The 144,179-nt window shown below is 37.3% G+C and overlaps 1 long non-coding RNA gene across 1 annotated transcript; it reads right to left on the reverse strand.

The window, feature by feature from the left end:
- Positions 1 to 21,125: 21,125 nt before the first annotated feature.
- LOC147578658 (uncharacterized) lies at positions 21,126 to 76,103 on the reverse strand. The gene is made up of 3 exons (XR_015254326.1): positions 75,861 to 76,103; positions 55,857 to 55,971; positions 21,126 to 21,170 (listed from the first exon to the last, which is right to left on the reverse strand). It is a non-coding gene; the product is annotated as an uncharacterized LOC147578658 (long non-coding RNA).
- Between the last annotated feature and the right edge of the window lie 68,076 nt (positions 76,104 to 144,179).

Here is a 144,179-nt window from a genome sequence, read left to right on the forward strand (position 1 = left end):
TATGTTGGTTTCCCCAAAGAGATCATGTTTAAGCTGATACCTGAAAGTGAATAAGACTGCAGCAGATAAAGAGACAAGTGGTAAAACAAGTAGAATTACAGCCTATATAAAAGCTCAGAGGAGAAGAAATGTATGGTATTTGGAGGAAATTCAAGTTATTTGGTTTGTCTGGATCTTAGACTATTAGGAGGGGAGTGGAAGCACTGGAGACTGAAATAGGGAAGCAGGGCTGGGACATGATGTGACCATCATATAATTCTGTATTTAGGTTTTATGCTTTGACCATGAAGTGTTTTAGCTAAGAAAGTGACATGGTCAAACTGATTTCTATCAAGATCTCTCAGGATAGAAGCAGAAAGATCAAATAGATAGTAGTTTGTATTGATCTAGGAAAAGGACATTAGTAGCCTCAAATAAAATACAGACAAAGAAAATGCAGAGAAGTGTATTAAAAGAAGTGATGTTAAGGTAGAAACATCAATAATATTTGTTGATTTATTGATTGTAAGGCTGAAGAAGAGATTTGGAATTGAGAAAGTACCAGAGTATCTGGCTTGAACAACTGATAATATGGTAGTCAGAATCTCTGAAACAAAATTTTGATTTGGGTGGGGTTAAATAAATGCATAAATTTTTAGAGATGATGACTTTGAGACATCTATGGAACATCCAGGTAGAGATATTAAGGATATTCTTGGATCTGGAGCTCAGGGAGGCAATTCATTCTAGTGCTAGTGAGCTGGAGACCAGTGGTTTGTAGATGGTACTTGAAACATCATGAGCAAGTGAGATCATCTTGGGAGAGTATGTGACATGAGTGGTGTTACAGGATTAAGTATGTGAACACCAATGTTATTTATGGGTAAGGTAGAAAAAGGACAACATTCAGCAGGTAGATAAAAGGAACAATCATGAAGACGGGAGGATGTCCAACAGGGAGTGGAGTCACAGAAGTAAAGAAAATAGAACTGTTTACTAAAGAAGGATTTGTCAATAGTTCAAATGCTACAGACAAGCAAAAGGAACACTGGAAAAGTTCCAGTGAATTTCACCTATCTTTTTGCTAGTCCCAAACTTTCAATTTGGTTGCTTCCTCAATATCTTTAGGTTTCTACTAACTTCAGAAGGAGAACCTGTTTATTTACAGCAATCATACATGCAGGGACATTTAGGATAATTTGGTGATGATGATGATGACAATGACAATGATGATGATGATGATGCCATTCAAAATATATTGGATAGAAAAAAATATGGTAGAAATTTTTTTCTCTAAAATTGCCTTTGTAAGTTATCATCATAATAAATTTAATCTAATAGTTATGAATTTGCTACAAGTTTCTAATTTGAAAACAGGTAAACTAAGACAGGATCATTTAGGTATCACCTAAGGCTTATTAAAGTATATGAAATGGTCTTTAAACAGGGACTCATATATTCTGATGCAGACCCTTATGAACCGGGCTCTAAAAAGCACATGCAAACAAATATCTTGTTAATTTCTGGTAGAACATTTTTATAATATCACATTATTCAGCCTTTATCATTCTTAAATAGACATAAACAACTTTAGAGTTTCATATAATTAAAAGTTTTACACGTTGTGTGTGATTCTTTAAAGCCCTCATCAGTTTGTCAATTAACAAACAAACTAAAAAACTCATTTATCCTAGTTATGCCTGGAAGCTGATGTTCCTAATAAAAAGGCTTCTTACATAAATAAAAGTAAGTGCCTTAAAGAATTGACTTTCCCCAACTTCCAGAATTATAAACCAGTTATTGCTCTTCCTGAGTACATTCAATACTTTCTAAGTGCAAAACAGAGAGAGAATGTGTTAATCCCTTCTGCACTATAATATTTCTGTGTTTAACCACAGTGATCTATGTACTATTTCAGCAGGTGGACAGCAATGGTAGATGTGCAAACCAAACTGACTCACAACTGCTGTGGTACTTGCTATATATTTGTCAAGACTCATTCACCACATCCTGCGGAAGATAAATCCAGGGTATGGTCAACAAAATGCACTCATAGGCCACATTTAGGCCTGAGCAACTAGAAGAGATAGGTAAAAGAGGGAAGGCAGTTTTCACTGCTTTAAAGTCCAACACGTTTTATTCAAATAAAACACAGAAATGAAATACATTCAACATTCTAACATTAGTATAAGAGATGAAGAGCTGGTGGCACCAGATAAGGCCACACCTTAGGATAACCCTTAAAAATCAACAGCCACCAGCACAACAGAAACAATAAGATGTAATGATTAAAGAAATCTTTAATTGTTCATTATTTCAATGGATATTTGCTGAGCTTCTATCCTTAGTGCTAAGCACTAAGGATGCATATGTGAAAAAGTCATGATCTCACCCTTGAGGATTTACTAGAATGCAAAGTGGGAAACTGAATCACAAAGGAGAGCACTGGGAAGTACTTTAGCATAATACAGCATGTCAGGAGACACTCTTGGCTGCCCACCCAACAATCATCATCTTTCAACCCTTTCTCCCTTTTTTCCCCAGACATTTGCCCTCCTATCTCTAGCCAAGACTTCAAGAGAGGGTAGCCTCAGACCCAGTTCCAAAGAGTGAATCTTAATTGGTAGAAGGCATTCATTCTCTACTGATTCCTCTGGCCATGATTGGTATCAATATGGGTACATGATACAAGTTTATCCAATGAGATCAAGGAATTCTGCCAGCATCTGCTGGAAAATGCTTCCTCAATAATAATGAGAATTATAAAGGAAGAGAAAGTCCCTCATTCCACTGGATGTTGTTGCATCGTGACAGGTATCTCATTCTTTTTTTTTTTCCATTTTATGGCCATGAAGGCTTCCAGCCTACGTACTAGTAAACCTACTGAGAACTGTAGGGAAAGGAAAAGATACACACACATACACATCAGCTCCCAGTGATGTCTTCTAGCCACTAACTTTTTCTTATGGTAGATGATAAATTGTCTATGTTGTTTAAATTGTATGGATCAGTTTTCTGACTATTGCTATCAAATGCATCCTAACCAATACACATACTCTCAATGCACAGTAGAGATAATAGAGACCCTGTAATTAAAGGGATCAGCCAGATGTCAGACATCTAGCTATATCTAATATTTTTATCTCCTCTTAAATCAATGACCATCACATTTGAGATGGTTACTCTCCACCTATGCTAACCTGACCATGCCAAGTTAAGGAAATGCCCTTCTGTTCCTGATCCATTGTCTTGATTTTGAAACATCATTCCCATTAATAAACAAAGAAGAAATTGAAAACTTGATGAGGAACAGAATATTACACAGTTACAAAGTACCATATCAAAAAACACTTAACAATTACAAAAAGAATAAAAAGTAACTTTATAATGGAGAAGACTGGTAGGTACCACCTTAATCAAGAAACCAAAGTGGGGCGCCTGGGTGGCGCAGTCGGTTAAGCGTCCGACTTCAGCCAGGTCACCATCTCGCGGTCCGTGAGTTCGAGCCCCGCGTCAGACTCTGGGCTGATGGCTCAGAGCCTGGAGCCTGTTTCCGATTCTGTGTCTCCCTCTCTCTCTGCCCCTCCCCCGTTCATGCTCTGTCTCTCTCTGTCCCAAAAATAAATAAACGTTGAAAAAAAATTTTTTTTAAATAAATAAAAAAAAAAAAGAAATCAAAGTAAATATCATCAGTAATGGGACAAATCAAACTTGTGCACTGACTGATAGAATGCAGTGAGAAGAACACATTATTACTCCTGTGACATTTCTATGAAAAATGCATAATCAGAATCTAATATCATGAGGAGATTGTTTTAAATATAGGTTTATTATTAGTATTCAGGGATAGTGAGGTCAACATAGCAAAAGATGATTGCCATCAAAAGACAGTTTGTTATTCACAGTTTCTAAGATGGGGGGGGGGGGGACATGCCATATCATGCAAGGCTACACAAGGAAGCACCCGGGTTGGAGAGGAGATTGAAAGAGCAAGAAGACAGCATGGGCAGGTGCCTTTACTGTAGTCTTTTCTAGGAAGGTAAGGCAAGGCAAAATAAGCAGACTTAGGATTGGCCAGTTTGAATGATTTGCATAATACAGCATGTCAGGAGACACTCTTGGCTGCCCACCCAACAATCATCACCTTTCAACCCTCTCTCTCTCTTTTCCCCAGACATCTGCCCTCCTATCTCCAACCAAGACTTCAAGAGAGGGGAGCCTCAGATCCAGTTCTGAGGGTATAGGGGCTATCTCTAGTTGTCTTGTACCATGGCTCTGGGATGATTAGAGAAGGGGAATATTGCTTTCTTAAGTGTGAGAACCAGATAGAAGAGGTGGTTCTCCATACTAGGTGGACCCTAGCAGTGTGAGGTCTAAATAGGTTGGTTTGCATATGAAAGACAGGTTCTCATGGAGAGTTGCTTCCCATCTCTAAGAACTAGCCTTCCCCAGGAGGGGCAGTCTCTCTCTCTAGTCAATAAGACCCCAAATACCAAGTATCAAAAATATACTAACAAAGCAAGATAGTTAATATAGAGATTTCGGACAAACTCATATTGAGGGCACTCAAAAAAAACTTGCAATATTCAAAAGTGTCAAAATCATGAAAGTCAAAGGAAGACTTAGAAACTGCTCCAGATTGAAGACTAGAGATGTGACAACAATTCTTGAAGTGAATCCTTTTTCTATAAAGAACACTACTGGGACAACTGGTACATCTGAATGGGGTGTGAGTATTACATGGCAGCAGTGGATCAGTATCTGATTTTGAAGGTTTATTGTGGTTATGTAGGAGAATGCCCTTGTTTCTAGGAGATCAAATTGTTCGGGGGGGGGGGGTTGTTTTATACTTGCAACTTTTCTGCAAATATAACTTCTGCAATATAATTTTAACTATATTTTAAAAGGTAATACAAAATAGTAAAGACATTAAATTGGTGTGTTTTAAATTCAGAAAATATTCTTAGAACTCTTAATCTTGAATCTTGAATTTTTTCTTACAAACTACAATTGTTTCAGACACATTTATCTATAACATTTGATTCACAGCATGACTGTAGTTACTTCAATTGCCAGTGTGGGATGACAAAAAAAACAAAAACAAAAACAAAAAACCCAACAAGTTAAGGGGGTGTGGATGGGATAAATCTCAGTCAGGCAAAAATGCTAACCGAGATTCAGGCTTCTCTGGTAAATACCTCAGAAATTCACAGGCTGGGCTAGGACAAACCATTACAATGCCACCCCAAAGCAGGCACAAAATAAGGGACAAAGAATAAGCAGCAGCTGTAGACTTCAAGGAGGTACAGGAATACAGGTAAGACTGCATCACTTCCCTGTCTCCATGAGATTACTCCCTTTTTATGTGGACAGAGCCAAGCTCTCTTTGACAATCCCAACCCCATATTTTCAGAGTTGTTGACTGCATGTGACTATATTCTGACTATTCCTTTCCCACTATTTCTCCTCAGTTGGAACATAAAAAAAATACTGGAAAAAAGATTTTCCAGCAGGCTGATTTTTGCTGATTCCTAGGCATAACTGAAGAAGACCTGATTTCTCCCTAGGCGTTGGCCTTTAATACAAACCTATCTTTGGCTTGTTTTATTCTTGGTCTTTTTTATGTATATAAACATGGAATTAATCAGGGAAAAATAAGTTTCTGTGCATTAACAAATACCACATATTAATTGTGGCAGGATAGTACCTCCTCCCTTATACACATCTAACATTGCACAACCCTGTAACAGAGCACAATCCACATCCAGTCTTGGAGACCACTACATTCATTGATTCAGCAATAATTTCCTGAGCATCTAATATAATCCAGGTACTGTACTAAGCATTTAGGATATATCAGTGAGTGAAACAAAAAATTCACAGAAACAATTTGGGTTTTATATTTAGCAGAAAAGAAAATAAATAAGCAAAAAAACACAATTAATAAGTAAATTATGGTATATGCTAAGGTAATAAATGTTATGGGAAAAAATGTAGATCAGGATAAGGGAGATTAGAATGACAGGGCTTGGAATATGCAAACAGCAATTTTAAAAACCAAACTAATAACAGAAGGGAGTTTTACTTTGTCAGGAAAAAAAAATTATAGTAATACATAAGATGGTGATAAGAAGTGGTCAATTTTAATAATACAAAGGTTTGTTTTGTCCTCAAGTCTTTATCCCCAGGTCCATGGAGGGGAAAATGGAACTGAGGCAGGGGAAGAGCAGAAGAATCAGCAGAACTTTGCAAAGATAACAGAGGGATAAGGAGGCTGAGGGGACTATAAAGGAGGAAAAGATATGGGAGGAAGGCCCTGGAGGAAGAATTCTTCTGTGTCATCCAAGATGAAGTCAGAATCATCTGATGGGTAGTAGCACAGACATCTTTTGCACCATTCCCTAGGCTCCACCAGTCTTCTTGATTACATATTAACAAGGTTTCTCTGGAAAAGAACCATGTCTTCTTTTCCTGTATTTACTTATCAAGGCCACTAATGACCTCCAGGTTACCACATCTAATGGTCAATTCTGTCTTCACCTTATTTGAATTCTCAGTAACATCGGTGTGAACATTCATTCCCATTCAATACTCTACTCACTTGGCTTCTGAGTCTCCACATATTCTCTGCTGCCCTCCAGACAGACTCTCTAGCCCCATTTCTTAGTCTTCTTTGTTGGTTCTTCTGTATCTTCTCAAATTTGAAGTATTATAGTAACCCAGTCCTCTGTATCTATAGTCACGCCTGAAGAAACTTGTATCCAGACTCATTTTTTTAAGTTTATTTATTTTAAGAGAGGCAGACACAGCACAAATGGGGGAGGGGCAGACAGAGAAGGAGAGAGAAAAAATCCCAAGCAGGCTCCACACTGTCAGCACGGAGCCCGATGTGGGGCTCAAACTCACGAAACCAAAAGATCATGACCAGAACAGAAACCAAGAGATGGATGTTTAACTGACTGAGCCACCCAGGCACCCCTAGACTCACGATGTTAACTATCATCTCTGGGGCACCTGGGTGGCTCATTTGGTTGAGCATCTGACTCTTGATTTCAGTTCAGGTCATGATCACAGGGTTGTGGAATTGAGCCCCATGTTGGGTTCCATGCTGAGCAAGGATCCTACTTAAGATTCTCTTTCTCTTTCTCTCTCTCTCTCTCTCTCTCTCTCTCTCTCTCTCTCCCCCTCCTCCCTCTCTCTCCCTCTCTCCCTTTCCACCATTTACATGCACACTCTCTTAAATATATATTATATAATATATATATGATCTGAAATATATATAATATATATAATATATATATAATATATACTATATATATAATATATATATAATCTGAATGATGATTGAACTTGGCCTACTCTCAACATTTCCACTTGGAATTCTAATGGCCATCTCAAATTTAACATGTCCAAAACCAGACTCTTGATTTTTCCCATACACACCTTTAGACTTTTCCATCATAGTAAGTTACAATTTCATTCACCTAATTGCCAAGTCTAAAAACCTTAGCATCATCCCTGATACTCTTCAAGCATATTAAGAATACCCCTTTCTCAGGGACTTGGCATGTACTGACCCCTCTGCTTAGAACTTCTTTCTCTCTCCATCTACATAGCTTACTCCTTTCCCTTCCATCTCTGCTCAAATGTTGCCTTCTCAAAGAGCTCTTTTCTAATGACCCTCCTACAAGTAAGATCCTCTGTCATTATGTAGACCCTTGCTTTATTTTTCTTCATAAAACTTCATTAATTGATATATCATATTTTTGTTTAATTATTTATTTAGCACCTGTATCTCTTATTAGCAAAGAATCTCCATGAAAGCCAGAATTTTAAGTTTGTGTACCCTTATGGCCAAAATTAGTGCCTACTATATAGACATCCAGTGCAAATTTTTAGAATGAATGAACAAGAGAAATGATGTCATATAATACAGATGTAGAATGTGTACCAAGCTACACTATGCTTTTTTTATTGAGATCAAGATGGTTCCTGTGCTATCTGAAAGCAAAACCACACGGAATTTGTGGATGATTGCAACAAAAACTATAAGTAAATCTTGATGAATGCCTATAATCTTTAGGAACACTTCTGACTATAGATCTTTGCTTACAAGATGATAGCATTTAGCCATGTGTGGCTATTTAAATTTAAATTAATTAAAATTAAATAAAATTAAAAATTCAGGTTGTTAGCTACACTCACAACGTTTCAAGTGCTCAATAACCCCAGGAAACTAGTGCTTACAGTATGGACATTTTCATCATGGCAGAAAGTTCTATTGAATAGCACCGCTGTAAATTAACACTTGCTTTCATCACATTTCAAGATTATAGTTACTTAGATCTTTTCCTCACTCACAATTTGCAAAATGTCAAAAAGTCTCTGATTTAGGTATTTCAGTGTTTATTTCTGGAGCTATCATAACCTTTCAAGGGATCCACTTCCATACACACAGAAACACACACACATACGATTTTTTCCGAAGAGGAAAAAAAATGCTCACTTCAGTGTTTTGCTGCTATAAATTCTATACAATTTTAATTCACTGAACATACATGTATTATAGAATGCCTCCTATGTTAAGAATCCCAAGTTTGCCCCTCAAGAGATAGTAAGTGCACAAGTAACAATTAAAGGTGCTAGATGACTTAAGGAAGGGAACACGTGGAGATGTTGAAGCCTGTCATACTATATCCAGTGACCTAAACTAAAATGGTGGATTAATGGGGCGCCTGGGTGGCGCAGTCGGTTAAGCGCCCGACTTCAGCCAGGTCACGATCTCGCGGTCCGTGAGTTCGAGCCCCACGTCAGGCTCTGGGCTGATGGCTCGGAGCCTGGAGCCTGTTTCCGATTCTGTGTCTCCCTCTCTCTCTGCCCCTCCCCCGTTCATGCTCTGTCTCTCTCTGTCCCAAAAATAAATAAACGTTGAAAAAAAAATTTTTTTTAAATGGTGGATTAGTAAATGCATTGAAGAACCTTCACAGATACTAAAGAAAAATAAAGGAAAGTCAACAAGACATAAGGACTGAATGGACATGGATAACATAGAGGAATAAAAGTCAGCTGCAACTCTTGAGTTGTGTGGGTTCCTACTATATGCACTGTGCTGACGTCAGAAGCAGCCAAACTTAGGGCATTAAAGTATTACTGATGCAAACAGACAAATCATGTGTGAAAGGAAATTTTTTAGGGGATTTAATAACGTTGTTTTTGAAACAATAATAGTAAGATACTCAAACAAAAATATCCAGCCAGCAGCTGGAATGGAGAGCAAAAGGTTTGGAAATTATCTCTAAAAATCTGTAAGAATGAATGAAAATGCCAAAGACAAAAAGGGAAAAATAAACAGCATTTATCCTCTTCATGGGTACCAGCACCTTCAGATATTTTCAGCCTATAATTATGTCCTTCTCACCATCCCCTAGTCAATGTTTTGCCAATTTTCATTAGACCTCTACTCCAAGCTTTCACTGTATATCAAACATTCTATTCATAGCATTATGGTATTGTATACTCCAGTGAATTCTCATAATTTGTCTACTTCTTTGTACAATCTCCTAATTACCATTATGAACAAAAAAGTACTTTTATACTGTAGAAATGTACATGCAAAGTTTGTATATTTTGGAACATAGCCCAGTTAAACTGTAATAACATAACACATTAATGTACAGTTGTTTACATGCATCTCAGGCAGTTAAGAGTGTCTTTCAGGTTTAACAAGTACTACAAAAGCAACTGAGAGTTTGTAGTATAAACTCTGTCAATTGTTGGTTGCTTTTGATGTTGAACCTGAGAAACAGCATTTTAAAACAGAAATGAGAAGGGTAAAGTGCTTTTTTTTTTTTTTTTTTTTTTTTTGCTAAAGACAAGTGATGTCTACATATTTCTCTGAGGTTGTCATAGGGAAAGTAAAATTAAATTTCTATGTTTAACGAATATTTATAAGCACATTTTTACATTTAATACAACTTCCTTTTAAGAACCTGATTCAACAGGACCATCAGTAAACCAGAATTCAATTAGCCATGGTCTAATTCAAAAGAAGCAAAACCAAAACAATATAAATATAAACAAAAATAAACAGAACTTCAGATCATTTCTATGCTATTTAGGAACACTGCAAAATTAAGGTCATTCATTCATTGATGAATGAGTTATTTTTATAACCAAAGTACAGAGTGCCAAGGAACTACAGAAAAGGTAAGCTTAGCCTTGTTTAGGGCATCAGGGAAGCTCCCCAGAAAGTAATTTTTTGACTCAGTCCTGAAGGATGAGTAGGAGCAATCCAAAAGAAGAGGAAAAAGGAAAAGCATCCAGGAACAGGCAACAGATCCTATTACCACAACTTCCCAGCCTTAAAAAAAAATAATGTAGGGGCGCCTGGGTGGCGCAGTCGGTTAAGCGCCGGACTTCAGCCAGGTCACGATCTCGTGGTCCGTGAGTTCGAGCCCCGCGTCGGGCTCTGGGCTGATGGCTCAGAGCCTGGAGCCTGTTTCCGATTCTGTGTCTCCCTCTCTCTCTGCCCCTCCCCCGTTCATGCTCTGTCTCTCTCTGTCCCAAAAAAATAAATAAACGTTAAAAAAAAAAAATTTAAAAAAAAAATAATGTAATAAAGCCATAACTGTAGCCTTTCCGAACTTCTGTGAGCCACTTGAAAAGTAAAATCACAATTATGAAAATGCATGGTACTATTACATAAAATTATATAAAATTTAAAATGTTGACATGATCTTAATGTGTGAGATGTACAAGGGTAAAATAACTACTCCAAATATTGGAAAGAATCATAAACTACAACAAACAGACAAAAACACCTTTCTTGGGCCTTTTGAAATGGCAGCAGTCAACTGGAGAACTTTATTTTCTATACTTGCTCATATTTCTCAAAGACTAAAACCATCTCTAAGGGACAAGAAGAAAGTATCATAAAACTACCATCTTCTCCTGAATAAAATGTTATCAGCAACTCCTAAGATTACAAACCCCAGCTTGAAAAATATTATTCTAAAACTCTGGAAAAAATTGATAGATATATCCAAATACTAACAAAAGTAAACTGCAACTTTTGGTATGATTTCAGTTGCTTTTACATGAATCAGATTACTATACTATTGTAATCTTCCTTCTAATTCTAGACCATCAAAACAATTAAAAGAATTTTTAAATGCACCTTACACTAGCAAATGTGATTCTGATCTTTTTGTTCAAGGAAAAAGACTATCATTATTAGAAACAAAAAAAAAATATTTAAAGTTTTGCCATATTATTGTAACACTTAAAATCATAACTATAAAAACAGAAAAAAACATAAAATTAAGTGAAACACAATATTTTAACATTAACAAGCTTACAATTTAATTAGAAAAAATAAACACAACCAATCTTATATAAGCAAATCATTTAAATAAAACACTGGCTATGGCTTTGAATCCCTGTCCCACCTAGCTACATGACTTTGTGAGAGTTGCCTCATCTTGAACTTTAGTTTCTTAATCTGTAACACAAAGGAAATAATCTCTAATCTGAAGATTTTCTTTGAGAATAGACAATAAATTATATAAAGTACCTATACAATTTGGGGCAATAAACACTAATGCCTTTTCCTCTCCTTTTCCCTGAACTGTTATGTTAAATTCCATTAGTGACAAAAAAAATCCACTACTAAAATGGGGAGATCAATACATTAGTAAGGAACACATTATAAACATACTTGATCCCCTCCATTATTGAATTAATCTTGATTCTTGATTTGAAAAATCCTATTGTTTTATAAAATATTATCTTTTAGTACTGATGTCCAAATTAACATCTACCTATTAAGACACAGCTGATAAATTGAAAGAACACTTACAACATTTGTGAATACGCGAACATTGTTTTTCTTTCTTGAGTCAGCATGTGAGGCATGGTAAATTTTCTAAGGCCAAATTTCAGGATGAAAGCAACATAGTCATTACATTTTCCTCAAATATTTTCACAGTTATAATCATATAAAATATACTTCCATTTACTTATACAGAAACTCCTTTATATATACAATAGGTTTTACTGGGTTCTGAAACTGCAAAATGACACTTTACAAGTAATTGCTACTGCTTCTGTTGGTCTTAGAGTTGTTTGTGGCTACAGCTTCATTGATATCCACCAAAAGTGTATTAGTTAAAAGTCTATACAGGATGTATTATGCATACTACCAAAGGATACCAATGTAGTCCACTCAAAAAGATGTGGTAAAGATTTGTGACTGTGTTAGAGATCATAAATTTCTGATTTGTTTTTTACAGTAATTTATATGTTCATTTAGATCCAACTCTGATCTCTCATATCTATAGGGTGATTTTAGTAAAAACAATGAGCTCCCAAAATTACTGAAGTCTACAAACTTTATGATAATTTTATAGAGGATAATAAACTAGAGTTTAAAAGGACATGAGGAGCATAATAATTTTTTTTACAAAAGTGCTCCTTTTTATCACAAATTTAAAATAAAAATAAATATTTGGATAAAAATTAGAGATCATGAAAAATTAGCTATAGTCTGTCTATAAGATCTATTGACTCTATTGTCTCCAAATGATATCCATTTATTATAACCGTTCTATGACTTTATAGAAGGTGTTCAGAATATATTTTATCATTTACTTGGCACAATACAGCTACAAGATGGGAATGATAATCCTTATTTTACAGATCAACTGAAGCTCAAGGATTAAGAAATTTTTTTCAAGATCTCACAGCTAGGAACTGAAGAAATCAGACCTGAATTCAGGTTTTCTAATTCTCCAAGATCTTCCTATCTCCAAGACTAAGAGCAGGCATAATTTTTCAGTGTTTTTGGTAAATGGGTCTTATATTATGCCACAAAATCAAAACCACTAAATAATTAAGTATATTTATTGTATATTAAAAAGATTCTATGTTGTAGAGAAATTATAAATAGGGTCTGAGTCCAGGAACTCGTTCTAATCTAAATATTTTTAAGTAATATAATTCTTATACTTATTACTAATTATGTGAATTTCAACCAGGCAATTAACTTGAGAAGAAATTAACAATCTAGTTCAGTCTATCCAAGTGCTAAAATTATATTACAGACATGTGATATCCTAGATATTTTCCCCATATTTTAACTTTTGTAATGTTTAAAAATTATACGAACAATATATGCCACTGGTAAATATAAATAATAAAGGTCTAAAATTAAAATTAAAATTTCTTCTCTCCAAATCTCTAGTCCCAGTCATTAGGCAAACAGTAAAGTTTCCTTTGTATGTATCCAGAAAATTGATTTTCTATGATACATTCTCAAAGTTTTTATTAAATTATACCATATATAGAGAACAGTGCACAATTAGTAAATAGAGAGCTGATGAAGTATGATATAGTTAACACACCCAGGTAATTATCCCTTAGATTCAGAAATATAATATTACAGGTATCCCAGAATCCCCCTTGACACCATCTCCCGAACACAACTCTCTCCTTCCTCCACAGAGATAACACTTATCCTGAATCCCAGCCCCACAAATCACTTTGCCTGGGTAAACAAGACCATACAAAGTGTGTTCTCCATCAGGCCATTTACTCTCAACATTATGCTTGTAAAATTTATCCAAGATATTGCTTGTAGCAGTAGTTTATTTACTTATTGTATTACAATGAAACTTCTAATACATAGAAATATAGAAGATGTATATAGAATATACTACATTTAATATATAAACATCACAATTTATGCATCCATCCTACTGTTGATTGACACTTGGAATGCTTCCAGGTTTGGGTTATTATGTATAATGCTGCTATAAACAGTTTTGCTCAAGTCTCTTGATGTACATACGTTTGAATTACTGATAGGTATTTACATAGAGGTGTAACTGCTGTGTCATACCATTTTTTATGCTGCTAACTTTAGGAGACAGTACCAATTTTTCAAAGTTTTATAATGTAGTCTCCCACCAGCTACGAATGTGAGAGTTGTCTCCAACTGTATTAATCTAATTTTTTTAATTAGCCCATTTTGGTGGCTGCATAGAAGTATCTTATGTGATTTTAATGTTTCTTTTCCTAATGATTAATTTTGTACATGTTTATTGGCACTTTGGATATTCACACACTTTGCCCATTTTTTTTTTAAATTTTTTTTTCAACGTTTATTTATTTTTTGGGGGACAGAGAGAGACAGAGCATGAACGGAGGAGGGGCAGAGAGAGAGAGAGACACAGAATCGGAAATAGGCTCCAGGCTCTGAGCCATCAGCCCAGAGCCTGACGCGGGGCTCGAACTCACGGACCGCGAGATCGTGACCTGGCTGAAGTCGGACGCTTAACCGACTGCGCCACCCAGGCGCCCCCCACTTTGCCCATTTAAAAAAAAATGTGTCTATTGTCTATTTGTCTATTGCTTTGTCTATATAATATTTGTATTGTTAAACGTAAGTACTATGTGTCTTTTCTTACCATTTTTAATGATGTTATTTGATAATGAGAAATTTTTCCATAAATTGGTAAAGACTGGTTAATCTGCCTACATTAAGTTTATCATTATAATTTATAACTTAGAATTGCATCAAAAACAAACTATCTAGGAATAAATCTAATGAAAGCTGTAAAAGACTTATTCTCAACCAACTATATACCAGTATTGAGAGAAATTTAAAAAGACCTAAATAAATGGAAGGGTATGCCAGGATCATAGTAGGGGAGACTCAATATTGTTAAGGTGTCAATTGTCCCCAATTGACATATGGATTCAATGTAATCAAAATTTTTAAATGAGTAAATGAAAAAAATTTTTTAATTTCACCTTTTATGTGAGGTTGGAATTAACCAATTACAAAGCTTTTATGGAAATACAAAGAGCCAAGAACATCCAAGGTAACCTTAAAAATGTAGAGAGAAGTTGACCCTGTAAACCAAGACTTATTACAAAGCTTTAAAGCATTTAAGATAATGTAGTATTGGCATAAGGAGAAACAAGTAGACTAACAGAACAGAATAGCAAGGGGCACTTGGGTGGCTCAGTCAGTTGGGCGTCTGACTTCAACTCAAGTCATGATCTCAGAGTTCATGGGTGTCAGAATCTGTGCTGACAGCTCAGAGCCTGAAGCCTGCTTTGGATTCTAGGTCTCTGGCTCTCTCTGCCCCTCCCCTGCTCATGGTCTGTCTCTTTCTGTCTCTCAAAAACAAATAAATGCTTAAAAAAAAAAAAAAAAAAAAAAAGAAGAAGAACAGAATAGTGAGTCCAGAATCAGCCACATTTATATTCATCCTTGAATTATAACAAAGGTGGCACTGCAGAGCAGTAGAAAAAAGGAATATCTTTTCAGTAAATGATGCTAGGCCAACTGACTATCTAAATGAATACATGCTGTTCTGAACTTTCCCTTCTTTCTACTGAACAACACATTTTAGCAATCTTTCCATATCAACACTTACAAATCTAACATATTTTTAATAGCTGCACAATAGTTCATTGTATGAATGTATCTCGACTAAATCATCCATTCCACTCTTGACTGATACTTAATTTGTTTCCATTTTTTCTTCTGTGGACCCTTTTGTAAGTATATCTGTAGTAAAACATTCTAGAAATAGAATGCTGGATCAGAGTATATGAATTTAAAGTTATTGACATTTCCCTCCAAAAAGGCCACTGCTATGTATGCTCTTACCAAGAGTTTATGAAAGTGCCCAGATTGAAACATAAATGAGAGATGCTCCACACTTCCCATTGCTACTATCCATGACTCACAAAGGACTCTGTAAACAAATTTAATTAATCACACTGACCACCAATAAGTTAGAATGAAAGTAATGCCACCTCTGCAGAGATCAAAGTTAGGGCTGACAGAGCAAACAGGGTGAGCCACTCTATGATCTGTGTAAGGAACTGGTCTTAGGGCATGGTTTGTGAAAACATAGAAACCCCTTCCTAAAAAGAAGGACATAAGACCAGTAGCCACTCTTGAGTTGAGCAGAGAATGCTAACTCAAGAGGCAATATGCTGACTAGAAGTAAAGTGTCCTCAATTTCTATGCTGATTAAATTACACCCAATTGCAAGAGATTGAGTAAATTGTCATGTCATCAAGGAATTCTGCAGTACTGAATATTGTGTGGTATTTAAATAAGTGGGTCATCTGCTGGGATGCAGAAATCTCATTAAAGCTTTTCATTGGAATGGTATTTTTGTAACTGGATTGGACTTTTATCACACCCACGCAATTCAGCTAGTGCTGTCATCCTTGAAAAAAATGACTCCTTTCTCTCAAATTATACAAATTCTCCTCCTGTCTTTCAAAGTTCATCTCAAGCCCCATTTTCTCCCTGAAACTCCATTCCATATTGACAGAATTTTTCTTACAAGTCAGCATTGCACTTTATCAAGCAGAGTTTTGTAGTGTTCGTTCACTGTTTCATATCTAATTGCATCACACATATATTGAGTTTCCCCAAGTTTACTATGAAAGAAATGTGAGATGAGAACCTACTTTGTTTGCACCTTTACTATTCCAGTAACCTTAGTTGTCATATGTAACCTTTGCAACTACTCCCCAAGATTTGTATTAATATCACCATTTTTCAGATGAGAAAATAGAATTCCAAAGATCTTGGAATACTCTTGCTTGGGTACATACCTACTTAAGTGCCACTCTAGGATTCAAACTCAAGTCCTCTATTTCAAAGTCACTTACCAGAAATATCTTCCCAAAGACTGCTTTGCAGGCTTTTTGTGTTATTGTACCTAATTCTGGAGGCATTTGCACTATCAGCAGCATCCCCACCATTAAAATAGAAATGTCACGGGCTTTAGGTATTGGAAACGAGAGTTCCAATACTGATCATACTACTCTGAACACTATTCCTTTCTCTTTTGGGGAAATACATACAAAATTTATCCAACTTCCAAAAGATGCAATCAGTCAACAGGTATTAAATTTAATTCTGTGCATTCTTGGGGCGCCTGGGTGGCTTAGTTGGTTGAGCATCTGACTTCGGCTCAGGTCATGATCTCGCAGTTCGTGAGTTCAAGCCCCATGTAGGGCTCTGTGCTGACAGCTCACAGCCTGGAGCTTGCTTCAGATTCTGCGTCTCCCTCTCTCTATGCTCCTCCCCCTGCTCACACTCTGTCTCTCTCTCAAGAATAAAGATTAAAAAAAATTGATTCTGTGCATTTTTTCAGAAGTACTATAACATAGTGTTCAAATTAAACTTTAGACTAAAAAGATTCAGAGTTTGAATCCAGGATCTGTCATTATTAAATTATCCAAATTTCAGCAAGTTATTTAATTTCTCCAAGCCACATATCCACATTGGTAAAATAGCTTTAATAATCACCATCTCACTGGATCATTAGAAGGATTAAATGAGATTATATACAAATTCTTTAGCATATTTCTGGGCCATGGTAAGTGCTTCATAAAACTATCTTTTGTGTTCATGCTCACTAGATTAACAGAAAATAGGTATCTATGCTATAAGTATACTAATAATTATGCATTAGCACAGAAACTGATTAAATCAAAGCAAAGACGTTTAGAAAAAAGAAAAACATTAATTTTCTTTAGTCTTGGTGTCTGATACTTAGAAGGCCCAATGTCAGAGTACTAATTAGACTATAGCTATTATTCATGGCTGTGCAGTCAAATATTGTTGAAAATCTATAAAGAAAAATCACCTTTCTCTGTATGGATTGGAAAATAACTTAATCATGTAAAATTTTGTCAGGCATTGGTTCCGTTTTCCCACAGAATTTTTTTTAAATTATGAGTAATAACAAACATTAGGACTCAGATCATAAACACATATACATTTTAAGAATCTTGTATATTAGCTAAAACAATGAAAACATAAAATTATCTTATTTTCTCACCTTTGCCTGCATGTAAGCAATGAAAATAAAGCTAGACAGACCTAAAACAAGTAAAAATAACTCAGTTTAAAAATGGTGAACATAGATTTTATTTCTTTTACTGAGAACGGTTAAAATATCTTCAAAAAAATACATTACTTTCATTTATTTATTTATTTATTGTTTGTTTGTTTGTTTGCCTGAGAGAGAGAGACACACACAAGCAGGGGAGCCCTGGGGCAGAGGGAGAAAGGGAGAGAATCTTAAGCAGGCTCCACTCTCAAAACACAGAGCCTGACAACGGGGCTCAATCCCAGGACCCTGAGATCATGAACTGAGTTGACATGAAGGGTTGGACACTCAACCAACTGAGCCACTGAAGTGCCCCAGAAAACACATTACTTTTAAATGAGCTCTTTGCATGTGACATAACATTGTGGATGCATTTTTCATGAGGAAATATACCAATATTTTAAAAGTTCTCTTAAACAAATTGGAAGTATTTAAAGGATGTAGATGCAACCGAGTCAAACTTTACTCAAAAGCCTGTATACTTGTTTGCAAGAACCTCATTTGAATGCTGGCCTATCAAATCAAGCACAGCTATTTTAGAAAGAAAAAAAAAAATGGACAGCAGGAGTTAAATTTGATGTTCATTAACATGAAGGAAATTTCTTGCGCCATTTAACTAATATCTTAGTTGGTACAGTCACAACAAACAAATTTTAGCTGTTAAAATCTATTATACCTGCTTTAAATTGCATCTCCCTGTACCCAGAGGCTCAATAGTTGGTTAAATTCAATTTGAGTTGCCAGAGGCTGTTAATGGGTAGGTTTTTCTATTTGTTCTCTTAATTGTTCTCTATCTAAATTATCACTGATGATGAAATCTTATGTGACTACATTCTCACATAATAAGAAAGTCTAAATAATTTTTCCTCTTCAGGATAATGATATGGAACTAAAGGCCCATAAATATCTTCAGGGACAGTTTTGTTGTCATTGTTGTTGTTGTTGTTTTTGTTGCTTTTATAATGTGTCACATTTAATTTCAAAATAAATAATTCTGCTTGGGCTTCAACAACATTAAAAAAATTAGAAATAATAAAAAAAAACTAACTGAAAGTAATAACTGTTAATCCCATAGTAGGCTCTTAATAAATGTGTAAATGAGTACTGAAAGACTATCACAGTATATTTCTAGCATTAGGAGGCCCTTCTAAACTTTTAAAATGCAAATTTTTTTCTGTCTTGAGTACCTTTTTATAATTAATGTTATATGTATGACATGACACTGATATTTCATTCTTTAATTAGTTACTGAGTTTATGATATAATAGCCACAGTAAAACACAATGAATTGGAAAGGAAACTTTTTCCCAACTTTTCCAGCAGAGGTCTCTAGAGAGCAACTAAAGTTATGGAAATAAAGGCTATATGTTCAGTAATTTACATAGAAAATTTAACTCTTCAGCTTTACATGAGCCCTTTCTTTTCACCCACGCCCCTTTCTCTTTTGATGTCTGTGCTCCTTCATCAGATAAAAGGCTGTCTAAAAAACTGATCAGAAGTAGACACAAGAGAACAGGTTAATCCCAAATGCACCGGTGTAATGTGTCACAAAACAGACAACGTAATTATCTCAGCAGCCTGTTTAACCAGCTAATTCGGCAGCTTTGCATACCAGGGGTGAGCTCATCTGTTCACTATATTACCAGCCAGGACGTTTTTCACCAAGATTACTACAGTTTTACAAAAGCTTATAAAAGCCTGAGAATTGAGTATTTCCTTCAATGTGGTATAACAGCTTTTTGCGATCTTTTATTTATAGGGAAGCAACAGACTAACAGAAAGAAGAAAATGCTGATTAGTATTGCTCAATACCAAAAAAATGAAGTCAATGATATAAATCTCTGTACATGCTCATTTAAAATGAAATACCCTCTCTTTACTGAGAATCTCTGGGGAAATACTAAATGACTTAACAGAAACGTGATTTTGATGGCAACGATTTATAAGCTCAGCTTTGCTTTTCTTAGAAGTAAATTTATTTGTCCCAAATGCATTCTGTATTTTGCTAATACTAGTTCTGTTTGGGAAAGTCAGTGTGGGCTTTACAGTCACATTGACCTGGACTTGAATCCTGGTTCTTCAATTTTATTAACTCCTGGTTTGGGCAAGTTAACCCCACAGTTTCTCTGTCATTAAAATGTGAATACATACATATTGCATGGTTATTGAGGGGCTTAAATCATATGTAGGAAAATGCCTGGCACAAAAACATAGCCAAGAAAATGGTAGCTATTTTTTTTTATTTAAGTTTATTTATTTATTTTGAGGGGGGGTGGAGGCAGAGAGAAAGGGAGAGATAGAACCCTAAGCAGGCTCCATGCTGTCAGTGCACAGCCTGATGCAAGACTCGATCTCATGAACCCTGAAACCATGACCAGAACTGAAATCAAGAGTTGGACACTGAACCAACTGAGCCACCAACGCATCCCAGTAACTATTTCATTACATGATATACACACATGTGTATACACAAACATACATACGTAATACACAGACACACAGACACATATATAACACATTATACTTACATAACTCTAGAAAATGTTAATTAACCAAAACCTGAGGAAATTATTCCAAGTCTTTTCCTTAAAATGACTATCCATTGACCATAGCGATAACCACACAACATGCAGGTCCTATAGCTAGCACAGTGCTTTGTGTGCTCAATAATATCTGTTGAATAAAAATAAGCATAACAGACTGAGGGAAGAAAAATACTGCAGCATATATAAATTTAGTCAACAGTATTGACAATACTTTAAAGTGATGTGTTTTGCTGTTCAATATTTTCAGCAAATTAAACTTCTACATCAAAGGACAGTAAGGTCTGTGTCTAACAGCTTAGATGTAGGTTATACCTTTGATGTCACATGTCTCATCATTTGACACAGCAAAATGACAACAGTGCCAGAAGAGTCAGAGAATAATGAAAATAGTCTTGAAGGTGAGGCAAAGATAAAGGAGGTTCTGATTTATAGTAAAGCCTGTGGAAGTGCCTATTATTAAACGAAAGTGAAGAGAAAACATAGATGAATTGCACTTGAGGTGCAAAATGCCCAAGGAGATGGGGTGGAAAACCTCCAGAGCCAGGGATTGGTCAGGAGATAGACTTCAGAGTGAACCAACCACCACCTCCCAAAGTCTTATGGCAGAGAAGTCTCTGTTCTTCAACAGCAAGTTCAAAGTCCAGGGAAAGGACAACCAGAAAGTACCTACCTTTGGCTTCCACTTGATTCCCCATAGAGCTTGTCTGCCACATAGCTGAAATGAAAATTGGGTTATTCAGCTTCCTTACTCCAAATCCTCCTACAAATCCTTTGATCTACATATTCCATATTGTTTCAAACCATTCTTATTTCAAATCCCTCTACCAAGAGGGATTGTCATTTTTTTTTCAACAAAAGCCTGGGGGCATTTTTACCTACCATCAACTGTCTCTTCCCCTCTGACTTCTGTAAGGTGTGCTTCTTCATTCCACTTTCCCAGGACCCTATTTATTTATTTATTTATTTATTTATTTATTTATTTATTTTTTAAAGAATCCTTTCCATTATTAAAGATTAGAGCCATTGCATTAAGAACTGAAAGGGATCTTTTTTTTTTCTTTTTTTTTTTAATTTATTTATTTTTTCTCAACGTTTATTTATTTTTGGGACAGAGAGAGACAGAGCATGAACGGGGGAGGGGCAGAGAGGGAGGGAGACACAGAATCGGAAACAGGATCCAGGCTCTGAGCCATCAGCCCAGAGCCTGACGCAGGGCTCGAACTCACGGACCGCGAGATCGTGACCTGGCTGAAGTCGGACGCTTAACCGACTGCGCCACCCAGGCGCCCCCCCAGGACCCTATTTAAATATCACCTCCTTACAAAGCAGCTGACCACCTATTTGGAAACAGCAACTCTAGTCATTCTCTGTCTTTTATGCTGCTTTCTTCTTTTTCATATCACTCACCTAAACCTCAGTTTACATTATTTACTTGCTTATGTATTTACTGTCTCTCACTCCATTGGAATATTAGTTCAGTGATGCTAGGAACTTATTTCATTCATTGGTCTATCCCCAGTGCCTAGAAAGGTCCCTAACACATAGTAGTCATTTGGTATACATATTTGTTGAATAATTAGTGGAAAAAGAGGTCAGTAGCTGAATGTCTTTGTTTCCACCACATTGTGTTCATTCTAGCTTCCTATTGTACAGTGATTGTGAATTTCCATATTCTAGGTCCACCATTAGTCTGCCAGCTCCTTAAATATTGTAGAGCTAGATCTTAATTGAATTTTGACTATAAGGTCTGGTGCACTGTGGTACCTGAGAAAATACTTGTCTAGTAAACATAAATTTCAAAAATGAACAAAAAAGACTAAATATGAAAGCTATTGAAGTGTTTTTAAAATTGAGAATCATAGTGTATTTCCAAAAATAATTAAACATATCAAGATAATACTGCTGTGACATCAAAACTGGTCCAGTAACAAATATCTCTCTGTCTCAGCCATTAATAAAAAGTACCAGACACTGATTTTATCTTGTAGGATTCTCAATATACCCCTGCAGGGTCCCATTATTATTATTCCTAAATTATAGGTAGGGAAATTGAGGTGAAAAATTGTTAAGCATCTTGTCCAGAATCACACAGCTAATAAATGCTAGGATTTGAATCCTAGTCATATTAACAGCTGTCTTTAGGAGTCCTTCAGTATCTACTCTTCAGACTGATCTGATATTTCAAATATTATTTTCTCCATTTCCTTTTACCATGAATCCCCATTTTCTATTTCTCTCTTCTAACAATCAAGTTAATATCACTAACTTAAGAACTTAAACACTGCAAAGCTTCATTAAGGTTTGGATGCTAAACTCTTAAAACATACTTAATAATAAATATGTATCCCCTTGCAAAAAGGGAGGCTAACAAAGGTTAATGTCGTCCTTGGGGTGGTAAAATTTAAATTTCATTAGAGTTTCCTAAGCTTATTTTAGAGGAAAAAAATGTTACAATCTTTTCATAAAACCTGCATTTCAAGGCACTTCTATGATTTATGAATTTCTCTCCCATAGAAAACGAGTGATATATAGCTGGAGTCTAATTCATTCCAACTCATCAGATGCATTTTGTAATTCCATATTACCTTTTGAATCAATAGGCATTTAATACGGAGGAGATGTATTTAGGTTTGAAAGAGGATAAAAATTAGACAGTGAGCTATTCCTTACATGGAATCCTGTTAACATATTTTCATATGGTGTCAGGTCAAACACCTTTTTTTTTTTTTTAGACTCATTGCCCAATATTCTTTAGCTGCTGTATAATTTACTTACACTATGCTTATAGGCAATATTAATTTGCATGGGTTAAAAAGGGTCATTAGTGTATTATTAAGTATTTGTACGGCCTTTGACAAAGATAAAGTGTTATATTAGTAACTGTGTGTACCAAATTAATATTTCCTTCCTCAGAACCTTAAATTTTAAAGTTTTCGGAGGGAATCCTGGGAAGATGGCGGCGTAGGAGGACTCTGGGCTCATCCTGCGTCCTGCTGATTACATAGATTCCACCTACACCTGCCTAAATAACCCAGAAAACCGCCAGAAGACTAGCAGAACGGAGTCTCCAGAGCCAAGCACAGAGAGGCCCAGGGAAGAGGGTAGGAAGGGCGGCAAGGCGGTGCGCGCTCCACGGACTGGTGGGAGGGAGCCAGGGCGGAGGGGCGGACTGCGGGCCAAGCAGAGGCCCCGAGTCTGTCTGGCAAAAGCGGAGGGACCAGACAGAGTGTGTTCAGAGAGCAAGCAGGACTTGACATCTGGAAGGTTATAAACTAACAGCTCTGCTCAGAGAACGGGAGGGCTGGAGGACAACGGAAGGGAGAGTTGTTGAGCCCCGGACCACAGAGCTCAGCTTTGCGGGGAACAAGGCACTCGCCAGCGCAATCTCCCTCGCCCATCCCCCGGCCAAAATCCCAAAGGGAACCAGTTTCTGCCAGGGAACTTGCAGCGCGCAAACACCCAACGCTGTGCTTCTGCAGATCCATCCCTCCGGCAGGTCTGACTCCCTCCCGGTGCTGCAGGGCCCCTCCCGAAGCGGATCTCCAAAGGAAAAGCAAGCTGAGCCTGCCCCTCCCGCCCCGTGCACCTTGCCAATCCACCCCAGCTAATACGCCAGATCCCCAGCACCACAAGCCTGGCAGTGTGCAAGTAGCCCAGATGGGCCATGCCACCCCACAGTGAATCCCGCCCCTAGGAGAAGGGAAGAGAAGGCACGCACCAGTCTGACTGTGACCCCAACGGTGGGCTGGGGGCAGACATCAGGTCAAACTGTGGCCCCGCCCACCAACTCCAGTTATATAACACAGCACAGGGGAAGTGCCCTGCAGGTCCCCACCACTCCAGGGACTATCCAAAATGACGAAACGGAAGAATTCTCCTCAAAAAAATGTCCAGGAAATAACAACAGCTAATGAACTGATCAAAAAGGATTTAAACAATAGAACAGAAAGTGAATTTAGAATAATAGTCATAAAATTAATCGTTGGGCTTGAAAACAGTATAAAGGACAGCAGAGAATCTCTTGCTACACAGATCAAGAGACTAAGGAACAGCCAGGAGGAGCTAAAACATGCTATCAATGAACTGCAAAATTAAATGGAGACAACTACGGCTCGGATTGAAGAGGCAGAGGAGAGAATAGGTGAATTAGAAGATAAAATTATGGAAAAAGAAGAAGCTGAGAAAAAGAGAGATAAAAATATCCAGGAGTATGAGCGGAAAATTAGAGAATTAAGTGATGCACTAAAGAGAAATAATCTACGCATAATTGGTATTCCAGAGGAGGAAGAGAGAGGGAAAGGTGCTGAAGGTGTACTTGAAGAAATAATAGCTAAGAACTTCCCGGATCTGGGGAAGGAAAAAGGCATTGAAATCCAAGAGGCACAGAGAACTCCCTTCAGACGTAACTTGAATCGATCTTCTGCATGACATATCATAGTGAAACTGGCAAAATACAAGGATAAAGAGAAAATTCTGAAAGCAGCTAGAGATAAACGTGCTCTAACATATAAAGGGAGACCTATAAGACTCGTGACTGATCTCTTTTCTGAAACTTGGCAGGCCAGAAAGGAATGGCAGGAGATCTTCAATGTGATGAACAGAAAAAATATGCAGCCGAGAATCCTTTATCCAGCAAGTCTGTCATTTAGAATAGAAGGAGAGATAAAGGTCTTCCCAAACAAACAAAAACTGAAGGAATTCGTCACCACTAAACCAGCCCTACAAGAGATCCTAAGGGGGATCCTGTGAGACAAAGTACCAGAGACATCGCTACGTGAAACCTACGGACATCACAATGACTCTAAACCCATATCTTTCTATGATAACACTGAATGTAAATGGACTAAATGTGCCAACTGAAAGACATAGGGTATCAGAATGGATAAAAAAACAAGACCCATCTATTTGCTGTCTACAAGAGACTCATTTTAGACCTGAGGACACCTTCAGATTGAGAGTGAGGAGATGGAGAACTATTTATCATGCCACTGGAAGTCAAAAGAAAGCTGGAATAGCCATACTTATATCAGACAAACTAGACTTTAAATTAAAGCCTGTAACAAGAGATGAAGAAGGGCATTATATAATAATTACAGGGTCTATCCATCACGAAGAGTTAACAATTATAAATGTCTATGCGCTGAATACGGGAGCCCCCAAATATATAAAACAATTACTCACAAACATAAGCAACCTTATTGATAAGAATGTGGCAATTGCAGGGGACTTTAATACTCCACTTACAGAAATGGATAGATCATCTAGACACACGGTCAATAAAGAAACAAGGGCCCTGAATGATACATTGGATCAGATGGACTTGACAGATATAGTTAGAACTCTGCATCCCAAAGCAACAGAATATACTTTCTTCTCAAGTGCACATGGAACATTCTCCAAGATAGATCACATACTGGGTCACAAAACAGACCTTCATAAGTATACAAGAATTGAAATTATACCATGCATACTTTCAGACCACAATGCTATGAAGCTTGAAATCAACCACAGGAAAAAGTTTGGAAAACCTCCAAAAGGATGGAGGTTAAAGAACACCCTACTAAAGAATGAATGGGTCAACCAGGAAATTAGAGAAGAAATTAAAAAATATATGGAAACAAATGAAAATGAAAATACAACAATCCAAACGCTTTGGGATGCAGCAAAGGCAGTCCTGAGAGGAAAATACATTGCAATCCAGGCCTATCTCAAGAAACAAGAAAAATCCCAAATACAAAATCTAGCAGCACACCTAAAGGAAATAGAAGCAGAACAGCAAAGACACCCCAAATCCTGCAGAAGAGGAGAAATAATACAGATCAGAGCAGAAATAAACAATATAGAATCTAAAAAAAAACTGTAGAGCAGATCAACGAAACCAAGAGTTGGTTTTTTGAAAAAATAAACAAAATTGATAAACCTCTAGCCAGGCTTCTCAAAAAGAAAAGGGAGATGACCCAAATAGATAAAATCATGAATGAAAATGGAATTATTACAACCAAACCCTCAGAGATACAAGCAATTATCAGGGAATACTATGAAAAATTATATGCCAACAAACTAGACAACCTGGAAGAAATGGACAAATTCCTAAACATCCACACGCTTCCAAAACTCAATCAGGAGGAAATAGAAAGCTTGAACAGACCCATAACCAACGAAGAAATTGAATCAGTCATCAAAAATCTCCCAACAAATAAGAGTCCAGGACCAGATGGCTTCCCAGGGGAGTTCTACCAGACGTTTAAAGCAGAGATAATACCTATCCTTCTCAAGCTATTCCAAAAAATAGAAAGGGAAGGAAAACTTCCAGACTCATTCTATGAAGCCAGTATTGCTTTGATTCCTAAACCAGACAGAGACCCAGTAAAAAAAGAGAACTACAGGCCAATATCCCTGATGAATATGGATGCAAAAATTCTCAAAAAGATACTAGCAAATCGAATTCAACAGCATATAAAAAGAATTATTCACCATGATCAAGTGGGATTCATTCCTGGGATGCAGGGCTGCTTCAACATTCGCAAATCAATCAATGTGATATATCACATTAATAAAAGAAAAGATAAGAACCATATGATCCTGTCAATCGATGCAGAAAAGGCCTTTGACAAAATTCGGCAACGTTTCTTAATAAAAACCCTCGAGAAAGTCAGGATAGAAGGAACATACTTAAAGATCATAAAAGCCAATGGGGCGCCTGGGTGGCGCAGTCGGTTAAGCGTCCGACTTCAGCCAGGTCACGATCTCACGGTCCGTGAGTTCGAGCCCCACGTCAGGCTCTGGGCTGATGGCTCGGAGCCTGGAGCCTGTTTCCGATTCTGTGTCTCCCTCCCTCTCTGCCCCTCCCCCGTTCATGCTCTGTCTCTCTCTGTCCCAAAAATAAATAAACGTTGAAAAAAAAATTAAAAAAAAAAAAAAAAAAAAAGATCATAAAAGCCATTTATGAAAAGCCCACAGCTAACATCATCCTCAGTGGGGAAAAACTGAGAGCTTCTTCCCTGAGATCAGGAACATGACAGGGATGCCCACTCTCACCGCTGTTGTTTCACATAGTGTTGGAAGTTCTAGCATCAGCAATCAGACAACAAAAGGAAATCAAAGGCATCAAAATAGGCAAAGATGAAGTTAAGCTTTCACTTTTTGCAGATGACATGATATTATACATGGAAAATCCGATAGACTCCACCAGAAGTCTGCTAGAACTGATACATGAATTTAGCAAAGTTGCAGGATACAAAATCAATGTACAGAAATCAGTTGCATTCTTATACACTAATAATGAAGCAACAGAAAGACAAAGAAACTGATCCCATTCACAATTCCACCAAGAAGCATAAAATACCTAGGGATAAATCTAACTAAAGATGTAAAAGATCTGTATGCTGAAAACTATAGAAAGCTTATGAAGGAAATTGAAGAAGATATAGAGAAACGGAAAAACATTCCGTGCTCATGGATTAGAAGAATAAATATTGTTAAAATGTCAATACTACCCAAAGCTATCTACACATTCAATGCAATCCCAATCAAAATTGCACCAGCATTCTTCTTGAAACTAGAACAAGCAATCCTAAAATTCATATGGAACCACAAAAGGCCCCGAATAGCCAAAGTAATTTTGAAGAAGACCAAAGCAGGAGGCATCACAATCCCAGACTTTAGCCTCTACTACAAAGCTGTAATCATCAAGACAGCATGGTATTGGCACAAAAACAGACACATAGACCAATGGAATAGAATAGAAACCCCAGAACCAGTCCCACAAAGGTATGGCCAACTAATCTTTGACAAAGCAGAAAAGAACATCCAATGGAAAAAAGACAGTCTCTTTAACAAATGGTGCTGGGAGATCTGGACAGCAACATGCAGAATATTGAAACTAGACCACTTTCTTACACCATTCACAAAAACTCAAAATGGATAAAGGACCTGAATGTGAGATAGGAAACCATCAAAACCCTAGAGGAGAAAGCAGGAAAAGACCTCTCTGACCTCAGCCATAGCAATTTCTGAATTGACACATCCCCAAAGGCAAGGGAATTAAAAGCAAAAATGAAATACTGGGACCTTATGAAGATAAAAAGCTTCTGCACAGCAAAGGAAACAACCAACAAAACTAAAAGGCAACCAATGGAATGGGAAAAGATATTTGCTTATGACACATCGGACAAAGGGTTAGTATCCAAAATCTATAAAGAGCTCACCAAACTCCACACCCGAAAAACAAATAATCCAGTGAAGAAATGGGCAGAAAACATGAATAGACATTTCTCTAAAGAAAGACATCCAGATGGCCAACAGGCACATGAAAAGATGCTCAACGTCGCTCCTCATCAGGGAAATACAAATCAAAACCACACTCAGATATCACCTCACGCCAGTCAGAGTGGCCAAAATGAACAAATCAGGAGACTATAGATGCTGGCGAGGATGTGGAGAAACGGGAACCCTCTTGCACTGTTGGTGGGAATGCAAATTGGTACAGCCACTCTGGAAAACAGTGTGGAGGTTCCTAAGAAAATTAAAAATAGACTTACCCTATGACCCAGCAATAGCACTGCTAGGAATTTACCCAAGGGATACAGGAGTACTGATGCATAGGGGCACTTGTACCCCAATGTTTATAGCAGCACTCTCAACAATAGCCAAATTATGTAAAGAACCTAAATGTCCATCAACTGATGAATGGATAAAGAAATTGTGGTTTATATATACAATGGAGTACTACGTGGCAATGAGAAAATGAAATATGGCCCTTTGTAGCAACATGGATGGAACTGGAGAGTGTGATGCTAAGTGAAATAAGCCATACAGAGAAAGACAGATACCATATGGTTTCACTCTTATGTGGATCCTGAGAAACTTAACAGAAACCCATGGGGGAGGGGAAGGGAAAAAAAAAAAGAGGTTAGAGTGGGAGAGAGCCAAAGCATAAGAGACTCTTAAACTGAGAACAAACTGAGGGTTGATGGGGGTGGGAGGGAGGGGAGGGTGGGTGACGGGTATTGAGGAGGGCACCTTTTGGGATGAGCACTGGGTGTTGTATGGAAACCAACTTGACAATAAACTTCATATATTGAAAAAAAATTGAAAGTTTTCTTATTTTTCTTTTGTTATTAGATAATTTATATGGTTCTGTTCATAAAACTCATCATTTTGAAGTACTTTTATTCACATATTTATTCATTTACTCAACAAATACAAATAGAGAGCCCACTTATTATAACAGGCTCTATGCTTGTACTGGGAATACTGTGGGGGGAAAAACAGACACAAAGAGTGAAAAATAATGTGCAGAGGCATCTCTGAATGCCATTATAATTATAAAATTAAATGAAGTTACAACTTATTGTCAGATATTACATACAGGCCAGGTCCTGTGGTTGAGGAAATGATGTAATACTTTAAGGGTTACATCAACTCTCTCCATTAACTATGGTACCATTTAAAATATATGTGCAATGTAAACCTATTATATATATCCCAATATCTAAGCATGCAAATTATAAATATATAGGTTGCTTCACACTTTACTAAGTTACTGCGGCATATTTTGAATTTATTTCTGTGCAGTCTTTGAAAAAAGAAATTGTTATTATCTTTTGGTCATGGTTTAGGTTTGCTTGGGATGGAAGACAGAAGAATGGGTTAATTTTTGAACCAATAAAGTCCTGGAATTTCATGTAGAAGAAACCATATGAGATGAGGCAGGGGGTCTGTGTGCCCAGGACAGCAATTAATCTCATTTGGTTAGGGCATAATGGTAGTGAAGAACACTGGGAGATAATGTTGAAAATGCAGTTTGGCAGGGGTGTTGAGAATTGTACTTGGCAAGTCAAGGAGTTGACAGTTCTTGTGCAGGAGAGTAACACGATCAGAACTGGGCTCTGAAGAGATTATTGTGACAACAACGTAGAGAATGAATTGGGAGAGGGGACAGAGGAGAAAAAGATGCTAATGGAAGGCATAAAGGTCAAACCTAGTGAAGGACTGAACTACAAGAGTTGATGTAAGAATGCGGAGGTAAAATAAACGTTGAAAAAAAAATTTAAAAAAAAAATAAAAAAAAAAAAAAAAGAATGTGGAGGTAAGAAAAAGTGCTGCAGAAAGACAATTAACAACACTGGGGAACAGATTGGATTTGGACCAAGAGGAATCTTCTCACAAAATAGGGCAAGTTTTTTTAGAATTTGTCTCATTAAAGTTTCTGATAATGACAAATCAATACAAGGGGTTTTAAGGTTTCCTCATCTAAGATAACTGCCTCTGTAGAAAATGTTAATATTTATTAAAAATGAAATATCACACAAAATCATAGGCTAAATATTATATTTATAAACATTTATTAAAGTTATTTTAATAATAAATAGTTATCAAGCACTTACCAGATAGCATGTTAAAATGTACCAGATGGCATGTTAAAGATGTTACATATTACATTCATTATCTAGCTGAAACCACAACAAACCTACAGGGAGGTTCAGTTATTATCCCCTTTTTACAACTGAGAAAACTGAAAATCAGAGAACTGAAGCAACATTAATCCAGAATTTGGACTCAGCTCTGCCAGACTCTGCAGTATGAACACTTAGCCAAATTTACACATGAGAGAGAAATAATTACTTCACCCTGAAGACCAAAGAAGTTAAAAGAATTTGTACTACTTACTTATCAAAATGAAATGTTGAAGTCTTTCGCCAAAATAGGACAAATGTCTATCTACTGAGTATGTACTGTGTGCCAACCTATGCTTTAAATGCTTAGATACTGGATTCTTAGGTACTGAATTCTTACATGACAAGGATAAAGAAAAAATATATATAAACATTCAGAGAATATTTTCATTCCTATTGCTCAGCTACTTACACACACTGCTGACTGGTAAAGTAGCAGAGAGAAACACTGGAGAGAGCTAAGAGGCAAACTTATTTCGCCTATGAAGCAGCATAGGACTGCCCAGTGAAGAAGAAAAAAGGGCTGGAATGAAGAAGTAAGGATGGACTAAGATTGGAATTGGTGTATGCTAAGGCTTTGCAGGAGAAGAGGACAGATTAAACTATTTATGGTGCTGGAGATTATTGATGGTATTTGAGGGAAAAGGAGATGTTCAAAGGAAATGTTTTAGAAAATTTTACTCAATGTGTGCTATGCAACCACTTCATTAATATTCTGAAGAGATATTTAGGGAAGACACATTACATTTCAAGACGTTGGAGGATTGGATTTTTGTTAACTATGGATAGATACATCACCATGCTAACCAGAATATACTTAGAAAGCAGCCTCAACGTTTTATATACATGTGGAATTATGTATCATGCCTGTTCTGAGATGTGGTCCCATGTAATCTATTTCTAATCATCTTTAAAGTATGAAAGATTAAAAATAAATAAATTCCTAGAGCACCTGGATGGCTCAGTCTGTTAAGCATCTGACTCTTGATTTCGGCTCAGGTCATGATCTCACAGATCGTGAGATCAATCCCCACATCAGGCTCTGCACTGTCAGCATGGAGCTTGCTTGAGATGCTCTGTCGCCCTTTCTCTCTGCCCCTCCACTGCTCACTGTCTATCTCTCACTCTAAAAATAGAGAAATAAACATTTTATTTTTTATTTTTTTTAATTTTTTTAATGTTTATTTTTGAGATAGAAAGAGACAGAGCATGAACGGGGGAGGTCAGAGAGACAGGGAGACAGAGAATCTGAAGCAGGCTCCAGGCTCTGAGCTGTCAGCACAGAGTCCGACGCGGGGCTCGAACTCACAGACCATGAGATCATGACCTGAGCCGAAGTTGGACACTTAACCGACTGAGCCACCCAGGCGCCCCGAGAAATAAACATTTTAAAAAAGAGTAAATAAGTTCCTTTTTCTTTGTCAATTAGACTAATTTAAGGATATCCTTATAATAATATTGTTACTCATTTAATTTCTGAAATTGGTTTTTGTTTGTTTGTTTTTTTTAAGAGGGTGACATTGAGGTGGAGGCATAACTAGCAGCAAGGTAGCCAAATCTAACCTATATAGAATACAGAATGGCGATTACAATCATCTACCATAGTGGAGTTTAAAGATTAAAATAATCTACTTGGGTGGCAAGGAGTGGGAAATCCAAAGTGACAGTGGGAAATCAGGGATTGAGAATGGCAACCTTAGATAGAGCTCCCACTAACTAGTAATGACCATCCACCTCTCTGTGTCCAAATTGTATAGTCCTATATTCAACCTGCCCCCAAATTCTATTACTATGTACATATTTAGAGGTCACATAAGAAACATTAGATCCATAGCTCATTAGGGAAAGCCCAAAATTTTTTCTTTACTTTTCTGAGTTATTCTCTGGATGAGAATCCTCCTCTACCTTAATATTTCAGAAACTAGTTTTGGAGTTTTGTTTTGCTTTGCTTTGAACCCCATTTTCCCTAATACCAGCCTTTTCTTCTCTACTCATGTTCTCCCATAATTACCATCACCAATGGATACATATTCCTAAATGGTAACTTAAGCTCTGATAAAGGTTTAAAAAAAGGTCTGTGAAAAGGAAAAAAAAATAACTGACAAAGATTATTAAACATAATATCCTGCTTGATTTTTTTTCTTTTTTTTTTTTTTTTTTTTTTTTGCGGATCGATCTCCTGACCCATTTTTTAGGTTTGGATTCCTGTGTAATTCCTTGAATAACTTACCCTGTTTTTATTCTCAGTTTTGAATATTGTCTTTACCTTTGTCCCGACACTTTCCCATTTTTGTTCATCCATCTTGTGGCCAGATATGCCTCCCTTCTTTTAGACTATGAAACAACTCTAGCCTTGCTCTCTAATACTCCATTCTCCAAACCAACCCCATCCTCAGTTCTCCTGTTATTTTACTGCTGAGTCACCAGGGAACTGAGGAAGCCCAGGCCAGAACGAGAAAACTAGCCCAGCAGGATGTAAAGCAAGTGCGGCATAGAATAGCTCATGTCTTGAGAAGTTCATATTGTCAGGAGCCAAGGGATTCATAAATTCATTCAGGAAGAATCTTGGTTGGCATCCAAGATCTAACATCTAACCAAAAGAGACTCATAAGACACAGAGTTTGAGTCAGCCACCTGAAGTTGACTATGGACATAGACACAAGTTAGTCATGGTGAAACAAGCTAAAGATGGTCAGAGACCAGATTAAAATAGTGATGGGCAGGATGGGGTACTGGATAGAATCTGGATCAGGAAACCTGAAAATCATTTTGTTGTGGTATAAACAGCCTAAATAGGAATAAAGAGGAGATGTGAATGATCCTAGGGCAAGCACAGGGTACCTCCTACTCTAGTTATAAATGTCCTTCCGGGTATACATAATCTTGACTGCTTTGCAGAGTGAGTTGGCACTATAAAGGAAGGTACTTTCTGCTAATAATTGTAAGAGCAAGAAAGCTACAGACTTTTATTTAACATTCATCATTAACTTTCATAGTCATTATGTATCCAAATACATAATCTATTTGCCTTATTTCCCTATTGATGGTTTCTTCCCCCAAAGTATTTGAGCATTTTCTGTAGATAATGTCTGCTTATTCAGAAATTAACCATAATTGAATGTAAACTGAATAGTTACTATTTACTCTATATTGAAAAAGTTTGTCTAACTAATTTTTTCAAGTAATTTCTCAGAAAACAAAATGTTAAATGCTCATATGACAAATGGTATGCATATTGGTAACCTATTGGTAGGGTTAAGAATGGGGTAGGTAAGGAGACTGAAGGAAAAGAAATTGTTGACTCCAATTCTATACTACAGTTACAGTGAAGAATGTAGATTTTGTCCTCATCTTTGCCAGCACTGCTGATGTGTTAAATGTGCTAGATTACCTTATTTCCTCATTCTATCCTAATGTTGACTTTTTATGTACCTCATAAACATATGAGGGATAAGTGTGAGATCGTAGGTAAGGTCATATGAGATCCCCTGAAAAATGTATCTTTGGAAGCACAGCATGTTATAATTAAGACAATTTCCACAGCCTTGAAGTCCTCAAAAGGTCCCAGGCTTAGTTTGGTTTGGTGCCAGAATATATCAGGTTGACAGCCAACAATCATTGCTTGCTTTCTTTCTTTTTTCTTTCTCTTTCTTTCTTTCTTTCTTTCTTTCTTTCTTTCTTTCTTTCTCTTTCTTTTTTTTGTTTTCTAATAAAGAGAAGACTTCTGTCACACTTAGTCCTACATATTAAATTACCATACTACCACAGGAGTTTGATGAGTTTCCATTTATTTGAGCCAGCACTCAATATAAAACAATAGATGCTGACCTGACACATGAGTACAGGACAGTCATTTTTATCTTGGCCAAAAAAAAAAAAAAGGGGGGGGGGCAAGGTTAGCTTCTCCTTTAAAAGAATTTAGTGCTATCTCCTTATTTTGTTCCTATTAACTTTTCCCACTAAACAATATTTTAAAAAAAGGATATAATATTATGAAAATATGAAATTATAAATGCATCCAGGGATGCCCAGGTGGCTCAGTCAGTTAAGCATCTGATTCTTGATTTCAGCTCAGGTTATGATCTCATAGTTCTTGAGATCCCACATCAGGCTCTGTGTTGACACTGCAGAGCCTGTTTGAGATTCTCTCTTTCCATCTAGCTCTGTGCCCTTCCCCCACTTACTTTCTCTCTCTCTCCCAAAATAAATAAACTTAAAAAATATTTTTAAAATAATAAAAATACATACATACATACATACAAAGAACACATACAAGTGTCATGAACAGTTGTTGAAAAGGTGTTCACTATCACTCATCATCAGAGATGTGTGAATCAAAGCACAATAAAATATCACCTCACATGTTACAACAGCTACTATCAGCATTACCTGGTGGCTCAGTCCAGTAAGCCTCCAGCTTTGGCTCAGGTCATGATCTTGTGGTTCACAAGGTGGAGCCCTGCATTGGCTGTGTGTTGACAGCTCAGAGCCTGGAGTCTGCTTCAGATTCTGTGTCTCCCTTTCTCTCTGCCCCTTCCCTGTTTACACTCTTTCTCTCTCTCTCTCAAAAATAAATAAACATTAATTTTTTAAAAAAAATTAAACAAAAATTTAAAAAGATTGCTACTATCAAAAAGGTAGGAGATAGCAAGAGTTGGTAAGGGTGTGGAGAAAAGGGAATCCTTGCACACTGTTGATGGGAATGCAAATTGGTATAGCCATTATGGAGAACAGTATGGAGGTTATTCAAAATATTAAAAATAGAACTATCATATGATCCAGCAATACCACTTCTGGGTATCTATCCAAAGGAAATAAAGTCAGTATCTCAAAAAGATATCTACCACTCCTACATTCACTGCAGCATTAATCATAATAGCGAAGATATGGAAACAATCTAAGTGCTAATGGATGAATAGAAGAAAAATGTGGTGTATATATATAATGGAATATTATTCAGCCACAAAAAGGAAGGAAATCCTTCCATTTGTGACAACATGGATGAGCCTGGAGTACATTATGCTATGTGAAATAAGTCAGACATAGAAAGACAAATTCTATATGATTCCATGTATGTGTGGAATCTTAAAAAGTCCACCTCATAGAACCAAAGAGAAAAGTGGTTGCCAGGGGTTGGGGGAAGCAGGAAATGCAGAGATGTTGGTCAAAGGTTACAAACTGTCAGTTATAAAATGAATAAAATCTGGGAATCTAAAGTATAGCATTGTGACTATTGTTAATAATACTGTACAAAATTTGCTAAGACAGTAGATCATAAATGTTCTTACCACACGCACACACACACATGCACACACACAATTATGTGAGGTGATAGATGTGTTAATTAACTTGATTATGATAATCATCTCACAATGTGTATATATATTAAACCATCACATTATGCCATTGTGCATCCTAAACAATTACAAATGCATATTAATAGGTTGTTTTCTCTATCAACATTAAGTAGCAAATGTTTTTAAAAAGTGGATTTAGGATTGGAAGCCTTAGAAACACTAAAATGTGTGGGGAGCTGAAGAAGAATCACCCACAAAGGCACAGAGACAGAATGGTCAGGGAAGTTCGGAGATAGCCACAGAAAGCTTTATCATGGAAGCCAAAAGGTTATAGATTTTTCACCAGAAGTGTATGTTAGGTATGGTAGAGAAAATGTGCTCAGAAAGCAATAAAGAAATTGAATATGAAAAGGCTTGAAAGTGACCATTGACATTGACAATTAGGATGATGTTAATTTCATCATAAAGTAGCTTTCACAGAGTCATAAGCTACATTGTGTGAATGTGTGAATAGAGAAGGTCTGGATTCCAGCTGGAAATGGGAGTGGGCACAGTCAGGAAAATGACAGGGAAAGCCAAAGAGAAGAAAGGTCAAGAAAGACATTTTTTAAGCCTTAGAGAAAGGAATATATTCATTGCCCAAATGGAAGGAGTCAGTAGAAGAAAACAGACTGAAGACTTAGTTGAGAGAGAGGAGTTCTGGGTCCATTTTGAATCCTACCTATGCATTTAGCTATCACCTAGACTCCGGGACTAACTCTTCGTCCAAAGAGAATGTCATAAGCTTTAGGCTAGCATTTGAGTCTCAAGTCACCCTTGCTGATTTCTGCTACTTTCTGACTTTGTTACAGGTCCTAGTTCCTATGCTCTGGCTTTATCCCTTGCGATCAAGTCCTAAACTTGAGCCATAATTCACACAAATTCTCCTATTCCAAATTTCTACCTGGATTAATCTCCAAGATTCTTTGTTCTTCTCTCTAGAATTTAGATGTATGACACATATTCCACTGTTTTTCCTCAGGTATGATATATACACTGTGACCTGCTTATCCCTATGCCCTTCTTCCTGTTAACATAATCCCAATTCTGCTTAAATACCAAGCGACCATATGTGTTAAGGGCAGTGAGCCCCTTCCCACCTCAGGAAGAATTTTTCTTAGTCAAAACTAGTTATGGAAATTCTATCCCCCTGAATATTGATTTGCTCTCAAACAGAATGTGTCAAAATTTTCATCTGCTGATAGTCTAGGAAAGGAGAAGCCCTGGAAGAAAAATGTCAACTTTTTTTTTCTTTTTTTACTTGATATGACTGCGTCTACACAGAGTATCTGGCATTCAGTCACAGCCAGTGACCACAAAAGAACATAGGACTACTGAGCAAGAAGAGGGAGAGAACCCAGGTTTATCAATGAGCCTCTGAATTTGTCACAGAATTGCCTACCTTCAGTCTTGTTATATGAGATTATCTGTTTTCCTACATATATTTTATTGGATTTTTCTCTTTCTTTAAACAAATAGTATATAAATGACATATTGCATAAGTAAAATCTAGAAAAAAAGTGATTTCACTGAGGTCATACTACATGTCAGTTATTTTATATGCATTATTTTATTTAATTTTTACAACAACCCTGTGAGGTTCATATTTGATCCACATTTAAGGGTGGGTCTGACATTTCCCCTGTGAAGTTAAAAATTCTAGTATGCATCTTTTAGTGTTGCTTCTAGACTTCCCTGATACCAGTTTGCTAGACCTTAAACTTTTCTCTTATGAATATCAAAGTTCTGTAGTAGAGCATAGGGCTATGAGTATAGTTTGAGAAAGAAAACAGACTGTTCAAACCTTAGTACAGTTATTAGATGTGTAAACTAAGACACATTACTCAGGTTCTAGACTCTGTATTGTTATTTGTAAAATACAATAATATTACTTACCCCCAAAACGTTGTGATAAAATATTAAGTTACAGAATGCCTATGTAACTTTTAGCCAATACAGATACCAATACCAATACCAATACCAATTTGGTCATATAACAAGTGTCTTTTTATTCATGTTACTACTGCTACTGAAAAATGCAGCGTCAATTTTTAAAAATCACATCATAGAATTTTAGGACTGTAAGAGACTGCAGAGATGAAATTCTGTCATATCTTCCATCAAAAGGTAATCTTAACCTAATTAAAAATGTAGCTCAGGGAAAAATATGTAAGTGATCTTTTAATGAATTTTTTTAAAAAGTTGAATAGAATGAATTTAATTACTATTATGAAACATTTAGAATCAATGACCAGTTAACTAACTATTCCAATATAGCTACATGGGGGTAGGAAGAAGAGCACATCTAGTTAAAATTTAAGAACATGATCATCTCCAATGCATTTTACCATATCTGGCTGACAACTTTGTAGTGTTGTATAGTTCAAAGAACACTGAACTTGGAATCAAAAGATGTAGCTGTGAGCAAGCCCCTTCTCTATTATTTATTAAGTCTGTAACTTACCATCTCTAAATCTCACCTTCTTTATCTTTAAAACAGGGTGATGATTTAACACTTTGCTTATCTCACAATATGATTCTAAAAATCAAAATATATGCAGAAGACATTTATACGTTGAAATGTGCAGTATAAATGTAAGGAAAATAAAAATTTCAGGGAACACAAATGGTGGAAACTTCAGACTTTGCATTCTATCACATGTTCTTCAAGGGTTTTCTCCCCCTTGGGATATTTACTTATTATTTATTCGGCAGCCTTTCTGAAACCTCACATACTAACACAGCACAGTGCCATGGATGGCTGTAGGTTCAACCAGAGCCTTTTGATGATGGTGATCTTTGAAGGTTTCCCATGTATAGAGCTACTCTCACTTTGCTCACTACAATTGATAGAATCAAGCTACAGGCTTAACATATGATAGTCAGTTTGAGTCAAGGTTGGAAATCACTCAATCAAGAAACCACTCAGTCACTCTGTCTAAAAAACAAATGGATTAGAGAAGAAAAACCAAGATGACTCAGACCCAATTCTGAAAACGTTTTTAATGGGGCATTGATTCAGCCTCTACTGAATATTTACTAAAAATAAAAAATAATATTGGCAACACTCTTTGTGCAGTCTTTTCTAGACAGCTGTGACATCTAAGGAATACTTGGAACACTGCATATAAAAATTCTATAAATAATAGCATCATTCTTGTCTATGATTATTTTTCTCATTCTAAAAAGTCCTTGAATAAAATGAGCTATTTTTCAGGAATATCAGAAAGCTCCAGAAATTAATAAATTGAGCACCACTACTCATTAATCTATTATTGCAATTTTTAGTTAGTGTGAAAGCTCAGAATCCTTTTCTCCATATAAAATATACTTTATGGGCTGGTTAGATTCTCAGACTGGCCCAAAACTTGACAGCAAACTCCATGTGACACAAAAACGGTAAGAGGCTACTCCGAAAGCTAAGGTAATCACTGACAGCATTGACAGTGGACATTATATAAGAGGCAAAACAAACCAGGAACAAGGCGGCCATGGACCATTTCTGTGGGCCACATTTGAGGAGGAATATGTCCAGAAAAGACCAGTGAATCATATAGAAACCACAGGTTGCCACTCTGTTTCCCTTCACAGCCAAGGATTCAAAAGGAATAGTCTACATTAATTGACTATGCAGCTATTCATTGAAAATTTGTTACATACTGTTGATTATAATAAAGGAGATAACCAGTTTGGAGATATTATACACTAGAGTATACCTATAGGAATACAATCATTTGGTTTTAGGGAATGCAAATGCTCAACTTTCCAAGGAAATGTCAAACTGCTTTCTGAAGTTATTTAATCAATTTATTATCCTACTGGCAGTACATAAATTTTCACACTCTTCTCTATCCTTTCCAATACTTGATATAGTCAGATTTCTTGATTTTTGTCAGACTAATTGGTATAAAATTATATCTGATTATTCTCTTAAGTTGCATTTTCCTGGCTATTAAAGAGATTAAGCACCTTTTTTTCCACTTATTCCTCATTTTGTTTCATTTCTGTTCATATTATTTGTCTATTTTTCAATTAGGTTGCTTGTTTTTCTTATTGATTTATAAGGATTTTAGAAGAATATATATATATATATATATATATTTTTTTTTTAGAAACTAATACTTAGCTAATTGTCTTGCAAATTTTGTCTTTAGTTTACTGCTTGTCTTTTTACTTTATCTATTTACCTTTGATGAATAGCACCTCTTAGATCCAATGTAGTTAAATTTATCAGTCTTTTCTCTTATGTTAGCACTTTTTATTGCTTAAGAAGTCTGTCCTTACTCAGAAGGCATAAGATGGTCTCCTGTATATATTTTTTAAAGTTTCAAATATTTCACATTTAAATCCTTTATCTACCTAGAATTGATTTTTGAGTATGTGGTCCCCAGTAACTTTTTAATTCATGCATGTTCAATTGTGCTGCAGTCCTTCCCAAACCAAAATCGCTCTGGTTCAGGTCATAACTGGCCTTCCTGTTATCAAATCCAATGGGTAATTTCCTATCTCCATTTTCTGTTTTGTTTTTTTTTTTGTTTGTTTGTTTTGTTTTGTTTTGTTTTGCAGCATTTAAGAATCTCCAGAACCCTTTCTTCTTGAATCTGTCTTCCACTTCATCTTTCGCTTCGTGGCATTAGTCTTCCCAATTTTCCTTCTACCTCTTGATTGATCTTTTCTCAGCCTTCATAGCTTTCTCTATTTGCATCCTAAATGGTGGTGTGACCCAGGGCTCCATCATCAATCACTCTTATCATCTATTTAGTAGTTCCCAGTATTCTCCCCATATCCTTGTTTAATTAGACACATATATTCTAATGACTCTCACATCCATTAAATTCAGCTCAGGCCTCTATTCATATTGCTAGGTCTCCTGACCCAACTGCCTACTGGAACTGCCATTGGGGATATCCCAAAGGCATCTCAAAATAATCTTTTTTTAAACATTTTTTTAAACATTTATTCATTTTTGAGAGACAGGGGCAGACTGCAAGCAGGGGAGGAGCAGAGAGAGGGACACACAGAATCCGAAGCAGGCTCCAGGCTCCGAGCTGTCAGCACAGAGCCCGATGCAGGGCTCGAACCCATGAACCATGAGATCATGACCTGAGCTGAAGTTGGAGGCTTAACCAACTGAACCACCCAGGTGCCCCTCAAAATAATCATTTTTAAAAGAAAACTTTTCTTCCATCCATCTACTTTGCAAAATCTGTTCTCCTGCTTCATTCTCTAACCTAGAAATTGATGCCACCCTCTACCTGGTTAACAAATCAGAAATAGGAAGCCATCCTACACTCTTGCCTTGTCATCACTCTTCTTCATCCTCTGCATCTAATCAATCACCTAGTTCTATGGATTCTTTTACCTACATATCTCTCGTGGGTTCAGATCCCTCTGATGCTGCCTTAGTTCAAGGAACCATCATTTTTTACTTTTACAGTAGTCTTTCAAATGGTCTTCCTGGAGCCAGGCTGGTCCTCCAGAATCCATGATCTGTACCTGTCAGAGTGATCTTTATAAAATGCAAATCTGGGGCGCCTGGGTGGCGCAGTCGGTTAAGCGTCCGACTTCAGCCAGGTCACGATCTCGCGGTCCGGGAGTTCGAGCCCCGCTTCGGGCTCTGGGCTGATGGCTCAGAGCCTGGAGCCTGTTTCCGATTCTGTGTCTCCCTCTCTCTCTGCCCCTCCCCCGTTCATGCTCTGTCTCTCTCTGTCCCAAAAATAAATAAACGTTGAAAAAAAAAATTAAAAAAAAAATGCAAATCTGATCATGATGCAGAAAGGAAAAGCCTTATCCTCAATATAATATTCCCACACTCCTCAGCCCTCACAGTGCTCCAGCCCACACTTCTGGTGCATCACTCCACACAGAGATGACCATCAATCTTCCTGCAGTTCCATCATAGATATTTCTGCTGAGATATCACCCTTGGATTAAAGGGGATACTCTGCTTACCAGTCCTTACTTTTGCCAGTTTCTGGTTCACCCAGCTGCCACTACAGTATGGACTCTCCTCTCAGCCTCTCTCTCTTTGTCAAATTACCACTTTATTAGCCCTTTAATGCTGATATCTGAATCTCCCTTTCCACAATTAAAAGACTCTGCAAAATCAAAATTCTTTACAAAATTCTCTATATAGCTCCTCACGTGAGCTAAAATATGGCTCTCACCTGAAGCTATACAATCAAGCACATGAAATCATGCTGGTCTTTTTCTTACCTGATATATCCTATGGGGTCTGCATAAGGTTCATGTCATCCTTGCTCCTCACTACCACTTCTGGGGTGTAAATGTTGCATCATTATACAAAGTACCTATTCCTTTGATGTCTGTGTCATTCTTCTATATGAACCTTTATTCCCCATTGTGGCTTTATCTACAAATTTTCTGATGCTCCCCCCCCATTCACTGACAATTTTTACATCTCCCCATGACAAGGGGAGTAATTATGGGTGTAATCAATACTTACATAAACAACATATCCAAACCTTGGCTCTTCATTTCTTGACCTAATCCTTAATAACCTCCTAATTATCTCCACTACTTATCTCACTCTATATATCCTCCCTCTGGACAACCTTGTCCTCTCACATAGCTCTAAGTTCTTCCTATTTTACATTTCCTGCCAAAACTCTTCCAACCAGACTCATGCTTTGAGCTCCAGATGTGTAAGTAACTCCTACTGGAATCTTCATTTGAATGTCTTCTAAACACCTTGAATTAAAAACTGAATTCACTATATGCATCTATTTTAAAATCTCCTTCTCTTTATCTATGATACCATATCTCAGAAGAAGGTACAACTATCTACCCAGTTGCCAAAGGAGTTATTATTTCCTTCTATTTTGTTATTCTCCAAATTAAATCAATCATTGAATCACCATCTCTTAAATATACCTCAAATCTTTTCCCTTCCTTTCATCCTCATGACACTATCTTAAATCAAACCATTGTACATCTTTCTCTGATACAGCAACAGACTTCTGATGGGTTTCCCTTTCTCCAGTCTTTCTTTGTTTTAACATAGTTTTACATGGCATGGCAGCACGAGTCATTTTCCAAAAATCCAAATCTGTTTATACCCTCTATTAAAATCCCTTGGTGACCTTAGCACTTCTTCCCTCTTGTGAACTAAAGTAGGGGTAGGGGGAAAACCTGATTTTAAATGCTTTATTTTTCTGCCTCAAACATACAAAAAGGATCTGGATAACTGCACAAAACTATTCTTTACTTGAGGCTAAAGCTATAGTTACTCAAAAGAATTACGGGGTCTCTAAGGGAGGTGTAGGTATCCAAAATTAGCCCTTCCACCCTTTCGACCACCCTCCCCAGCATCCTCCTGGCCAGCCTCAAATATTTTAGCCCTTTTGAACTTCATATACTTTTGCTCCCTAACAAGTATTTTTTATGCCATTTTCTCCTCATTCTCAAGGTCATACCTCTTCTTGTGCAAGTTGTCAGTCACTTCTGTTGATTTTCCTACTAGATGGGGATAGAAATGAGATTCAGGGAAATAAAACCTCACAGTAGTCAGCTCTCCTCAGTGGTAAGGTCTCCTTGAGCGGGATGTGAAAGATAATCAGAATTTTCACATTGCAGTAGAGTTTTACCAACTTTCATTAGGTTAAAACAACATAATATGTGTCTGTCTCTTTCTATTATCTTAGAATATGGCTGAATTCTGAAAGAGGAACATAAAAGAAATATTTTAAAAAATATAGCCATACTTTTATAGCTTGTCATTGCCTTTAGTATAATTATTAATGTCTTCTTAGTTTGTCTCATCTTTCCCCATGTTCCTACTGGTACTTGATGCTTACAGAAGACATTGGTTCCCCTTGCATGTCTGGTAAGCATTCACCATTTCTGTATGTCCTAACATCATATTGTAAGGTACCTATGACTGTTTGATTACTTTCTCCAGTCACAAGAGCATGCTTGGCTAATATTCAGGGCAGGCCAGATGTGCTGGGGCATTAGCATACTCAGGAGGAGCTCTCAACCAACTATGATGGGAATTAAGTAGAACAATTTTGAAGAATGCTGTATATGTCCTTTCAGAGGTCCCCAGTGGAAATAGGCCCTAGTGATCTTCCAAGGTAATCTGGTCATTAATGTACCCTGTATTGCCTTTGCTACCTTCTCAGTGTCTCTCCCTCCTTATCTACAAAAGCTTTTTCAAACAACCTCTTATAAATAAACTATTTGTACTCAAATCCTTTATATCAAGGACTGCTTTTGAGGGAACCCAACTTCAGATAAGTAGTACCAGAAAAAGTCCTAAAAAGCAAACTTTGGGACTGAATTTTGTATTTGGATCATTCACCAGTGAGATGGCAACAGGAACCCCATTGCTGGTGACAAGCCCTAATATGCTGTGGCATCACTATTACAAGAAATTCTTAGATGTCATTGGTGGTGAATTGGGATCGGGTAAAGGTGGGAATTAAAAATACTGCTCTTAAAGACTGTGAAATAGGTTGGCTAGTGTTAATAGCTATAGAAGTTCTGAAGGAGAAAATGACACTCTCAGGTCAATCAACTATCAACAGGGATCAGGGAAAAAGCCAGAAGAATGCCTTCATGGCAGAATTTAAAAATACTTTATTGTCCATTTCTCAGATACTGCTTTAAGTCAACCCAAACTTGGATTGTGGTGGTAAATGAAAGAGTTACACAAGTGGCTAAATTCAAAGCCTCCAAAAGTCACCTATGCTGATTTCTTCAGGGAAGAAATAAGATCCTAAGATTCAGAATGGAGACATCTGAGTAAATACGCTTGACAATTTTCAATTTCTAGATTTCTCTGGACAGGCAAAAGTGGTTCCCTCTACTTCCTACAAGAGAGCAGTTCCCATAACCTGTAGTCCAAGAAAAATCCTCCTCTGTCCCAAGGCAAATGACTGGCATGAGAATGCTCGCCCTGCTTAAGATCTATACATGCCTCACCTCATTGAGTCTAGACCAGCAATGAGAATCATACGTCAGAATCATTTTAGTGGGGAAGTACTGTTCCCACCATGGGAGGAAAGCAAGTATTCACCAAAAGAATGGGAGGATCTAACTAATGTTCCTACTAGGAGAAGATACCTTGGGATAAATAATGGGAATAAGAGATGGGAACTGGGAGCAGGAATATAAGCCACAGGAATATAGTCGAGAGTTATTGATTTAGGAAACCTATTCTGTGTCTCTAGTTTAATATCCTGATAAGGATGTCTGGAGATGGTATTAATATTATACTGAAATGTTGATTTGTAGCTTACAAACAACAATGGCATATAGCACATGAAGTAAAGATGTAGAAATAGCCTTGATAAAGTACTAAGAAGGGATGTAGTGTCATAGAATGTTCACATGCAAAGATGAATTTGCTACACAAGATGAGAAGACGATCCACATTAGGTGGTAGAGATTACTTAAAAAATAGGAGAAAGCCCAGTAGTTACCAGTGTTCTCCTTTGAAGGTAGAATCGGATAGAAGAAACTCTTCATTAAAACAACAGTGAATAAGAAAAGTGCTAGTGGGCAGGCCACCAGTAATCATTGGAAAACACAGCGGTGGCTTTCTCTATAGCCCAGAGTTCATGAAAGGAGATGCTGTAATAGAGCTGGGCTACTGAGTGTCAGTGGGGATGCTAGGATTCTGCAATAGCAGAGGCTAGATGGTAACAGTTACAGCAAAGAGTGACAAGGCCAAAATGGTAACTATGGGGCTTGACCTATAGGTATTTGAGGTAATGTCTAACACATTATTGGTGTCTCTAGTGAAGATATAGATGGTTAGCCTATGATTGCGTAATTTGACCATCACCAAAACAAAAATATCAAAACAGATGAGAAAAAGGCTAATATCAACTACTGCATTAGAAAACCATAATTCTATACCAAATTTCCCTGGTTGAGCCAGTTTTCAGATTCAGAACACCTTAAGTAAATGACAGGATGGTTGCCTTGAAGAAAGTCCCCAGAATGTCACAGCATATATACACAACAGCTTTTCCCAAAGCTTTGACATTTGCCAAAGTCACTATACATTGGTAAAGAGAAAATAGATCTTCTGAGGGCAAATGAATACAAGATCTAAGATGACACTGGTAGGAGGGAACCCAACATGACATCACGGCCCCCCTATTTCATTGAAAACAGATAGAGGTTGGTGATAAATAGAGTCCTAATCAAAGGCCATCTTACTCTGAATCCATTGATCCTGTGGTCATTTATTTGAATCTTATGTGTATAAATTTATTGGATATATTTGGTTGCTGAGAGAACAACAGCTCATTCATGGAGTTAGAGCCATTATTATAATAAAAGGCTGAGTGGAAATCCCTAAAACTATCTATCTCCCCAAGCCAAGAGAGCAAAAGTATTATTACATTCTAGGTAGAATGGCAAAGAATTGTTTTCTCATTCAATCCCATTTAACTCCCTGATATGATCCTGTAAAACTAGATGGATCAAGATATGTAAAGATTATCTATATCTATATCTATATCTATATCTACATCTATATCTATATCTATCTATATATCTGCCCCCAGTTCCTAGCATAAACCTCCCTAAAACCTTTGTAATTCCCTAAATGATAATAGCACTAGGAGCACCTTTTGTTCTAAAATTTGGTGTTTGACCCTGGCTACTGCCACAGGGCTCCTAAATCTCTTGGAATTTCCTAGATGATAGCCAAGTGTCTTTTGTTCTTATGAGGCAATGTTTGGTGGGCTCCTGGATGTGAGCTGATCACCATGATGAAGACATGATTAAAAAAACAAGACATGACTGAGGCACCTGGGTGGCTCAGTTGGTTAAGCATCCAACTTTGGCTCAGGTCATGATCTCATGGTTTGTGGGTTTGAGCCCCGTGTCGGCTCTGTGCTGACAGCTCAGAGCCTGGAGCCTGCTTCAGATTCTGTGTGTGTGTCTCTCTCTCTGCCCCTCCCCCACTTGCACTATGTATCCCTCTCAAAAATAAACATTAAAAAAAAAGACGAAGATATGATTAAAAGTTTAGAATTTTCTCACTCCCCATTCTTCAGAAAGGGAGGGGGGTGAGAAATGAAGTTAATAATCCATCGTGCCTATAGTATGAAGCCTCCAAAAAATATCCCAGAAGTATGGGATTCTAAGAGCTTTCACATTTATAAACATGTGGAGGTACTGGGAGAGCAGTGCACTCAGAGAACATGGAAGAAGCTCCTCACCTTTCCCGTATACTTTGTCCTATGTATCTCTTCCATCTGGATGTTCATCTCTACCTTTTATTGTATCCTTTCATAATAAGCTGGTATCAAAAGAAGTACACTGTTTTCTTGAGTTCTGTGAGTTTCAAATTGAATCTAAGGAGGGGAGTCATGGGAGTGTCCAATTTATAACTGGTCTGTTAGACGCACAGGTGATAACCTGTACTTGCAATTGGCATCTGAAGTGGGGTGCAGGGCATTCTTGTGGGACTGATCCTTTAAAATATGGGATCTAATGCTATCTCCATGTAGACAGTATCAGAATTGAGTTAAAATGTAGGATCCCTAGCTGGTGTCATAGAATTGCTTGGTATGGGAAAACCTCCACACATCTGATGTCAACAGTATGGTGAATATAGTAGTCATGTGAGAATAAAAGAAAAACTCAGGAATAGGGTGGGTTTTCTACACAGAGACCTAACTGCAGGTGCTTTTCCAGATGTGGTATCTTAACTAGAACAGATCAAAATGGCTTTGGAACTTATAGAAGGCTATTCATCTAGAGATTACATTATTTCCAATCTCATCAAAAAAGAACTCTCTCATCAAGAGAAGTTTGCTTTCACCTGGAGTGGACAACAATATACATTTATAGTCTTGCTTCAAGCCTAAGTTAACCCTCTTTCTCTCTATTATAATATAGCCTTGATAATGACATTTTCACAAACATCACACTAACCTATTATTTTAATGGATCTGAAAAGCAGGAAATGACATAAATATGTGCCACTGATAAGATATCTGTTCACCAGAGGATGACAGACAAACTCTAAAATGATTCAAGATCCTGCCACATTGGTGAGGTTTTTAGAGGTTCATTATCTGGAGGTATTCTTGGATATCTACTCAAAGTGAAAGGATAAGTTCCCACATGTTTCCCCTTCTACTTCTATATGTTAGATATAGCAAACGCTATATTTGGAACGACTGCTCCTACACATTTATATGGTAATATGAAAGTGAGAATTGGGTCCTAAAAGGCCCACATGGTACAAGTTAACATGAAAAAAGTAGCTCATACCTTGTTCTTCAGTTCACATATACAATCCAATAGGGAAATTCTGAAGATGTGATAGGCTACCTCAATATATTGAGGTGGGCCACAAATTTACTGCTAAAACACACAGCCCAAGTCAAGATGGCCTTGAAAGACCACGGTAAAGGCAAACTGAATAGCATACCTAATTGTCAACTTCATGTGGAAAGAGAACAAAATGCTCAGATTACTTGGAGATGAAGGGAAGAAGTTCTGGGTAATCCCACCAGACAAGCAATTTGGAAGAGTGAGTGTTGACCAAGGTGAGAGGAATCTAGAATAACTGGTAGAAGACACAAATTATATATTTCAAATTTTGCCTTGGGATTAACTGCAGCAACAAAGACTATAGTTGTCCCCATATCTCTCCCATTATAAGTTTGTTTGTTTGTTTGTTTGTTTGTTTGAACTGTGACCAACAACCCTGAGGTCCATTGAGAGCAGAGAGGACTCAGTATGGGACACTGTACCTAAACACATTTTATTTCAAATGCCTGTGACTCTGCATGAGAGCTTTCTCTGGCTATAAGAGCTTATTTGACCTACATGCTAGCCAACATAGAAATTCTGGGGAGTTAACATCCCTAAGAACAGCCTTGAATGAACTGCAGATAGAATTGATAAATAAATACCTTGGCTTCCTCACCTTTCAGATATCACAATTCTCAGGCATATTCTACGCAGTTTTCCAGAGTTCCACAGTGAGAGTAAGCCCCAATGTTCAAAGAAGTAGCCTGGTCATGACTGCATTCTGTACTGGGTTTCCTACCTTCCCAATCTTTCTTGTTTACTTTTCTCTGATCATGTTCCAAATAAGCTACTTTCACTCAAACTCATGCCTCAGGATCTGCTACTGAGGAATCCAACCAAAGATAATATGAACTTTATTTCAGGTGCTAAGATATTCCCTGTTTTGTTTCCTCTTCCAGTACACTGTCCCCACCCTATGAACCTCTACCTCCCAGGTTCTTCTAGCTAAGCTTTATATGTCTTTCTAGTTTTAGCATATTGGGTATGGCCCTTAGAAGGGTTACTATAATCCCAGAACAAATTAGATTTAAGAAATGTATGCTCTCATGGCTTTTCATATATCCCTTACCATAGTTACCAGACTTGTTATTGTGTCTTTATTTTCCAATTAACTGTAATTGTTAAGAAGACAGGGATGATGACTTTGTTCTCAACAAATCTGAAATGTATAGCACAATGCCAATATATAGTAGTCACTCAATAAATATTTGTTGAATGAAGCCACTTACCAACTAAATTTATTACAATGGCTTTCTGAGTTTGCAGTTAGATGCTGGGAATGCTAAAAAGAAAAAAAAAAAAAAAGGCTTGTTGGTTGCAACAATTGCTGATGTACAGTTCCTTCTATCAATTCCTAAATACTAAATACTGCTGTTGGTGGTTGTTAACAGTCTGATGCATATCTGTACTTGTTGATAGCAAAAGGCTTGGAATCTAGCTGCCTGGGTTCAAATACCAACTCAGCCTCTTAACAGTGGTATGACCTTGGGCAATTCAGTGCCTCAGTTTCCACATCTGTAAAATTGGGATAATAAAAGTACCTACTTCCCAAGGTTGTTGTGAGGATTAAATGTGAAAGATCATATGTGAAACACTTAAAATAATATGTGCTATGTAGATGTTTCCTAGAGTAAAAATTATTATTTTTATTAAATCTACAAAGTCAAGAGCAGCTGGGTGGCTCAGTCTGTTAAGCATCAACTCTTAATTTCAGTTTAGGTCATGATCTCGCAGTTTGTGGGATTGAGCCCCATATCAGACTCTGCGCTGACAATGTGGCGCCTGTTTGGGATTCTCTAGTTCCCTCTCCCTATGCCCCTTACCTACTCATGCCCTCTCTAGATCTCTCTCAAAATAAATAAACATTGAAAATAAATAAATAATTAATAAATAAATAATAAATCCATTAGTCCAGAGCAGCCTCACAATGAGTGCAAGTGCTAGAGAGCAAATTTTTATTCAATCTAAAAATGACTTTCCAACAATTTATCCAACAGTGGAATTAACTGTCTTGCAATAGTAAATGTTACACCACTAGAAATTAAACCATCCAATCAAGCTGCAGCTGTCTATTCTGGAATGCAGTAGAGATTATTTTTTAATACTAAAATATTCTATGACTTTCCCAGTACCACATTATGATAGCACATGCTAATTTGTACACAATGTTTTTTTTAGGAACCTCAAATCCCTTATATTTTAAAACTTTCTTTCCCCTTTAAGAGGTAGAAAACTATTGATCCAAGGAGGCAAAAGAGAACATTATCATAAACTCTTTCTTAAGTATCTATTCCAACTAGATAACAGCCATAACTATTCAGCTAAAAATGATACTACTAAAGTCTGGCTATAACCATAAGAACTAGAATAAAAGCACCCATTTTCTCTCTACTTAGTTAAGACACTTCTTGGGTTTCACGGTCTAGAAAATACATATAAGAGGATCATAATAGTGCTAGTCAGTCTACCACATGCATAGGTAGGGGGATCCTAGAGAAAAGGAATCTTGAAAAACATGAAAAAGCATAAGAAATATCTAAATTCTTTTACTTTGCAAGAATCTGCATGCCCCCAAAAGAAAAGTTAAAAAATAATTCACTAAGGCCTACCTCTGAGGTTTGATCAGGAAACAGCACTATTTTTCCCCCAATTCTCCATATTATCTAGCACCCCCTGGTTCACTCCCCAGGATAACTATCTAACCCTGGCCACACAGGAACTATATGTAGAAACAAACTTCTATGTTTTCCTGACAAAACCATTACATGAGATTGTATTCCTTGTTTCATTTTTGTTCCATCTAGCAGTATTTTGCGTTATATAAACCCAACACTTAGAAAAAGAAATTGATACAGAGATTGAATTGAATCATTTAAGCATAATGGTCACATTGAAAGTTCTCTAATGACATTAGTATAAGAACTGGAACTCAACAATGAAGTTTCTAAAAAAATTCGTAGGTCTTACTACATTTTCCTTGACCATTCTTTAAATGCAAACCGTGTAGAAAATTAAAACCTCGATTAGCACAGAATTGCTCTCTCCTAAATTCATGGAGACAAGTTGTAGCTCTAAAAGGACAACTTTATTAAGTTAATTGTACATTTTAAAAAACTTGTCACCATATTCTTTTCTCCTCTGTTGTGTACTAATTAAAATTTGGTCTTAGAAAACACTATTTGGAGTTTTCTTTTGGAATTCTTAAGTGGTATTAGTTATACAGTGGTTTAACCCTAGACCAAATCCATATAATAGCTCATTTCTTGTCTTACAGTATCTCCATTGTGACATTCTTGTCATTTGTGTGTATATTAAAAACTGAGTATTGTGGGACTTGCCCTTCTAAAAAAGCAAACCAACTAGTTTAACTTCCCAGAGCAATTACACAAGAAAACTCTAACACTCTTTTTGCCAGGTAAACTTTTCAGTTACTTTCTTTCTTTTCAAGAGAGAAAGAAAGAAAGGAAAGGAGGGAGGGAGGAAGGAAGGAAGGAAACTCTTCAGAGTCAAGTAAACAAAGGATAAAATAATTATAATTGACAGAAATGTCCTTGATATTAAGTTATTAAATACTGTATAAAATTTTTTTAGAACATTAGTTCAGTGAGTCTACAAGTAATTTTTTCGTAGTTCTAATCTTTTGAGTTTATAACCTTGAGTAAACCTTTTCACCTCAACCTTTTCTCAAATCCTTCACTCCTTATGCCATATAAAAATAAAAGGGCAATGGAAGTTGTAGCTCATAGATTGTTTTGAGAATTCCAAATTAAGGTCACTAGTAGACAAATTCTCAAACTTTAGTCTTTGTACCAGGAATGTTTGTCCTGGTGAGCCACACGATCTGGGGCACATTTGTCAGCTTCTTGCCAGCTCATTGTCCTAATTATCCATTATTTCTTGTATTACATAAATCATTCCAGAGAAACAGGTATTGAAAGTATGAGAGGATTGGCCTGCCTCAGATGGCAATCCACAGTTCAATGTTGTGTGTGTGTGACTGTGTGTGCGTGTCTTAAAAACAGAGTATGTGGTGAAATTTTGGTATCTGAATAAGAATTCAAAGAATCCCAGGATTTAGGGGGCAGTGTCTATGCTATGAGGACAGTGTTTACACTAGATCTATCTCCCCTCAAAATCTCAAAAATCAAGAATTCATCCTATTTTTTAAAAAAATGTTTATTTATTGTTGAGAGACAAAGAGAAAGCATGAGTGGGGAAGGAGCAGAGAGAGAGAGAGAGAGAGAGAGACAGAATCCCAAGCAGGCTTCATACTCTCAGTGCAGAGCCCAATGTGGGGCTCAAACTCACAAACTGGGAGATCGTGACCGGAGCCAAAACTGAGTCAGATGCTTAGCTGACTGTCCAGACATGCCAAGAACATGCCCTATTTTTGAGTTAGTTATCTGGTGTGTCTATTATACTGGGCTAAATTGTGATTCCCTTCTCCATAATCTCTGTCTTCATGTAGAGGACAGAACTCTTTCCTTTATTTTCTCATTTTCCTTATATATCTTATGTGATAGATGATTAATAGCCTCAAATTCTTCCCATGTCAATACTCATGTTTCTTTGTTATATGACTTTACTGTTTCTCCCATGCAGAAGTTGAGTTTATTTTTCAACTGCTTTGAATATGGGCTGTCCTTGTTACTTGCTTTGATAGAGTATGGCTGAAGTGATATGTGAATTTAGGTGTCTAGACCTCAAGAGGCCTTGCAGCTTCTGCCTTTGCCCTCTTGGAATACTGTCCTGAAACTTCCAGGTAAGGAAGCCAATCTAGTCTACTGAAGAAATAGAGGTCACATGGAGACTTGAAGTGACCCAGCTGACAGCTACCACCACCTGCCTGCCATCTTTGACACTCCACCTGAACCTTTAGCAGAATGTAACCACCTGAATGACCCAAGGCAAAGTAGCACAGGAACCACCTTGCCTACTGATAGAACCATGAGAAATAATACATCATTTTTAACAAAGCCACTAAATTTTGGACTGGTTTGTATAGAGACATATGGACAAAGTAAGACTACAAGAGTCTGAACTTAGATTGATTCACGCTTCTCAACTTTTAGTGTCTTAATTCATGCTGCTAAGATTGTACCCTGGTTTAGAGTTTTGACTTTTGAGTGTGAATTATTCTTGGTCATCTGAAAAGACCCAATATGGCTATTCTGGAGTAAACTCATATTTGGGAATAAATAAATAAAATGGGAAATAAATAAATAAATAAAATTTGGAAATAAAATTGGAAGCCATTTTATTTACATATAATTTTATTCAGAATGTGGAAGGATGAACATTCATGGGTTACTAGTAAGCTATCTGACACAGGAAGTAGGTTTAGGAATTTTGGACAACGATGATTCCCAGTCCATTGTTTTCATCTAATGATAGCCTTGTGGTCTATTCCTATCTTTTTGACCCTTGCCTGGGAAGAAGGAGCCAACCTGGCAAAACGCCTTTAAAGCTTTTTTGGAAGTGATACAATCTAAATGTGGCCATAAGTGTAACCAAAGAAATACTAGGGCTTTGATAGTACTTTAAATCTTTTCCCACCTTCCAAAGCTTATGGTGTGTTTGAAGAGGAAGGGGTGAACCATCATGACTAGTATTTAGCAACAATTTTGTGATTTGTTTCTTTTACCTAGAAACTGCCTCAGAATAATACAGGCAAGGATTTTGTAAGCATTTAAGTGCTGTTTTGTTATAGTCGACTCAAAAAAGAAAGATAACGATGTGGTCTAGTGGTTTTCACATGTATTTGAATGTCAGCAACTCTGAGTTGTAATCTCATCCAACTGTCTTTCTGGCTGACTCCGATTACATAAGAAAAATTACCTAACTTCTCTCTGTCTCATTTTTCCTACTTATAAAAATGGAAGAAATTGTCCTTAATGCCCAGAGTTATTTAAAAAGTAACTAATATTTAATAATAATACATACATACATAAATACATACATAAATACTGATTCATTTTATTATTTCTTTTGTTAAATATCTTAGGGAAAAATTTATATGGGAGCAGTGAGGTTTATGATTTTTTTTCCCCATTTTAAAGCAACTCACTCCCAGGTCAGCAGCATGGAGAATCTGATTTGTTGTTAGCTCCTGTGCTGGGCAGTGATTCAAATTCCGGAGGTTAGTGGCAGCATCTCAGAGAGATTCTCAGATTTTCAAAGCTCCATTTTCTTTTAATTAGCTCCTTCTCTGCCTCAGGCAACAAGTTCAGGGAATCAATAGGTTAGACTGAGTACAGACTTTGTAAGTATCAGGAGCTACGGTATGTTGGGACTTGTCAGACCCTGGATTCAGGTTTCAGGAGGTAAGCACCACTGGTCCAAGAACACTCAGAAATTTCTGAGATTTCAAACAGAAGCACCTCACCAGCTTCTGGAGACTGTCTGACCATGATTACCAGACAGGGACTACCATTACTTTCAACCACACTTGGCCTTTCAATCACCGAAGCTCCAGGGCTTGTTCTAGAGGCCTGGAGACCTAGGCAGACACTGGTTAAGTGTTAATATCACCTTTGAAAGAAGCTGAAAGCATGAATTCAGCTGAGTTCCCAACTCCACACACTATCTGTTCCCCTACTCTTATTATTTCTCCTGTCATAAGGCTTTCTCAGTACCCAGAAGACATTTTGACTAACACTGGTTATATTCTGACTTTGTTTAAATTCTTAATTTATAGCATTACTATTCCTCACTTATTGTAAACATGAGCTGCACAGAGGCTGACAACAGTTTTGCTAAGTGAGGCACAATGGATTTGTTTCTAGGGTTCAAACCTCGATTGAATAGTTCCTGTTGCTTTAGGTGTTGCAATAATTGTTCTGGCACAGACTATACAAAGTCAAGGGCAAAACATTTGGGATTCTTTGTGAGCATTCATTATTTATGCTGGAAATGGAACTCCAAAATTCCTTTAAAAAAATCAGATTAAGTGACATGAAAAAAACAAAGAAGACAAAGCCTTCATAATAAATCAGTCAGTAACCAGTATTAAGTGACAGTAAATACCATTAGGACTTGTTCTGTTTAAAACTATAAGGAGTATGAAGCAGTATGAGCCTGAGTGTTTGTCTGAAAGAATCACAAGTACCTGAAAAGTTGAAAAACCAGTAAACTAATTTTTAAATTGTATGTTAGTTACATTTTTAAAAATGTTCAAAATATTTCAAAATAAATATTTTGTAATACCTCTAAATTTCAAGCAATTTTAATCTGGAAAAATACAATGAAAATACACCCAAATGTCCAAAAAGTCTGGAAATACAGGGAAAGTACTCTACTTACTGTGGGTTGTTGTTTGTTGTTGTTGTTGTTGTCTTTTGCTTCTTTTTGTTTTTCTTTCAGATTAACACCTGAACTCATTGCTTTAAATTTCAAAATGCCTCACTTGAAAATATGTCTGGAGGTTGAAAAAAAAATCTGAGTTGAAAATGTGATCAACATACTGTGTAACAATGAACTTTATTGGATTCCCTAATAATGATAAAAGATCCAATGTTGCTCATGCCATACACCAAAAGAAAGGGCTTAACTAGAATCAACTGATTATTTTCAGAAAGCTGGAGAAAGTTGATTGTGTGGAGAGACGGGAAAGTGAGACTATAAGAGATAAATGGGAATCAAGACAGTTAAAATTTACCATATGGAGCCTGAGAGATAAATGTGGGGACAGGGATTCTGTATTCTGTGGGTATGTTGGGCCGGGGCATTTTATCAGGCCTCACCAGGTCTGAGAAGAAACATCCCCAAGGCTAGCCATCTCTCTTTGCTTGAAATTCTTGCTCTTGGGAAAACCTTCAGGATTGCTAATTCCTGCTTTCCAGATATCTCAAGCCTGGGAAAGGGAGTACTTTGGTTCCGATTTGGGCCTGAGGCATGGAAAAGATTTATGTCTTCTCTCAGCCCTTTTTCTAGTTTCAACTTTCCTTCCTAATATGTGTGGAAGCGAAGGAAGCACAGCTGATATTTGGAATTTTTTTTTTTTTTTCAACGTTTATTTATTTTGGGGACAGAGAGAGACAGAGCATGAACGGGGGAGGGGCAGAGAGAGAGGGAGACACAGAATCGGAAACAGGCTCCAGGCTCTGAGCCATCAGCCCAGAGCCCGACGCGGGGCTCGAACTCACGGACCGCAAGATCGTGACCTGGCTGAAGTCGGACGCTTAACCGACTGCGCCACCCAGGCGCCCCGATATTTGATATTTTAAAGCAGAGTTCCATTCACTGCAGTTCAGAGATCAAAATATTAAACATGTAAATCCTCCTCTACCTTTCCTCCCCTCAACCATGGAAATCAGGTTATTTCTTAAACTTTGGCAATAGGGGAAAGTGAGCAGGCAGTGTCCACCCTTAGACTTGGATGTAAGGAAAGTTAGCAGCACCATGACAAACGGCTCTCTGACCCTTTCTAGCTACCGGACAGCTATTGCTGAGCCCTTACAACATTTTGGTAGAGAGTTAGCATAGAAAATCCATGTCAGGTCTGACCCTGGAGTCTCTGTAGTGGTGGAGAGATGCCGGTCAGGAATGTCTCACTTACATGCTTGACAGGGGTCTATAATCTCTACTTCCTAACAGCAAAAATGAAGGACTGGTCAGCCATCATCAGGTACCCTCTGACCCTTTACTTTTGAACCATTGATACTTTCTTCACATTTATCCAAAAATCCCTTGATGTTTATTTCCCCCCAAAACATAGCACAAATATTCAAAGCAATAAGGTATACCTATACAGATGATAAGCACTTGCTAAAATCATTTTATCCTAGAATATGTGGGTTAGCAAATCAAGCAGACCTGTCAATGTAAACAATCAATTAATTACAATTCATTATAACTTGTATCAGACAACATTCTGCCGTGGATTTGGTTAATGGCATCACTTTGCAGTACTCTCTGAGGGTACTAACAAACTAGTTTCTGGATCTGCACGACTGGTGATTAGATTCCATAATCTGATGAATTCACATATAGGCATACTCCTTTTTGTTTTGATGTCTGAAATTCTGGGTTTGCTCATTAAGATTTTATCTTTACAATGTTATGTATCTACAGGCACTTTTAGAACAAGATTTGGACCAAACCCTAAAAAGGATGAAAGCATCACTCAAATTCCATGTGTTTCCAAAGAAATAAAAAGAAATTAAAATTTTTAAGTAAACAAGTGCAGTTTGAAGGAGACCTTGCTTTAACATCTGGGGTCTGATAGATTTTTCTGTTCACATTTCTATCTTATTTATTTCACTTTCCTTTAAAGTGGGAGGTGAGTTTGACAGCCCTGGAAAGAGAGGCTCTAATAGCAGTGTCAAGGGCCAAGGATTGAACAAGCTTTCGTACATCACCCCTGTGTCTCAACAGGGCTGTACCAAATGTCTAATTTTAGTATCTGGCTCAACACCAAACACCTGGAAATGGCATTCAGCCAGAGATGAGCACAAAGCTAAATAGTGGGTGAGCAAATGCATCTGTCTCCTATTTTCTCCTTCTCAGCTATTAGGTAAATAAGGTAGTCATTAGGTAAATAAGGTACTTATTAAATGATGACTTATGCAAAGCCTACAATTTTAATGTTCACATTTCATCTTACCAACATTTATAAGCTCCTCAGCAAGCAACATTTTGGTAATATTTGTTATAAAAAACAGTTTGATTTCCTATTCAATGCTATCTTTGACGGTGAATTCCAACCTGTTTTCTTCTTAGAGCAGAATGTATACATGAAGCACATCAGGGGTCACATTTGTTGAAATGGAAAATTCAAAACTGATGAGTTTTCAATTGCTGGTTTCCTCATGAGCATGTTCCTATGCCCCTCCACACATGAACATGTCAGAGCACTCAGGACTCCTGACTCCATTTCTTCACCCACAGAAACCACATTTCCTCTGACTCCTTCTCACTTCACCAATCCACAAACCCTTTAACTACCCCTGAAATATGGAGATATTTCCCGACATCTCCACAAATATAACAGAAAGCTTTTGTGGTCTCACGTAACCAAACTTATAACCATACGCACGCCTCGTGTGACCAAGAAAATCACTCATCTCTCTAGAGTGTCCGATTCAGGATTCTTTGCAATAGACCACAGTACATGGAATTTGAAGACTAAATGCTGGTGCTAAGGACTTCAGGGGCAGCAGGCACATACACAAAAGCAATGAAAGCCATGCCAAATTTTATTTAGTGCTTTATCTTTTCAAGTGTATACTTGTTTACTCATTTTTAAAGACTCTAAATTTTGCTTGCTCTCTGGAGGGAACATGTGGCTATTTCCCCTTGGTCTCACAAGAGTTCTGCATAAACATGATTTAAAACAAAATTTAGTAATATAATTATGAGGTCATAAACCATATATATTCTTAATGAATCCTACATAAATCCAGGAAGCAGCAATAAGCAGTTTTATCCTTGATTATTATTAATAACAACCCTATAGCTTTAAAGTGCGTTTGCATAGTGTATTAATATCTTCTGTGCACCTCCTTGGGTTTCTCTTTATCTCACCTATCCAGACACCAAATTGGCCACTTGGTTTGTGAAAGATCTGGTCAGTGCTCCACAGGTGTATCTAGACAGCACTTTGCCTCAGAACCCCATCTCTTGCTTCCCACTGTGTTGAAACCTCATGTTGGGGACAGGGAAGGAACCTACCGTCAACTCACATATGTACAATCCAGAATATGGGGGAGTTAACACCCGGTATTTGCTTCCTGGAGCCACCATAGTAAAATACCATAGACTGGGTCGCTCAAATAATGGAAATGTATTTTCTCAAAGTTCTGGAGGCTAGAAGTCTGAGATCAAGGTGTGCACAGACTGGCGTATCTCTGTCCAATCTTCCTCTTCTTGTAAGCATGCCAGTCAGACCAGATTAGAGCCTGCTCTAAGAGTCTCACTTTGACTTAATCACTTTTAAAGGCCCAATCTCCACATATAGTCATTTTCACAGGCACTGGGGCTTAGGGTTTCGACATATAAATTTGAGAGGAATACAATTCAGTCTATAACACACCCCATGGGGGACTAACGGAGGAAGGAAACTGATTAATTAATTCTTTTCTCATTCTTCCTCTAGGAAGATGTTCCTGATTCACATTTCACGTGAAGGCTTTCAAACAGGACTTGGTGATCAAGCAAGCAGGCACTTATAGCAATGGCCTACTAGCAACTCATCTTTGTGTTGACTCTACTTCCTCCTATTCCTCAGTACTTCCAGTTCCCAAGATCACAAATTCCAAAAAAACTTGCACTGAGGCTCTGCTTCCTGGAGAGCTCAGGCTAAGACCCATAACAAGAACCATGACAATTATGTCTTCCTATTATTGCTTCACAAACAAAGAAACAAGAGAGTCAGAGGAGAGTCACAGTTAGTGAGCTACAAAGTGAGAACTCTGACTTAAATCTTTTGATACCCAATCCTGCATTACTTCTCAGGTATCATAATATCTCCTAGCAATATCTATGCATAATCAGATAAATTTAAGCCATTTTCCCTACCAATTTTTAAAACTGTTAAAATGTACGAGAGATAAGAGTAAATAATCTACCTCCCTATTTTTAAATGCTATTTTTTCCTCTTTCCCCAAACCTAACAGTTTGATATTTCTTTTTCAAAGCTTACCTATATCTGAAATTATTCTTTTTTTCAATAGAAATTATATACGTTACAATCTTTATTGGTACTATCATAAACTATATTTTTCCAAGCAAACCACATCTCACAGTCAAATTAGGGAGGCTCTTATATCTTAATCAAAGCTTAACAGTTTAATCGTTCATTAAATATGAGAGTAATTTAGTGTCCTACTATGCAATCATTATTGTTTCCTGAAAATCTGATGTGATGAGGTATAATAATGCATACTGAAATATTGCCTGTGGAAGGTTATTTATTATTTCTCCTAGCTAAAAACATTCATAACTGAAATTTATTGGTCCATACTCCCTTCATTATAAATATTTTATGTTCTGCCTCAGGGATCCATGTCTTAGCATTTAAATGTCTCAATCTTGTGTCAGTAACAGGAAGAACAAGTTCACTGGGTGGAATTTTTGCCCTTTACTTCAGAATGTTACAATAATAATAGGCTATAAATATGTTATAATTATGCCTTTGATCACTGCTGTAGTTTTCTCGTCTGAATGAATTAAATTCAAAACTAAAGCTGAGCAGCTCAACAAAAATGACAGTAGTTCTCTTAAACTAAGATTTTACTGAAAGCCGTATTAATATAATGAAAATATTAGACTGGCCAGGATAGTAAACCATTTTTCCTATTCTACCTTAATGTGAACTAGCACCTGTGCTCATCACCACTTTTACACATCAATAGCGATTTACATTTATCTGAGGCTTTACATTGTTAGGTGATCCTGATCACCACAACAGCCTTTAAGGTACTGAGCAGTTGTAAAAATCTCCAGTGTTCAAATGAGAAAACTGAGATTCAGGAATTACATATGTACCATTTTTGTTTTAATTTTTTGAAATTTTAATCATGAGATACAGGAAAATTGCACAACAGTGTGAATTTTACTCCTCTGTTTTCTGCAGAGGTAGGAGGTGAGGTTGTGGAGAAGGGTATATCTGAGAGGAGAGGACAGGAGTAGGTGACAAAACAGCAAACGACAGGTAATCCTGGTTGGAAGAATAGGGATGTGAGACTGAGGGAAGGTCCTGCATCACTTAAATTCTCCCAGATGTATCTCCCTGGGTAAGGCCTACAGGTTAACTGGGAGGTGCCTAGAATTGCTGTCGTCTTCTTGGAAGTCCCAGCCAGCTATGGGACCAAGAGTTGCCCTCACTGATATAAGGCTTGTTATGTCACATTCGTTCATGAATTTATTAGACCATACTTGTTAATCAGAAGACACTTCCAACATCTTTATCTCACTAGTTCTCTTCTAAATAAATTCTGGACATAAACTATTGAGACCACCCTACACAAGGGAACACACAGAAGGAAGAAAAACTGAATTTCATCTCAGTGAATATTGAAAGGAAAATTGTATCCTGGTGTTAAGTTATCCATATAGGAAATACCTGAAGAAAGGGCTAGCCTTTCAGTGTATATAAACATGTTGACAGGGAAAATTCCTGAATAAGTATTATGTAATTTGAGGGGAGGTGATTTTTGATAGTTTGGATCCAGGGTTTCGTGAGCACTGAATTTTTCTGGGCAATACTGTGAGTCTACCTGTCCTCAAAAGTATTCCTTGAAACAATGGTACCTCTAGATGTACACAGGTTTACATGAAAAGAGTATGCTGTGATCACATTGTCAAATGCTGATTCCATGAAACATTCTGTTGACAAAGCAAGGTTGAGTTTCTTGCTTACCATGGGAAGAAAAATAGCTGCTTTTAACAGTCTTAGTAGCATCTCAAAGTGGGGAGGACAAAGTAGAGATATGAGATTTGGGGAGTCTGGTTAAAGGGGGGTCTGACTAGGACTGCAAAAGGTTCATCATATAATAGGATTGGTTAACACAGCATGGATTTGGTTTCAAAGAGACTCTTGAAGAGTAAACTCTCTTTTGATGCTTTATTATCCGAGAAAGGATATTTCACTGATGAGGATAAATGAAGTATTTCTATAAAAATGGATTTTCTTGGAGTTCCTAAAATTAATAATCATTTTTTTTTGCAACTTTAACTTACTGAACAAGTTTCCTGAAGAGTGAAACCACCTAATAAAGATAGCCATAGTAAAGTCATGTTAGAGTATAGACAATAAGTTAGTAGCTGTAAATGGTTTTGGTTCTCAACATAAATTTGTTAATCCCTGGGTTAAACAAAGCTAAGCAAATATTTTTACAGTGGTACTTTTCAAAGATTTTTTATTATGTGAATGCACATGTAATTTTAAAGGAAGGAGTATATAATAAATATTTCTATTTTATTCTGAAAATAAAATCTGCCAGGACTAGTATCTCATAAAATATAATTGCAGAAATAGTGACCAAGACTTTAGTACAGTCATTAAAAAAATGTAAATATTGGGGCGCCTGGGTGGCGCAGTCGGTTAAACGTCCGACTTCAGCCAGGTCACGATCTCGCGGTCCGTGAGTTCGAGCCCCGCGTCGGGCTCTGGGCTGATGGCTCAGAGCCTGGAGCCTGTTTCCGATTCTGTGTCTCCCTCTCTCTCTGCCCCTCCCCCGTTCATGCTCTGTCTCTCTCTGTCCCAAAAATAAATAAAACGTTGAAAAAAAAAATTAAAAAAAAAAATGTAAATATAAAATCCAAATAGAGGAGTAACTATAATCTCAATTTGGCATTTCCCTGCACACAGGCACGAATGTCTTTTTTTTTTTTTTTAATGTTTACTTATTTTTAAGAGAGAGAGAGAGAGAGACAAAATGGAGCAGGGGAAGTGCAGAGAGAGAGAGAGGGAGACACAGAATCTGAAGCGAGCTCCAGGCTCTGAGCTGTTAGCACAGAGCCTGACGCAGGGCTTGAACTCACAGAGGGTGAGATAATGACCTGAGCTGAAGTCAGAAGGTTAACTGACTGAGCCACCCAGGTACCCCCAGGCATGAATGTCTTAAGCAGCCAACACAAAAGCACCCAGAGATGAAATTCAGTTCCTGAGTTAAAGCACAATCAGAATGCATCAGTAACTGAAATAAAGGCTCAAGGCACCAGTGGCTTGAGGAGGAAAGTGAAGCAGATGATATAAAAAAAAAGAGGAATCCTTCCAAAAGACATAGTTGCTTAGCTAATAAAAAGAGTCATGGATCTTTTTTATGCCTGCAATTTACCCTACAGTGTCAATATTGAATTGTTACACAGAAATAACACTCTTATTAGATGCTACTCTTCTAGGAGGTAAGAAACACTGCTTACTAAAAGTAAACAACAGTTAAAATAGCATTTTATCTTCATGCACACATAATTTGAATGGTCATACAGAGTTTTGATATTTTCTATTAATCCACAGAAAAGTATAGCTACTATCAGTAACAGGACATCTACTTAGTCTGGGATTGGTAAATACCACTGCAAGATGACATTCTTCATTTGATAGTGAAAGTATCAGTCACACTGTTTTGACATTATTTGAAAAAGCAACTAAGTGAGGACCTTTAGAGAAACAGTAGAGGCAGTAAAGCAAATTTAAAATATCAACTGGGGCGCCTGGGTGGCGCAGTCGGTTAAGCGTCCGACTTCAGCCAGGTCACGATCTCGCGGTCCGTGAGTTCGAGCCCCGCGTCAGGCTCTGGGCTGATGGCTCAGAGCCTGGAGCCTGTTTCCGATTCTGTGTCTCCCTCTCTCTCTGCCCCTCCCCCGTTCATGCTCTGTCTCTCTCTGTCCCAAAAATAAATAAAAACGTTGAAAAAAAAAATTTTTTAAATATCAACTAAAGCCCCTCCCCCGCTTGTGCTCTTCCCAAAATAAATAAATATTTTTTTTAAAAAAAAGGAGGGAGCACCGAGATGGCTCAGTTGATTGAGCATCTGACTTCAGCTCAGGTCATGATCTTGCAGTTCCTGAATTCAAGCCCCACATTGGGCTCCTTGCTGTCAGCCTGTCAGTGCAGAGCCCACTTCGGATCCTCTGTCCCCCTTTCTCTGCCCCTCCCCAGCTTGTGCTCTCCAAAAAATCAGTAAATATTTAAAATATCAACTAAAATATTTAAATTAATTATATATTAACTTGGGTCGGTGGCGGGGGGGGGGGGGGGGAAGATAGGCTTGGTTTTTATGCCAGGAAATACTGAGTCAATTCCAGGAGATACTGAGATGATTCCAGGAGTTCACATAAATGTAATTCTGACTGTGCAGTTGCAAATGAAGCCACAGAGGAAGAAAAAGTCCAGATATCCTACAGAAACCAATGTGGTTGCTGAGCTCAGATTTTAAAGGGACATATATAAAGTCCAAACACCATTGGCCCTTTTCATGGCTGTCCTGAGCAAGGTGATGTATGCAATTCAACAACTGCCAAGAAAGCATGGAAAAGTAATTCAGATCTTTACAGAAGTCTCTTAAGAGATGCTATATAAAAATACCATATACCTTCTCTTTACTCCTCACCCATTTTCATGGCAGGTGCTTCCCTAACACTAAACATCTTTCTGGATTCTTTCCTTTAACTGTTCCCTAAAACCTTCCATTTTTAGTCCAAACTCAAATGCCTATAACCACTTATTTTTCTAGGGCTTTTTCTGTTAAAAATCAATTTGGTCTTTCTCTGTTCCAAGGACCCAAATCAAAATGTAAAAGCCTAGCCCTAAAGATCAAAAATAATAAAGAATTCTTCTCTCTTAGAGCTATAGGGAAGTGGGAGGCTGACCAAAGTCTCTAAATATTTATGTTAATATCTTTGTTTTCTCAACATTTTCAAAAGATGAGATAAAAAAAAAAAACATACCTAAGAATTCCTATTAGAGAGTGGCACAGAATCAATAGATTATGGAAGTCTATGACACCAGATAAACTGGTTTGCCAATGAATCAGTCAATCAATCAAATAAGCTTTTTTATCCTTTGATCAGAGCAAGTAGAAGGTAAGGAATAAAATGTGCTCTGTTTGAAATCATTAATGACTAATGACAAAAAAGAAAAAAAACTTTTGTTTGTATTGAAAAAAGATAAAACATTGATAGGGAATTCATTGGAGTTTCAATGCAGGAAAGATAGGTTAGCTTCTGGTCTTGAATTATCTCAAAAGGTCTCTAAGGAACTTGCAAACTAGATCATTAAAGCAAACATTGGCAGTGAACTTTCAGGGGCTGTCAAGAACGATAAAGGGTAATAAAACTGGTGATAGGCAAATGCCAATGAATTTTGCAAACTGGGATGAAAGGAGATTTGAAAATTTAGAGATAAGAGTTACACTGATTTCATTAGCTAAGATTTTAAAACTTTTTATAAAAGACTATGTTCAGAAAACCTAAAGAAGCCATGATTAGTAGGAGCCAATAAATCATACTCTTCTAATTTCTTTCTTTATAGTCAGGGTCCTGGCATGGAACACACACAACCAGAGGGACACTCAAGAAAATTCATAAAGGAGCCTCTTCGAGAGCATGGGGTAGGGTTAAAGGAAGGAAGTTTAGAGGGACAATGAAGCAGCTATGGAGAACTAGTACCATCCCATGCAGGACTGGCTACACAGTTTGCAGGACCTAGGGCAAAATGGAAATGCAGAGCCCTTTATTTATAATTTATTAAGAATTTCAAGACAGGGACCAAAGAGCATCAAACCAAGCACAGGGCCCTCTTGACCACACAGGTTGCAAACCTTCTGCAACCCTCCCTGACCCTTAGATTTCAAGCACAAAGGAGGGAAACACATAGGAGGACCTGCAGAGAGTTATAGTTGTATCTTTAGCTGAAGGAGAGGAATTGGTAGAAAAACTGAGCCACTTATACTAAGCCACTGATTACTGTGACTGTAAAGAGAGGGATCTGGAAAAACACATACCTTAATCTCATTATTTTCCTGCCCTTTTACAATTCCTGCCTGAATAGGACGATGGAATCTAGTCAATATAATGCTTCCAGGGGCACGAAGCAGGGTGGAGAGTGAGTTGGAAGAGTCAGGAAGAATATCGTGCACACCTTTATAAAGGGACTATGCCATTACATCTGTAAAACCTGGTAACCTTAGTCTATAAGGACTTTAGGAAGGTGTTTGACACAAGTTCTCAGGAACTCCTTTTGGACAATATGGAGAAATATGGTCTAGAGCAAAGATAATTATATGAATCAATAATAGGTCAAACAAATATATCTAAAGTCTACTGAAAATTAGACAAATGAAAAGCTAAAGGGAATTGTATGTGCATCACAGTTCCTTTACCTGCTCCTATTCAGTTCACTTTTACTATTGATTTACAAATATAGAACTGCTTATCAAAGCCTGATTTACAGATTGCTGAGTGGGGCAGTGACTAACCAGGATGAAAGGATTAGAATCCAGAAAGGATCTTGACATGGGATGAAAAAAAACTTGGCCAATGGAGCAACTGAATAAATCTCATAGTAGTAAATCTTGGGATTTGCTCTCAAGTTCAAAAAGCCAATGGCACAGGTTTGGCACAGAAGAGACAATACGGATCAAAGGCAAAGTCAAGGTGAGTCATGAGTGTGATGGATTCTCCAAAAAGGAGATTAGGTTTTGGGCAGCATTAACTGAACAAAAGAAGTGATAATCCAAGCCTGGAATTACGTTTATCAAACCACACCCAGAGGTGCACCTGGGTGGCTCAGTCGGTTAAGCCTCTGACTCTTGGTTCCAGCTCAGGTCTTGATCTTGTGGTTTCATGAGTTCGAGCCCCTTATGGGGCTCTGTGCTGGCAGTGTCCATCCTGCTTGGGATTCTCCCTCTCTCCCTTTTTGCCCCTCCCCCCGCTCATGTTGTTTCCATCTCAAAAATAAATAAACTTAAAAACTACACCTGGAAATTTTGGTTTATTTTGAATGTCATATGTGGCTTGTGATGTACTCTGAGAAGAGGACAGGAGAAAAGACTTAGGATCAACTAAAACTAGGACCAACCACAAAAACTGATCTGGCTTTAGTAACTGATGTAAATGACAAGTTAAATGTGACAGTATTGAAATTATTGAAATTTTCTTTGATCAGCAAAGAAAATAAAAGCAAAAATCATAGATGAAATCGAAGATATGTATGAGTAGATGAGGCAACTCTTGCCTCCTCAGTTCCTCTTCCTGAATTTGCAGAGTTAAGAATCCACCCCAAAAGAAGACCCTAGAACCAAAGGCTCACCGCCTTTTAGAAGGGAAGCGGAGAATTTTCCCACAGGGATTCACTTTATTATCATATAAAGAAATTCTTGTTAGGCCACAGTTACATACTTCTGAATTCTCTTTCTTATTGTGTCACTATGCCTATTTGAAGAAAAAGCCATGTACTAACACAGAACATAAATTATGCCTTAGTAGTAATAATTGAAGAGATTGAGGGCTAATAACAAAAGACCACTCAGGAGAGTAATGGTATCCAAACTGTATCCAAATATATTAAAGACTGCCATATGGTAGAATAATTACCACTGTACTTTACTAGCTTAAAGTATAAAACAAGACCTTTTTTTCTTTTAATCAGAGAGAGAGATGTCGTTAATGGTCAAATTTTCTGAAGACAAAATGAACTGCCTTGGAAAGCAGAAGGTTCCCCGTAACTAAAAGTGAATGCCATAGTAACACTGCCTAGATTACTCTTTAGCAATGTGTTATTTAGGCAGTTCCAGCATTAGATGGATGTTTAAAGTGTTTTTAAAAATCATTTATATAGTTCATTCTTTCATTCAGTAACTATTTATTGAAAACTAGCCATATACACAACATGGTCCTAAGAACTGAGGATACAACAAATAGAAATAAGCCATTTCCTCATGGAGCTTAAATTCTAATGGGATAGGTCGATAATAAATAATTACTGAAATGTCACAGAGTAGTGGTAAATGTGGTGAAAGTAAGTAAAGTAGGGTAAGTAGCTCAGGAGAGAGAAGAGAAAGAAGAATGGAGAGGATGGTCAGGAAAGGCCTCTCTAGCCAATGAACTCATTTCTTTATCTACTAAACTTCTCTAAATCTCTAATTGTGGTCTCTTCTCAAGGATCTTATCATTTTTCTTCCTTATGTTAATTACCCTCAAAATGGTTTAATCTTTAACTCCTAAATGGAAAATAACTTTAACTTTTAAACCCAGAAGAACTTAGTAGTAAATCTATTATAGTGTAATTTACAAGCAGGATGTGCCCAATACTTACAATTTCAATTAGACCCATGATGTGGGCATCTTCATACATCTTGTACACAGTATACTCCTCTTTCCTGACCAAGTAATATTTTGTAATATTTGGGCTCAGATCTGTCTTAATAATCTCAAATTGTTATTTCTTTGAGGAGGGGGAACAAACATTTGTTTATGTCTGTTGCCCATCTCCCTTTCATCTATGTCATTCTATTTATTCTATGAATAAATAAAATTTCCTGATAATGAATTGGAAATTTTAAGTTCATGACACAGAAGGAATTAAGATATTTCGATGCCAACATTTAATCAAATCTACTATTGGACAAAGGTAAGAAAATAAAGCAGTGTTATACTCCAAGCTTCAAAGTTAAGAGGAAGACAAAACAATTGGATTATAGACCCAAATTAGACACATACACAAAAATATCTTGTGGCCTTAATTTTTTTCTTTTTATTTCTGTTTTCCTTCCTTTCTTTCCTTCTTTCCTTCCTTCCTGCCTTTCTTCCTTCTTTCTTTCATTTTTAACTACTATTTTTAAATAGCTGAAGTACAGGGAGGTATTTGGAAGGTCAGAGGGTTGAAAAGATCACTAGGACAAAAAAAAATTCTGTTAATATAATGTGCTAACAAGTTGTTATACAGTGTACTGAGGTTAAAATCACCTTAGAGAACATTTACTTTTCCTAATACCTATGGCATCAATAACACCTTGCAGAAATAGTCCTAGTGAGGTAAAATTAATTGTACAAGATCATACACTTACTCTTACAATAAAATAATTAAACAAATGGCATTCAGTTCAAGATAGGAGAACCGCATAATTCTCTATTTTTCTCTTGCTCCTGGTCACACTGAAGTTACAGGGGAAAAAATTTAAATAAAAATTAGCAGTACTGGAAAAAAAGAGATTCCGATGACATCTGGAGAAAATACTAGAAGAGAAAAAGCAGACAACATCTGATCATTGGGGAAATCACAGCAGGGAAACTATGGTCTCAAATATCCTAAATAGAATGGAAAAGGAGTCTGATCTTCCAAGGGATTCTCAAAGGTTCTCCATGCTCAGAGTTACAATTACAAACAGCACAACTAGACTGAACAAAAATATCAGAGTAATTAATTATATAATCACACTGGAAAAAGGCATGACAACTAACTCTTACTCCTCTTCCTTAGGAATATGGAACAAATAGCGATGGCCCAAAGATAAAACCTAAGAGCTCTTCACATATCTGTACAGTCACATTCCTGAAGTTTCTGGCTCCTCTCACTGCTTCCTGACATGGATGAAATACCACACTGCAGGATTTCCCAAGCAGTAGCTAAATGGTCTAGATAACCCAACCCAGTTATAGAGGAGTTAAAGTTCTATGGGATAAATTCTAAGCAATGGCAGACAGGATGTGGGAGGGTACAAAGCAAGAAATAAGTCCTCCTTCTTCACTCCTTGGGATGGACTTGAGTTTGAATTTGGGGCAAGTAAGCACAACTGTCTTGCAAACTACTGTGTTTTACTGTGATTGGTTGTGAGGTACAGCTGGAATGATAACATTTTACCATTAATTATTCCTTATTCCCTCCTGTTCTGCTTCCCTTTTCCTTTATTCTCACAGCCCAGGCATTGAACTTCTCAAATAAAGAGCATCAGCACTTAATCGTTTGCTCAGGCTATTTTTCTAAGGAACATTCTTAGTTAAATTGCTCCCCTCCACTGAAGATATATTTACATCTTAACCCCCAATATCTCAGAATATGACCTTATTAAAAATGGGGTCATTGCAGATATAATTAGTTAAGAGAGGTCATGCTAAAGTGGGGTTAGCCTTTAATCCAATATTACTGATATCCTTATAAGAAGAGGAGATGAGACACAGACACACAGGGAGAGTATCTCATGAAGACTTAGAAATTGGAGTTAACCTTGCCACAAGCTAAGGAACTCATGGGCCAACCAGAAATTAGAAAAGACAAGAAAGGATCTTCTTTTAGTTCAGAAGGAGTAAGCGCTTATCAACACCTTGATTTTGAACTTCTAGCTTCTAGAACTGGTAGATAATAAATTTCTGTTGTTTCAAGCCATTCAGTTTATGGTAATTTGTTATAGCAGCCTCTGAAAATTAATATAAGGGTTCAAACAATTAGTACCAGAAATTGTTCTAGAACACAGATCTTTGGGATAGGATTTTGGAGTTAGATGCTCATCTGCCTGAAAGCAAGAGAGACACAATTGCTGGTGTTAAGTATGACCCTGATAACTCATGGCAAACAATGGCATCACAATTAAACTTTCATCAGTGGTTAATTGGCTTGAGGTAGAGGTGGAAGAAGGGGGCCACGTATCTGCAGTGTTTAATCACTGTGGAGAAAATGACAGATAAAAAGATAGTGAAACAAGCTTTTAACAAGGCCAGATAACTTTTAAAAAGAAAATGATAGACCCAAGGCAGTTAATTACTAACTTAAAGCATTCTCAGAACCCAGAGGGCTTCTGTGGCACCCTTAAAGGAGATTCTCATCTTTTGAAGCCTCAGGACAGACTGGTGAAAATCAAGAACAGAATTTGATGATAACAATGTTAGAACTGCAAAGGAAACTAATTGTACAGCCTCAGGAGTTTTCCCATGTCAAAGCCAGGACTCTGATAGAAAAGAAAAGATTGAGAGAGACCCTTAGATCTGGCATGAGGACACTTGGGAGGATAAGCTTAGGAATCTTGACTCCTGAACTCTCCAAAGGTCTCCTGGCTGATAGAAGCAGCCTTATCTTCCTCACCAGACCAGGACAGCCTCTGCTTGCCTTGGGACTATTTAATGACTGCACTGAAACTGGAAATTTGCAACACCCAAAGATTTGCCCTCAGAGTTTCTCACTGCTTCTAGAGCAATAACCAAGTCAGAACTTAGCACAGTTGATTACAGAAATGCAGTACCAGCTGTCATGTTAAAGGCATTTCAGGATCTAACTAATAATATATATCAGCTGGGAGCAGATCTTGAGAGAGTTAAATGGAGACAAGAGTGGAGTTTGGAGTTTCGGATGGGGAGAATTCAATGACATGGTCCTGACCCAAGACCTGTATTCAATGTTATGCCTTCTTCTTTTTTTAACATTTTCTTTCTTTCTCTCTTTCTTTGAGAGGGAAAGAGTGTGCGTGCAGTGGGAGAGGTGTAGAAAGAGAGGGAGAGAGAGTCCCAAGCAGGCCTCAGCATTGTCAGCACAGAACCTGACTCAGGGCGATCTCCCTGAGATCATGACCTAAACCAAAATCAGGAATCCAACTACCAGACTGAGCAGCCCAAGTGCCCCTGAGCTCTTTTCATTCTTTCCTTTCTCATTACCTTTCTCCCTATTATCATTTAAATTATCATTGTTAGGATATGTAAATAAATTATAGTCTGTCCATTCAATGAAATTCTATTCAGCCATATAAATGAATAAGCTATAAGACATAGCAAACGTGGAAAGATATGCTTTAGACACCAGAATGTACCACCAACTCCATTCGTTTCAATAGAATCTGTGTCCTAGCTGTTAAGGTGGTAATTGGTTGGGACTGTACTTACTAATAAATTAGCCCACCAGCTTTTCCGGGAAACTCTGTTTTCTAAGGAACTTGATTCAAGGTAGATGTTTGTAATATAAGGTTACATGAAAAAAGTTAGTTATAAGATATTACGGAGATGACAAATTTAATGTGACAAAATGTATAAGTATATACATATTGAAAAATATGGTTTGAAAAGGTAGAAAAAGAAGTCTCAGTGGATATACCTCCAATTCTTGAAAATGAGTAGAAGACTTTGATTATTTCAAAAAATTTTTTTAATGTTTGTTTATTTTTGAGAGAGAAAGAGAGACAGAGTATGAGTAAGGAAGGGGCAGAGAGAGGGAGACAAGAATCTGAACCAGGCTCTGGGCTGTGAGCTGTCAGCACAGAGTTCGACAAGGGGCTCAAACTCATGAACCACGTGATCATGACCTGAGCAGAAATCAGACACTTAACTGACTGAGCCACCCAGGTGCCCCTGATTGCTTATTTATACTTCTCTATTTAAAAAATTTTAAGGTCATCTATTATATTATATTCATCTATTATATTTACAATTTTAAAGAATACTAAAAAAGAAAAAATATAAAATATGCTGATATGATGGCATACTACTTTAAACTGAACATGTTGCATATTTTCATATTATTGGTAAATAATTTTAAGAATCAGAAGCAAAACAGTTGAAAAATGGTCATTATTGGAAAATGAGTTACATAAAGTAAATGTTCACATCTTTTTCTATGTGCTTAACATTCACTAGTCCTAAATTGATATGTTTCCGTACTTATAATAGGGAATACAATACAAATAAATGTTTTTCAAAGTTGTATTTATACAATACAAAAGGAAATGCAAATCTATCAGTTAACAGATTTAAAAAAAATTTTTTTTAAATATTTATTTATTTTTGAGACAGAGAGAGAGAGCATGAACGGGGGAGGGTCAGAGAGAAAGGGAGACATAGAATTGGAAGCAGGCTCCAGGCTCTGAGCTGTCAGCACAGAGCCTGACGCGGGGCTCAAACCCATGGATTGTGAGATCATGACCCAAGCCGAAGTCGGACGCTCAACCGACTGAGCCACCCAGGCACCCCAACAGATTTTTTTAAAAATCAATGTGAATAAACAAACAAGTAGATGAAAACTCCTTTTAAAAATGTAACTGAGACAATATTTATTGCAGTTGTGCTCTGAATAAGAGTATTTCACTTGTTGTCTGAAGACAGAGCCAAACTCTTTATCTTTGAAAAAAAAATTAAGCTCCTTAAGAAAAAACACTGAAATTGATCTCTTTGGTATAATCTGATAAGATTAAAATTATAATTTTCTGTAATTAAAATTTAGGCATATACAAACTATTGTGATATCCTAATGAATATAATACTTCTTTAGCTATCCATACGTATGTGTTTTTAAGATGCATTATAGGGGCCTCTTTACGATACCATCATAAGTTGGCTTAAAAATAATTTTCTTCATTTTATGCTGAAAGTGAGAAAATCTCCCACAGAAAGGGTAGCATGTTTATAAAATAACAGAATATTAACAGAAGGTGCTTATATAAGTTATTCTAAATTGCTTTTAATGCTATTATTTAGTTATTATCTTTAAAATGCAAAATACACTTAAGCCACTTTATTTTCTTTTTTTTTTTTTTAATTTTTTTTTTTTTCAACGTTTATTTATTTTTGGGACAGAGAGAGACAGAGCATGAACGGGGGAGGGGCAGAGAGAGAGGGAGACACAGAATCAGAAACAGGCTCCAGGCTCTGAGCCATCAGCCCAGAGCCTGACGCGGGGCTCGAACTCCCGCACCGCGAGATCGTGACCTGGCTGAAGTCGGACGCTTAACCGACTGCGCCACCCAGGCGCCCCAAGCCACTTTATTTTCATAAAATAAAATTTTCAGTTATGCACTGCTGAATAATTTCTATTTGATTTTTTGGCAATTAGAATAGATCATTGATTTTAGGGGTCCAAAAGTAAATTGCTAGGCCAACATAGACTATACTTTTGTTTGTAGTGAAGGTAAGAGACTTTGAAGACACTAGAGAAGGAAACTGATTACTCACACATTGCTTGTGGGAATGTAAAATGGTGCAGTCACTCTGGAAAACATTCTTGGCATTTCATAAAGCACTAAATTTGCAACCATCAAAACTCAGTGATCACAATTGTAGATCTACCCCAGAGAAATGAAAACCTAGGTTCTTGCAAAAACCAGTACAGGAATGTGAACAGTAGCATGTTTTTTCATAGTCCAAAACACGAGATAACCTCTATATCCTTCTAAAGGATGAACAGTTAGGGGCGCTTGGGGGGCTCAACTGGTGGCTCAGGCTAAGGGCTAAGCATCGAGCCTGCCTTGGATTCTCTCTCTCCCTCTGTCTCTGCCCCTCCCCTGCTCATGCATGTGCATAAACACACACTCTCTCTCTCTCAAAATAAATAATCATTTAAAAAAGGGGGTTGGGGCGCCTGGGTGGCGCAGTCGGTTGAGCGTCCGACTTCAGCCAGGTCACGATCTCGCGGTCCGTGAGTTCGAGCCCCGCGTCGGGCTCTGGGCTGATGGCTCAGAGCCTGGAGCCTGTTTCTGATTCTGTGTCTCCCTCTCTCTCTGCCCCTCCCCCGTTCATGCTCTGTCTCTCTCTGTCCCAAAAATAAATAAATGTTGAAAAAAAAAAAATTAAAAAAAAAATAAATAAAAAATAAAAAAGGGGGTTAAAAAATAAGTAAATAAAGGTGGATGGTTAAACTGACTGTGGCAATTCATACCATAGGATACCATTCAGCAAATAAAAAGGAGACAAAGTATTGATATATTTGTACACTGGGGTACTCACTTCCCAATACAGAAAACAGGTGGTTAGGGTTTATATAGTGGACACTCTGAATGAATCTCCAGAGAATGATGTTGAAGGAAAAATTTAATTCCCCGAAGATATATACCGTACAATTTGCATTTATACAGAATTCTTGAAATGGCAGAACTCTGGAATGGGGAATAGCTTAGTAGTTGCCAAGCATTAGGGGAATGGGACATAAGGGAGGTGATATAGTGATGAAAAGGCAATGAGAAGGATCCTTGCAGTGAGGAAACGGGCTGTATATACAGTATATGGAGGTCTGGATCCTGGTTTTTATACTGTATTACAATTTTCCAAGACATTATCCATGGGGGAAAGTGAGTAAATGGTACGTGATAATACCTCTGTATTATTTCTTACAAATGCATGAGAATCCACAATGAGAGGACAGCAATATTTTAATGAAAAGAAAAAAGAATAGAGTCGAACCCTCTAATAGTTGAAAAGGGCCTGAGTATTCTGACAATCCCTGCTTGGATATCTTGGTGGTAGATCAGTCCCCATGGAGGTTCTCCCTTGGGAATATCATCTCTCCCCCCAGTGGGGACATTCCCCAAATGCCGAGAGTACCCGAGATGACTCAGAACAACCAAGACAGCAATAAAGTTCTCAAGCAGGGGTGGAAACGCATACAGAAAGCAAGAGCCAGATGCAAAGAGGAATCCCCAATGTGACAGTGGGCCCATTAGTGAGAGAGACGCTGATTAAAACAAACAAACAAACAAACAAACAAACAAACAAAACCAACCAACAAAACAAACAAAAAACCTGAGGTGGACGGGATGCGCCCAAAAGTGCGAACTGATAGCAGTCCAAACCTGAGGTGCTGGAAAGCACCCACAGCCTGGGATCCACTGAATGAGAGCACACACTCTATACTGCAGTGGGGTAGGTTCCCTCTGGGGTTTTGCACTTCCCCTCCGCCGGGTGGCGCTTGGTCTGGCACAGGAGCCTCAACGATTCAGAGGTCACGTTCTGGGCCACGTCAGCTTTGGCTGACGGGGGCCTCAGGACCCTGACCCACCACATCCCTTTTCCTTGCTGCTCAGGCCCCCAGTACCATGGACTAACCCGCCTAGCACACTTGCCCACCCACGCCCTGTCTTTCAGGTGCACTTCTGCCCTTCCCTTGACTTCTCCTACCTGCCCTGAGGAAAGGCTGAAGCTGGGCCATTGCCCTGCCCTCATTCACTGTGGCCTGTGAGCCTGAGAAGTCCTGCAGCTGCCGCACCACCAGTAAAGGGTCGTCACGAGCAACTCTGTCCAGCGGGCTGTATACAAGGACCTGGTGCTCCGACTGCCGATCCTCTCAGCCAGGCAGCTAGAGGCCAAAGGCATCCGAGATTGTAGCGGGACCAGCTGCTGCAGGGCGGTAGGTGGGGCCGCAGGCACCGCTGCACCAGAAGAGGCCGGCCAGTTCGGCTCCGCCCATCACCGGGCGCTCTTCCGCTTCCTCGCGCATGCGCAAGGTCCCAGTACATGAAGGATACCCTGGAGGAGCTGTGGTGTGGCAAGCGTACCTGGATGTGGGCCTCACATTCCTGACCCTGGGGCCTTTCCAGGTATGGCCAGGACTTCCAGAGGAGCTACCAGAAGGATCTGGAGAGGCTGTGATGGAGGCCAATCATCTTCACCTCGGCTGAGGCCAGAGGGTACAACTCGAATGCGCTGGACCTACACTTCTGCTTCCGGCATGCGGGGCAGCACAGTCAGCAAGAAGACGTGCCCTAGGACACGAGCGCACCATCGCCTCTCCTAGCTGCTGCTGGCTGGACCTCCTTTGCCGAGACCCGGTGGGCAGATGGATCAGAGATGGCTTTGCCAGCAGATAGCCAGGCTCAGTGGGCAGGAGGCAGCCCCAGGACAGGAGAGGTGACGCCGGCAAACGGGCCTTGACCTGGTTCTCACCATGTCCTCCTGCACCGGGGTAACCTCTGTGCCCTTTTCCCAGGTGCTACCACCAGGTTCCATTCTAGTGCCAGAGCCCCTATAGGCACTATAGTGTGGGCAATTCGCCAGTGATCCTTCAGTGTGAGAGGTGAGATATACTGGAGAAACAAGCTTGATGATTGCCCTTGAGCCGCATTTCACAAAGCCTGTACCCAGCACTGAAGCATAGGGTCCCCTTACGCTCCCCGGCACCCCTGTAGACCACGCAGACGCCAGTGAAGGCGCACAACGTATGACCTGAGTGCACCTAGAGACAAGGCCTGAATAGCCAGACCGAGACGTAGGCTTTTTCCCAACGTGGTCATTTGGTTGGATGGACTGCCCAATTGCTGTCACTCAGACCTGCCCTTCAGTAACCCTGCCATGGTGAGAGCTTTTTAGACTTCCTACTCTCACTAGTGAATAGCCTTATACATTCTTCATGCCAGAGCCTAACCCCATTTTTTTGGCGAGAGGGCAAAAACCCAGACCCATACACCATTCACCGCTGAGCATTTGTGCAGAAATCACTTCTAAATGAAAAAGTACATACATACACAAGGTTAAGCCTTATCTGAGTCTTCAAACAGTATTCTCCATAGACACACATCTCCCCAAAAAGTAACAAGTTTGATCCTTAAAACTTAACAAGACATTTCTATTAAGACTTCAATATCACCATTAGTTTTTAGATACACTTACAGAACTTAATCCCCAATGCTTTTAGCATAAGTTGTCTTGCATTTGCTTTAATTAAATTCATCTGTGCTTCAACATAACATTCATTCTTTAAAAAAAATTTCATTCACTAACACTAACACAAGATTTTTTTTTCTGTTAGAAACATAATCTCTGCTATCAAGCTCATCAAATGCCTAGCACAAATTTTTAAAATAGACTTGCTTCTTGGAGAAATTTTAGATTCACAGCAAAATTGAAAGTAGAGAGTTCCCATCCACTTCCCATACACAGCCTCCCACGCTATCAACATCCCACGCCAAGATGGTACATTTGTTACCTTTTATGAAACTACATTGGCACATCATTATCATCCAAGGTCTGTTTTTTTGGTTTTTTTTTTTTTTTTTTTTTTTTTACATTAGGGTTCACTCTTGGTGTTGTATACTCTGGGTTTTGGCAGATGTATAATGACATATATCCACCATTATAGTATTATGCATAATAGTTTCACTGTCCTTAAATTCCTCTCTGTTCCTTATCTTCATCTTTCTTCTCCTCAACCCCTGGCAACCCCCTATCTATAACTGTCTTCATAGTTTGCCTTTCCTAGAATGTTGTAAGTTGGAATCATACAGTAAGTAGCATTTACAAATTGGCTTTTTCACTTAGTAATATGCACTTAAGTTTCTTCCATGTCTTTTCATGGCTTGATACCTTATTGGATTTTAGTGCCAAATACTGTTTCATTGTTCAAATGTACAACTTTTTATATCCATTCACCTGCTGAAAGGACCTTTTAGTTGCTTCTAAGTTTGGGCAGTTATAAATAAAGCTAGTTTAAATATACGTGTGCAGGTTTTTCTGTGGATACTAGTTTTCAACTCCTTTGAGTAAATTCCAAAGGATTTGATTGCTATTGCAAATGGTTAGAGTATGCATAGTTTTGTAGGAAACTGCCAAACTGACTTCCAAAGTGCTTGTACCATTTTGCATTCTCAGCAGCAATGAATGAGAATTCCTGTTGCTCCACATCCTTGCCAACATTTTGGATTTTCACCATTCTGATAGGTATGTAGTGGTATTTCATTGTTTCAATCTGCGGTTCCCTAATGACGTATGACATTAACAATCTTTTCATATGCTTATTTGTCATCTGTATATCTTCCTTGGTGAGTATCTAGATCTTTTGCTCATTATTAATCAGTTGTTTTCTTACTGTTGAGTCTTAATGGTTCTTTATATATTTTGAATAACAGTATTTTATTAGATATATCTTTTAGAGATACTTTCTCCTAGTCTGTGGCTTGTCTTCTCATTCTCTTAAGTGCATCTGTGGTGGAGCAGAAGTTTTAATGTTTAATTTTAATTAAGTCCAACATATCAGTTATTTCTTTCAATGATCATACCTTTTCATCATTGCACCGAACCAAGGTCATCTAGATTTTCTCCTATGTTATGTTCTCACAAGAGGGTGGGGTTTTTTTGTTTTTGTCTTTGTATTTAGTTTTGCAATTTACATTTAGGTCTGTGAGTTAATATTTGAGTTACTATTTTAAAGGGTGTAAAGTCTGTGTCTGGATTAATTTTTTCTCATGTCGATGTCAGTTATTTTAGGACTGTTTGTTGCCTGAAATTGGATAGTGTCGGTCCTCTAATTTTATTCTTCTCCTTCAATATTGTATTGCTGATTCTGGGTCTTTTGCCTCTCCATATAAACTTTAGAATCAATTTGTCTATATCCACAAATAGCTTGCTGAGATTTTCATTGGTATTGTGTTGAATCTATGTATTAGATTGGGAAAATTGATATATTTACAATTTGAGTCTTTTTATCCATGAACATGTAATAAGTATCTCTCCACTTATTCAGCTCTTTGATTTCTTTCACCAGAATTTTGTAGTTTTTCTTCATATATGTATTTTGCTCTTGTATATATTTTGTTAGATTTATACCTATTCTATTTTGGGGGATGCTAATTAAATGGCATTGCATTTTTTTTTTTTAATTTCACATCCCAATTGTTCATTGCTGGTATGCAGAAAAGCAGTTGACTTTTGTATGTTTAGCATATAAACATATAAAACCTCTCTATAATCACTGTTGATTCAAGGAGTATTTTTGTCGATTCTCTTTCTATAGGTTTTCTACATTGACAGGCATGTCGTCTGCTAACATGTACAGTTTATTTCTTCCTTCCCTGTCTGTATACCTTCTATTTCCTTTTCTTGTTTTATTACATTAGCTTAGTCTGCCAGTGTAATGTTGAAAAGAAGAGGTGAAACAGGACATCCTTGTCTTCTTCCTGATATTAGTGAGAAAGCTTATAGTTTCTCATTATTAAGTATTATTTAGCTTTAGGTTTTTGTGTATGTTTTTTAATAAAGTTGAGGATGCTCCCCTCAATTTCTGGTTCCTCAGTTTTTATCATGAATTGTGGTTGGATTTTGTCAAAGACATTTTCTGCATCCATTGACGTAAACATGTGAATTTTCTTTTGTAGCTTGTTGTGCTAGATTACATTAATTTGATTTTTGGACATTGAACTGGCTTTGCATGTTTAGAATCAATCCTACTTGGGGGCGCCTGGGTAGCTCAGTCGGTTGAGCGTCCGACTTCGGCTCAGGTCATGATCTCACAGTCTGTGAGTTTGAGCCCCGCATCGGGCTCTGTGCTGATGGCTCAGAACCTGGAGCCTGCTTCCGATTCTGTGTCTCCCTCTCTCTCTGCCCCTTCCCTGCTCATGCTCTGTCTCTCTCTGTCTCAAAAATAAATAAAAACATAAAAAAAAAAAAAAGAATCAATCCTACTTGGTCATGGTATATAGTTCTTTTTATACATGGTTGGATTTGATTTGCTTATATTTCTCTCGAGGATTATATCCTGTATGTTCTTGAAAGATATTGGTCTGTAATTTTCTTTTAATGTGTTTATCTGGTTTTGGTTTGAGAATAATGTTAGCCTCATAGAAGGAGTTAGGAAGTATTCCCTTTGCTTCTGTCCTTCAGAAGAAACTGTAGAACATTGGTATAATTTCTTCCTTAAATGTTTGGTAGAATTTACCAGTGAATCCGTCTGAATCTGGTACTTTCTGTTTTGAAAAGTTATTAATTATTATTATTATTATTAAATGTTTATTTATATATTTTGAGAGGGAGAGGGAGAGCACTCATGTACGTCCAAGTGGAAGAGGGGCAGAGAGAGGGAGAGAGAGAATCCCAAGCAGGCTCCACACTGTCGGCACAGAGGCCAGATCACAAAATTTAAAATTATGACCTGAGCCAAAATCAAGAGTCCAATGCTTGACCTACTGTGCCACCCAGGCACGCTAGAAGGTTATTAATTACTGATTCAATTTATTTCATAAATGTGTGTGTATTCAGATTGTCTGTTTCTTCTTTATGAGCTTTGGCAAATTGTCTTTCAAGGGTTTGTCCATTTTATCTAAATTAACAAATGTGTAGGCATGGAGTCGTTCATAATGTTCCTTCTTTTTTTTTTTTTTTTTTAAGTTTATTTATTTTGAGAGAGAGATAGTGCTAGTGGAGAGGCCCAGAGAGAGAGGGAGACAGAGAATCCCGAGCAAGCTCTGTGCTGCCAGCACAGAACCAGATGCAGGGCTTGAACTCAAAACTTCAAGATCATGACCTGAGCCAAAACCAGGGCGCCCTTAGTGTTCCTTAAGTATTAATTATTATTCCTTAATGTTCCTTAATTATTATTCTTCTAATGTCCATGAGATCTGTAGTAATATTCCCTCTTTCATTTTTGATATTAGTAATTTGTGTCATCTCTCTTCTTCTCTTAGTTTTCCTGGTTATTACTGATCTTTTCAAAGAACCAGCTTTTGGTTTCATTGATTTTCTCAATGGATTTTGCTTTTTTTAATATCTTTGATTTATGCTCTAATTTGTATTATTTCTTTTCTTCTGCTTACTCTAGATTTAATTTCCTTTTCTTTTTCTTATTATCTAAGATGGAAGCTTAGATTATTGGTTTGATACGTTCCTTCTTTCCTAATGTTTGCAATCAGTACTATGAATTTCCCTATAAACACTGTTTTCTCTGCATCCCACAAATTTTCATATTTTTATTGTATTTTTACTTTCATTTACTTAAAATATCCGTAAATTTTTCTTGAGGTTTCTTCTTTGACCTATAAGTTATTTAAAAATGTGTTGTTTAATCTCCAAGTATTGGGGGATTTTCCAGCTACCTTTCTGTTATTGATTTCTAGAGTAATTCCATTATAGTCTGAAAGCAGACATTGTATGATTTCTATTCTTTCAAATTTGCTAAGATCTGTTTTAAGGCCCAGAATGTAGTGCTTGAAAAGACTGTTCTGTTCTGGGATGAGGTATTTTATAGATGTCATTTATATTCAGTTATTTGATGGCACTGTGGAATTCAACTATATCCTCACTGATTTTTTGCCTGCTGGATCTGTCTATTAATGATAGAAGGTGCTGGAGCATCTGGGTAGCTTAGTCGATTAAGTTCTTTGGTTCAGGTCATGATCTCACGGTTCACTAGTTCAAGCTCCAGGTTGGGCTCTGTGCTAAGAACTCAGACCCTGGAGCCTGCTTCAGATTCTGTGTCGTCCTCTCTCTCTGCCCTTCCCCTGCTCATGCTCTGTCTCTCTCGCTCTCTCTCTCTCTCTTTCTCTCAAAAATAAATAAAAGCATTTAAGTGATAGAAGGTTTTGAAGTCTCCAACTATTATGATGGATTAATCTGTTTCTCCTTGCAGTTCTATCAGGTTTTCCTCATGTATTTTGATACTCTTTCATTAAATGCATACATATTAAGGGTTCTTAGGTCTTCTTAGAGAATTGGCCCTTTATCCTTATGTGATGTCTATCTCTATTCCTGGTAATTGTCCTTGCTTTGACATCAGCTTTCTTTAATTAGAGTTGGCATGATATATATTTCTCCATCCCTTTATTTTTAATTGACGTGTGTCTTTATATTTAAAGTGTGTTTCTTGTACATAATAGTTGTTTTTTTTCAATTCATTCTGATGATCTTTTAATTAGTATATTTAGACCATTGACATTAATGTGATTATTTGTATAATTTGGTTAATACCTCCCACACTTGTAATTGTTTCCTATTTAGTACCTGATCTTTGTTCCTGTTTTTGTCTTCCACTCTTTTCCTGTTATTTGTTTTGTGATTTTAATTCCATATTTCATGGATTCTATTTTTCATAGCATGTTAATATTACTTCCTGGTTTATTTTATGCTTTAAGTTGCTTCTCTAGTGTCTTCAGGATACATTACAATTTATCCAGGTTTACTTTCAAATAATGATATACTGTTTCTTGGGTAGTGCAAAGTTCGCTGTACATGTCAAACACATTGTTGCTATTATTATTTTGAACAAATTGTTTTCTGTTCAGTTATGAATACAATGAATACAATAATGAACATTTTAATTTTATTTTCACTTATTCCTTCTTTTATGCTCTTCTTTATATAGCTTGAGTTTCTGATGTATCATTTTCCTTTTCTCTGGAAAACTTCTTTAACATTTCTTGTAAAGTATGTTTGCTGGCAATAAATTCCCTCAATTTTTGTTTTTTGAGAAAGTATGTCCCCTTCACTTTGAAAGATAATTTTATAGGATACAGAATTTTAAGTTAGTGTTTGTTTGTTTTCCTCCCTACGCTTTACATATTTCACTTCACTCTCTTCTTGTTTGCATGATTTCTGAAGAGAAGTTTGATATAATTCCTATCCTCATTCCTCTATAGGTAAGGTGTTGTCTCTGGCTTCTTTCAAGACTTTTTTCTTTGATTTTCTGCAGTTTAAATATGATATGCCTAGATGTAGATTTTTTTTTTAATTCATCTTGCTTGACATTCTCTGTGTTTCCTCCATCTGTGGTTTAGAGTCTAACATTAATTTGAGGAAATTTTCCATCTCTGTTGCTCCAAATATTTCTTTTGTTTCTTTCTTTCCGCTCCTCTGCTATTCCCATTATGCCTTCTTTAGATGCCCACAGTTCTTGGATATTCTGTTACATTCTTTTTTTTCTCTCTCTCTCTTTTGTTTTAGTTCTGGAATTTCTGTTGACATATCCTCAAGCTCACTGATCTTCCCTCAATAAAGTGGGTATACTAATGAGCCCATCAAAGGCATTCTTCGTGTTGGTTACAGCACTTTTTATTTCTATTTTTTTTTTGAGTTTTCATCTTCCTGCTTACATTACCCACCTGTTTTTGCATGTTTCCTGCTTTTTCCTTTAGAGCCCTTAGCATATTAATCATAGTTATTATAAATTCCTGGCCCAAGAATTCCTGCCAAAGACCTGAGTCTAGTTCAATGCTGGTTCCATCTTTGCTTTTTTCCCTTTTAGTATATCTTGTAATTTTTCATTGAAAGCTTGACATAACGTATTGGGTAAAAGGAACTGTGGTAAAATAGCCTCTAGTGATACATTGGGAGGATGGGTTGGAGGAAGAAGCTGTTCTAAAGTCTTATGATTAATCTTTTAGTGAGCCTAAGCCCCTGGACTGTGACTTTCATAAACGTTTTTCAGTTCCCACCACCACCACCTTAGATGGGATAGGATGACTAGAGGGGGCTGGAATTGGGTATTTCACTTCTACCAGGTTAGTTGGGCCCTGAAAACAAATCCAGTAGATTAGGATCTGGTAAAATAGTTTGTCTTCAAGTCTGGCCTCCTTAAGGACAGAATGACCTGGGCATATTTCCGTATTGCTACTTTCCCCTTCCCCTTCCCAGAATAATGAGATCATTTTTCTCTCATCTTCACTGTGAGACCCTGGTAGGGCTCCTGGAGACAAAACTTACCAAAGTGTGGGGACTCCCCTAAGACTGTGCTCCCCTATAGTTTTTAGTTTTTAGATTTGTCCATGTTGAGCTTCCAGCAATTTATCAATTGCAGTTAGGGTTTTCCTAACCTAGTACTGGTTCCTACCAAGGTTCTTGCTTGTGGGTTTCTGCTCCAAAAAGTTGTGATTCTTTGTATCTGCCTGTCTTTCCAATTCTGGGCATAATGGTTTGCTGTGTGGCCTCAATTCTCTGACAAATCAAGGACAAATTTGTTGATTTTCAGTTTGTTTAGCTTCTTGCTTGTTAGCATGGAGTGACGACTTCCAAACTCTCTCCTTATATGCTGGACCCAGAACCAGAAGTCTGGTCTAGCACATGTCAAAACGTCTCAGAGAACTAAAGCATATTGCAATGTAAGCTAGACACCTCACTAAACGGTGTCTCACAATCTTCTTGTGTGATGTTTTAGTCTCTAGTGCTATCTCTTTTCGTAATTTTTACATTCTTTCATTGCTTGGTTAAAAAAATTGGTATACTCCCCCATCAATTATCCTTGCTTAGAATGTTACTAGTGATTACACTTGCTAGAAATACCACCCCCATGTAATGAGATGAAGTATGGATTCACGCAGCCTGCTCTCAGTCTCTGTCTTTACATCCTTTCTCCAGCTTAAGTGTGGTTATCGTCTTGGGATAGAAGTCCTTCTGTCAGAATACATGCTGCAGGATGGCAAAGTAAACAAGACAAAGTGAACAGCATCCCACGTTCAGCTTCGTTACATGTATGGGAAATTAAAAGCAACATTGGGGCACCTGTGTGGCTCAGTCAGTTAAGTGGCCGGCTTCAGCTCAGGTCATGATCTCACCAGTCTGTGGGTTTGAGCCCCGCATCACGCTCTTTGCTGCTCGCTCGGAGCCTGGAGCCTGCTTCCAATTCTGTGTCTTCCTCTCTCTCTCTCTGTCCCTCCCCCACTCACACTGTGTCTCTCTCAAAAATAAATAGACATTAAATTTTTTTTTTTTAAAAAAGCAACATTTCCATCACATTTCCTCAATCATCAATGTGGTAGAGTTTCCGTAATGAAAGCGGGAGATTAACACATTGTGATGTAAAGTGTTTCCAGGGATATTGCCTGAAAATAAATATGGTTCAACATTTTCTCACTGTTAAGTTTATGCTGAGCCCCCTTTTATCTCACTGGTCTTAACTCTTGGTAGCAGGTTCCTTTGAAAAAGGCTCCATTCAGCTCCCATACTTTGTTAGACTCTCCCCACATTTTCCTTAGACCATAAACTCACTAATGCATACGTGTGGCAGGGACCAAGTCTCATCTCAGTGCATCTGTGTCACACTGTACCCATCAATCCACCATGTGTGGAGGGAAGACTACAGCCCTACAACCTCTTTACCAGGGTTTTGTGCATGCTGCTTGATTTCACTGTGTCTGTCAAGCCATTCTTTATTGGAGAGTCTAACAGCCTTTGAGTGCACGGTGCTCTATCACTTATGTAGGGGTTATATTGATCTTTCTGGTGTGTGCTTTAAAGTGGCTGGCATCAAAAGCCAGTGAAGCAGCCGGTTTGAGCAGTATGGGTCATTTACAAACTTCAGGATGAGATGCCGCAGGATGCCAGGGAAAATGTTTTTGTTTTTCCAGAGGGAACCATAGTTCATGAAATGTGGTTAACGTACCATATTTGTATACCCTTAAAATCATTTTATAACCACACTGAGTGCCTCTAAACATTAAATATATTTTATAAGTAGTTGGTTAACTAGCTGTTGTGTGCTTTAAATAGTAAATAAAATGGAAAGGCACTAAACAGTGACTATATTTCATAGAGTGAGATGCTTTTCCAGCCACTCAATAATTCTCAATGTTAAGAAAAATTGATTTTCTAACTGCTGAGTGCCTCTAAAAATTAGCATCTTATCTTCCTAAGGGGATGCTTTTCAGTTAGCCTCCTTTCTCCCAGCTTTTGACTTAATGATCTCGAAGGTTCTTTTCTTGCTAAAAAAAAAAACGTAGCTTCTATTGGCCTATAATTTCATTTGGGCATATATGTAATTGACTGGACAAAATGTAAAACAAGAAACAATTCCATCTTACCTTTTGAATGTTCCTTTCAAAAGAAGTAGTTCTTCACCTAATGACTATTCTTAACTCCCACCACCTCCCTCTCCCTCCAAGAGCAGGATTGCATGGATAGACCTCGGACAATGACATTTAACTTAAGAGAGTTAATTTCCAAGTGCCTTCACACAATGCATGTGAGCAATGGATGGTTTTTGCATTTGTGAAAACCTAATAAGGGAAACGAATTACCTAAGAAGTGGTAATAGTCACATATCTTCATGGCAAGTTAAATCATTTTCCCAGTTCTTTATAAACTCTGTGTGTCCTTTAAAAAATCAGATTGCCAATTCTGAGACCTTCCAGACATACATAATAATGGCTCATAGGGTCACAAAAGTTGAAAACTAAAATAACCGGACAGCCGGCAATTTCAAAAAGCAGCATTAAAAGAAGATTCAGCTCTTAGTATTGTCTAAAACACAACCAGCTGAATGACCCTTGGGATGTCACAAAGCCTCCTTCAGTAACCTATCACAATTTTGTCAATGTAGCTTCATTAGTAAAATGCATGGTTAAAACTAGATTCTAGAATTTGGCTGCTGGATAATCCCCATGAGTTCCTTTTAGATCTGATAATTTAGAATTTTTTTTTCTAGACCCTGACCACATCTAAGGAACTGTGTGTCTCAAGTGTGCTTACCAGTTCCACAGCAGTAGGTGACTGGTTTGTCCAAGCCTGAGGAAGAGCAAATAAGCATCAAACTTCCTGGGACATGTGCTTACACTGAGAAAGAATGCAAAAAGTAAATAAAATGATTCTCAGATATACTCTCAAAATTCCCACCAATGTGACCAGGAACTATATGGGATCAGATGAAGACAAGTTGCTGATTTGGGGCCAAACTCGGTGATGAGCTGGCACTTAGTTATCTACATAAGACTGATGTGGTCTCCTGGTTCCCAGGTTTGAGCAGAGATGTGGCCAAGAGCGAAATAGCCCCAGGAGACTGTAAGCTCTCTGGAGTGAGAGTATTGTTTGAATCACCGTTGTTTCTGCAACATTTAGTCAATAGTATTTGCTCAGTAAACATTTGTGTAGCTAAACTGAATCCCTTAAGCAAATTCAACCTACCAGACAGAAATGTAAAGTGTCTAAGATGGAAAATCCCAGAAGACTCAAGATAGCACTCATTATGAGCCTTCCATTCAATGGTGCTACAAGAGAAACATCATGAACATCATACTTGTCAAAGAATGAATCATTCTGCCAATTGGATTTAACCCACAAACTGCTCTTCCAGCAAAAAAGCAGAGTAAAGTCCCTCGCCCTCCTCCCAAAATATAGAAGAGAGAAACTGAGAATTCAGATCTAAAATGCATAACATAAAGTGTCACCTTAATACTGAAGTAAGCAATAATAGTTAACATTAATTGATGGTATGCTATGTACCAGCTACTGTTCTGAGCTCTGTATGTATTATCTAATTTAAATCTCACTCCAGACCTATTAGGTAGACATTTTATTACTACTTTATAGATACGGAAGAACAAGCACCAGTGTTTTTGAAAAATTTCAGAATCTGGGTAATTAGCATATAGATAACTGAATTTATAGCAGCAGTCATTATAGATAGTTCTGTATATAAAATCTGAACTTCTAGTGGTCGACCATTATGCAAATAAGAATATTCTGTAATTAATGTAAAACCCCATGATGAGAGAGAGAGCATCAAAGAAAAGAACAATATGAAACACAGGAAATGAGTCAGCAAACCAGAAGTCAAAAATGATGTGGCTAGGAAAAGGAACAATTACCATAGCCACAATTGGAGAAAGATTTTATCTGTCCTATTGGGTATGATCTCAGTGAGTCCAATCCCAGGAACAGAGTCTGTATATATTCATACCTTTTGATGCATTAGAAAAAGAAAGAAGAGGCTATCACTTCAGTATGCAAAAGGGTATATTTTTCCCATGGCTGGCCCTAGGCAAAATTGTTGACTATGATGGAGTAATGAGTTTATGTTTCAGATCTGAATACAAATTGTGATTCTGTTGCTAACTGGTCACATGACCTTGGGCAAGGTTACTAACTCTCAGTCTGAGTTTCCCTCAGGTGATAAAATGAAGAACATGGGCTAAACAAATGCAAAGTCTCTTACTAACTCTGAAAGTCCCTGTCTTGGAAGGTTGGTTTATCTTGGTGTCCTCCAGAATCCGATTTCTGACCTATCTCTGACCCCATGCTTTTGCTCCTTCTTTACAGTCTCCTAACAATTATCTTCTTATGAAATGTGTATCAGTCAGAGTTCCAGCAGGAAACACATGACACTTTGAAAGATTACCCAAGAAGGTTTAGTAAAGGGACTGGGAACAAAGGTATAAGGAAGGTGGACAGAAGACATGGTACAGTTCCTTGGATGAAAGAGCAGTTCTCAGGATCCAAGAGGAGAAAAATGTATAGACAGGGCCACTTTGAGAAAAGCTTTGAATCGAGGAAATAGATAATCAGAACTCATACTTCTTCTTTCTGATATGCTAATGGGGCTCTGCATTGGATGAACCCAACTGGACAGCAGGAAAAAAGAATGTTGTTGATGTGGTTCATGTAGCAGGGTGCAGAGTGTGGAAAATAGATCTGGAGGACAAATGGAAGATATCCAACAGATTCATTGTTAAGGAAGGCCCTGCTATTGATCCATCTATCATATTTTAGGGTAAATTATGTCACTATGTTGATGATGTCACATGTATCTTTTTCCTTTCTTACAAAAATATAATGCATATACATAAAAAATAAATAAAAGAAGCCAACAACTTGAAGAGAATATTAGCCTTTTTAGTAGACTTCCTCCCATACCTAACCCTTAATGCCCAGCCTGTCCTCCTCACTCCCACACTTCTGATTTGATCACATTAGTTCCATTATGAAAAGTAGAAAAACTCTCTGGGAGGAGCTCCGGGGCAATGCAAGCCCAAGTTAGGCACATAACTTATGTAGCTAACCCTGGTAGGATTTCACTTATGCCCCCTCAAGCCAACCCTTGTGTGCAGCTCTTAACCTATATAGATGTCCATGAGTGTCCTAACAGAGGACCATATCTCCTTCCTGAAAAGCAAGCATAGCTAACTAGTATATTTTAATTCTTCCTTTTAAATGTGGAATGCAAACCTGTATTAATAAGGTTTTGGAAAAAAGGATGAGTAAACAAAAAGAGAAGTAGACATGACTTTTGAGCCTCCAGTGGTACGGGCTAGTGTCTACTTCACCTATATAAAAGACCAGCCATGATTGTTATCTTATTCAGTGTTTGGTCAGCAAATGTTTGTTGAAACATACAATGTGTCAGGTGCTGATCTAGGTTCTGGGGATAATTCAGTGAAAAAATCCTCTACAAACATTTTTAGTGGGGAAACAAATAAATATAATGAAGCACTGATAAGAGCTATGGAGAAATGGAAAGTAGGCTAGGTGGATTGGGGGAGGTTGGGGAGAAGAGTATGGTTATAACAGATGATCATGGAAGGCATTATAGAAATTATATTTAGTACGGAACTGAAGGAGGTGAAAGATTAAGCCCTGTAAGCATTTGGGTGAGAAGTGTGAAATATTAAAGTTCCAAGGTAAATGCACGCTGTCATATTCAATGAGTAGCAAGGAGGAGGGATTGAGTTGGGGAGTGTAGCTAGTTAGCTCAGAGAAACCTGGAGTTAAAGCCCTAGTCTTGTGGCCCATAGTAAGTTCGTCAGTTTTTATTGTGAGATGCAGTATCTGGGAAAATGATATGGTATCATTTGGGTTTCAAAAGGACCATTCTGCTGCTGGGTTGAAAACAGGAAGGAAGCAGGATAGAACAAGGCAAACAAGTTAGGAGATGGTTGCAAATCCAAGCTTCCTTTCAAGGTTTGGGCAAGAATGGTTTTGATGGAGATGGTGAGAAAAGATTGATTTGAGAGATTTGGGGGGTTAAAGCCTCAGGCTTTTGAATGCAAAGCGTGAGGAAAAGGAAGGAGGCAAGAATGACTAAGTTTTTTGCCTGAGCAACCAGAGCATTGACTAAGTGATTACAGTATAATCTTAGTTTTGTTTCCTCAAAGTAATCTGTTTAACTTTCAGGGTAGTTATGGCTCCACACAACTTATCAGCACGCACACAAAATAAAAGTTATTCTTACTGAATTATATTTACCTGCCACCTCCTAAGATGTGTTGAGATCATCTATAATATTACAACCTAAATAAAGCCAAGTTGTTAAAATGGAAATAAAAACATGAGTAGAACCGGAAGACATAAATACCTAAGAAATGGTCTCTATTTTTGTCTCTCACTGAAAGAACAAGCAAAATTACTTGAATTACATAACTTAAAATAAAGAAAGATGTTTCTTTAAGTGCTCCACCCAAACCTTAATAGTTTTTAAGCTCCATCTCACAAATCCAGAACTAACACAATTTGCTAAAGCAGTCCAGCACCTGCCCAAGGGTGCATCAGAGACAAATGCTCCAGTGTAGAGAAAAAGGTCATTTTCCAGATTCGGATTTTTAAAGAATTCTTAATTATCCACTTCCCCACCCTCAAAGGCAGGCTTTCTCCAGCCAATCCCTTTTACCAGCTGAGTCTCAGCTGGTAAGTCTGAGCTGCTGAGTCTCAGGTTCCTAGGTAAAGTGCCCCTCCCTGTTTTCCTCAAACCTTTCCTGATTGCCTGCACATTTGTTTTTTTCTCCCAACCCATTCTCACTGAAATTAACCCACTTTATGAGCTGAAAGTCCTTTGTGTTTTGTATGACCCCTTTCTGCTTCCCAGGGACCCTTAGCATATTCCTAATATGGTATAGAAGGAACCAGCATTATGTATTCTCCCTACTTAAAGGAATGTGTGAGAGTCATTTCCTTTGAGCCATTGCCCTGACACCTAATGTTTTTATAAGGAGTAAACAAACTGCCAGGTTCAACCAGATCTCTACACTCCTCCTAGCCATCCTCACAATTTAAAGTCACCAGCACTAAGTTTACTCCCCTTTTCAGACAGGCTCTAATATGAGCTTCCTGTTTGAGCATTGAACCAGGCTGACATCCTTTGCATTGAGTCCATTATTTTAGCATTAGGATTTGATGGAGCCCTAGGAGTTTCTCCTAAGACAGGCTCAGAAAACACTCTATAATTTCATCAATCCTATAAGATTCCAGGAACTAGAATTAGAAGGATGGAAATACCCTAGGGTCCAGTATCCATGCCCAAATTCCCATACATGTGGTTTAAAACTCTGGATCTGATGAGAGAGTTAAAAACACTTTAAATGAGAGGGTCACCTGGGTAGCTCAGTCAATTAAGCTTCTGACTTGATTTCAGCTCAGGTCATGGTCTCTCAATTCATGGGATCGAGCCTCACGTAGGGCTCCACACTGACAGCACAGAGCCTGCTTGGGATCTTCTCTCTCCCTCTCTCTCTGCTCCCCCCCCCCCCGCCCCCCTCCCCCATTCATATTTTCTCTCTAAATAAACTTTAAAAAATTAAAAATAATAAAAAACACTTTAAATGATGGAAACAAGCTAAGTTTTTTAGGCTGTTTGAGACATCACCATACTTTAAGTGAGGAAAGCTAGTAATTCTTCTATTAAGGTAGTGAAGAGAAGCAGAGTCCCTAGATCTGGTGCTTGGAATTAATACCAGGACCAGAAAGGCCAAGAGAAGCAAGGCAGCCAGACATAACCACACCTGAAATAAAAGAAAATTGAAACAATAATCTCTTGCCACCCTTCCCACGTACAAACTCTGACCTGTTTGTGGGAATAAGGGGACACCTAACATCCTCCTCCAACTGACCACATCCACTGGGATGGGAATATCTTTGATAGTATTCCCCAGAGCTGTTCTCGGAAAGCTATTTTCATAGATCTTTTCTTTTACAGTAAGTTTTACTGATTACTTATTCTCCAGGGACTATATGATTTTTTTTTTGTAGTTGTAGGTCATGGTAATTTTAGGGAGTGCTTTTGTTTTCCTTAAGATGCACATTCCTTATCCTCAGTAGGCTTTCCTTCACCTAACTCTACACCTGTGCTTATTTACATTGTTCTTCAGATGTTGAGGAGTAACAACACTTGGTGATTGGTTAAGTGCAGAATATGTCAGAACCTAATGAAAGTGACTTGAAGACAACATAGCCTGGAGTTAGAGTCCGAATTTCACCTCCATACTTAATAATTGTTATAGGTTCCCTATTGCCTCCTGAATAGTTAAATTAGATACTATCCCCATTCTGAAGCTCAGACTGGATTAGACAATTCGACTAGGTTCCATAAGATGTCCCAGTATAGTTGTATAAGGCAGGCTGCAATCCCTACTCAACAGCTCTTATGACTTGGGAGACACCATGGGTGGGGCTGAAAGCCTTCTGAGAACCCAGAGATTGTGGGTGTGACAGAGACACTCACCCTTGCCCCAGCTCTCTGATGTTTAAGCTGTCAAATGGTGATTCCTGAAGATTCCAATTATGCTTCTCATTCAAGGACAGAAACTGTGCTTCATTCTTCTTTGTAACCCTATACCCAGCATAGGGCCTGACAGGCAGAAGATGCTCAACCATGCTTTGGGAGAGAAGGGAGGGAGTGGAAGAGGGAAGGATGCATGTTTAAACAGAACTAGACCAAAGAGTATGTTCGTGGATAAATACTGGCCTGTGCTGTCTCTTCTGTTTTTAATCTCAAGGCAATTTTTAAATAAGACTTTTATTTTTTAACACTTTATCCTTTTATTTTATTTTTTTTTCTCTAATGGGAATAAACCATGAGAATAAGGATTTTTCTTTTACTTTTATTTTTCATGCAGCAAGCACAGGGTTAGCAGAGGCTTTAAAATATTTATGGGTTGATGATTTATTTGCAACCAGTACTTTTCCATATTGAATTGAAATTTAAATTAAAATTTTAGTATAAAATATTTTCTAAATTTCTAAATCCATATCTAGAAGTTTTCTATTTTTTTTTTTTTTTGCTTTTTAAAAACTCTCTTCAGATTCTGCAGAATCATGTCTATTTGTATATTTTTCTATTGTGTAGCAATTATTTTACATAGATTTCATGTGATTTTAATAACTTTTCAAGTAAGTTATAATGCTACCTAAATTATTAATTAAAAACGTTAAGTACATACTCAAATACAGCATTCCAAAGCAATTTCTACTTCTTCTTTCTAGGATCTGTTATTACACTTTTATTTATTAGCAAAAGGAAAATTGTTTTGATTAAGCTCCCTAATTAAAAAGTTTTAAAGTATACACTCATACCCTAAAGAGCCTACAGCTTTAGTCTAATCTCCCCAAATTATAGATATGCAGATTGGAATTGTTTTAATCTATTTATTATAACTTCAGGGAACAAGACTGTTCTTGATTTCCTTGCTGTATGGTCCTAGATGAAATTATTATTAATAATAAGCAGGACAAGTTAACACTCCTTCCCTATTAACACAGAGATCTAGATAACAGTCAAGATCAAACCAGAATTCCTTATATGTTAGGAGACGTGGAGAGAAACCAACAAGGGTTTGTTCTAGGAAATAATTTTTTTTAATGAAGTGTTGGTTAAATTCTAAATTCAGTAAATTAACGTGATTGATTTGAAGTTGCTGGTTATGAAAAGTCACTTTTCAACACTGGTAGATTGTGTTCTTGAACCAAAAAGCCAACAGATATTTCCTGAGTGTTCACTGTCTATATAGCCCTTTTAAGTGCTGGTGACAGCTACAAAGAACTATGCAATATGATTGATTATTATTTACATGAAGCTTATAATTATGTTAGAAAGGAAAAAAAATATATTTAGTGGCAAAAAAAGTTGCAATACTAACTACTATTCTGTAAATCAGTCCGTTTTCCCCATGTTCTGAATCTTTTTTTACAACATTCAAGAAGCAGCATGTGACTTGCAGGAAAGGTGATAACTGAAAACAGCATTTAAAGTCTGGCAGAAAAAAGTAGGCCGAAATAAATATTTAAGTTATAAAACTCAAGCAGTTGTTAAAAATATATTTTACAGGAAGAAAAAAACATGGAAATCATATGTATTAAAACTCAGATGATTAGAAAAGCAACTGAGGGAGCTAAATAAAAGAAAGTTCAGTGTAATACTTATGTAGAAACACAGCCTCGGTACAAAGAGAAGTATCCAGAACCAGGAGGGTTCCAATCAGAGCCTCCTTTCTCTCTGGACCCTGCAGAGTACAAAAGTCTCATGGGTGCATCTGTAATCATTTCTTCACATAACACAGAAGCACAAGCAGCTTTGAAATATTAGCTAAAGAATAGGAACTTAAGTATCAAATGGAGGTACACATAAAAGAGTCCTTTCTCACTTAAGTAAGTAGAAATTGAACTATTGTGCCACCAGAAAGGCTAAGAGGCCCCAAAGTACACCATTTGCTATGTGTGCAATAATTTGTATAATAAAGTAGTAACATGGATAGATGTCTGCCTCACTGACTACTCACCTAGAAAGCCATTTTAAAGAAAGGGGGGACAAACAGCAGACCAAAAATTACTAGTAGAGCATATGTTCTTATGAAAATATTATACGTAAAAAGAAATACACTTTTATTAGCAATGTCACATTCACTTTCAGGAAACAATCACATTTGGGAGTTGAGTCTGGAACACCTTGTATTTGAGGTAGACAGGGGAAAATGTAGGGCAGGTAATTATCAAGTGTGAAGCACTTACCTCCTGTAAGAATATGGGAAATGTTGGAAAATGCTTTCTTATTAAATAAGCAAATAAAGATGAGGGTGTAATAGAACTCAATTTAGGAAACAGAAACAGTACAGAAAACCATAAAGATCAGCAGAAATATTATTGCCGCTAAAGAACAAATGATTTGCAAGATAAATGGTGACAGATAGCAGAAGCAAAAGAGTGTAAGCATTTGGACTTCAGTCCATGAACAATGGAGGGTTCATAGTGAATGGGGCCAGTTGGAATATATGAATAAAACTTTTCAGAAAGCTTTATCTGTCAATGTGCACAGCTCAAATCAAAGGAACAAAAAGCCGGAATCTAACAAACCAGTTAAGAAACTACAACGACAACCCAGATATGATGTTATTAGGGGGTACAAAGTTATAAAAACAACAACAGGGGCACCTGGGTGGCTCAGTCAGTTGAGCATCTGACTTCAGCTCAGGTCATGATCTCACGGTCCGTGAGTTCGAGCCCTGCATTGGGCTCTGTGCTGACAGCTCAGACCCTGGAGCCTGCTTCAGATTCTGTGTCACCCTCTCTCTCTGCCCTTCCCCTGCTCATGCTCTGTCTCTCTCTGTCTCTCAATAATAAATAAAAACGTTAAAAAAAATTTTTTTTAGAAACAACAAAAAGCAGAGAATTTTATGGGCATGGAAAGAAAGTTATTTTGTGGGAAATAGGATAATTCTGTTTTAGAAATGCTGAGTTTAAGGGACAGAAGGGACCCATGTGAAGATTTAAAATGAGAAATTGAAATTTCAGGTCCAGAACTCAGGATAGTAGTGATGGCTGGAGGTATAGATTTGTGTCATCTACACAGAGGTGGTTGAGCCATAAAGGGGAAATGTCCTCAGAAGAAGACAAAGAGGAGCGGAGGGTCCAGATTGATACCTGCATTAGGAGGGCAGAGGAAGGAAGAGAGTTTAAAAAGGAAATAAAAAGAACAGCCTGATAAATAGGAACGGAAGCAGGACAGACGCCAAGGGAGGAGGAAATTTCAATAGTTGTGGAATGAAGCAGAGAGAGCAAAGAGAATGAGGTTTGAGAAAATCTATGATGATAGTGGTGAAGGCAGGAGTACAAGGTGCTAAATAATAATGGTTGCAAGGAATGGGAGAGTAAATTACTAAAGAAGCTCGATAGCAGGAACCAAAAGAAACTTGGGAGATCAACTCTAAAATCCAAATGCACCATACAGGTGGCTGCCAAATTAACCCCCTTAAGTGTAGTTTTGTATACCATTTTCAACCATAAAAAGCAGACAGTGGCTTTTCACCACTGATAGGATTCAGTCTGTATCTCCTTATCCCAGAGTCCAAGTCTCCTTATCCCTTTCACCACTGGGCCTTGCCTATATCTTCTCTTCTACACTCATAAATCTGCTCCAAACTGGTCACTGTTGCCAGCTTAACTGACATGTTTATGGTCTCAGCATCGTTACCATTCAACTTTTCTTAACACTCTTCATTCTCTTTAAGCCTAATATTTAATAACCCCCCATTCATCCATATAATGTTTTTCTAGGAAGTCAATCCTTTTTATTTATTTATTTATTTATTTATTTATTTATTTATTTATTTATTTATTTTGAGAGAGAGGGAGAGAGAGAGAGAGATTGCATGCAAGCCGCACGAGCAAGGGTGGGGAGGGCAGAGAGAGGGAGAGGGAAAATCCCAAGCAGATTCCACGCTTAGCTCAGATCCCAATGTAGGGCTTGATCTCACCACCATGAGGCCATGAACTAAGCCAAAACCAAGAGTTGTATGCTTAACTGACCGAGCCACTCAGGTGCCCCAGAAGCCATTCCTTCTTGCACTGGCTCTGGGAAGGTCACTTCTGTTATCATTTATATGGTACCTGATATTATGAGGGCAGAAATGCTGATATTCCTAATATCTGCTCTGCTTGTTAAATAATACACCTATCCTGAATTAATTCTTTTATCCAGTGATGGCTTCTATACTCAGACTTCAGAACTTTGCTGAATAAAATTGCATAATTGGTTCATTTTAAGGTCTCCTACCAAGGCAATGTCATTAATGTGCTGAACAGGCCTTTGTACTTCTCCCTTAATTCAGTCTCATTCTCCCCAACTTCTTTAAATTACCCACTTGTTCGTCCATACCACCCTTCACCCCCTACCCCCTCCTCAGCTTTTTGAATTAATCAGTCAGCATAAATGAGTTCCTTTGGTGGGGATTCCTTCAACTTTCCTTCCTACCCACAACATCTATATCCACACCAATCTTCAAGAACTCTCTTTTCTCCTAATAATTTCTCCTATGCTCTGGGTCTCATCTTCGCCATTTATCCTTTCCTGACAAACTCTCAATCCCACTCAAAATTCTCACCTTCCCCATTTCCTTTCAAAGCAAATTTCTTGAAAGAATAATCTGTTTTATTTCCCTGTCTCTCATTCTCTTCACTTTCTCTCCTGCATTCAGTCCTCAATCTGCTGCAATCTGACTTCTGTTCCACAGTCCTTTGAATACCCCCTCATCAGTGTCAGCAGCACCTTGTAATAACCAAATCCAGTGGCCATGTTAATGTCTGTGTGACATTTAACAGTTAATCACATCTTGGCTCCTATTTGAGAGGCCCCTTTAATGCTACAAATGTGACTTTTTCTTGCATTTTCTCCTACCTCTAGCATTGTTCTTGCACTTGTGCTCTCTTAACCCTCCACCATAGGCTGTCCCATCTGTGCCAATCCCTAAATGCAGTGGTTTTCCATAGTGGGTGAACAGTAGAATCACTTGGGCACTATTTTAAAAATACTAATGCGAGAGAGATTCTAGTTCAAAGGGACTGGAATGGAGTCCAGGCAGAAATCTTTTTCAAGCTCCCCAAATGATTGTAGTATGTGCCTGTAGTTAAAAAACACTGCCTTGGGCAGCTGGGTGGCTCAGTCAGGTAATTATCTAACTCCTGATTTCAGCTCAGGTCATGATCTCATGGTTCATGTGATCGAGCCCCGCATCAGGCTCTGTGCTAATGGCATAGAGTCTCTCTCTCTCTCTCTCTCTCTCTCTCTGCCTCTCCCCCACTTGGACATGCTCTTTTTCTCTTAAAATAACTAAGTAAACATTAAAAAAAGACCACTGTTTTAACTCATGCTTCCCAAATTTGTCTCTTCCAAGGAATCACCTGGGCAATTAAGACATGAATATACCAAGATCCTGTCTCCTTGATATTCTAGCCAAATAAGCCAAAGCTCAGAAGAAAAAAAAAAATAAACAAACTCACCCTTCCACTCACATCTATAGGGCAACATTTACAGTCTTTATGAGCATCTACTTTGTGCTGGATAATTCCCATTTATTTTCTAGTACAGAGCAATCCTCAAGCTAAGGATTTCTGTCATGTGCTTTCAGAGCATTTTCTATACATCAATTACTTGTTTGTTTGTGTCTTCTTTACTTGACTGTGAGTTTCTGCAAGGCAGAGATTCTGTCTTACTCATTTTTACATGAAATTTTTGTGAACCTTTTTGTCCTATACATATTAACTCATTCGTAAACAAATTTTTGTTGAAATAATGAATGCATAAATAATTAAACTATTTTTATATATATTATTTTTCTAACACAAAATATAGATAATGTTATAACCTTTTTATATTCTTGGAACTTACACAAACTAGGCTAGTGTTCATAATGATGAATTAAAATTGTTTGCAATCTGTATTTTTACCTATAAAATCCTGTGTTACTGTATGATTTATTTTTGTTTTCATTTTTGTGTTTTTCTTTCCCAGTTTCTTCCTTTTTTGGCACTGGTTCCAACTTGGCCAAATGATTTATAAATGCTATGATATTTGGGGGAATCCCCTTTGTGGGAGGTGTAAAGCCAGGGACTTCAGAGTCAAATAGATTTGGACCTTTGTCTCCTTTCTCCTCATTTGTGTAGTGGGGATAAAACATATTTGTGATAACTAAAGATAAGAAAAGCTCTGGCCAGAAATTTTATTTTATTTTTTCCTATCAGAGTGTTTGCTTTTATGAGAAAAAAATATACAACTTCTATAATTTTAAAGGATAATCTTTCTTTTTTTTTCTTTTTTTTTTTTTTTAACGTTTATTTATTTTTGAGACAGAGACAGAGCATGAACGGGGGAGGGGCAGAAAGAGAGGGAGACACAGAATCGGAAGCAGGCTTCAGGCTCTGAGCCATCAGCCCAGAGCCCGACGCAGGGCTTGAACTCACGGACTCACTGACGGTGAAATCGTGACCTGAGCTGAAGTCGGACGCTTAACCTACTGAGCCACCCAGGTGCCCCAAGGATAATCTTTCTTTAGCTAACTTTCTCATTGCCCCTGCCCCATCATACATGTAACTATATCTTCACTAATCCTTATATTTTTTCCCCCTACAATGGATCTCTCTTTTAATTCAAGCCTAACTAATCCATCTGTGTCTTTAATCACATCGGCCGTTTCTATTTATTTTTGGGACAGAGAGAGACAGAGCATGAACGGGGGAGGGGCAGAGAGAGAGGGAGACACAGAATCGGAAACAGGCTCCAGGCTCCGAGCCATCAGCCCAGAGCCTGACGCGGGGCTCGAACTCACGGTCCGCGAGATGGTGACCTGGCTGAAGCCAGACGCTTAACCGACTGCGCCACCCAGGCGCCCCTCACATCGGCCATTTCTAGAGTGTGCTACATCCTTTGCCTATCTGGAAAACTTTGGTCCCTTAAAATCCTTCTGATACAAGACTAGTAATTTCTTCCTTTCTACTACCACTGTCTAAATACAGGCTTTTTTATCTTTGCACTTGTCACAGTGGACTATAATTTTGGTTTACAAGTTTTTCCCAGTAGTTTTTGAGCTCCTCTTGGGCAAACATCAAATTTTATTAGTCAATCTCAAGGCTGGGTGCAATGCTAAAGTATGGATACTTGACGTTTGTGAAGTTGAATTTGTGGAAGCCGACTTTCAGTCCTCCTTTACCATCAAATCTTCTAAATTTTCATTCCCTCACAATTCACTTCAGCATTAACTTTGGAGTCAGAGAACTCTAAGTTCAAATATTTGTTGACCCTTGTTTTGGATTTGTTTTGTTTTGTTTTGTTTAACTGTGAAATGGAGATTATTAGACCTACTTACAGTGTTGCTTTTAAAATTAAAGTGAGTAATGGATATAAATAGCTTATCATAATAGGTTTCCAAATAAGTTTCCAATAATTTCTGATAATGCAGTGGTCATAATTCTGGTGCAGTTGTTTTTTGTTGTTTTTGTGGTTTTGTTTTGTTTTTAACTACTTACTACAGGATCCTACTAGTAAATTGTAGTACTGAAATTTCAGCTCTCTGTTAACTCATCAGGCATATTGATTAAATCTAAATTTTTCTTGTTTAGTACTGCTATCACAAACTCTTAAATCCCTCTTTTCACCTTTCATCCTTTCTTTGCTACTTCCCAAAATGATGAGGGGGCTGAGCAATCCTTTCTGCAGATAACAGAATCTTGTTTCTGGACCACAAGTCATCTATCATTACTTGAACTCATCCTCCTGGATTTTAATACCCCCTAATCTAGAGCACTCTTCTGCTCTTTTTTTTTCTCTCAAGTCCATCCAGTGTACCCTCTGAAATTCCTGGTAACTCATCAACATAATCTCCAGGATTCTCAAATTCTTTAAATATTTTCTTCATTTTGCTGCTCTAAAACCTGATTGCCCTTGCAGATACTGTAGTCCCTGTAGTCTCCAAAAAGGCAATTTATTTTTTTCCTACATTCCATAAATCTAGAGGGTGAGGTAAATGTTCATTTGTTTCTTGCCATTTTTTTTCAACCCACCACTACCTGCTTCCATAAAAACAAATAAAAACAAAAGTCCCAGCTTCTTTGAGGTTCATGCCTTACGACAACCTCTTATCATAGCCCCTCTCTGTTCCAATCATGTGCAGACATCGAGGTCACTCCTCCTCATTCAGTGAAAATTTAGCAAGTAGCTCACCGAGTGTCTTCAATCATCCTTGGTGATTTTGATATCCATGTAACTTACACTATGCAGAATTCTCTCAATATTCTGGTTCTCTGTACCTTGACCTCCTCGTGCCCAGTGATCTTGTCCTCACCTCCCTCAGCTACCTGCCCCCAGGTCATATCCTAGGTCCTATTGTGGACATCAACCACAGATTTCAAAAACTTACATTTGAAGTACCCCATTTTGTGATCACCTCTATTTATTTTCAGTTAATTACTTTCAACATCCAAAGATTCTTCAATTCTATGGGGAGATTGATCCTATCAACTTTTGCCTGTGTTTCATTATCTTCACATCCTTTCTTCCCTTCTTACCCAGAATAAAAGATATGGTCCATCATTATAAACACTCTTCACACAATCCCTTGACATTTCCTCTCTTCCTTCACTGTATAGTTGTCTGACAAAACTCCACTCTGGCCAATTCCAACTTTTACCTATTCTGTGCTTCACTCTGAGAAGCTGGGCATGACTTGACAAAACATGACCTGTCTCACTTCAGATGTATGACCACCACCCACAGTAGGCCCATGCTGCTTCTAGCGATCCTATTACATATCCCAATTCAGTTTACCCTTCCACTTCCAAAATGTCTATTTTATCACTTATCCTTTCTCCTTAGGATCTCTAACACTCCCTGCTCTTCTCTACTTTAGGTGATGCCCCTACTTCATATTTCCCTGCTAAAGTAGCAGTTCTTTCTCTGCTAAAGAACATCTATATGGTCCCACCACCGAATGTATACTTCACTGTCTCTATCAGGTACTTTACCTTCCTTCCTGTTGCAATGGATGTTATCTAAAGTCAGTCTATCATCTCCTACCTGTTAGAGTGGCTATTATCAAAAAGAAGAGTGCTAAAAGTATTGGAGAGGGATGTGGAAAAAAGGAAACACTGTATGCTGTTGGTAAGGATATAAATCGATGCACCCATTATGGAAAACAGTATGGAGAGTACTCAAAATATTAAAAATAGAACTACCATATGATCCAGCAATTCTACTTCTGGGTGTGTATCCAAAGGAAATAAAATTAGTTAATTCAAAAAGATATATGCAACCTCTGTGTTCATTGCAACATTATTCCTAATAGCCAAGATATGGAAACCACTTAAGTGTCTGTACACAGATGAATGGATAAATAAAATGTTACACACACACACACACACACACACACACACACAAATATCATCAGCCATTAAAAAATTAAGAAAATATTGACATTTGTGATAGCATGGATGAACCTGGAGGACATTATGCTAAATGAAATAAGCCAGACACAGAAAGATAGATACTGCATGATCTCATTTATATATGGAATCTAAAATGGTTGAACTCACAGAAACAGAGTAAAATGGTGGTTTCCAGGAGTTGGGGGAAGTGGAAGATGTTGGTCAAAGGGTATACAGTTTTGATTGTGCAAGATCAATAAGTTCTTCTGATCTAATATACAGTATGGTGACTCTAGTTAATAATACTATATTGTATGCTTGACATTTGCCAAGAGAGTAGATCTTAAGTGTTCTTACTATACGCAGAAAAACAGTAACTATATGAGGTGATAGATATTTTAACCAGCTTGATTGTGGTGATCATTTCACAGTGTATACACATATTAAAACATCAAGTTGTACACCTGAAATATGTATAATTTCTATTTGCCAACTATACCCCCATAAAGCTGAAAGAAAAGATAAAGTCATCCTCTCTGTACATTCTCACCAGGTGTATGCAATAGATCCCATTCCCACTCTCTTTATTCAAGGGCTTCGTTTCTACAAATGTCCCCAACCTCTCTTGAACCATCACTTATCCCTTATCTAGTAGGATCATCATCACATGAACATGCTGTAAACTCCTATCTTAAAACGAAGAAACCAAAACAAACTTTCTTTGAATTTACATCCCCATTTTCGATGTCATCTTCTATTTCTCCTTTTACTTTTTCATTTCTGCTCTTTTACACAAAACCGACAGAATTTTTGACTATGTTAATGTTCCCACTTCCCTCCTGTTCTCTCCTGAAAGCACTCCAGTCTTTCAATTCCAACTCCATGGAAACAGCTCTTAACAACATCGTTTTTTCCCATATCACCAGATCCAGTGGACAAATGTACTTGCCTTCATAGCAGCATTTGACATAGTTGACAACTGCTTCCTTCTTGAAACATTTTATATTGTCAGTGTCTAAGATATCTAGATATCTATTTCTATCCCACTTCCATATCAATGTCCTCCCAACGTCTGAGTTTTACCTGATAGTGTATTCTCAATACAGCAGCCAAATTGATTTGGTTAAAATACAGATCAGATTATTTCACTGCTCTCCTCAACAAAACTCCACGGCATTCTATCTATAATCAGTCAGCAGGGGGGAAAATGACTTTTCAGTAACTCCTAAGGCCCTACCCTGATTTGATTATTGCCAGCTAACTGAGTCACCACTCCCCTCTTTGGTGACTCTGCTCCAGCCACATAGACTCCTTGCTGTCCTTAAATATGCCAGGCACACTGTTGCCTCAGGGCCTTTGTGTTTGCTGGTCTCTCTATCTGAAAAGGCACTCTCTACATATCATGATGATTGGCTTTCTGTTTCATTTAGGTTTCTTCCCAAATGTCACATTCTCAAAAGAGGACTTCTTAAAATTGGCTACCTACTCTCCCTTTTTTAGCAATCACTATTAATCTATTAACCTGCTGTGTTTTTCTTTATAGTGCTTAGTGCCATTGGACATGTACATATTCTTTATTTGTTTGTTTATTTGTTTAGTGTTTCTCTTCCCCACATAAAATTAAAGCCTCATGAGAACAGGAACAGTTTCAGTTTTTTCTTTTCACCTCTGTATTATCAGCAGCCAGCAGTATTTATTGTGCAATAAATATTTGTTGAATGACTAAATAAAACCGTCCTCTTGATGTCTGAATCCCTGTGATCAGCATCTGCATATGCTCTCCTAGAATCATTAAACGTCTTTATCCATAACTTAAACCAAGTCCCTAGCACAGTAAATTGAGAATTTAGGCAAATACATTGACCATAACCCTCTGTTGAGTGTGTTTCCTCTGTCCTAGCTCTAAATTTATTGACTCACTCTTAAAACTCTTTCCATTTCCCACAAAATGCACCGTGGTTGAAGTCCAAAATCAATAAAAATAAGAATGCTTAGAGCAAGAAAGAAGAAAAATAAACAGATAACAAAAGGAGGGAAAAAAATTAAAGGAACTCGTACACATCTTGGAACTGTATTTGAAACAAATCATGCAGAAGAATTTTATAAGAACAACACTCGAAAAAACTGTGTCTTTTCTCTTCCTCCCCCTTTTCTCTAATAGATTCTAATATAATTCTTGCCTAGGCTGTGCTGTGCCCTGTCATGTAGAACAAAGGACAAGCCTTTGGCCTCAGCTTCTAGTTATCTGAGCCCAGATAAAGACAAACAGGATAGGCCCAAGGCAAAACTGTCAAGTGAAAAAACTTGGCTTGTGTCTGGAAATTCCCCTTTCTCTGCTATCTCCCAACTTGGAGATATCCCCCCCTTGGACCTCAAGTGCCCAATAAACTCTGCTACTAAAATTTTCCCTCTATCAGAAAATAAAAACAATGTCTTAGAATACTAACATTTACAAGCAGGTTGTAATTTCACTTTTACTGCGTTTAAATAGAAAAGACAATGCAAATTTTGAATTTTCCTGATAACTGATCTGCTCTTCCACTGGAATAGGAAGGCAAAACATTAGACTTAATCTAGCCCAGGAAGCTCACGCAAACCCAGGTATCTTCAATCAGTATTTGCACATAAATACTTAGCATCTCTAGGTAAATACCCAGTTTCATATTTTCCTCCCTTTTGGTGTGTAGATGTGTGTGACCCCATGTCAGAAGTGGGGAAGAGGTACCTGATCCTAGAATTTTTTTCTGCATTTTCCCAAGCTCTGGCTTCAGAGTAATTCATTTATTCAGTTTCTTGAATTGATGACCGCTCGGTTTCACAGACTGGTCTGCCTCTTGCAGGTGGTAACCACTTCTTGGCTCTCTGCCTCAGCTTTCCAGTCTGCTGCTTCTCTTTGCTATTTGCCTTCTGCAGGTTCATCAGCCCTCTTGGAAGCTCGATGGTTTCTCAAATGAGGATGCAGCTCTGTGGTTTTTCAATTGAGAATTTCCTGTGTAGGAAATGAAGAAGCAGAGTGCTGCCTCAGGCTTCTCTGTCTCCTACCACCATTTCAGCTCTCTAGCTACTGGGCCATGCCGGGTGTGAGGATTCTGCTAGATATTGACAACTTACCCCACCACATACACCTGGGAAGCATGCCAATGATAACGGTGATGTGAGGCTTGCCCACCCATCTGGATGTTTCTGTGACACACTAGGTTGAAAGTGTGAGCCCCGAAGTAGAGGATAATCAAGGACTCTGTCTGGCATCTGCTTCCTTACTCTGTGTCCCCTTCTCATGCCCACACTCCAAAGGCCAGAAGCATTCTCACCCTATCAGACACGATATACCCTTTGAATGACAAATAATTTGTGCCACTGTCTTTGTTCTTGTGAATGAAAATCATAGATAATATGACTCCTCACATAACTTCAGAAAAATCAATATCATATCATAACTATTATAAAAAGAGAAATAAAGCACAATTTATCCTTTATGTATTTCAAAAGGAAAACAAATGCTTAGTCATAATTACAAGGAAAGACATATTGAATTGGTCTGATGGTTAAGTCTATATGCAGAATCACCTGAATGTGACTGTTATCAATTCTGTACTAGAGACTCAAACTCCGTGAGTACTTTGTTGACAATATTCTGAAACACTGACCAAATCACAGTAAAGTTGCAAGTGAAAGTATGATTTTCCTACCACTTATTCTATATGTAGTAACACTTTTAGAAATTTCAGTATGTATTAAAATTGGACAAAAATATACTCCCTGTTTTTAATGTCAGATGGAGTACGGTTCTAGGCTCAAGATGACTTTAAGCAGGTCTTTGACTTGCACAAATATGCCTGTAGCTTAAGCTACTACTTTATTTCAAAGAATTGGACCACTCACTCTAGCTGTCTAGAATCCCTGGACTTGACTCATTGTGTATAAAAGGCTGCCTGTAAGCACCGTGGGACAACAATAACAAAAGAGCCCCACAGTTTTGAAAAATGCCCCCTTAGAGGTGATGTTGTATCTCTTGTAAGAACTGCTTCTCTGCATCATTTCCTCCTTCTTCACTGAAGGAGCAAGGCTCATGGTGTAGTGGTTATTACAGAGGGGCATCTGCATTTCTCTCACCATAAGAAGAACCAACAGTAATTTTCCGGTATGGCTCTTTATGTGGAAGCTCACTGGATAACTGCAGGCAGAGATTTCTGAGGATGAAAATGCATTGATTTGATATTGCCAAAAGATCATCTTTATTACACATTATTAAACCTCATCCCAATTATTAAATTACCCAGATATTAGCACCTTAAACCTTCTTATTGTAATTTATTAATTTGATGTTTTCTAAATTATGAAATTTCCAATACACAACTATAGTAACAAATTGAACAATATGAAGATGATTTCTCTATTCTCTTATTCAATTTCCTCTCCTACGTATAAGCACATATACCGATTTACATACATGCACACGCTCCCATACACACATGTATACATGTGCACACACATACACAGGGCTTTGATTTTTCTTTTTTAAAATCAATAGCATCATATTCTACACATTACACTGGGTGTTATATTTTTTTTCACTTATGGCTATCCCAAAATCTATAGAAATTAACTTTTTCTAATAAATAATACATAGACAAAAAATAGTATACACTCACATGTACTCACATATAAAATGATCCATGAATAGGATTGTATCATATCACTTTCCAAGGCAGTCTTCTCCTTTATCCTTTATCCTTTACCCACTCTCCCCTGTGCACTCCACTCTCTTTACCCACTCTCCCCTGTGCACTCCACTGTCTTTACCCACTCTCCCCTGTGCACTGCTCCATTCTCTGCTAAACTCTATCTTCCCTGCCTTTTCTTTTTCTCCTTCTATAATGACCATTATTCAAAAGAGGGAATCCCTTGGGACACCTAGGTGGCTCAGTTGGTTAAGCTTCCAACTGTGGCTCAAGTCATGATCTCATAGCTTGTGAGTTTGAGCCCCGTGTTGGGCTCTGTGCTGACAGCTCAGAGCCTGGAGCTTGCTTAGGATTCTGTGTCTCCCTCTCTCTCTGCCCCTCCCCCACTTGTGCTCTGTCTCTCTCAAAAATAAATAAACATTAAAAAAAATTAAAAAACAAACAAAAGACAAAAGAGGGAATCCCTAGTAGCAATTCTACAGTTATTTTGATTTTTATCCCACCGGATCTTTTTTCTTGTGATTTTAATCTCCCGAATGTTTTGCTCTGTGCTTTATGATATATCTTCTTGATCTTCAAGGTCACAAAGTTAGATTTCAGTGCAATTCAGATCCTGTAGTGAGATATGTATTGTTTAGGTTGCCGTTTTTTGTTTTTTTGTTTTTTGGTTTTTTTTTGGTAGTAGAAAACCTTCATTATACTGCGTTAATCTCCTAAATGCTATTGTGTGCTGTATAATTGTTCAAATTCAGTTGCTATTTGTCCTATCATCTTTTCCCCATTAGTTTTCATCAAGACACTTGCCCTAAGTCTCTCTTATTCTTCTTATCCCTGGTATCTGGGTCCCCATAGGCATTTGTTATGTCTGTATGTCTGCTCAGGGGGATTCAAGCAAGCTTTGGAGAACTTTCAGATGCTGCTATCCCATATATTGTCTAAAACACAGTTGTTTCTGCCCTCACAGGACCATAGTGTAGCCAAAAAGGTTTGTGGTCCCTTGGTGAGACACCAGTAGGAAGATGCACAGCTCGCCAGTATCCTCATGCCCTCCCAGCCCCAGAGGGGAATTGATCCCCAATTCCGTGACATCTCGGGAGACAACACTCACTCAAACAAGTTGATATCAAATTTCATCTTAGGAATTCTCAGATCTCTGCAGCCCTGAATCTGATATACTCTTCCAGGCCAATCTCCAGACCTCATCCAGCCACTAGCAGTGAAAGTACAGCATTAGTTCTCCTTGTCATAACAATGACGGACTGCAGCTTCACTTGACTGTGAAGGCCTCCTCTGTAGGTCTGTAGGCCTCACCATTAGGTTGGCTCAGAAGGAGAGAATGGGAATGGCAAGGTTTGCCATGTTCCAGGAAGAGTATGCCATTTCCCAGGAATCCCCCAAGGTTGTCATTTCTTATCATAAGAATTAGGAAGCGTTTGAGAGGAAGATATAGATCATGTTTATCTTCTCAATTGTCTTTGAGCTCAGTTTCTTAATTTTCATATACAGGAATAGTTCACCTATTCTGTAAATTAGAAAGGCACTCCCTATAAGGGTTAGATGAGGTAGTATATGTTCTGTGCCTGGCATGCTGCTTGACCCATAGTTGTCAATCAATAATCATTTACGTCCTTTCTACTTTGAATGCCTTATACAATGCCTGGTACATAGTGAGCACTCCAAAATAGTCACGGTCTAAGGGATTGTTACTATTAAACCCAAAGTAAAACTTGAACAAAGGTGATCTTTAAAAAATAGTATGATAGTGAAAAATAATTTTGTTCTTTTATCTACTTTATTCATGAATTCAATGGTTTTCACCATAATGCCATAATAATAGCATATTAGAGGTTACATAAAGGATATCAGATACTACAGATATTTTTCAAATTCATTCTGGAGTCAAAACTTCAAAATATGCTGTAGTGATCATTGTTGGAACCATCTCAATATTACCACCAGTACAAACGTGCATACTCATAGCTGTGAAATGAATGAAACCACCATACAAAACTACATGTAATTAAATATTCCATGAGGCTCCTTCAAAATAAGGAAAGCGAATCAACAGAATATTTTGGAAGTAAGAATAGTAATACATTTCAAGATTTTCCTTGTACATTAGCATGCCTATATCCTGAAGCATCTAATCAATCAGGAAAATAATTATTCCTCATAGCTACCAGTTGCCTACTTATGAGCTGTGAGAAGGCAAAATAATAATACAAAATGTGGCTTAAGTATTATTTTTCCTAGAATAAGAAGAGAAAAATGGCTCTCAGAAGTTCTTTGGGTCTCCGCACTGTTACTCATTATGTCCTGACATTATTTTATTTCAAGTTTAGCTTAACAAACAGGGATTCTAGAAAATTAGCCCATTCACTGTTCTGAGTGTTCAGTGGGCAGTACCAATCAATTGGAGTGAACAGCTATCTCCTAGAGAAGCAGGAGGGAAAACAGAAGGAAGGGAGCAACACAAAAACAACAACCCGGTATGATTGCCCAGTGCTCCTCTGAAGAGGTACAGGAAAGGATCATAGTTTAGATAACTCCCATTAGGAGGATTTCCATTTTCCTGTGCCAATCCAACTGCCTCTTTAACTTGCCTACTCTTCCGAGTAAATTCTTTCATTCAGCAATTATTTGAATATGCATCTGTTATGTGCTATATACTATTCTATGCTGTAGGGATGGGATTAAAATGCATAGCTCTTAGGGCACCTGGGTGGCTCAGTCGGTTAAGTGGCCAGCTCTTGGTTTTGCACAGATCATGATCTCACAGTGGTGAGTTTGAGCTCCATATCAGGCTCTGAGCTCACAGCACAAAGCCTGCTTCAGATTTTCTGTCTCCCTCTGTCTGCCCCTCCCCTGCTCATTCTTGTGCTCTCTCTCTCTCAAAAAAAAAAAAAGGTTAAAAAAAATTTAAATGCATAGCTCTTATTCTTTTGAGTATTCAAGTGTTTTTGGAAAGAGGCAGAAAACAACAACAAAATATGGCACAATAAGAACACTACTAGGAGCATCTGGGTGGCTCAGTCGGTTAAGCATCTGACTCTTAATTTCAGCTCAGATGATTTTCTCACAGCTCATGAGATTGTCAGTTGGGCTTTGCACTGACAGCAAGAAGCCTGCTTGGGATTCTCCCTCTCCCTCTCTCTCTGCCCCTCTCCCATTCTCTCTCAAAATAAATAAATAAACTTTTTTTTTTTTTTTTTTTAAAGAAGAACACTTCTATAAGTGAATAGAAAAGTTCAGTGGGAACATAACAGAAGGAGCATTTAAGGACCAGTGCATATTAGGGACCCAGTAAATATTGAACAAAACCATAAATGAGTGAGTAAGTGAATTAAAGACCTTCAGTATCAAGGAACGTTCATAGTAAATACTAACATTTAAACTGAAACTGGAGAAAAGCAAGAGTTTTATGGTAACATAGAAGGAGGAGAGTGTCCTAAGAGGGGAAAGCAGGTACAAATTCGGAGGATAAAGAGCTTGGCAAGTTCAGAAAACCACACATCTTTTAGATGGCTGGAAGTTAAAGATTCAAACTACTAGGAGGGCCTGGGGCCAAAGAATTGAGGCTGGATAATTGGTAGGAGACATCATCAAGATCCAGGAGAGTCTTATGAAGGATTGTAGTTTTTGTCCTGTACGACAGAGGGTTGTCGGAGAATGTTGAACTGGAAAGTGGAATGCCAAATTTACCTTTGATGAAGATTACTTCCTGTTGCTCTATGGAGGAAAACTTTGAAAAGGAAGAGAAAAGAAACAGAGAAACAATAAATGTGTGCATAACAGTCTCTGGGGTTGACAATCAAAGTCTCTGCCTGGGTCATGGAAACCAGGATGGGAGATCCTTAGAATATTCATGAGGAAGAATTAACAGGTCCAATGGGCTATGGAGGGTGATAAATGGAAGAGAGAAAAACCTAGACTCACCTTAAATGCCAATGCTTAAGCAGTACATGAATTAAGACTAAAAGAAAAAGCATCTTAAAGAGATTAGGCTACAGAGCTAAGAATGGATTGGAGTAGAGCCAAAAGGGGCTGAGAGAATAGAAGGCTGCTAACAGGGTGTTTTCCTTAAATGTAGAGGCTTCCCTAGGCATGCCGTGGAGCTCTGTGAGTTCAAGCTTCCCAGGGATTGGCAGACTAAGTCTTCTAGGCAGAGCCTGAAACTCTTCCTCTCTTTCTTCTTTCCCTGAGGTCTCTCTGGCTATGTGGAAGAGCAAGTTTCTTTTGAGGCCCTTTTAGCCCAGAGTTATCTACAGTTTTCCCTTAGAGCCCAGGGAATATATTCGATGTACTATCCACATTGGCTTTAGTGATTTGGTTCATGAAAAGTACTTGCATTAGAAAATTCATGACTGAGAAACTTAAAACCTTCAGGAAAAATAAAGCCAGGCCAGGAGATTATAAATGAAATTATGAAAACTGTTAGGATTTTTTTTTAATTGTAATTAAGATAAAACAGCATGAAAGGGTATTTAACTTCCATATACTATTATTGAGGACTTCCTTTAAGCCCAGCACTGCACATTATCATCTCATTTAATCTCCACAGCAGCTTGACAAGTGAGATACTATTATTATTCCTGGTGATAAATAGTAATAAGCACTGTACAATTAATTTTCATATGCATTTCATTCTTCACGATAAACATTTAAGAATTTACTTTTTCTTCCTTGCAATTTCAACCAGACACTCATTGATTAACCTGTCTTGGCTGATTATAAAATGAATGCTAAAATTTACTCTCTATGCCCATTTCTTCATCCAAATGTTTACTATTTTTCTGATTTTATGATTTATAGTTATTTATTCTCATCTCCTATATTTCACCACAGTCCCAGAGACAGAGAGTAACTTTGATGCTTATAATGGAAGAAGCTTAGCTGAGTTGCTACTTTTTTAACTCTCTCTTAATACATAAGGAGGTATAAAATGGTGGTTCTATCCAAGATAAAGTCACTCCAAAGCAAACATCATCAGTCCTCTTGACACACCACTTAAAGCTGAAATTGGAATATCTCTAATGCAGGATTTAACATCTCTTATGCTTCCTAAGTTTATCCTAAACAGTTCTATTCCTCCTCTATAGATCACTTTGTCTTCATCTTCTATGCAAATATTCAGTTTTCTGTCTAATTCTTGCCAAGAGAAATGGTTGGAGGGGCACCTGGGTGGCTCAGTCAGTTGGGCATCTGACTTCAGCTCAGGACATGAGCCCTGTGTCGGGCTCTGTGCTGATAGCTCAGAGCCTAGAGCCTGCTTCGGATTCTGTGTCTCCCTCTCTCTTTCTCTCTCTGCCCTTCCCCCACTTACACTCTGTTTCTCTCAAAAATAAATAAAAATTTAAAAAAAAGAAAAAAAGAAATGATTGGAAATTCAGGCTTATGTTAGGACCTATGTATGCCCAAAAATGGTAAAGTTAAACTGACATAAACTAGCAAAAGCAGAATTTCATGCCAATAAAGTGAGATGTTGGTGAGAGATTACTGTATTTCTCTGTCACTTGAAAAAAAAGGTCTAGATATCTAGATTCCTTTTGTTTTGTTTCACTAACCTCTATATATAGGAACAGGAATAACACTTCTACTTCCCACCATAAGGTTTGAGTGGAACTGACTCAAGTTTTCAGCCTTAGGAGTGGATGGATGACCTTTAAAATGAAATTTTTGGCCAAGTTGTGGCCCAGGGGCAATAGTGGAGCACAGTTGACCTATGAGATAAACTTGCCAGACTCAGGTGGTCATTCAGAGCACTCCATGCCCTTGGCCTTGGTAATTACTCAGGGATGGCTACATGACACAAAAGGAGCCAATGGTAGCCATTCCAGAAACTTTAACTGGAGCAACAAGGACAGAGGCACTTTTATTCTTATGATGTTTCCAAACTAAATACAGAATATTTACCATCTTTGCCACTATTTAAATATCCCCTGCCTGGGAATTAAGGAAACACAGAATAGGCAAATTTGGGAGCCAAAATGAGGCAGGTTCATGACAATAGTGTTGATCATCTGGATCCAGGCATACCTAGAGGCAAATACCTCCAAAATTTATATTTACAGGAATCAATAAATTCATTTTATGTTTAAGCTGTTTTGAATTTCTGTCACTTACAACCAACAGTTCAAAAATGGCAAGTAAGGCAAAAATTCTGTAAGCTACAGTTCAGGCTACATATTCCCTACCCTAAATTCCTGTACCTTTGGGTTGGGTAAAGAATTGGGGGAAGTACATCTTCTTATAACTGTGGTTTAAACTGGTATAATTATGGGGCGCCTGGGTGGTGCAGTCGGTTAAGCGTCCGGCTTCAGCCAGGTCACGATCTCGCGGACCGTGAGTTTGAGCTCCGCGTCAGGCTCTGGGCTGATGGCTCGGAGCCTGGAGCCTGTTTCTGATTCTGTGTCTCCCTCTCTCTCTGCCCCTCCCCCGTTCATGCTCTGTCTCTCTCTGTCCCAAAAATAAATAAAAACGTTGAAAAAAAAATTTTTAAACTGGTATAATTTCATGTTTCCAAAATAAGTGAAATAAATTAGGTAAATTATTTGTGAATGTCTCTGAACATGAAAAATTAGTGCTTTATTGACATTTTTAAAAACTTTGGAATCTATGTAGTCAGCATAATGCATTATGGTTGCTAGATCACTCAAGTCTAGCAATTTCATTTTAGTAGATCAATTCTGCCCCACGATTGTTCCTAGGCTACAGTTTGGCCAAATTTCACTTTAAAGGGCATTTTATGGCAAAGATCCAAGCTCTTTCACAGCAAAAGCTGAATGCTAATGGAGTTGTTGTGATTTAAAACTGTGAAACACAATCTGTTTTTCAATGGAGGAAACAAAAACCATAACCACAAATATTTCCAGTTTCTTAACTCAACCTTGAAGGATATTTTTGCATTTTTATTCATTATTTAATGATGAGGGATACTGTAAAAGAGTATCAGATAGTGTCAGAGCATCATATTAGGAGACCTGAGTTTTGGCAATGTTACCTACTAGCTGGGTGACCTAGAGCAATTTACTTAACATCTTGTAGCACCGGTATTAAATTGTACCATGGATATTAAATGAGAAGATACTTGTAAAATGTTTTCTTCTGAGCCTAGCACATAAAGAGTATTCAGTAAATGGCTGTTGTTGCTGTTATTATTATTGGTACTAATGCTAGGAAAGGTAGTATTATTACTAGTAAAGTATTAATCTTTCACTTTGGTTTTAGTGATGGGGAGTTTTTGCATGCATTACATTTCTTTCCTTCCTTCTCTCCATCCAACCACCCATCCCTCCGTCCCTCCTTCCTTCCCTCCCTTCCTTCCTTCTTTCTAACCTTTTTTCCTTCCTTTCTTTCTTCTTTATTTATTTTTCTTCCTTTCTTATCAGTTGAAAATATCAGAAGTGAAACTGCTATAGAGGAAATCTTCGGTCTGATAGAAAAAGATGTCACCAATTTCACAGAGAGTAAAGACAAGATGAATTTTAAATACCAAAGGATTCTTGAGAAATATAATTATGTAAAATGACTCACACATCTAAGAATCTAAAGTAAATTTCCCAACTCATAGACATTGACTCATAGGCTATGAAATCTTCAAAATTTCATAAGAAAATGAATATTTATTCTTAGAATGTACCTTAAATTTTGGAAATAAAGGTAGTGAAGTTGCCTCCTAGTGTAAAAAAAAAAGGACAATAATATTTCCTGATTAGAAAACAAAGACTTTTTGTTATATAATGAAGATATTCAATCTCTAAGATTATCTTTAACTTTCATTTCATGCTTGCCATTATAACTTAAAAACATATTTTATAGCATTATTCAACAGAAATAACATTAAGATTCCCAGGATTCTCATAAAACCAACACAGATTTGCAACAGAAGGGATGTGAGAATTGTTCTGTTAGTGTAAAGAGGGGACAGTAAAGGGCCAAGGTAGAGGAAGGGAAACAATTTAGGAATTTCATGGGGTCGTCCAGAAAGACATGATGATGGTTTGGATCAGGATCCTAGCAGTGAAGATATTAAAAGTGGTTAGACTTAATATATAGTTTTGAGGTGAGGTGACAGAACTCACTGAAGGATTAGATATTGGGTATGAGGTGTTGAGAGAAGTAGAGGATAACTCTTCGGTTTAGGGGCTGAGTGATTAGAAAAGAACTGCGATGTCACCTGTTAAAATCAGGAAAGTTTATATTGCAAGTTAAGTAGATATTTGCTAAGCAGCCTGGAGAAAAATGGTGTTCCAAATAAAACAACATCATGTGCAAAGGCAAAAGGTTTAGAGTCTAGCATATCCATGAAAGGAGAATATGTTGGACATGTTGTTGGAAAAATGGAGGACATGATAGTACTGTGTAGGAAAGGACAGGTTGACAGATGGGTCTAAAGAGGTTGCCAAGAGTTAGATTCCTGAGATTGGATTTGATCTTTTAAGTTGGAGAGGGATTATGAGCCATGAAGGGGTTTACAGCAACTAGCCTTATATAAAATAAATCAAAGAAATTAGAAATAAGGAAGCTATAGTAACATAATTTGTTATGTATATTGAATTAATTTACACATAGATCTCCAAGCTAAAAAACTGGTAAAATTAAGTTTAAAAATTAGAATATGAAAATGATACAAATATAATAAATGAAAAAATATGACCAGCAAGAGTCAAATTGGAGGATTTTGAAGGCCAAAAGTGAATTATAATATCTAACATTTGCTCACCTGTTTTTCTAAAGTTGTTCTGAGGACTCAATCATCACAAAGCACTTTCAAGTTATCTACTGTTATCCTTGTTCTATAATACAGTTGAGGAAACTGAAGAATGGAGAGCTTAAGAAATGTACCCAAATATATACCCCTTTTGAGTGACAGAGGTAGAATTTTAATGTGGCATTTGATTTCAGAGTCCAGAACTTTTACCTGTTATTCAGAAGGCTAGTCTCTGAGATGGATGGAAATCTTTTAAAACAAGGATTCAGTTCATACTGAGTGAAATTTAAGCATGAGTTTAACGGAGATTCTTCTTCATGCTTTCTTTATGAAGTTATGTTTATCTGAAGCTCAGTAACTACTACAGCTTTAATCTGATTGTTTTTTTTTAATTCCTTTCAATTACAGTTGAATGCATTTTACTTAAATATTCCATTGTTTTAAAACATTTTTTGGCAAATCCCCTTTCCTTTCAACATATCTTCTTTCTCTATATATGCATAAGATATACCTAGAATTTGATTTACAATATGGTAACAGTGTTTTTTGTTTTTGTTTGGATGTGTATAATAATTTGTTACTCTTTTTATTTGTACTTTTATGTATTGACTGATTTCAAATTATGGAATTTGAATTATTTCAATAAACTATTAAGTCAATATTATAATAAAAGAAAAAATGGTGGAATGTGTTGAGGATGAGAAGATCATATCATTCATGAGGTTCATTTGTTCTGTTCTTAAAATTGTTAAAACAAACAAACAAACAAACAAACACCTGTCATCTCCAACCCAGAGCAAATAACTTTTCTAGGTTACAAATATTAATTCCATATATAAAAAATAATGAGTGTCTACTTTTAGCTTCACTACTTGTGAAAATTTAAAACTTCACTATCCACTAGTGGAGCACACATAGATATTGGGACAATAATGGAAAAACACTTTATACAAGCAGTGAGCTAGGGAATGAATTTGCTATAGTCTTGTGGCTATTAAATTATTTAAATAAGTATAGTTAAGCTCCTTGAGTAAAAATCTGGTCATTTGTGTAATGAAGAGAAGAGAACAATGGTCTATAATGAGAGATAATGGTACAGCAGAAATTACACCAAGAATCAGGGATTTGGAGTCTAGTCCTGATTCTGTAACTGAACTTCAAATAACTTGGCCGAACCATTTTTCTGGGATTTTGTGTTCCTACAAAATAAGTGGTGAAACCAAATGTTCTCAATTTTTAATCCAAAACTTTGGGTTAAACCTTGGGGATTGAGCACATGTATTTATTTCAGCTCTTTCCCCAAAATGAACTATATAAAACAGGTATAAGCCCTCAAATAATACAGAAGAAGAAATTAAAGAAAAGACCAGAAGTCAAATTTTGGAAAGTGAATGGATGAATGGTACTCACTTACCAAAATACAGGAAGGAGACAAGCAAGATGAACAAAAAGCCGATACCCCTTGCAGAATGTTAGAAAGGTTTAGGAATTTCCCAATCCAGGTCCTTCAAAAACCACAGGGCATAATGGAGAATAGGTTTTGTTGAAATTTTTAAATAATATCTCTGGATCCTCTTCCTTTGTTTATATTCTCAGGCCACTAACCCATTTTTAGTCCAGCAATAGATTGAAGATTTGCTTTCTGGAAAAGCTGCACAAGACAGGATCTATTCAAGGAATCAGACATAAATTGAGGGTGGAAGTAAAGTGACAAAAGTGTTGAATAAGAGTCTGCATGCTAAATGATCAAATTCTCAATACCCTCTCCACTCTGCATCTAGGACTTCAGTTTTTAAAGAGCTTACTCTTAAATGAACCATATGAAATTACCAACACTCAAACATTTCTAACTTACAAAAATAGCAATTTCATATGAATCAACTTAACAAAAATATCAAAGGATCATTAGACACGTGAGAAAAGTATTTAAAAAGTCAAAAACAGAAACAGACAAAATAGAATCAAAACAAAAAAAAACAGAAATGATTATTACTATTACATCCAGGAAATGAGAACAATACCTATAATTTCTTATCTATTTTTGAAAATGTTTATTTATTTTTGAGAGAGAGAGAAAGAGTGTGAGCAGGTGAGGGACAGAGAGAGAGGGAGACACAGAATCTGAAGCAGGCTCCAGGCTCTGAACTGCCAGCACAGAGGCTCTGAACTGTCAGAACTGTCCGAGGCCCAGCGAACTGAGCCACCCAGGCACCCCTATACCTATAATTTTTTAAAAGTGAGAACCAGAGGGGCACCTGGGTGACGCAGTCGGTTAAGCATCTGACTTCAGCTCAGGTCATGATCTCACAGTTTGTGAGTTCGAGCCCTGTGTCAGGCTCTGTACTGACAACTCAGAACCTGGAACCTGCTTTGGATTCTGTATCTCCCTCTCTCTACCCTTTTCCTGCTCATGCTCTGTCTCCCTATCTCTCTCAAAAATAAATAAACATTAATTTTTTTAAATAAATAAAAGCAAGAACCAGAATCATAAGAGAAATATTAAAAATTAAAAAATATATATATAATAGCAGAAATTCAAAGTTCATAAAAATAAAATTGGAGGAAAAAATGAGACAACTGTATAGAAAGTCTATGAGATATAATTTTCAAAACTTGGAGTTTTGATGAGAGAGAATAAATTAAAACTGTACAAAATTTCCCAGGACGAAACAATGTCAATTCCTAGATTGAAATGAGTCTCACAATGATTCCACACAATGATTTAGAAAAATTTATACTGAGGGAATCCCTATGTAATGTCAGAAAATCATAGATGAAAAGAAAATTTTAAAAACTTATAGATACAGAAAAGAAAAAAAATCAGAACATATGAACATAAAACTTGTTAATAACAACACTGAAAATTGGAAGGTAATGGCAGAATCTCTTCAAGATTTTGAAAAAAAAAATACTTTCAATCTATAACAGTCACACCAACTACTCTCAAGGATGAGAGTAGAATAAAAGCATTTTTTAGACATAGACTCAAGACATTTATCTCTTATGAATAATTTTCAGAAAGTTATTTGATGGTATTTTCTACCAAAATGAGGAAGAAAACCATTAAAAATGTGAAGGAATGTATAAGGATATTAATTAAGGTAAGCCTTGGGATGATACTGCCATTGAAGGCCTACAGATGAAAAGCCCAGATTTTAAATGGATAAAACAAGGCTTCAAAAGGCATAACTTAAAGAACAAAATGATATTTGCTTTTTACAGTATATTAATTGGAGAATTTTAACTGTGTTAGAGAGTTAGGAGATAAAATTAATTATTGGTATATGGGAAAGTAAACAAATAAAAACAAAAGCAAATATAAACTTCAGGAAAAATAGAAAAGTACTATAACACAAAATGCAGTTATCACTATATTATCTCTAAATAATATTTACATAGCAATAATTTGATAATGTGAGTTTTGAATATTAATTGAACTCCAAATCATGAAATATCTCTATTAAAGAACAGAAAAAAAGTGAAGCAGACATAAGTGTGTATTGGAGGGAGGGTGGCAGGAGTGACAGAATAGGGGTTTACAGAGCTAAATTCTTGTCCTTAGTAACAGGAGGTTCATAGATAGTGTGTAAAGTTTGAAAATCAAGAAATAGTAATAAAGCATGTTACTTGGAAATATAGAATTAAATACCAGAATATATAGCTAAAAATGTTGCTGATAGTTGCCTTAAGGCACAGAGAAATAGACTGGGAATGGATGTGTTAGGTTTCTGCTGTTTTTATTACAAACTCAATGGTTTATAATATGACTTTGAAACATATATACACATATAAGATCTCTTGTAGCATATGTATTTTACTTAAAAAATATTCATATATCCATGGAAGCAATAGCACCAGAAAAACTTGATGCAATAAAATCTCAAACATTCTCATATATATCTTCAAGGCAGGAAAAGAAACATTTTTGAAAATAGAAGGATCAGATAGAAGTTAAATAAACAAGACTTTTCTAGCCTTTTTTTTTTCCTTTTTAAATACTCAACAGATAAAGTCTGAGTGTCTAAGAAATCCTGAAACTAGTTTTTGAACTATACTAGCCGCAATCTCAGCTCATTCCTTATTTCTCCAGTAATCCAGTTTGGTGAAATTTAACTGAGGTTGGAATCTTCCATCTAGGGTAATGATTTTATTTATACTTATTATAGAACCATGGCCGTATTCACTGTTTTTTTTTTTTTTTTTTTTTAATTTTTTTTTCAACGTTTATTTATTTTTGGGACAGAGAGAGACAGAACACGAACGGGGGAGGGGCAGAGAGAGAGGGAGACACAGAATCGGAAACAGGCTCCAGGCTCTGAGCCATCAGCCCAGATCCCGACGCGGGGCTCGAACTCACGGACCGCAAGATCGTGACCTGGCTGAAGTCGGACGCTTAACCGACTGCGCCACCCAGGCGCCCCCGTATTCACTGTTTATCCAAGTTGCAAGTGACAATTTGATAATAGGTCATTTGGATATTTAATCCTTCTGTGCCTTTCTCCATGATACCTCATATGACCTCATATGACCTTAGTAGTCTAAGTGGGTCTTCACTGATGAGCTCACGAGGAAAGCTACTATATAATGACACTTAGGTTCTGAAAATTCTTTCCTCTGTCAGAAGAACACCATACACACTATGCATACACACACAGATACACATCTTAGAAATAATATGTCAAAACGACAGTAATTCATAATGGAGCATATGTGCTCAATGTCATTTTGTTTTGCCTCTATCAACAATAGGTTACTTATGTGAGTAATGCTTAAAAAACTGTTCAATCTTTTAAGCCCAGTTAAATTATTTGTTATAATTATTTCCTACATGAGTGATTTCTGTACATTATTTAACACTACCAAATACACATTCACTCTTACTTTTAAATTAATTCATAGGCAACTTCATCAAGCTTTCTCTTGCCCCTTTATTTAATTGAGAACAATTAAACATAATGTATCCTGAAAGAAGTTTTTTTTTAAATTTTTTTTTCCTTCAAAGTTAAATGAGACCTTGGCAATATAATCATCACATAGTAAATATTTAAAGTACAGTGAAGGTTTGATCATTCCTTCACTAGTCACTGATGTAGTTCAATCTATATTAAAGAAGAGAAATTCTTACAACGACGTAAACCATTACTGTACAGGTTATCTTAGAATACTTTGCAACCTTCAAAGATAATGCTTGCTCACAGGAACCACTCTCCTCACAGAGGTAAATTAAGGAGAAGTTACTGTTTTCTTGCATATACAGTTTTTTCTCTGTATGGACCCAGTGTTATAAAAGTTTTCACAAGAAGAGCTACCAAACTGATATTTCCTATCTTTTGCCAATTCAGAATTCATTGAAACTTGGATTATTACAAATGGTATCAAAATGTAGCCACTAGAACCGGGTGTTCATAGGGGGATTAGACAGAGAACTGAGGGTCCAACTGCTGGAATGTAAGAAGAAAAACAGGCAATAGCTATGGATCATCAAAATACTCTGAAGGTTTAATGATTCTTCTACTACCTCTCAATGTATATTAATCTATGTTAAGACAGGGAAGTTCTAACACAATCTAAGCTATTGTTGTAAACTTTTTTTTTAAAGGAATTTTTTATGACCATGAAAGACAAAGGGAAAAGAGAACTGTGTAGCCAGAAAAATTAGTTATGGTAAGTAGAAATGCAAGAGCTGTGCTTTAGTAGGGATATAGGATCTTTGATTACAAAAGAGAACAAGAGAAGATGTAAAGCAGTAAAGGAAAAGGGCTTGTCAAGAGGCTTTTGGATGAAAAATCATAAGATTGGGACATATGGCTTACTTATTACAAGTGTATATGCTTAGGACACGATAGGCATAATGTCAGAAATAAAAATTGACCTAAAACATCTCAGATTTGTGGTTACTATTTATGATACATAGCTTTGACAAAATAATCAGAATATTAGACTACTATAGTTCAAAGACCATAGTGTCCCTTTATGTAATATTTTTTTCTTATGTATGTTAACAAATGTCTTATATCAAAATCCCACAATTTATTTGGTTTGTAATATTCCCTTTGTAATTTACTTTACAAAATAAAGGTTGGTTTGTTTTGTTTAATTTTGTTTAATATATTTTAGTTACATTTCTCCTAATGAGTGTACCCTACATTCTATGACATCAACAAAAATTACTGATATAATGATTCCTTAAAGAAAGTTTTGAAAGTTCTAATAAACTCTGGTATGTCATTATTTTATGCAAGTCTTATTTCCCCATATTTAGCCTTAATAACTACAGAGGTAGAGATTACCAGAATTCCCATGACACATCTAATATGGCATAAGTTTCACTTTGGCATTGCCTATTAAACCATAAATTAGCAGGGTGCAAAAATTAGAGAAGACACATTACAATTTGAAAAAAAAAAATTGTTAAACTATTTGTTTTATCACAAAGTAATATTTAATGATGTATTGGGTCAAAATAAAAGGCCTTAGAGGACTGAGAAAAATACAACACTACACTGAAAGGAGAGGCATAAATATAGATGGGCTGACGGGAAGTAAAAGCCCACCTTCTACTTAGTAGCTCTGTCATGCTCTTAACTGTGAGTTCTAGTAAGACCACAGCTCGTTGATTGCCAGAAGAGCTACACACAGACCCATCATATACTGAGGCACCATCTGTTGACAGAATGAATGAAAACCACAAATAGGGCTGATTAAATCTGCATGAATTCCATACCCAAAGATGAGGGAGGAGGAAGCAGGGAGTCAAGGTAAAGGCAGTTACACTCCCTCCTGTTTCTCTCTCTGGCACTCTTACATATAATTCTAACACCCATCTTCCAAATTAACTGTCTTCCTATCACCAGAATTATGGAATATCCAATTGAATAAAAATTATATTTGTTTGCTTTTTTGGAAAAGAAGTAAATATATTTCGAGTGAATCTTTAAGCTTGGAACATATCTCAAGATGTCTTCACTATCTCTTAGGACTAAAGAGGTCATTATTTTCCCCTTCGTTAAAAAAAGAAAACCAAGTATTTTTAAGATTTTACCACCTGGAGCTAGAACTTGGTTTATAACTCTTTATCATGTAATTTTAGATTGCCTATATATCCTTAATGTGAAGTACAAAGAAAGATGATTATAAAGTCAAATAAATGTAATGAAAGGATATTGGAGAAATAGTTAACTGAGGATCAAACTACTTTTCAAAGATGCCAAGTACAGTTGTAAGTTCATCACAAATATTATCCCATCAACATGAATCAAGGACAAGAAAAACCTTTTTGGTTTTTGCTCAGTTTGGTTTGTTAATGCAAACTGTCCCACTCTCCTATTGGTACTTAAGTGTTTGTTGTTACAATAAAAGAACAATGAAGTCTGTGTTTCAAAGAGGCTTTTTGCTTGGTGGTCTATCCCTTTAAAGTCAATAGCTTTTCTGAATTCTCTGGCTGACCCTAAATGAAAAATTCTGGAGATGCTCCTGATTCTCCAGAAAGCCGTTAGGCTGCAGGACTGAGTTAATCCTGTGTTTGACTGCACAGCAGAAGTATGGTGGCTCTGGTGGATTATGGTCTTAATGCCCTAGTGGAATTTCTCTGAGCTCAGTGGGGGTGAGGGAAATATTCTCCATGCCCTCCCTCCCAAGAAACTACTGCTCTAAAGTCTAGGAAATATGATGATTTTTATTTTCCAAAACAAACTCTTTCACCTGTTTTAGTTAACTTGTACATTACTAGAAAAGCATGAGGGCACACAGAGTTAAAAGTAACCTGATTTTATTCATTCATTCATTCATTCATTCACTCACTCACTTGTTCAACTATTTTTGAACAGATAGTAAGTGTCAGGTACCTTGCTAGGTAACAGAAAACAAATGGAAAAAAAGGAAGGAATGAAAAAAAGAAGAAAGGAAGGGAGGGAGGGAAGGGCGATGAAAATGTGTTCTCTGCTATCATAGAGTCCATAACCCAGAGATTGAGGCAGACATTAAACATTGCACAAATATTGCCCAGTTCATTATTTTTGCATTGGATTAAAGTCTAAAAGAGAATAGTACTGGGTGAGAAGAAAGTATATAAAACAGAATCCTATGTAGTATCATTTTTCATTGTTATTCAGTTTATAAAATGCCTTCACATGTGAAATCTCATTAAGACCAAAGTACAATCCTGTGAGGAAGGGACAGTGGTTATTAATGTCATTGCCTAGATGAAAGACTGAAGACTCGTAAGGTTAAGTGTATTTCACAAGGTCACATAGGCCAGGAGTAGGGCTCAGGTCTCCCAAATCTCCTTTCCTCATATCACACTGCCTTCCATTTTAATGCAGCCATTTTTGAAAATAAAACATTTGAGGAAGCCATCAGTTTTGTTGGTGGTCTAATACAAGAGTCTCCAGCAGAGAACCAGCACCTCTTAGCATAGGTTTTTGTATTTAAGCCACTTGCCCAGAATTAGCCAGATCTTTTCAACGTAAAAATAATGGCAATTTGGGTCTCCTCACTTCAAATTTTTTAAAAAGCTCCATAACTAACACTTTAGTGAGAAATTACTCCTTCTGAGTTTTTCTGTTTTTTTTTTCCCCCCAAATGGACAAACATGGAAATAATCACATTGGTTAAGTATTATGAGTAGAACTGAAAATGTTCCTTCTGTCAAATTTGGGCTTGGAACAGGTAGTTTTGTTTCCTCCTTTTTAAATTCATGTATTATAAAAGTAATAAATATATACCTAACTTTTTTGTAATAAACTCAAACAATGGAAACGAATGTGAGAAAAACATAGTTGTCTCACCTGGCCACTTCCTTCACTGTGGGTAAACACCCATTGAACAGGTAAACACTGTGGCAGATTACTCCCGAAGTATGTTTTACATGTTAATTTTACTTTATAGTTTCTTCATATTATAAACAATCCCATAACAAATATCTTTGTTCATATATTTTGTGCACATACATAAATATTATTGTCCAATAGATGTCTAAGAGTAAAACTGCACATTGATATTTTCACACATAGCTTTTTGAGTACTAAAATTGCCCTCCCCCAAATCTGTACCATTTTTACTACCTTTTGCATGTAACTGCCATCCTTTTTTTTTCCCTCAGCTTCACTGAGGTACAATGGACAAATAAAATTGTAAGATATTTAAATTGTACGACGAGATGACTTGATATGCATATATATGTGAAGGGATTACTCTGTGTAGTTAATTAACACATCCATCATATCACACATTTACCTCCTTTTGTGTGTGTGTGTGTGTGTGTGTGTGTGTGTGTGTGAGAGAGAGAGAGAGAGAGAGAGAACATTTAAGTTCACTCTCTTAGCAAATTTCAATTACACAATACAGTCGACTATAGGCACCATGTTACAATGAGATCTTCAGACCTTATTAATCTTAAAACTGAAAGTTTGTACCTTTTTACCAGCCTCTCCCTATTTTCCCCATTCTCCAGTCCCTGGCAACCACTTTTTTATGCTCTGTTTTTGAGCTCAACTTTTTTTTTTAATTCCACATATAAGTGATACCATGCAGTATTTGTCTTGTCTTATTTCATTTAGCAAAATGCCTTCTAGGTTTATTTATGTTGTTGTAAGCAACAGGATTTCCTCCCATGTTAAGGCAGAATAATATTCCATTGTGTGTGTGTGTGTGTGTGTGTGTGTGTGTGTGTATTTTTCACCATTGTGTGTGTGTATGTGTATATATACACATATTTTCTTTATGCATTCATTCATTTGTTGATGGACACTTAGGTTGCTTTTATATCTTGGCTATTGTGAATAATGCTGCAGTGAACACGGGGATGCCAGCTTTTTTAATGTTTGTAATCCAATGGCAAAAAATTGTCATTTAATTTTCATCCCTAATTAGTAGTGACATTAAGTGTTCCATCACATGATTTTTATTTTTATATTTTTTCTTCTTTATATCCTTTGCTACGTTTTCTATTTTTTGGTGGTTGTGGGTGGTTTTCCTTTCTCATGGATTTGAAGGGCCTCTTTATAAATTATGGATATGTATATATTTGTGTGTATATAAGGTATATGTTGAAAATATTATCTCCCAATCTATCAATTGTATTTCAATATCATTATATTATTGTTGCACCATAGCTATGTTGTGAATTTGTAGGCAGCTGTGTTGGCTATTCTCAGTTTTTCTTGGGTTTCTTTTGGCTGTGTAACTTTCATTCCACATATTTTAGGAAAACAGCTTGGTTTTCTCTTCCCCATTTGATAATTTGATGGCTCCATTGATCAAGATGCCCTGCCCTCATATAACCGGTGTGCTAATACGAGACTTATGTTCTCTACTGGACAAAATCCATTTGCTTTGTAGCAGTGAACAGGACTCATTTGCTTCAACATGGCCATGAAACATCAGCAGCATCATCAGCCTTCCACAGCTAACGCCCATCTGACCAAAGACAATCAAATGTTCACACCCCCATGGAATCAGACAATCCCCAGAGGGTGGTATGCTAGATAACAGTATTCTACTGAAAGGGCATTCAGTAATCTTTTTCTTGCCCATTTCAAAAGTCTTTCACAATTATAATCCTCAAGTCACTGCTTTCACCATCTATACTGGCCACTAGAGTTAGGTAGATTCTGTAATAACACACATTTATCATGAAAATATTGAAATGAGTGATTCTTAATCTTTTCTTCACAAATGCAGTAATTCACACATTTTACAAATTGTCATATGCAGAACATATCAAAATTAGTTTTTATAATATCTTTAAAAAAGCATAAATGGAAAAATTGTTTTATTTGTATATAAAAATATATATCTTGGGTAAGTAACCTGATTTTTTTTTCCTCCGCTACTTTACTTAAAAATGAAATAATTGCCCTGATTACTTCAGAGAGTGATTGAAAGGATTACCTAAGATAACATATGTGACATGTTTCAATGTATAAGTTACTTTCAAAGGCAAGTTATTATTTCCACTGCAATTAAGCCATATAGTAGAGAAGACAAAGCAGGGGGCTAGGAGCCAAGAGATCTGAATTCTAGTATTTTTTCTTTCATAAACTAGTTGTTTAAATATGAGTAAGTACTGAACCTCTGTTTACCTATAAATTAGAGAGTTAAAATCTCTGATTCTTTACAGTACAAAATTAATTGCATTTTTAACACTTTAAGAGACAATAGAAGGGAAAAGCACAAAGGTAATCAATGGGCAAATTTAAAGAAAATCAACAAGCATTTATTAAGTGCCAGACTCTGCGATTTAACAGTGAACACCTAGATCTTGCCCTGGAGGAGTTTATTCTTAAGTCTGTGCCTAGGAATAAAATAGGCATTTGGGAACAAGAAAGAGAATCAGAGTGGGGCAAGATAAGGACAAACTGGAACCTCTTGGCATCTCTGCATCTGTTCTATTTTACATTTAAGCAGTGTCCTAGAGAGTATTATTCCTGCTTCACTGCTGCCACCCAAATTTCACGTAAAATGTCCATTCAGTAGCCAATCTTAATCTGAAAAATATAGATAAAATACTTTTAATTTAGCTAAATTGATGGTGTGAAACCACCATAATCTACTGCTTGTCAATTTGGTATGTGTACCCTCCCCCGATATTTAATTCCTAGTAAGATAATAGCAAAATCATACTTCCATCTAACATGACGTAACCATCACTTATACAACCAAAAACATGCCAAACCTCTCTCCAAAAGAGAATACAAAATCACTTTGTCCATATTTAGATGATGTCCATTCCCTTCTCAGTCGCCTATTGATATCTTGTACTTTAAATTGATAAAATGATATATAAACTTAACTCATTAACATATCTTATTTGATAGGGAGATGAGAGGGGAGGTGGGTCTGGGCTATAAGCAGTCTTGTCTGTATTAGGTTGTTATATTTTTTCATTAATTTTATCATAGAATGGAGGTACTAAGGGACTCTACAAGGGATCTCCTGAATTCCAGACATTGACCTTACCTACCTTGTGTAGCCACAACTCAATTTCCCTTGATAATCATGATCAGTCACTCCAGACAGTGTAGCAAAACCCCATTTTTTTTTTTTTTTGCATCTGTGTTCACTGATGTGAGAAGTCCAAGGTTTTAAAGTAGCATGTTCAACTTTTAATGTAATGCAAAAATTTCTCCTTTCCCTGGTGAAAGCATTTCTCCCTTGGGAACAAAGATCTCTAGACAAAACAAAGCCTAAAGTTGTGGAGATGGAGCAGAAATTCTGCTAGTGAATCATTAGAGGTAAGAATGAGAGGAGCTATTCCCATTTCTACCCCTGAGTTCCCAGAACCAAGAATCCTGGCTATGGGAGAAATAGCAATATTTGTCAGTGATTTAGAGTACATACCACACCTTCAAAGACATTTCCGTAGCCTTACAGTGTGCCACCAGTTGGCGTGATAACTGAGCCATCAAAAGACCTCTCCACCATTCTATCAAGTCAGCTGCTTCAGGGTGGTGGGGAACATGGTAGGGCATGAGCCCATTGCTGCACTTCATTTAGTATAAAATGGGTTTTTTGGTAAGAAGCAATGCATGTGAAATACCATGGTTATAATTAATATATTCTGTAAGTACGTGAATGGTGGTCTTTAGCTGAAGTACTGGAGACAGGGAAGGTAAATCCATATTCAGAGAAGTGCATTTTCCCTTCTGTAATGGAAGTAATCCGGTGTAATCTACCTGTTACTGTGTGACTGGATGATTTCCCTGAGGAATGATGCCATGTCAAGGCTCAATGTAAGTTTCTGCTCTTGGCTGGTTGGACATTTAGCCGTGACAACAGCCAGATTAGCCTTGGTGAGTGGAAGTTCATGTTGCTTAGTCCATGCATAGCATCCATCCTGCTGCTATAGTCACTTTGTTCATGAGCCCACTGGGCAAGGATAGAGATGGCTAGAAAGAAACTGACTGATATTTACAGAATAAGTTATCATGTCTGATGTGGGAAATAAAGGCAGAAGGAAATGGGAGATAAAATTAAATTTCCTTATAACCTGCAGCCCATTGACAAATCCTTGAGACAGGCAGAACAAAACAGTTCTCCATGAACTCTCTACTGTCTTAATGCTAATGCTTTGTTAGAAGGAAAAAGAACCTTAGCTTGGTAATAGCTAGACCTCCAGCATCCTGTGAGTCTTCTTTAGCATATGAAAATCTCACTGGAAACTTCCCCTGGACTTTACCTCCCCCAACTACATAGTATATAACTAGTCTTTCTTCGTGGTCTTGGGGCAGCTCTTTCTGCCCACAGGTCCTGTCCCTATGCTTTAATAAAAATCACCTTTTTGCACCAAAGACGTCTTCAAGAATTCTTTCTTGGTTGTCAGCTCTGGATCCCACAAGCCACCCCCCCACCTCACCCCCAAAACCTTATCAGTGTGCACTGTCTTCTGCTGAGGCTGCTCATGGTGAACATTCTCATCTGACACAAATATCTTCACATATTGTGCCCATTCAGAGAAGTCTATCTACATACACTTTCTCTAGTCATCCTAATCTCCAGTTTTCAAAGTCCTTGCCTTGTTTTCCTTCCAAATCCATGACCATTCAGCTAAACTCTTGGCCACTACTCATGAAGCAATGTAGATCGACATCTCTGGCCATCTCTCCTTTTAGGCAAAATGAACATCAAGAAGCTCTGTTCAGTGCTTAGCTCACTAAGAGGATTTCTCTTCTCCACTGTCCTTTATAGTCATCCCAGTACAAGGCAGTAGTGCTTCAGCTATCTACTTTCAGGGAATTTCTAGAATATTGTACAAAACTTTCTGTAAACTGGGCTTCACTTTTCTTTCTTTGTCAACTGGTCATAGGGAACTCCCCATGAGATCATAGGTGTAAATTGAGAGGAGAGACAATGTAGCCAGTGCAGGGGCCATGGGCATCTACCTCTTACTCATGCATCATACTCACTCAGGACCTGCTTGAGTCTGATAATGTATATATCACCTCTATATCCTGTGTGCTCCTGTACACACTCAGGTTAGGGCTTGCTGGCTGAGTCACAAAAATACATAGTTTAGTTAATATGGTAACTTAGTGGCTCTTAGTCCTCTAAATGACTCAAATTCTACAAGGGCTCAAATAAAGTTAGGAGTTGTTTCTCAAAAGAATAGCTATTGAAAGAGGGTGGCACACCTTCCAAAATCCTAAAGGTCTGCACAATGACATATCTGTACAGGCTTACTTAAAACTGTATCTTCCACAGACATTTCAAACACCATTGGATCTGCTGGTCAGATGCACCAAGTCACAGAACAGCTCACACAGTGTCCTGGACCCATGGCAAATACTTTTGTTCTGCACCCCATTCAAAACTGGAAACCTGTCAGTTTCTCAGTAAATGGGTTAAAGTAGCATACCCAAATGGGCCCACCAGATATTGTACTTCTTTCTTATTGATAGGGGATGCTAAATACAGCAACTTGTCCTTCACCTTGAGAAGGATATATGGATATGCTCCAGACCAACAGATCCCTAAAGATTTCTCCAACATGGCAGAGTTCTGAATTTTTATGGGATTTCCCATGTTCTGGTATACATGTATCTTACCAAAGGGTCTTAAATAGCTCATGCAAAGCATATTCAGTATTTCATACTTTCCAGGTCTTAACAGTGTGATATTATCAATGTAATGAACTAGTATAATGTCTCCTAGAATTAAAAGCTGACCAAAGTCTGAAGGTGAAATTATGAACAAGAATAGTAGAGTTGATACAATTCTGAGATAGGACAGTCACCATGTATTGTTGGCTATGCCCATTTAGTGTGAACTGCTTTTGATGGTAGCAGAATGTAATTTCAAAGAATATAGCATTTGCCAGATTGATATCTGCATATATAGGTGCCAGGGGGTGTGTATGTTGACTTCAACAACAAAAATCACAACAGGGATAGCAGGTACAGTTGGAGTCACCAGCTAAATACATTTGTTATAATCCACTGTCATTCCTCTTGCTTCATTTGTCTTCTGCACAAGACAAGGAGACAAGTTGAATGGGAATATGGTAGGAATCACCACCTCGACATCTTTCAAGTACCTGGTGGTATCACTAATCTTTTCGATCTATCCAAGAATGCAGTATTGCTTTTTGTTTACTGTCTTTTTATGCAGAATCAGTTGTAGTGGCTTCCACATGGCCTTTCTTGCCTTAGTAGCATAGCCAATGTGAAGATTACAAAAGTTGCTGAGTATATCCATTCCAACTATATATTCTGAAACTGGAAGGAAACCTTACTGGGAACATTTGAGGGCAGCCTTTCAGGTTTCTCAGTAAATGGGTTAAATTGCTTGGTTCATTGCCTTTGGGGACACTGTGGGCCAAGCCAATACTCTGAATTACTTTGAATGACTTTCCTAAGTCCCTATTCTGAGTGGTAGACCATTGGGTTTCCAGAATTAATGTCATTTCAGAGGCAGTGTCTAGTAATCCCTGAACAATATTATTATTTACCCTTTTCCAGTGAATATTCATGCCAGTATCATTAGTTCCCTTTGGGGAAGGCTAGAAGGGTGAATATCCTATAAATTTTTGGCTGTATAGCAGCAGTTCTTCCTTTAGGGGATCTGAGCTTCCCTTTGTTCAAGGTAGTCTGAGTCTGAAAACCAGCTCCAGTCTGAGAACTGGTTGAAGGATTATTATTCCCTTTTGTGGTGGCTCAAGTCAGACTTCTGTTCATAATACTTAGAGCTTTTCCACTCTATTAAGTAGGAATTTAGTAAACTGTCAATTGATTTCAGTCCTAGGAACAATATCATCATCTAGTCTACATGAAATATCTCTGTTGGTTAAGTCATCGTAATTACCACCTTAGCTCTGCTGCTCATTATAATTATCATATCTACATTGTCTTTGATGATTAGGTTGCCACTTACCTGTTGCCATCTAGGAACTCCAGTTATCTCCACTGAATTCCAGGAGTCAGTTTTATGTCAAGAATTCCTCTATCATTCCTGGCCTATATAGAATATACAACACAGAGCTCTTCATGGTTTCCAGAGCTCTTCTCATGAATGTATATTTTGCAGCATTGGACAACCTTGATAGCGAGAGTGTCCTCTGGATCTTCCCAAGATGAAGGGGGATATGAGCAGATCTTATATAATAAATCAATTTTAGCTTTCCATTCTTCCTAAGACTTTGGATATCTTTCTCTACAGTGCATCAAAAAAGCTCTAGCATTATAATTTTATTTAGTGTAATTAACTTTGTGTCTAGATTTCAGTGAACCAATCAACCAAATTGTTAGACTCTCTCTTCACTGCTCAAAGTGTCATCATGAACACAGAATTTCTACATGGTGCATTCTTAGCAACAAATTCAGCTTGATTTAATAGTATTTCCTTCTACACTAATCCAATTTGCTTAGCTGGGAATTTGAAATTCCAACCACATCATTTTCTTTTTCCAAGTTTTTCAGTGCATTTAAAAGCAAGCATTCTGCCCCATTATGTACCTCATTTTCACTAAAATGTTCCATAGCAGAAATTTGATCACCACAAAACCTTGTCTCCTATAGGCACTTGATTATAGGTGTCAGACGTGAACATTTAAATAACTGTCAGTGGATTACTGGCACTCCTTTTACCACAGTACAAGGCCACAGTAACATGGATGCCTTTTAAGTCCAATAAGATCAGAAAACCAATTCCAGAAACTCATCTTTAAGGTTCCATTACCCTGGAATCTTAAAGTTTTGATTACCAATAACTTTAGCATTTAATGTGTAATTGGGGAAGCAGAACAACTATGGATATTATAGAAAAACAATTATTATAGTAGTGACACCTTATACAATTGTGGAAGAAGCTGTGGACTAAAGGTATTGAATAGACCAGAAAAATGTCACTGAACATCCCTGGCATGAGTGAACCAGTTGACTTTTTAGGAAGCATGGCCACCTGCTGCTGTGAACCATACAGTAGGCTGGTACAGACAACTATGGGAGGCTTGTGGTCCATTATGGGTATTGCTTTTGTACTTTCACAGCAAAGCATCTGGTTGTGGGCCTGGCATAGCTCTTGATCAGAAGTGGCAGGAATTGGGAAGGAGAACTGGATGCAGAATGGGAAATGAGAAGAACACAATGAAAAAAGTATGTGCAAAGTTCCCAAAGTAGGAAATAGTTTTTGGTTTATTTAAGACAGTGAAGGGGCTCCTGAGGGGCTCAGTTGGTTAACAAGTGTCCAACTCTTGGTTTGGGCTCATGTCATGATCTTGTGGTTTGAGTTCGAGCCCCGCAATGGACTCCACACTAATGGTGTCAAGCCTGCTGTGGATTCTCTCTCTCCCTCTCTCTGTCCCTTCCCCACTTGCACTCTCTCTGTCTCTCAAAATAAACAAATAAGCTTAAAAAAAGGCAGTGAAGAAGAGCAGTATGGTTGAAGGTAGAAAAAAGAGTAAAAGGCTAATTCAAGATGAGGTGGGAAAGACAGAAATGAGTCAATCATGTAAGGCCTAAGAAAAATTGCAGGTTATTCTAAGTATTTGAAAAATTGCAGGTTATTCTAAGTATTCTAATAATGGGAAACCATTGAAGGAATTCTAAAATGTGATCATTATCACTATCATCATGTTTATTTACTTTGTACCAGGGACTATGGTAAACATTTTACATAATTATTCACATACCATTTATTGGTCATCTAATGCACTAAATACTATGCCATGTACCAGAGATTCAACAGTGAACAAGACTGTTGAACACAGACATTATTTTCAAGAAAGTTCGTAATCTGCCTGGCTCAATCAGTTAAGCATCTGACTCTTGATTTCAGCTCAAGTCATGATCTCAGGGTCGTGGAATAGAACCCCACATCGGGCTCCATGCTGAGCATGAAGCCTGCTTAAGATCTCTTTCTCTCTCTCTCTGCCCTTCGTCCTGACTCTATGTCAGATAAAAAATTTTTTTTTTAATAATAAATAAATAAATAAATAAATAAATAATTTAAAAATGGATTTAAAAAAGTTTGTAATCTAATAAGCATTGTTGCAATTAAACCTCACACTAATCTATGAGGCAAAGGAAGTACTAAATTAATCTAACTTAATTAGCTTAACCTTAACGGAGATTATCCAACTAGAAATTTACAGGGGCATATTTGAACCCTTCTCAGTCATATTCCCAAGACTACTTTTAAGTGGTAGTCCATCTACGTACTATGCAGTTATGTAAGTACTCAGATAAACCCAAAGAAAAAATCATCAAAACATGATTAATTTCTTAATCTCTTCATGGTCCTCAGTTCTGTATGCCTGCATCAATGTGTTATCTTAGGTTATAAATTTCACTTGAGCAAAGAAATGAGACAGCCTTTACTATGTGAAGTGCCCTTTGTAGAACTCAGAACAATTAAGTTTACCAGCTCCCTCAGTTTTTCATGTGTGTAGCGTACTCCCAGCAGATGCTTGGTTGTTCATCATGAGACTTGAAATTTCATATTATACTGGACTGGGCATGCTAACTGGAATTGACACATCCAATTTGGTGCCTCTTCTTGGAATCACATCATTTTGTCATGTTCTTTTTCCTAAAACAGTAAGTGAAATCCTATGTATTTTTGTTTGTTTGTTTGTTTTAAAAAGTTTTTCATTGAGACTAAGAAAAAAGTTAATGCTGAATACATTGAACAAGTGTTGGGCAGATAAAAATCTAAATTTGGTTGTCATAACTGTCAGACCATTTAGAAACCAAATAACTCACATCCTGCTAATTGCTTTTATGTTCATTTATCCAAGAGACATGAGTCATCTCTCACAGAATCCTAATTATGAATGACTTACACCTTGATGATGACAGAGCTCTATGTTATTCTTACAGAAACTTTCCAAGATGTATTTATTTCAAAATATTTTTAACTTTCTCTGAGTTTAGTTTATCTGATAAACTTGTATTTTTTTCTCAGAAATATATGACCTAGGGGGCTTCACTTGCCTGCCTTTCTTTCCTGTAGCCAAAGGGTTATTCAAAAGCCAGGAAAACTGAGTTTCTAAACTTTTTTGCTGTAAAGAGTGTTGATGCTGTGATGACAGAGTAATCTAGGCACATGATTGCTAAAAATCTGTTTTAGAAGCACTCAGTTTTAGTAGGGAATCCAAAAACACCATGAAAGACACTAGAGACATGAAAATCATGTAGTGCATATTTGAGTCTTTTAAAACAAGGGTCAGCATATTCTAGAGAGGTCAAGAAGTTACTACATTACTATTAACAGTTTAGGTATACTTTTTTTATTTGGGTGTTAAATACTATGAGGAATTATTCCAAGATTGCGGAGGGAGAATCAATATAAACGTGACATACAGAATATAATGTTTTCAATATTTATTTACACAAAAAGTCTGCTGATTCATATTGAAATCTTTTCTTTCTTTCTTTTTTTTTTAAGTTTATTTTTGAAAGAGACAGAGACAGTGTGAGCAGGGGAGAGGCAGAGAGAGAGGGAGACAGAGAATCCCAAGCAGTCTCTGTGCTGTCAGGACAGAGCCTGATTTAGGGCTCAAACTCATGAAACTGTGAGATCATGACCTGAGCCAAAACCAAGTCAGACACTTAACCAGCTAAGCCACCCAGGTGCCCCCAGATTCAAATGTTTTCAATACATGTGCATGTTCACAAACACACATACTTGAACATTAGGTAACAAAAATTTTTGATTGATCTTTTGATTTTTCTGCATTTTATAGCACTGGAAATGGCAACTTTACTTAACCCCTACCATGCAATATTTCCTCCCCATACTCTTGCTTAAATCAGTCCTTGCAAGGAGATGCTCAAAGCCTACAGCAAATATAGTTTAGACCTATTTTTGGCAAGTATTTCTTTGGTTTAAAATTCTTCTACACCATCAGCTGTCCATTCACATTGGGTTGTTAGTGTGAAACATTAGGCACAAGGATAACTGTCCAAAAATTAAGCTATAAGGACTAACCCTTGATTCTACTGAAATAACCCTCAAAGACTTCTTATCCTACATATTTGGGAATTTCACATTACAGAAAGATTGATATGTGATTAAAACAGAATTCATGTATTGATCCAGCATAGGGAGTGGTAGTACCAACTGTCTGCAACATTATTCCAAATGGGAGGATCCCAGCATTAGGGATCAATCTTTCCGCTGAATCAAATGTTGGCTTCTCTTCTGAGAATTCTAATATATGGGCATAAAAAAATGCTATGGTTATAGCTTTTCTTATGTGCAGATAGATCTTGCCAGTAGACACTAATAAAATTATTTTTCTTTAAATGAGCAACTTTCCTGATCTTATTGACATTAATATTTGTAAATTAGCATTTATAATTTATAAAGTACCCCAACTTTTAATAAAACACAGGATTTCTGTTTTTCATAAGTGGAAATAAGAATACAGATAGATAATTTCAGGTCATATGATTTACCAGAGACAGAATAAGTAGAAAACAAAACCTACCCTATTACTTTAAACTGACCACAGTAAATCATACCCTTTTAGAAAGAGTCATAAAAGAGGACTTGAACTCTAGGCCTGATATGATTTTTTGTCACATGAAGAGTTCTTAGGAGCTTAATCAGTTTCTCCCAGTTTAAGCCTCTTTATAGTTAATTTTACACGTTTAATTATATTATAATATAATATAATTATATATATATATAATATATAAATTAATTAAATTATAGTTTAATTTACACGTTAATTTTTACTTGACACTGCATTAGGACCCCCTGGAGTTAAACAGTCTCTACAGGGAGAATACTAAATTTTCTAAATAAATTTTCAAATTGTCTGAAATATGTGATTAATGGGTCTTTTGGGAAGAGAATAGTTTCTGTCTTTCTCTTTCCATCTCCTCCCCCCTTCCTTCTTTCATTTCTTTCTTTCCTCTTCCTCCTCCCCCTCTTCTTCCACCTCCTCCTCCCCCTCCTCCTTCTTTTTGGTTTTATTGCATATTAAGACAGGGGATCTTATTACATTTATAAAACATGGTTGTCATATCAAAATACCACATTATTATAAATTACTCTGTACACAGTAATATAGATTCCTTCCCTCACATTCCTACTCATACTCTTGCTGCTGTCTCATTCTTAACCAAGAAACAAGTGCATTATGACACAGGTAATAATTCTATAATGCAGTGACTATCAATGACAATCTAAGTCACTCTAGGCCATTATAAATTCTATATGGTAAAGAGGGGTTTATTATGATAAAAGACATAGGATAGTGTTTTACTCTTATATACATTCATAGCCATAGGAAGAGTCCATATTGCAACTCTGGTCAGTAGTTTAACTTTTGCATTAATAAGAAAATAAAACTATTACTGTCAAGATCCTCTTATTATAGTAAATTCACATCTTAAAGCAAAAGTTTATTAGGAATATTTTAAAAAACTAGTTTGTAGCCAGGATCTGGAACCAGGAAGCATGGTAAAATAGACCACAATCAGTAACATAGGACTTGGTTACGAAGCACTGGGGCAGGATCAGACAGGCTAGAAATCTGCTGGGCATCATGCTTCCTGGTTTTAAGAATATAAGCCAATCACAGGAGCTCAGTGCTGGGCCCAAAACAGGATGAATGAGTGGGAAAGGTAGGGGGGCCAAGCTGAAAATCAAATGCATGAGAAAAATATTTGTTACTCTTTCATCAAGCCACAAATACAAGGTCATAAACCTGATAAACTTTGATCACTGTGTATGAAATAGCCTAGATCAATAATTAACATCAATTAAACATCTTTAGGCATGGACTGGAAATGTATTTGTGATGATTGGCATCAGAGTTCATTCTTGTTGTAGATTAAAAAATTACAGAATTAGCATAACAGGCTATACAGAAGTAACTTTCACTGTTTCTGAAATATAAGGATAAATGGTAGTGTTTTATTATTGCCAACAAGGGAACTTCACTCATTAAAGAAAAAAAAAAGACCATGTTTCAGAATCTCATCAATAAGTTTTAACAAGGAAATACCTCTGAAAGTAGTTAAGTGAGCAAAGGCATAACCATATACTCTACTTTTCCCTTTCATTTAATAATACTATTGGTAGAATACCTAAGATGAAGTATAGAAAAATAATTCATTCATCCAGCCTTCATAAAATATGGGGTCTGAATTGGAGAAATAGATTTGGAGACACTAGCTATTGAAGCTGTAAATCCTAGAAATAGTGCACCATAGTTTCAACTCAGATAAATTTTAAAACCAATAGTGTTAAATGCTACTAACAGATTAAGTAAAGTGAGGATTAGGAATTGATCTTTGGATTTGGCAACATTAGGATTGTTAGTAACTTTGACAAGAGTAGTAATTTCCTTCTAGTGGTGGGGGCAAAAGACTGGTTGAAGTAAGTTCAAGAGAGAGTGGGAAAAGTTAGAGGCTGCAGATATATTCAACACTTTCAAGGATTTTGTTTAAAAATGAAGGAGAGAGATAGGACACTAGATGGGGTACATCAGGTCCAAAAGGGGCTTTTTAAGGTGGGAAGATAAAAAAGATCCAGAAGAGTGGGAAAATTGGTGATACAGGTAGAAGAGAAAAACTGTTGGGATGATATCCCTAAATAGGCAATAGGGGATAGGATCTAGGTTCTAAATGGGAGAATTGGCCCCTGTTTGGAGACCAGACAGTAATGGCAAAGAAGACTGTCAATAAATAGTTGTCCATCAATTTAAAAACGATTAATATGTTCTTTCTCAGGCTTTTATTTTATTATTTTTTTAAAGATTTTATTTTTAAGTAATTTCTACACCCAACATGAGGCTCAAACTCACAACCCTGAGATCAAGGGTCACACGCTCTATTGACTGAGACAGGCAGATGCCCCAATTCTTTCTCAGGATTTTAATGTCTCACTATGCTCTTGTAAGAGTCTGCATATTCCAATTTGTTGTTTTGTAGAAGGGGTAATTCAAAATACAGTTCATAATTAGTGTAGGGTAAATGAGCATCTCAAAGGAATGAACTTCCACCTTTTAAACTTTAACTAATGTTTATGGGGAGTGTAGTTAGATTGTGTGAAAGGCAAATTGCTTTTGGTCTGATACTACTGCAAACTATCCTTAAATTAAGACATGGGTAATGAAATATCCAACAACAATAGGACACAGAGAATAAACTCTTTCTTGGGATGTTCTTCACAATAGTTCAGGGGATCCTGAAACAGGTAGGAAAAGTGAGAAAATAATTGTCTCTGAATATTATACATTCCTTACGCCTTTTTATCCATCAGACTGCTTGATTACATAACAGATTGATAATGTGTTGATAATAAGCATGCAGTGCATTATTACCAAAAAGATAAACATTGCACCATTATGTGAGAGAAAAGATCTTGTATCTTTGAACTTTTTAATGAGGACTGTAGGACCATTCCCTCCCATGTGAATCACTTTGACATTTACAGAGTTCATGGAACCAAGAGAAAGGTAAGGCCCATTATTGTAAAAGGAAAATGCCATAACTCTCAGGGAATGTTCCTGGATTTCTGCCATACAGAGGAAGGAACTTGTAGTGGACGGCAATAAGGAATAAGGGTCACTGATGTGATGACTAGCTGACCAAGCCACTTAAGGTTTACAATCATCAAGGCAACGAAGTGTCAGTCTCTGCACACTTTGGGCTCTAGTGCAAGTAGCCCTGATTACATTCTATCATCATCTGTGCAATGCGTGATCCAAAGGGATTAAGAGACCCAAGCCATTCCTTTGCTCACTACCCAAAAGAGTAAAACAGACATTAGTAAATATTTGTTTAAGAAAGATCCTTTCTGATAAGCAAACTGGATGCCTTTTCAGAGTAACCACAGAGGTAGGATTAGAATTGTCTGGGTGGACGAGAGGAGGTGGTTAGAGAAGGGAAGTTGGGTGTTACCATGGAAAGCTGGAAACCTGCTCTACTGGTGCATTAGCCTCTGCCACTTTGGAATCTTTTAATTGCCACAAAGCCCCATTTCTGGTTAAACACAATGGAACTCATTTTGAAAGGAGGAGAGGGAAAAGACAAAGAACAGAGAAGTAGCCTTCCTATTCAGGGTAAAATGGTAGGCAGCTAGCAGTTCATAGCTTGAGAAAAGGTTTTACATTCCCTGGGACTTAAGGGTAAGCAGGGCCCCTGTACAGTGTTGCATGTTCTTTGAGAGAATAAAAATATAGTATCTGAAACCTCAATAATGCACATAAAGAGACCCAATATATTTGGAATTACCAATTCTAAAGCTCAAGCCATCACATTAAGAGAAGACAGAGAGGGGAAGGAATGTCTCAAGTTTCTTAGTTACACATGGCATTTCTGGCTTAAAAAAAAAATCAATGTTTTATCCCCCCTCTATTTTACTGGAACCATCTCACAGAAGGATACTGTCTACCTATTTGTCAGAGCATTCCCAGCCCGCAGTCCAGGCTACATACTACACAGATTGCACTTAATTCAGTGCCACTGGCTAAATTTAACACTGTGGCTTTCTTGTTCTTGAGTGCGAAGGCAAACAGCAATCAGGGGTGTTATGCTCTAGTTCTTTTTAATCTGTTTTTAATTATAGCATAAACACAATACACACACACCAATGGAGTGATTTCCATGGATTGTTCTGGCAAGTATCATCTGGTTTCCAACTGAATGACTTATTTTCTTCCTTTCTTCCTCCCACCTTTCTTTATTTTTTTTTCTTTTTTCCCCTGAAGGAGCACCTTATTTAAAAGGACATCATCCATCCTATTATATTAAGTACTTTTCTAAGGTATGAAAGAAGTTTTAAATATAGAATAAGCAAGGTAAGGCAAGGTCTATCTCTTTTTGTAAAAATGAAAAACAGATGGACAAATAAGTAAAGATTTTTATACTTTTTTTAAGAATACTATTTGAAATAATTTACATTTTATGTTTTGGTAAATTTGTATTTCACAAGGAGGAGGAAAAGTTAACCTGCAATATTAAACAAGTACAATAAGCAAATAACATGGACTCAAATTCCGTGATTATTTAAAAAAAATTTAATGTTTATTTTTGAGACAGAGAGAGTGTGAGCAGGGGAGAGGCATAGAGAGAGAGTGGGAGACGCAGAATTTAAAGTAGGCTCCAGGCTCCGAGCTGACAGCATCGAGCCCTACGCGGGGCTTGAACTCACCAGCTGTGAGATCATGACATGAGCAGAAGTCAGATGCTCAACTGACTAAGCCACCCAGGCACCCCAAACTCCATGATTTTTAAAATTTCATTATAGATGGGGACTTCTCCCTTATTACTATATTATTGTGATTATTAATATATTATTAATAAATATATCATTAAATTATTAATAATTTAACAATTGTTACTATATTATTAATAAATAATTGTTTGTTATTACTTTACATGTAATTTTAATTTATAATATACTCATATTAATATCTTATTTTTTTCTTTATAAACCTATAAGGTCTCATTATTTCCATTTGATAAAGGAATTAGAGACTTGGAGATAAAGTGACTTGCCCAAGGTCAGAGAGCTAATAGTAAGTAAAAGAGTCAGAATTTGAATGTAGTACTTCCACAAGTTTAGTCATCTTTATGCTACAAACACTGTAAAATTCTCACTAGTCTTCATTTTCACATTTTTCCCCAAGTTCCATCCTCTTGCTACCATATACAAAAAAAGTAAATACATGAATCTAGGATTAATATCTCATTAGGGCTACATTTATTAGCTATCTCCTTTATGTTTGCTTCTCATCAAATAATTCTAACGTGTTTCAGGCAAAATTTAACTTACTGAGTTAAGATGTGTTTTCATAGGCTACTTCGTCTAGACCTTGATTTCTTTGTTTCTTTTTTTTTAATGTTTATTCATTTTTGAGAGACAGAATGTGAGTCAGGGAGGGGTAGAGAGAGGGAGACACAGAATCTGAAGCAGGCTCTAGGCTCTGAGCTGTCAGCACAGAGCCCAACATGGGGCTCGAACTCAGGAACCACGAGATCATGACCTGAGCCAAAGTTGGACACTTAATCGACTGAGCCACTCAGGTGCCCCTAGACCTTGATTTCTAAATCTACAAAATGGGAATGATAACTGCAACTCTTAGAATTATTTAATTACAATTGAAACAAAATATATCTTCATCATTGTGCTTTATTTTTAATTAGAAATGAATCACAAGCATTGACTAATTTAGTTTATTTTTTTTTAAGTTGACAAAATTTTATTGCAAATGTCATTAATAGTCTAGGCTTCTGTCCAAATAACTTGGAGGTAAGTTTAAAAAGACTCATAGATAAAGATTTTTCTTTTTTTTTTTTTTTTTTTTTTTTTTTTTTTTTTTTTTTTTTTAAATTTTTTTTTCAACGTTTATTTATTTTTGGGACAGAGAGAGACAGAGCATGAACGGGGGAGGGGCAGAGAGAGAGGGAGACACAGAATCGGAAACAGGCTCCAGGCTCTGAGCCATCAGCCCAGAGCCCGACGCGGGGCTCGAACTCACGGACCGCGAGATCGTGACCTGGCTGAAGTCGGACGCTCAACCGACTGCGCCACCCAGGCGCCCCAAAGATTTTTCAAAAATAAAAAGAGACAACACTGAGAGAATAAAGGAATCCATTATTTTTCCACCATGTGACAATAAGGAAGGGTTAGCAAACATTTAAATTTTTTAAGAATAATTACAATTTGGGATGTTGTGAAATTTCTAACTTAGCTTGACCTTTTGGTGTTTGAGTTTGTCTTCTTTTGGCATAAAATAATTTCCTGACTTTAAAGACATCAGGCAGTTCTTTCCAATGAACATTTTAATTATTCAAGTTGCATAAATGACTTGAAAACATATGGAATCAATTTCCCACACAATATTCATTGCTTAAAAAATTGTGAGAAAATGGTTTTGCTATAAATGGATTCAATTTTTCTTGAACTTCAAATTTCATGGGCTTGAAAGTGGACAGATTCTTTTCTTTTTTAAATGTTTTTATTTATTTTTGAGAGAAAGAGAGACAGACAGAATGCAAGCAAGGAAGAGACAGAGAGAGAGGGAGACACAGAATCTGACGCAGGCTCCAGGCTCTGAGCTGTCAGCACAGAGCACAACACCTGGCATGACCTAAGCCGAAGTTGGACACTTAACCGACTGAACCACCCACGTGCCCCACAGATTCGTGTTAGATTTTAAGCCATTCAAATAGAGTTGACCATAATCCCAGTGTTAATATGAACTGTTTCTAGTATTATTAGCTTACATGACGATCAGTTTGTATCTACACAATATATTTAACTTTGTCATTGCCTTTCCCTTGTCCCCCAACACACCCTCATATCATTCTTGAAACTGACATTCTTGAAACTCTACAAGATAAATTATACATACTACAATCCATAGAATATCAAAGAGAGCTAAAATATGCAATTTGTGGTGATGTTCATTTTGCATGGACTTTTGATGAAAAAGAAAACAGTTCATTTAATAACAAAATCAAATTGTGAAGGCCACTGTTTATCAATTCACCAGTGTTTACTGTGCTCCAAACTTCTCCATTATATGATTTTCACCACTTATTTTCTACGTATAAATTGCAAGTCATTGGGAGCTATAACCCTGCTGTTTTCTCACTTATTTTTCTGTCATTTCACTTAATAGCACTGAGCATCATGTGGACTGCGTGGGATTATTGCACTTGGTATGAAAAAGCTAGTGGGAGGACAGCAACAGTTATGTTGAAATGAAAGTCTGGCATACATGCAAAACCATCTTCCAGTTCTCTCCCATTTCCAATTTTGGCCCTACTATCATATATTATTGCTAACATTTATTCTGTTATCCCTCTGAGTGATTTAATTTTGTGACACAATAATTTTAAAAATCATTATATTTCAGTTGGTTTACCCTTAGAACCTTAGTAGAAAATGCATCATCAGATTTGAAATGGTGCAGAGCAAAGCAGGGATGATTATTATGTCAATCACTGGTCACCAAACTTCCCAGTATAAAGATTAAGTCCATTGATTTCTCAATGTGGATAGGAATATAAGTGGCCCCAGGATTAAAACTGGTTTTGTATTGTGTGCTTGAATTTACAATTGATTCCTATTGTTTTCAGATTCCATATTTGTAGATTTACCCACTCATTTAAATTTATTTGTAATCCAAAACTCAGTACTGACAGTGCTTTGCAGTCACTTACAGACTTGCACAGAGCAGGAACGAATTTTTTCTAATTAAAAAATTACTCTTAATGTTGATTTTTGAAAGAGAGAGAGTGTCTGAGTAGGGGAGGAGCAGAGAGAGAGAGGGAGACACAGAATCTGAAGCAGGTTCCAGGCTCTGAACCTTCAGCACAGAACCCGATGCAGGGCTTGAACCCCATGAGCCATGAGATCATGAGCTGAGCCGAAGTTGGTTGCTAAACCGACTGAACCACCCAGGTGCCTCAACCAGGGACAAATGTAAGTCACTTAAAAAGTGAATCCCCAGCTGATGTGAAACAAAGTGATATTCTGCCTTCTTCTATCAGCTATCTTTTTAAAGTTTATTTATTTTTGAGAGAGAGAGACAGCATGAGAGCAGGGGAAGGGGAGAGAGAGAGAGAGAGAGAGAGAGGAAGAGAAAAAATCCTAAACAGTCTCTGTGCTGACAGCCCAGACTCTGACATGGGGCTTGAGCTCATGAACTGTGAGATCATGATGTGAACCCAAATCAAGAGTCAGATGCTTGGGGCGCCTGGGTGGCGCAGTCGGTTAAGCGTC

Source organism: Puma concolor, chromosome C1 (genome assembly GCF_028749965.1).
Source record: "Puma concolor isolate L17-30 chromosome C1, mPumCon1.1.hap2, whole genome shotgun sequence".
In the NCBI taxonomy this organism is placed as follows: domain Eukaryota; kingdom Metazoa; phylum Chordata; class Mammalia; order Carnivora; family Felidae; genus Puma; species Puma concolor.